The sequence below is a fragment of the Necator americanus genome, chromosome X (genome assembly GCF_031761385.1).
Source record: "Necator americanus strain Aroian chromosome X, whole genome shotgun sequence".
In the NCBI taxonomy this organism is placed as follows: domain Eukaryota; kingdom Metazoa; phylum Nematoda; class Chromadorea; order Rhabditida; family Ancylostomatidae; genus Necator; species Necator americanus.
The window spans coordinates 6,773,707-6,917,885 of NC_087376.1; the positions used below are offsets into that span (position 1 = coordinate 6,773,707).

Here is a 144,179-nt window from a genome sequence, read left to right on the forward strand (position 1 = left end):
GCTCCATTGAACCACAATTTTCAAAATTAGAAAAAAAAGAACATAACGAACGCTTTGATATAATCTGCACGTGCGCATATGTCAGATTTACGACATTGAAATGTTCACTATAAGAAAAATTGCTGCATACGAAATTCTGGACATCTTCCCATACAAGGATTAAATTTCGTTTAAGGAAAAATTTATCCGAGATGCACATATGCATTTGAATAATGAGAATTAGGATGAAAATTCTGACTAACTATTGAAAAACGAGTTACAACAATAGAAATAAAATCTGAATGTGCTTTTAACAAGACGTACACTATTATGCAATAAAGAATCTCGTAAATAGGGCATTTATTCACATTTCTATTTTTTAAGACTATAATTCAGCCAATTCGTCTACGACAACAATCCATACCAATAAAATAAATGAACAGAAAAACAAATGTAAATAAACGAAGATCGAGGAGATGCTTTTGGAGTTTTCCTCATAAATGAAGTGTCACGAAGTGATATTAAATCTAAGATCTCTCCAGGAAGAGGGAGAGAGATGTTCTTTCAGGGAAGATTATGTAGGAAGACAGAAATTAGGAGTATAATTTAAAAACAAAAATTGGATCTTGCACTTACAACATCCGCAAACCCATAATGTAACATGTTTTCAGTTCAATTATTCAAAACTAATTTTTAAAAAATTCGGAGAGAACTTAAACAATGTGGTGACGGAACAGATAACGTCTACTTTGAACGAGAATACACCGCAAAAGGACACGATGAGAAATCACCCATTTTTGGGGGGAAAGAGTACCAGGATATTTTACGTTTCTAAGATGATGAACAAAGACTCATATGTTCTGAAAGAAGACGTCCATAAAATTATTTCCAGGAATAATTTCTCAGTTCACCGAAGATGCGAACTTTTTGCATTACTTTTATAAAAGAGAAATTGAATGGAAGAAATTGCTGTCAGAAGATGTAGTTCCACTATGGGACCTCAACGTACCACAAAGAGGGATGAGACAGGCTAAGTGGGCGGAACATGTTGCCATTTTGTGCATATACACAAACACAATCTCTTTTTTTTTGTAGACGTCCTCATTTTGTTGAGGGAAGTTTAGTCATTAGGAAAAGAAACTTCTTCAACATGTGAGAGAAGGCTCAAACAAGAAAATCTTTTCCATTTGACTTTACTGCTTCATCTTTTTTCGTTCTTGAAATCTGTGACAGGTGAGTAGATCTGCGACATTTTCTGCAGATTTTCTACTTGCTCGCTCTGTGATTTCAACGTTAACTCAATCAAATTTGTCCAAACGAACGAAGAATCCGAAATTTATCAACCAAAACAACCACTCCATTGGATTTCCATCCTCTTGAGCACTAGAAAAGAATCTTTTTATGGTAATCTCATTGGAAAATGTCCAGATTGGTTACACAGAAATTGTTTGTCCAAGTACACACAGCTATGTAGTTTACAGTGCCAGCTAAAATGTAAGAATTCACCTCCGTCATAATAATACTGGACAGAATGCAGCTATATTGCATAGCATTTCCATGAAAAGAAAAACCAATAGGAAAAAACCAACCAAAATCCATTAGTTACGGTAGAAATTTGAGCAAGCATTTCACAATCTCTAGTGAACGAAAATCAAGTTGATTGTGGAACGCAAAGTGAATTTTAATGATCGATAAAACTTGAAGAGTGAAAAGTAAAAGAGCGACAACAGATTGAAAATTGAAGATTTTTCCCGTTCCAGCAGATGGAGAATAGGGAAAATGCCAACAGGTAATCAATCACAGTGTACAAAGACTATCACGTATGAATTGATTCTTCCGTTTTCTGAGTAGATTGACTCAAAAAACGTTTCAAAAATTTGTTAAAATAAAATACAAACAATGTCAATCCTTGCTTCGAGGAAATTTCAAATAAATTCTTTCCCCAATTGTGGTTATTGTTTCTCAAGCTAACGGTTGAAGAAGACATTGGATTTATTACGATATCGGTAAATCGGTTCATTGTTCTTTTAAATATTTTCTGAGTTGTGCTTGAAATGGAAAGGAGAGTGGTTATAATAATGGAAACGCTCACACAAATGAGAAGTTAGTAGTTAAAAGATGAAGCATGATGTGTTTAACGTTAATAAGTCCGTTTGGAATCCGCTAATGCGTCTGGCATCAGTTCAGAATTACGTGGATCTAAAAACGCGTAGGTGGCCCAATACAATGACTTGCGGGAGCCTAGTCAATGTATTAGGCCAGTGTTTTTATCCTTCTGGATAAGTCTGGTACCAATTAATCGACCTCAGAGGGATGAAAGGCTTGGTTTATTCGCAGGCACAGGCACTCCGACGTAATGATGACCTTTTACCAATACGCTTCGAAAATTACTAACAAATATTTAAAAGATGAAGACCGAAGAAGAGGAGATTATGTATCGAATTCTTTTAATAGGTAAATCCTTGCAATTCTCCATAATTTTAAAAAAATTACAATTCAAAAAAAATTAAAAAGGAATTAGAATTAGCGTAATTTATTTTTTTTAAGAATAGCTGAGTTACTGTTAGAATTTTTCACCTCTGAGGTTTCTTGAACTGAAAATTACATATCATCATATCATATCATATAAATAGTTCAGGACTATTCAGTTACTCCAACTGTCAATGAGGGAATTCTTACAATACCTCCAATACAGTCCCGTATGAAACGTAATAAGTTCACAGTAGTAAAAAAACAGTCACAATAAAAGTGCAATAATACAATCACTTCCTCTGTAGGACTAAATCAAAGCCACCACACAACGTTTCCATAATTATATCGTTTAATTACATAGTTCAGAAAATCTCAAATTTTAAAAGCATCACCACACAAATCTGGAGTGGTACGGATTTCAGGTGGAGTATTCGTATACGGTGTTGTGGATTATGGGGAGGAGGGTGGTTCCGTCCATTTCCTCCTAATTGCCGTAAAAAACGGCCCGGAAGATGCGGCTTCGGGCGTACTGGCGCACTATTTTCTACGAGGAGTTCGACTGGAGCGTGCCAGCCTTGTGCGGCGCCGGAAGATGCGGCGCGTGCACAAGGCTGACGCGCTCCAGTTGAACTCGTTGTAGAAAATAGTACACAGGAACGGTCGAAGCCGTATCTTTCGGGCCGTTTTCTACGGCAATTAGGAGGAAATGGACGGAATCACCCTTCTCTCCATAATCTACGATCCCGTATACGAATACGTCTTCTCAATTCACATAAGACGCGCATAATAGCAATTTTCACACTTTCACCTTATTTTTCCAAAGATTGACGTTCTAATTTCAGGCACTTAGCGCTCTAAAAAAAACCGGAAAATCTTCTACCAATCAACTCAATTGTGTGCAAGGAAAATAACTCTTCCCTGCCAAGAGTTTCGCTAAGAAATATCTTCGAGTGATCACTGCAACAAATCGAATACTAAGGAGAAAACGCCGTTTTGTACGAAAATACATAGTGATCAGATCCCTAAAGTGAGCGAAGAAAATTACTCTACAAAAGTAGAATTTTTCAAAATCAACGGAGTTGCATAACATTAATTTTTCATTAAGCAAGCCACACAGGCTTTTACTCTAGAACGACAGAAAAACTCTTTTTTTTTTTTTGGAAAAATCCTGTGAGAATTATGCCGACACACTTTTGATGGAATACGCAGAAGCAAAGGTACAGTGGTACATAGTTCTTTTAATTACTACCGAAACTCTAATGCGAAAAAGTTCGAGAATAATCCAATCCTTAAGATCACCTTTCACAACAGCATTTTTTCGTCAAACTGCAAGCAACTATACAACCCGACACTTGTTTATTATTATTTCTTCCGTGAATTCATGCTTGACTTGAAAGAATAAGGCATGAGCCAGTACGGATAAACATTGAGAGAACGGAATACCTCTATAAGGTGAAAAACAACGCGACATCCGAATATTCTATGGTAGTGGATGATACCTCTCAAACAATAAGCATGGATTCCATTTCTTACTTCAAAAACAAATTCTAAGTTCAAAGCGAATTGTTTTCTGATGAAAGCGACAAGGAAGTCTTAATCCTTCTGCCTTACGTATATGACCGGAGTGAGGCTACTGACAAAATGTAGGTTTGATTCGATAGAAGAGTGAATTTTACGAGAACTCTAGTGGATTTTGAAATATTTGCACACAAGTCCGCCTATTATGTTTGCCTAACTGGGCCAGTATTGGCAACTCTTCAATTATTAGGAGTCAGAAATGCTTGATCACACGATATAATATATATATATATATATATATATACGGTATATATGGATAAGAACAAAGTATATCCATATATACCGCATATATATAACAAAGTATATAGTAGAGAAAAAGAAAAATCTAAAGTGAATAAGTGAAATTTGAAAGGTACTGAAAGTACAACGGTAAGATATTGCCACCACCTCTACGAACTCGGTGGTTCAGCATCGCTGAAGACCAGCCAAGCATTTCATTTCTCCTGGGCCGACAAATCCGTACCAGACTTATCTGAGAGGAAAAAGACACTGGTATGAGATACCGGATCAATCAATCACTGATCATTGCCGACCAGTTCATCCTTTATCCTTCAAGCCATATTTCTGGTTCTAATTGAGAAGGTGTTGCAAAAATTTTGTGCAAGAAATAAAGTAGACTCTTAATCCAATAGTCAGAAAAAAGGGATCGACGTAAAACTTCCAGATAATAAAACGAATTTAAGGTCAACATGAGTGCACCTTTTTTTTTCCTTTTTTCAAGTCATTGCATCTGCGTATGCACTTCAGCAGCGTACTTTCACTTGTTTTTTTTTTTCTTTTTCATTCTCTCTCTGGTTTATTCATTATTATGCTTGTCCACACAACTTGTTCAACACAAAAACCAAAATAAACCATAATCCAAAAATCCGAAGATTCTCTAGATTACTGAACAACATCCGCTGCGTTTCGCCGCTTTATGGAATTCCTTCATAATCGCAAGAAACATCCAACAACCTCACTCGAATAAAATTCCTGTTTTTTTTTACCTTCAACTACTCTCGTTTCTCCTTTTTTTAGAACATTTTGTGTATTCCCGTACAAATTTCATCAATCGTTCAAACCCAACATTTTGTCGGTTAGAAAAATAACAGAGGAAATAAATTTTAGTCTTTTCAAAAAAGTTCTTCAAAAATCTATTCGGAGCTAAGGGTATCGGCGATCGAAAATTCTTAATTTATGAAGTATCAATTGCAGACTATAGACTATCTTCCATAATTACCGGAAGGAAATGAAGTGAATCAGTTCTGTAATGTGAAAATTCTCGACTATGCTGAAATGATCTATGAATATTTTGCATTACTTTTTACAATATACATTAAATACTTATAATTTACAGATTAGTTGCACAAAACTGCAAGCACCTCTCTGTTAGCTTGGAATGGGCATAGTTTTTTTTAGATCTGTTCATTTTTTGATAAGTGCTCGGAAGCTGAAAGCAAAGACTTATATGGATGAGGGGACGCTATGGAATCAACGTATTGACAGGAAATAATCTACTGATGTCCATTTATTTACAAATGATCTACATCAACCCATATTTAGGATAGAAATAGAAATCCTGAAACCGAGTCAAGCAACAAATAATGTTATTTTGTGTTTACGGACTATCCTTCGATAAATAAATAATTAAGCGCTGTAATTAAATTTGAATAAGAACTCTCGGGGGAAATGCAAAGCAGCAAGATAGCAACAACGATAAGTAGTAAAAGACCACGCTAAACAATAACAAACCCTTTCTTGCCAGAGAATGACAAAGTTTTGTGAACAATTCACTTTTTTATTTACTTTTTTATAATATTTCTGGAAAAGAAATCCAACACCAATCAAATTTTTGTACTATACATTATTTCTTTGCAATTTGTATCTCTTTATGTGCTCAGTTTACGTTCCTGATATCCCCCAATGATTTAGGAAATGAAAACAACCAAATGATAACATATAGCTTCTCTTCCACTGTCTTTGAAGGTGACAAAAAGTAGGAAGACGATTTTGTAGGAGGAAAACACGCGTCAGGGATAAAAAGGGGAAATTCCATGGGATTTTCGCCGAACGTGTATCAGAAAAAAATGATGAGATTTCTTCCGATATATCTGCACAAATAGATTTCTCTCCAACATAGAAACCAATAACAAAACGGAAGAAAGTGTAGTTTGTAATGTGCGCAAGTTGGCACACAAAGCCATCCGAAGTCTGCAAATATTTAGATATCCCGTGTAACAGAAATGATATTTCGCCAACCGTACGACACCACATCGAAAGGTCTGTGAAATTTTAGCCTAAAAAATCCTTCGTCGATTTGAAATACCCGTAAATTTCAAATAATGGAGAGTAAATGGAGAATGTTTCACTTCAGGTGGAAATCAAGTGAAATTTCCATTACAAAAAAAAAATTCCTATGTGACAAGAAGAAAAACGAAGCACATTGCTGTAGTTAATCATGCGAATGGATACTTGATTGCTCCTTTTAGAATCCTCAGAAATGAAAGTCAATTTCACACGGGAGGTATAAGGTGTGAAAAAAGACGATGGAGATGAACAGTGATGGATAGCTTCCAAGTATCTGAAAAAAACGAGAGTTTTTCGAAGAGATAACAGCGAATGAATCTTCTGCGTAGTCATAATGACTTTTTGAAAGAAAAAAAATAAAACCACCTGCTAGTAGAAAGAAGAAACTGAGCAGAAATTTACGGCTCCAAAGAACTGCAATCCGATATCTCCTAAGATAACCACATTGTACATTCACCTGGATATTAGTGCTAAATCTAAACAACAACAAATTATCTTCTTCTTTTTGTTCAGTTTTATGTTACCTTTTTTGATTTTTTGTAGAATACAGCTGTAATACACATGCAAACATAGACCTGAGTGGTAATAACAAATACATAAAAGAATAAGCTTTTCTGACCAACTTTAGCAGCTTTTTTTTTCCCTGTCTTCACAACTTGTTTTGTTGTTTCCACGTTCTGAACCGAAGATTCTTAGACCAATTAAATCTAAGATGCTTCGTGTCACAATTTAAATTGACAAATCCACTCTTCAAATCTTCAAATATACCTAGTAAGTAAAAGAACCAGCTTATAGAGCTACTCTTCTATATTTGAATGTTACATTAAACTTCCACGTTCTCATGTAGTAATTTTGACAGCAATAGCATACCAATTATTTTCTCTTGATAGAATTAATCGTAGCACTATCGTCGATGTCAAACCTCACGCATCGATGTCAAACCCGTAGATTTCTCACCGATTTCAACTGAATCGTATCCTAAAAAGAAGATCAACAAAAAAAATTAAAAGAACGACTTTATCATATATACATATAAATGTCAACAATCACTTAAACTGCATTTGCATGCATACAACCATTGAAATAATGAGGCAAAACGGTAACGAGAACATTTCTCTTTTTTGAAATAAAAAATGCTCGCTTGTATGCATTTTCGGCTACATATGAGAATTAAGTTTTAAGCCAAAACAGGACAAAATTCGTCTAGCTGTGAGCAATTAGAGATCGGTTAATGGACATAAAATTCTACATCGTATATTGCAAAAACACATGTAAGATAGTAGTGAAATAAAACAAGAGAAATGGTAGACGATAAAAGAGTCATATATAAGTCATAAGTTGAGTGAATTAATAATCTGGAAGGTAATCTGAGATCGAGGGTCATTCCGGACCGCCCAATCAGGCAATACGAGGGTGGATAAACTGAAATAAAACATGACATAAAACGGAGTGCCGCTTATGACACAGACAACAATATGACCCGCATATCGCAAACACAAGAATTCCGGTCACTTGAAATGAGATCATTATAAAGGTGTACTCTTAAATCCTCTCTCATAAATCACAAGCAAATGTGGAAAGGATAAGAAATGACATAGAAAGGTAAAACCACTAAGCCTTGCTAGTTGACTGAAGTTCTTGATACGAATCCTGAACAGCTTGCTCCATTTGACGCGAAAATTCTTCCTCATCATCTACTGACTCATCATGATCGTCATCTTCCTCTTCGTCGCCGTCTTCTACCACGTTATGAACGAGCTCGAGTATGGCATTTCTGAACGGGAACAATATAAACATATAGGTCATTCAAAACCTGCTGCAAAATTTACACCTGACACTGGAAAAATGAAAAATTTCCTTGCATGAAGCATTCCCACCTAACAAGGACTCATGGATAAGAGCAGATTTATTCATGAAGACATGAACTGTATGCAAATCCCTACCCAAGTAATTTCAAGAATTTGATTGAAATTATTTAGTTGAACAAAAAAGATGCTAACGGAACAAAAACAAATATAGTTTGTACTTTGAGCACAGTGATCACAAGTCTTGCTGTGAGAGGGTGACTTGACACCTAGATATGTCACTGATTCAGTTCTTCAAATTGTATAAAAAGACCAATACACAGAATGGAGAGCAAAAACTATTAAAGCTAAAATGATAATACAAACAACAAAGTCGAACCTCGTCTGGATCATCATCAGTGTAGTTTGTCGGATTGCTTTGAAAGCGGTGGCCAGAATTTCTCGAGTAGATGCACCCTTACTGAGGAATTCACTAGCTTCCTCCGAATAGCTTGTAGCGTTAACGCATTCTGAAGGACAAATTATGAGCAATAGGGCTTAATCTGTTACAGATTACCTCTAATATTAACCTGGAATTTTTAGTACATCCTTCTGAATTGATCCAAGACAAACCACGTCTTCATTTGCAAACCGTGCCAGCTTACGTCTGGACATCCAATTACTTCTTTCAGGACCCTTCTTCACAACAGGTTCTTTCGGGGATATTTCACTAAAACGACAGCAGCTGTGTAACAAACGCATCAATTTCTATCATCCCTGCCTCCCACTTCGTCCAAAAAAGAAAAAAAAAACAAAAACAAAAACAGGCTCACAAACATACAGATTCTCTAATTGTGACCAAATCCGTTCCATAGTAGAGTAATCCTTCCGTAATCTCGTTGATTCCCGGTAGTCGACTAGATCCTCGAGGTAGTACTCTTTCTGATTCTCATCAAGTGGAGAGTAAGATTCATCTCTGAACCCAAAAAATGCATCTTGGTGCGTTTTTGAGCAGTAAAAGTGCGGTAAATCTAGCCTGTCATGCATTCTTCTACCCGTTCGAGTCAAATAAAACGCATTTGTATTATTTTTAACCATAGGGCCTCTCCAAAAAGGTGAGATACCCTGAAAAAAGTTTTATTCTAGCAAAAAATGGGAGAAAACTTTCGTAAATCCCATAATTAAATGTGTTCTCACCAGCATATATCTGTTCATCTCTACTTCATCCGGACAACTGATTACAGTTCCGCAGTGGTCTCCGAAATCTGGCTTCTTTTCCGGTGCCAATTTACCTGGTGGCAACATGAGCACATATCGAAGCCTTTCAATTCTCTTTTTGTGAACTATTCCTTCAGAGTCTCCGTCTTCTAAGAAAAGTACCAATCGGTTATTATGCAGTGAGTGTCAACCTCAAACTGTATCGCTGAGGTAAAACGTACCGCAATCGCGCTCCATATCAAGCATTGCCTTCCAGTGATCCTTTGGATTGTATGATTCAAAAAACCGGTCGAATATTTCCAGTAATTTCTCCTCGAAACGGATCTGCTCGTTCACTTGCAAATTCATGTGATGTAGCCTAACAGCTAGTTCACTGCAAGTCAGGCTTCATTAAATTAACGAATTTCACTTGAGAACCATTTGGGAATGATAAATGATTTTCTGAAGCACTTCGTTTTAGAAAAAAGACTAACTCTCTAAGCGAACACAAGTTCAACTCAGCAACTGTTTCTTCTGAAACCGTGCGAGATCGATCTTCACGCAAAGAAGATGAAGTTTCACTGGACTTAGGTAACTCCAGACAGGACGACATTTTCCTACAGCTTAATCTTGCAGGTTTTCTTTTCGAACGTTTTGATGTGACGATATTCCACCAGCTGAAAAGCAGGAAATCTTGCAAAATTACTAGGAGATTCGATGATTATTAAAAATACCTCCTGCTTTGATACGCCGAACCCATTGAAAACACGTTATCAAATAGTTCATGAGACTCGTTTAGGAATGACTTCACATTTTTCAGAATCGAAGTGAAAGAGTCCGCTAGAATTTCACACCATACAAGTACACCAATGAAATAATTGTAACTAATCTACTAATGTCATACATTGCAGTAATCGTGCTCGCGAACGCCTTGAGGACAAGATTCCGTTGGTTGCTTTCTGACCACATTGAGCTTTTACCGGTCGCCCAGTTACTTCTCGAGTGAAAGTTCGATCCACAAAGGCATCAAACTAGAAGGACTATTTCAAAGACTAGTTCAAAGATAGTACAAAGTCCGAAAGCAAAAGCAAACAATGATAAAGATCCAAAAAAGATTTTCCGCATTGTGCAAAAGCATACTTGAAAATAACTAATGAACAATGAAAAACAGCGTCTTTCAGTTCATATAAAGTAACAACCTTTCATCAAAAGTAAGATAACTTTTAAGAAAAGGTAATGAAACAAAGAAATCACATTTCTTGTGTGACCTCAACACCCTAGAAAGCCACAAAACTTAGAACTCTAGAGAAAAAAAAAACTAGAAAGGCCAAAAGAAAATGTCTGAAATAACGAATAAACGATGATGGACGTAATCCAAGTTGTAACAGCAGGTTTAAAAAAAAACAAATAAACGAAAAAAATAAAAGCATTCACTCACCACACTATCTGCATCTTCTCGAGTAATGAAGAAAACCATTTCGTCAACAAGCTGTTCGATATCTTTGGAATCACTTCTGTCCGAAATTTCATCCTAGAATTTGATTAGCCATATGAAAGCTTTCATGATAAACATCAATTTAGTCTTCTAATTCCAAGGATGGATCTAAGCGCTGGTTTTTCAACACAAAAAATTGAGAATATCGAGTGAAAAAGCTAACTGTATCAGAACCACTGCATCCTTCTAATGCAGCTAAAGTAGCACTCGATGATAGGCTCTCATCCTTCCCTTCAATACAGGATACAAGAGGTAAACGTGAAGTATCGCCAACATGACATAAGCTCGTTCCAGCAGAAGCAAACCCCTGAACAGCACAACCACTTTGAGATAGATATAATTGGTTATAGAATTTCATATTTCCATAGTAAACAACCTCAGAAACCTGCAGCCTCTCTTTCAGCACATTTTCCATCAAAAAAATGAGGTCTTCTTTTGCCATAGCACTGTTTGGTGATGAAAGTTGAAATCCAAGAGATGCGCAAAAGCTGTTGACATTCCTTTCGCAATACTCGACACAGCGCTTGAAGATAATGAATAAAGCGACCACAGCAGACATACGAAAAAGAAAAAGTGGAACTAACCTCTGCAGCCTCTCTGATATGAATGCTAGAATTAAACCTAGCCTCTTGCCGTTGAAGGTGCTTGAGCTTACGATACTTCTCATACGTGGATTCGAACTGAAAGTTAGTAATTCCGTCGGTGTACTGGATGCAATCAACTTACTTGATCTTAATCCTTATGAACTTGTGGGTTTTTAAAGTAAGTTATTCAGCATGTTCAATTCAGCGAATTGTTATTTTTTTATGAATGTCTCGAAGCTGTAATCTTCGCATCCGTTACTACCTGTTCTTCGTTCTTCTAATAGTCTCCTCAGAACCGTCAATGGATTTGTATTTAGTTGAATAAATTTTTTGAAATACAACGGTTGCCCCGGCAAGGTTTTCAGGATGGAGACAGACGAATATCTCAAAACCATTGCAAATTAAACGATGGCGTTGATAAATGAGGAAGGTATCAATCCCAAGGGCACGAATGATCATATCTATTGTTTTATGTTGAATGTAAACAGAAGCAAACTTTAAAGCTTTCCATATACGCAGCCAATTCCCTAATCGGAAGCGTAATCGAGAAATACCAACTTCAAAAAGCAAGCTAATCAACTTATAAATTACCTCTTCGTAAGTGTTGAAGTGATTAACAAGAAGATCATTATCCTTCGAGGGCCTCCATGTCTGGATAGATAACGGATGTGTTGATGCTTTTGGACACGCGAATCGATTACGAGGCACCTGTGAACCTCTAGCCTAAGCCCTCAAAATGGATAAATTGTGGAAAGCGATCAGCAGCAAAACGAACCATATCGAAAAACGTTTTCGATCCTGACGGGGTCGGATCAAGTTCCCTTATCCGCTGCCTAATCCGATGCTCCTTCTTGCTCTCTTCCAAGCAATCTGCTAGAAAACCGGCTACATCCTCAGCTTGCTGTTCCTCAGCGGAGAGGTAACTTCTCGACGCCGCTTCAATATTCTGCAATTATTATGACTTATCACTAATCTTGCATGAATCCTCATTTTAAAAGATGCATTTTGCAAAAATGGTCATGAAATCTGAAAATAACTCTTAAAATCAAAAAGGAATAAAAAAACTCATAGAAACAATCTCACACATGGATAATTTACAGGAAAAAGTTAACGATGAAGACTCAAACATTCATTCTATCCTATGTTTTAATTAGTAGAATAATGTATCCGGGATATGTTGAACCCATCAACATTTTGTTTCTGTTATTGTTAGCAAAAAAAAAAACCCGCTGGATGTTTCTGACCTTTCGGAAGGGAAGCTACAAACAGCTGCCAGCTTATGTATGATATAGACAATATTTGTGAATTCTTATGACTTACAGTCCTGATAGGGCGCTGCCTCCACGAGCTTCTAATACCTTTGGACGATTTGTTCAGTTTCGCCTTCTTCCGATGCGAAGGTTTCGGAGTTGTGACATCTTCCTCATCAGATGTGTCATGATGCTCAGTATTTTCCGCTTTAATTTCCTCCCCATCCTCTTCCGTTTTCACTTTCTTAATAGTAAAACATTAAATTGAAACCAAATATTTGCGGGGAATTCAAACTCAAGGACATGTACTGGCATACCACTTGAGATTTTGTATTAGGAACTTCAATATGCACTGGAGGCACACTCGCGGTTGAACCACGAATTGCAGACTCTGAAAACTCACTTCCTGCGTTAAGGTACAAAAACGTTTCAAAGAAATGAAATGGTCACTACAACTCATCGCGAAAATAAGTCAAAAGAAAAGGAAAAGAAGAAGTAAACTTACCCGATACAGAAGATGGATTGATTTTCTCCTCTGGGCTATCGATATCCACAAACACGCTAACACTTTGATGCAATTCAAGAGGCAATGCTGAAAAACAATATCTCGACAATATTATATACGCTGATTATATTCCACTAGTCAAAAAAAAACAGAACGTCAAAACAATGTATTAGACAACAAAAATGTATATCAGATGAAAAAAGCATGATTTCGAATTTGAACGCGTTACCTGTAGCAGGCCTTGAGTTTGTGCGAGGCCGACCACGCTTCTTCTTCTCCACTACTCCAGGTGTGCTAAATACAATAATTTCCATAAAACTTCCGAATGAAAACTGAGATTGTGGACTTTCTCTCCAACATTTTCTAGATGAAGTAAAGGACAAAGTGTCTGGCGTTAATTCATTCGCATGTTATGCACACCGCGTTCATTTCAGTTCAGAATCGTTTGTGATTAAAAAAACGCGTAACTAGCCTGTACAATGAGGCAAAAATAATGGCTGATGGATTTCAAGGTTAGAAATCCAAATAACAATCGCAGATCAAAGAAAAGTCGAATGCAAGAGAACGAAGAAAAAGCGAGGAGGGAGAAGTTCAACGACTAAAGTGAAAAAAACTGTTTCATCTACACAATAAAGTACTGAAAAAACCGTAATTAGGATGCTACGAGACATTGTCGGATCCCATCAAAACTCGTTTACACGCGTCCTCAATATTACTTTTTTTTATGATTTTGCTCATACTCAGTATTACAAATTTGTTCAAGGCCTAGGTAAGAATCTAACTTAAAAAATAATCACAGCCTCTACTTCGGACTCGTTTCCAAAACACAACCATGCCTATTCAAATCAGTTCGGAAGTATTCATGCAACTAATAATACGCTTTTCACTTACATGAAACCTGGATGGCCCGCGAACTTCCACGCGCCTGATCCACCAGCAATGGGTTGCATCACATTGATCGCCATCTGAATTCAACGGAGATGTGTAAACATGATGACCACACTACGACATTCATAATACTTGTAAACTAAATTTGAAATGAACGAAGCAAGAAATGTTCTCAAATGTAACTGTAGAGACGTAAACTCAGTAGACTAGCATTTTGAAAATAAAAGAAATAAGATCCTCGTATCCGCGCACCTTAATCTGTTCAGGAATTGCATCTGTTTCAAATTGCTGTTTTCTCATCCTCTTTCTCGGACTCTCTTCTGGTGTCCCATTGACACTCTAGAATCAAAAGAGTTTGTAAGTAACAAAATTAGATTCAATGAGAAACGTCAAAAAGAAAACTATTTAGAAGTTTATGGCATTCCTGGCGCCAGAATCGACTAGAACACAAACAGGGATTTGCTCACCTCCTTCGATCTGAAAAAAAAATAACTAGATAGAGGCTTTGAAAAGAAAGGGGAACTACTTCGAAGATAATACCAAAGAAAGATAACTTACGGCTGGAATGCTGGTGGAGTAGGTCCGGCATTATATGTCGGCGCTGTCGGTTGTGACGAACTGCTTGGGGAGGCCGGCGTCTCGTCCATGAAAGGCAATCTTCGCTTCGCTGCCACTGGAGTCCCCGTTCCATCTCCTCGCTTCCGAAGTATACTTGGACGAGGGGAAGGAGTAGATATAAGTTGTTGTATTTGTGCTGGAGGACCAGGTGAACCAGGTATGACATTTGCCATAGCTGAAACCAACAGATTCGAACACACTTCATTAACCTTACAGTTCGCATAACTCAGAGAGAAAAAATATACATGAGCGAAATAAATGACCAGGAACGTTTAAAAAAAAACTTACGAGGAGCTTGGAGGTGATACGATCCGTGGGTTCCGCCTGCCAAACGACTTGGTGATCCCACTGTCTGATGGGGAACAACATAATGGGGGGTTGTTTGGGCCTACAAAAAAGTGAGTTAGAGCGCAAAAAATATACAATCCGCGTACAACGTATTGTAACATGACGACGGTGCACGTCCTCGGTCAAGGCGTGCACAGAGTTCCCATAACAGAATTGTGAAAACTACTGTTCCATCACCTTCATGTTGTGTTTTGCTCAAAGGAAGCCTCTAAAACCTTAGTTTGTGGAGATTCGATTTCTGTCCAATTTTTGTGTAAACGTACATGATTAGCATTCGCTGTAATCTGAATCACTAAGAAGTCCACAATCCGAAAAGTAGACTAACTATGCATAGTTACAAAAAAGAGGAGCAGAAATCAAATCTCTACAAGCCAAGATCTAGGGAGGGGCAGTATGAACGATAGAGCCAATGGGAAATAACATCACTAAAATTGCGTAATCCCATACATGTAATATTATAGAAAAAGTGGAAAACCATAGCAAAGCAAAAAGAAACGATGTTCGATGAGTCCGCATACGGTTGAGAGAGTTCAATGCAGGTCTTCACCATGGATGCATTACGTCATGTTACAAGATGTTTTATGCGGACTCTTTCAAATCAAAACTTACCCGTACGATTGTAGGACTGGATGATTGCTTGACTCCATTCTGTGAGGAATACCTATTTACCACCTTAAACAGAAAGTCGTGCGGTTGCGAAAAATTCTGGTCAATACAATGGATGCAAATAATCAGGCCGTTAGACCTTCAACCTTACATAACCAGCATTTTCACAAAGCTATAGATCAATCTCGCCAAAAAAAAAGAGATGAAATCTTGGAAAATGTTGGTTCCTACAAAAATGCAGGAAAAAAAAACCATATTTTATCTTGACGCAAAAATTAATGCAGAATTTAGCTACAATAAACAGAAGAAAGGTGATGTAAAAATAATCTGAAACTAAAAGGACTTCATCGACGAAAAAAAAGTGCATCTCTCTATCGCGCTTTCTAGTTCCACAAGTGATCAAGTACCTCAATTCAGGTATTCGAAACGAACATAGTGTGAACACAGGCTGAGGAAAAAAAACTGTTGAAAGTGAAAATAGTGTCAGAAACGGACTACTTTGGTGGTAGCGAACATCGTTTACGTGCGATCCTTTCTTTTCAGGTTCGATTTTTCTTGATATTTTGAAGTCATTGCCTGATTATTTCATGAGAGGATCTACAGTAAGTAAAGAAACAAATCCAGGTTCCCCAACAGAAAACCAATTCTCAAGAAATTACTAACTTTCCTACAACTAGTTTCTTATGCAATTATGTATTCCTAAGAGGAACGAGCTTAGCAACCTCCGTTCCACAGGAACTGCATTTCTATTTGTATTTATAGCTGCAAACAATTTCGCAATACAGTCAATTTAAGAAGCTATATGAAAGACTTCAAAAGCCAGACTTGTTGACTGATCTTTTCTCTCAAATCTCTCCTCTCTAAGAAATTAACTCACGTGAGGAGACGCTGTGACAGTGGGACGAGGTATTACTGTTGGTTGTGGTACTTGCGGTACAAGGTTCTTGTACATGATTTGCGCGTGATATGCTCCATGTCTCAATGGATCTATAGGTGATCGTGCAGCTGCTGCAGCTTGCACTGCTGCAAGTGCAACTGCGCTAGGAGATTTGCTGGTGTTTGTAGGAGCATGATGTTGTTGTTGTAACCTTGAAAATAAACAACACCATGCTATTTTCCAGAATTTTAAGCAATAAGTACGAAAAAAAATAAGACAGTTCTGTAATAACAACGACAATACTTCGAAATTAACATACCTCATGCTATTGATGGTGCTATAGATGTTCGCTTGCATAGCATTTGTCTGTAGTTGAGCGGCATAGTTAGATGTTGCGCCGCTGTTTGAACCTGGGCGCTCTTCGCGATAACTAAAAACACACATAGACCTGAATTATAAGAGAAATAGTGACATGAAATTTCACTATTTCTCTTATAATTATAACATTATAAGCTCAAATGTGAATAATGCGTTGACGTTTCAAAAAATGAACACTTCGCCGCGAAAGACTTAGCGCCATTCACATAATATAAAGGTTTTGTGTTTATGTTGATGAACATCCTTAATAGCGATGAGAACATCGGCAGAGATACTCTGTAAACAACACGCAATCCAAAACAGGCGCGAAAAATGCCCAACATGAACTTCCGAGGGCTCACTAAAATGGTGTATCAAAAACGACTTCCACTGAACTCTCAGGAGGAAGATGTACGAATAAAACACTGCGTATGGAATACTCGTCGGTGATTTAAATGCGATCGATGTTCTTGAATAGTGTTCTCTACTACATTTGATGTAATCCTAGGAAGTAGAGCCATCCAGTCACCGGTTAAACAGATTTTTTTTTTCTAAGAACCTTCTTAGGAGTTAGTGAAGAGAACTTGTGCTTTTTCAATGCAAGTCGATTCTCACTGAAAATTTGAGACTAAGGTGGCACCAATAAGAATAAAAAGTGCAGAAGAAATACACCAATGAGTTTAATAAGTGATGTTAAAGACAAGTGTTACATGTCAGACGAAAGGCCTCGTACGAAAAGCTTGCCACGCATGACATTATGAGCAAGTTCAAGCGAAAAGTTGATGATTTTTAATGAGTTGAAGTTAATTTCTTATGAGTTAGTGAAACTAACTGGCAAAACCGATTTAACGTTGTGGACTTTTAGAATTTTATATAACGACTGTGATTACTACAGATTAGCTACGAGCTACAGTAGAGTCAAAACATGAAACACTGTGGGCTGCGCTCGAAGTGGTGCGGTGGAGCGCAGCGGTTAGGATCGAGTGAGGACCCCTGCTACCACCCTTCATTGCTGAAGTTCGCGTTGGTCCCACGTCTATTCCAACCGCTCTTCTTCATTCATGTCGTTTTGACCCGAGTATAACCTTTATTCTTGATTGTACTAAAGCAATGAAACCTTTACCTAGAAACTTTACATCTTCGAATAGTTAGGACGGTTGTTGCTGACACATTCGGATACTTTGATTTTGTTTCTTTCCAATGAGCACAGATTTTCTCTTAACTACTTCGAAACAAAGAAGACTGACATGCAGAATTCAAAAGCTTAATTATCTTACATTTACTAGGCATCTGCGTAGTTTCTACTATCAAGCAAATTATTCTACATATTTTTTTTACATTGTTTCTTTTTTGTCGTGGAAACTGATGTTTTTGTTCAACTGTAAAAGTGGAACTCTACAACGAGCGATCTGCAACTGAAATCTTTGAACTGTTTTTCTAACGCCAAATATAACAAAATAGAAATTTAAAAAAAAAACAGCGACACGTACACTTTCAAAGTACGAACAACATGCAAAATGCGCAGCCTTAATCCCCCTTTCCACTTCCTTGAACAGCCCAAAAAAACATTCCTTAAAATCCCGATTTTTCACAGATCTTCGCTTCTTTTGCACATATTTGCCAATGCAAGTAATCAATATGTATGTATACGTAACAAGTTTTATGAGAATCAGTATATATATATATATGTTTGTATATATAGCGAAATCATTCTTTCATCACATAAGAATGTTGGCTCTAGTTGTAGCGAAATCCTCAAGAGCTAGCCTGATGCACTAAGTTCGGTGAGGTATCAGCCAATTATTTTCATAACAGAATCTCGAGTACACTCTATTAAACCGAAAAGAGTGAAAAACTAAATCAGTAAAGAATGAAAGTTCGAAAACAATGTTTCTTACCCTGCAGCAGCAACGGCGTTCCGAAGCAACGTTGACCCAGCGATGATATGAAGCTGCGATGGGGAAATTCCAGTCGGAGTTGGATACTCAGAGCTCGCTGAAACTAAAGCGAATCTCAGATATCTTCAAGATTATTCGCTCTCATAAATCATCTAGTAAGAAGTAAAAATGTAGTGTTAAATATAATTTTTAACATCAAAGGTCTTACACGACTTGTAGAGCTTTGCACCGTTGCTATTCTGGAGCTGTGAATGGGAGGCGGCAGCAAGTTGACCATGGAGCTAAGATACGAAATTTGCGTGTAATGAAAGCATGATATAGTAAAAGCACAGTAAACTTTAGTATTCAATAATGAAACATGAATATCAAACACTAACAGCCTCTTCAGTAGGTGTAATAGTCGAAGTGCCTGGAGAATGAACAACGTGAGATGCAGTATTTGCAGCCTGATATGGTGGTCTTGGTGATGGCTGAAATAAAATATTACAAAATTAAACAGCAAGAAACCCTTTATTGGAAAGAGAATTGAATTAAACTTCGCAGAAATGAACCTCACCAAAAGCGAACCGGAAAACTTACTGCCCACAGCAAAACTTCAAACGAAATCTTTTCTACAGTATCCTTTTCATTTCGTTAAAGGCATCACCCTCGAATCTGGTGTGATACGGATTTCCGGTGGAGTATTCGTATACGGGATCGTAGATTATTGAGAGAAGGGTGATTCGTTCATTTCTTCCTAATTGCCGTAGAAAACGGCCCGGAAGATGCGGCTTCGAGCGTTCCGGCGCGCTATTTTCTATGAGTTCGATTGGAGCGCGCCAGCGTGCACGCACCGTACCTTCCGGGCCGTTTTTTACGGCAATTAGGGAGAAATGGACGGAATCATCACTCTCTTCATAATCTACTATCCTGTATACGAATACTCCACCTGAATTCCGTACCACCTCAAATTCGTGGGGTGATGCCTTTAAGAAGAAAATAACATCGGTCATTACATCTTTGTTGCCCCCGTTTGTCCATGTTATCACTTTGCCTATTGATAACCGCGGAAATGCCTGTTTAATTACTCCAGCATTCAAGATATCACCAGCCAGCTACCAAAAATTATATTCGCTTTTATCTGGACCAATGCAAATAGGAGCGTTTAGTTCTGAGAAATACATTGCAACATAGAAGCACTACGATAAAAGATACTACGGCTATTAGAATGGACGGCACGATGAATGGCAATTGAAGGTTAAGGCCTCGTTATCCTATCGAAAACTTGGCATTCATGAATCTAAATCCGCTCACGTAATTGCAACGGAAAACAAGTCCGTAGTAGTGACAACTACTATAAAATTATGGAGGAAAGGCAAAAATCTATTTGTCTACAGCCACTCATTCTTTGATCGAGAATAGTAAACTTGGATGTCGACGACATGAATTTTACACAAATATTGTAAACTTGAAAATCATAAATATACAACAATGTCGCTCTTTATCAGACGTATAAATCATTTACGAACTACAAATCAAATGAAATAAATTTAATGAACTTTATAGAAGGCTCTCTAAACGAAAGGGAACTTGCTTGTGGGAATTAGAAAGAAATGGAGTGACAAACAATTATAGCGTTTACAGATATCATTACAGTAAACCAAACGACCATAACTTTTCCCTTGAAAACTCGGTAAGGGAATTGTTTAAACCTTGCAAAGTATCGTATTAGTCTCCGTATTCGTGAAGAACCATAGGAAAGAAATAACAGTGATGGAAAACATCGCAAAAGAGAAAAAAAACCCAACCTTTTGTATAGTGTACTTCACTGATGGCGAAGACGCATTATAGTTCGCTCGAAATGCAGAAGAATTAGCACTTGGAGCAGACGGATATCTTCTCACCATACTCTCTTTATTCTGAAAAACAAATAATGGTTCCATTGAAAAATTCGATATGGCGAACCAACTACAAAAACTCACCCTATCAGAATCCTCCACACCAAGTGTTTCATTACAAGTGAGATCTAAATGAAAAACATGAGTACAATAATACATGAAAACGTCGCTGATATTCCATTTTATTGGGTTGGTTCTTGTGTCCATATGCTAGTTACCACAGCAATGAGTGGCATTTTCCAACAAAAACAATGCAAGGAAAAGCTCAAAGAAAAACACTACTTACTACCATACTTATGAAAATCCACAACTCGAAGAGAAACAAAACAGGTGGTTTTGACCCACAGAAAAAAGGCGACAATATTAAACTTTAAGTCTGCTTTGTACAACCAGGTTCTTACAGTTGGCAAAGATTTGAGAAGCTGTACTAATCCCGAGAAACCTTCAAGGATGAAGAGATGGGAAGAAGGCTAGTATTCACATATCGCCGAAAATTCACACAGCCACCGTGAAACATTTAGCAATAATGATTGTTACATCCTTATCCAAAATCCTTTCATCGAAGATATTCAATAATAACAGACAAAAGACGTGAATACACAGCTCTTTCCCATCCTCATATATCATAACAGGAAAATTAACGAGTAAAGAACTTTATGCTTAGAATAAGTTATTTCCAAAAAGATATAATTATAGTACAGAACGTAATCAACATACATCCACAATTGGTTACTTAAAAGAACCGAAGCACAGTAATTTTAAAGGGTCACAACGGAGAAAGCCCTAGAAACTTAGTCGTACCCTACTTAAATAGCTTGTTTCAAATCTCAATGTTTACCGAAATCAAAATGAATGAAAGTGAAAAACACTAAACGAAAAACGAACCTTAACAACTGTATGAATAATCGTCCCGCAAATACAGAGACAGGGATCGATAAAGATGGCGCCAAAAGCGTAGCCATAATTATCTCCTTCAGATCGCGTATCGATCTCTTTATGAGCAAGTATGGTTCGTTCAAGAGGGAAAGAAATCAGGAGGAATAAAAGTAACGAAGAAAAATGTAGATTAACAATCTTTACAAAGGTTCAAAATATCTGCCGCTTTTCCTTCTTTTCTTTCTTTCAACAAGAATGTTAATAAGCGGTAACACTTTCTAATTTAATATGGGATACAAAAGCAAGAGAAGTCGAATACAATATTTTAAAGGGAAATATTTGTATTGCTTTTGTATTGCTATTTCATCTTTTTTTTACAGGGAAAAGATAAGCTAGCAACACAAAAGTTAAGATTATTCAAAAGCTAGATGGTCACATGACATGAACTGGACACATTCTGGAAGAGTTACAAAAATGCCACGTGAAATAGTTTTACCCATTACGCACCACTTACTTGATGTATGTCCCGTTCAACTGTTGTGACTTTTTATATGAATGAGGACAACACCTTGAGAAGCCAGAAAAAAGGTTAAATAGCTTTCCTTTGATTTTCTAAGAAACTCATGTCCTCCTCTTCTTCTTCTTCTTTAAAAAATAGATGATTTCCGTCTATTTCGTGACTAGAGAAATCGATAGGAAAGGACTAACTACTTGATACAACAGGAGTGGACAGTAACGATACAGTAGGTTATGAAATAAACTAGACGTAATTAATATATTAGTGATGCTAATAAACAGTGGTAACAAACAAGTTCTAAAATATGTGGGTGTGTTCTGTGGAATCTTAAAATTTCGTCACCATTAATATTATTTAGGAAACCAGCATAATTTGAAAAAAATGGAAAATCTCATTTAACGACATCGACAAATAAAGGCAAAATGTGGAATGATCATCAGGTAGATCAAAACAACTGATGCAATCGACCTACTTCTTGACCTACACCCACTGGACAAGCGATCAATAAGTGTGGGTTAAGGATGTTGAAGCCTATTGAAATCAAATCAAAGATGACAACAAATATGAAGCAGTTATTATTAAACTGTAATTTTCTAAACCATCTTACTTATTTGTACTTACCATAGCGCTACCAGATACGGTGGCCTTTAGCATTTTCCGTGTTGGTAAAACTACACTTTGCAGAAATCTTGTAATAAAATAGTAAAAATGGCCGAGCTAACATGAAACATGTGGAAAAACTGAAATGAGAAGAAATGGTAAAATTTACTAGAATCATAAGTTGAAGATAAACAACAGCTGCAAAAACTACGCAAAATGGTAGATCAGAAAAATAACTGCGATCAATCAATCAATCTTTCAATGAGATTCAGAGAAAATAAAGCACTGCAAATTTAAACAATCAATTCTGAGCGTTCTCTCGAAAAACTACAGCTTAATACTAGTCCAACTGATCTACACAACTATCCATATTCATCGGACCACCGAAGTGATCATGGAAGAGGAACATCACTCTTCTAGTAACATCGTATAGTAAAAATACCATATTTTAAGTAAATTTTCTCGAATATAACTAATGCAAAGTTACAAAACAATCCTCAATCTATTGAGAAGCCTCACGTTACCAAAGCATAAGCCAAAGGACCAATAACTAGCATTAAGATGGGCACCTCTCACTCTTAGTTTAGAAAAAAAAAAAAGAAAATCCATGAAACAGAAAGAACATCACTCACCTCGCGACATCTTTGAAATATTTTGAATTTACAACACAGTCACATGCGACGAGATTGACCCTGAAAAAGTTAAATTCTAACGATTTTTGCAGAATAGAAAAAAACGGAAATGGTTGGTGATTCATACGGATATTTCACATATTGACACGATCGCAACCTCACAAATGTGTCAGTCTCTAGCACACAAGTAACCCTTGAGGTAAGAAGATGAAGAATGAAAAGAAATAAACGGTACAGCATGATTACAGTAGCTAAAGATGACCGAAGAGAAACATGATTGAACCACCTAAAAATTAGGAAGTAATTTCGTTATTCTGAATCATTTGAATCATTTCTGAAAGTGCAGTGGAATCCAAAGGAGGCCACGCTTTGGATCCTAACAAGAAGAAAATAAGAGTTCTTAACATGAAGTAATAAACAATTCAGTTCGAAGTCAACAAAGTGCTAGAGCAAATCCGATCACTGTTGCCGTCCAAAAGCGCCACTTCCGGTGGGGAGTAGGTGATGGAGTCGGAGGACGTGAAATAACGTGCTGTATAGAGCTAGGAACTTAGTGAGATTAAGAAGTGAATCTAGAAGACTTGTTCATAATGTAGACTCCGAGGCGCACAGGTACTTTTTCGAATTGGGCGACGCGAGCGGTTGCGATGCGTTTCTAGTAAACACTATGCTGGACAGGGACCGCCCAAGAAGCGACTGACACCTGCTATGCAGTTGCCTGGATCGTGTCCAATGTAGGAGCCACGTTGGACTGGCAGACTACTCGTATCGTTCGAATGGTTATCGTTGAGATTTTCTCGACAGTGCTCATCTCTTCATCCGGAAATGTTTTACGTAACTGTTTCGGTAGCAGTATTTTTCTAGATGAGGCCCGTAGATTTACTTCGAACTTCGATTTCTAGGTTTTTTGTGCCACCTTTGAATATTCTTACTTTATACGTATTATGCACATTTGGATGCAAACCCCCTCGGCGTAGGTCTACGTCAGACGTCGAGAGCATCCATCATCGGTCAGAGAACAAGAGTTGGATGCGTGTGTCACGAGACCAGCCGGACGATCTGCGACCAACCCCTACACCGCATTCATCTTTCGCTCGGTCTAAAGTGCGACTGTGGCTGCTTTCTATCGTATACATTTGCCTACGGTTGTTCGCCTAGTCACTCGACGACCACATGAGGAAAAAGGATAGGGATTTTTCAATTTTTTTGGTGGGGGACTTTTTCAACACCTAAAATGTACTTCATTATTTCACTACTTCGATATCGCAGTAGTGGTTGAGCAAAATGCTGGAGAGAACTCTTATTTTCATTTCTTCTCAATTTTTTTTTCTTGAAAAAATTATCCTTTGACTGTAATGTTGAATTTACACCAAATTCTTTCGAACTAAAGGTCTTTTGTCGAGCCAGCAAGTGGAATGAATCAATAAGAAATGGATCCACCTAATCGGTTCTGATTTTTCTTCCTTAAACCTCCAAAAATTACAAATAACATCAACAAAGATAAAAGTATTCGGTAACAACGTTCTAGATGTAGAACTGTGGTCGGTTAATTATCCTTAAATTAATTCGATTCAAAGGCGAGATCCATTGAGGTCAAACTACTTGAATCTCTTATAAAGTGATTAGAGCGATACGGTAAGAGTATTGTCGAATGAAAGCGAAAGTACAAATAATAATTGGAACTGTGGTTTCGTACAAAACTTCCTGCTTCAGCGTTGGAACAAACAACTCTCCTGCAATGAGTTTTGTCGTAGTGAAAGGTGGCCATGAAGACCACACCCGGGAAACATTTGGAAACTTTGAACATTAGTGTTGGAATGGCGTATTTTTTAAATAAACAAATTAAGTAATGTACATATATACAATAAGTCTCCTTTTGCCAGAAACTAAATTAACAAATAGATGTATATACTGTGCTTTCCTTTACCAGAGATAGTCTCAAGCGTTCTGTATGTTTAGAATAATAATGTTTAGAAGAGAAATTTTGATTTAATAAAAAATGGAGACCTCTCCATCATGCTCATTTTTCCTTATGGTGATTCCCTATACATACTTTTACACAGCTTTTTCATGAGGCTGTAGGGGATCCCTTCGCCTCCCTCCTAGCTAACTGTGAAGGTAGGTGTAACCTCATAGAAAATCGAAATAATAAATAACAATAATTCAAAACAATTTATTAGAGAAGTAATGAATATATTGCAAAATGAAATATGCAATAAAATTTTCGAAACGATCCTATATGTATAAAATGCGTACAACTCAGCAGAAATGAGCACACCAATGATCACTAGAGACTCAGTGAAAGACACATGATGAACACCCAGAGTGCATCACCGGTAGTATGTACAATAATAATTTAACAACATAATATTAAGAAGACAATGGATAACTTTTCACATCAATCAACACATTCCACAAGATGCGGCACAATTTTTCTTCATGTAATTCATGAAGATTCCTTCACAGAAACCTGCAGTCTTCCAATGTTGACAGAAATGTTTATGATCTACACATGGATGTGGTGTTGGTGGTATTTCCGTGGGAAATGATGTGGTGCTGGTTTGTCCGGGTAGACTGAAACGATAAGAATTTAAGCACACACGTAGTATTCATGAAAAATACGCTGCATAAACTCGTCAAGAGCTGCGCAAATTTTTTTTTATGAATTCAAGAAATAATAGTAAAAAAAAATTCCGCAGTACTTTCCAATTAGTTGCTGCTAGTTAACGAAAATAAAAGAGAGTAGAAGTTGTCACTCATTTCAAACGATACCGTCTTCTATTCCTTGAAATCCAGAATGTTTTCTATCTCTCCAATAAAATGAAATGACCGGGAATGATTACTGTTAGAATAGATGCTTTTAAAAAGTGATGTGAGATACGTTACTGCAAAAAAACCTCTGAACTTCGTAAACGCTGAACAAAACGTTCCGCAAAGAAGCACACTACTTTATGAAACCAGTTGTTAAGTGATAATAAGTACATAACGAAATTCAAAGTCAAAAGTACGTAGTAAATTACGATCGCATTTCGCATCGATCTCTTATTGAGATCATATCCATATAATTTTTCTCAATTGCAGAAAATACTTAATGTTAACTTACTTAATGTGTTGGGATGTCAAATTTGTTAATTAATAAACTTTTTGGAAGAAAACGTATTAGAGAATATCTTTAAAACTAATGGATGACGTAACTAGTTTTAATAAAGAAATAAATAAACAGATATTAACGAATGTCAGCTAACTGAAGTGTGTTCTTCCTTCCTTTTTGTCAATTATTTGCTTCGGGGTGTTCGGAAAAAAAGCTGCGTTAGAAGTGTCCAAGAAGCTGCTGCTATCGGAGCCCTCTTCAAATTCTTTGTTCACGATCTTTTTCAGGGGAATGACCATTGGCCGACGTACATTGAATATGATTGGAAGCGAATACAAAGAATGATAGGAGAAGAATTCGTTAGTAGTGGTAAATAACAATGCTTCAAACCTCGTTGTTGTCCTCCACGTCGTTATTAAGGGTTGATTAGTTACAAGAGTTGGCGGTAATGATGTGCTCACTTCCAGTGGTGGTGGCTTGAAGCAAAATCCACAGCTTTTTGCACAATATGTTTTCATGAAATTCTGAGACATTTTGCAGTACCTGCAAGTTAATTTATATATCTATTCTATCTTTAATTGAAGCAAAAAAATTACCGTTGGGCTACAAGGACCAGACAATCAACTCTGAGATCATCACAATCATTTGGAGGAAATGTGATAATTGGCGGTGGGGGCAATGTAGTTCCAGTTGCTGAATATTTACACAGCTATTAATGTCGTCATCAACAACAAGAACAATTTTCGCTTACATTTCTTCTCGCAGAATCCACATGGGATCGGGCAATGTATTCGCATCCAACCAGGGTTGCGATCACACCAACCTCAACATTACAGTTTATTAGTCTATTGATATATATCTTTGAGTCGATATGATATGAACAATATGATGTAAACCTGGAGAAGAAAATAAAAATATCTTAGTTTCTTATTAGTTCACTTCGTACTGATTCCAAGACTTTAGCTTCAACACGATCTCAGTGAAAATTTTAGAAAGAAACATATCTTTGTAGACTATTATTTCAAAAACCTTGCAAATACTCTTCTTGCTTTATTTTTCTCAGCTCGAAATATTTTTGGCAAAATCTACTTCACCTCACTTCATAGCATTCTGAACTGAATTACGGTAGTTTTACTATATACCTTCTTGAGCGTTCTAGAAACCTCTAAGTATATGAGAAAAAGGTGGTTGACATTGGTTAATTGCTCTAAGATGCATTAAAGAGAGTGGTCAACGTTTACAAATCTCTAGAAATAGAATGTAATTTAGATGTAAAATTGTAATACCTTGTTTTCCAAGATCGTCACAATCTCCCCGTAAATTTTTGCATTCTGGAGTGATCACCGGCAATGTAGGTGGAATTGGATTAATAGTTCTGAAAGATGTAGGCGAAATTGTTGGTTTTGCTGTCGTACTTGTCGTTGTTGCTGTTGTTGTCGTCGTTGTGTCAGGCTCTGTAGTGGTTTCAGGCTTCTCTCCATCTAAATTATCTGACGGTAAAAGATTAACATGCGATTCTCGCCTAGAACCAGACCAGTTGGACATCCATATAGTTTGTTTATTTTGTAAATATCCGTCTTCGAAAAACCGCCACGTTGTCCGATTTGAGCACCTTTTTGTTTTGGCACCATTGTAGGCTGTCCGTTACGTGAAAATGCCTAAATTATACGATCCTGATGCCAAGTGTTCCTACAAATTGCAGATCCAGAAGTTAGAGTGAGTCTCTTACCTTTCCACCATAATGCATAATCGATGAATAGTCGTAAGTTGTTCCTAGTGACTGGATCGTACCTTGACCGTACTTTTCAAACTGACCTAAGAAAATATCTTTTATTTCGGTAGCATTCGATAGTGATGAAATCATTCCTCTTCAAAAATATTGCAGCAGAAACGTTTATTTCAGTGTCTAAGACCAAAACAACAACAAGAAGAATATTACGAATCACAGGCAAGCGCCCATCCCTCGGGGAATTCAGTTTACTGGCTGAATGCCAAAACAAGATGATAGCAGGAAACCGCTGAAGACAATGCTGCCTCAGAAGGTGAATGTAAATGAAGGTCCGAAAAGTCTCTAAAAAAACTTCGCCATTTGCATTAATTGTAAAAACTCTTGGTATACCCACGAGAAAATGTTCTCAGGGAGTTAACAATGCATTTCATAATGAGTAATCCCCTTCAAATTTCAAGATGAGATAACAGCAAAAAACTAGTACTCTTTTAACGAGCATTAAATCGAAAATGAAATAAATTGAAATTATCTTTGCATTATCCCATGATTTGCTTCATAGGTTCCTTCATTTTACATCTCTTCTTCATCTTCAATGCTTTATTGAATGCTGTTGATCGCCTTCAACTTGAAGTGAAACATATTGTTTAGCATTCCGTCGGTATTTAAAGATGTGACATCCAAGAATTAAAAAAAGTGGTTCTTCTTTTATCTTTTCCTCTCTAACCTTGCATTCCTGGCTGTATATTGTTCCACAAAATGGTGATGTAGTCATCTCTGTCGGTTCGACTTTGTTCGTGGAAAAATCCTACAGCATGCATCAATTCATGGATGATAATTCCCTTCTGAATGCATCCTGATCCAAGGGAAAGCGATTGTTTTCCACCTAAAATAAGCGTCTATGAATGGGAGTTTTCAGACGTCACTTTAGAAAAAAAACGATTTCTTTTTAGACCAGCCTTCTGCTGGGATGGAGTTAGGACCATTCGCTATTTCCACAGAAGAGGGATAATGAATGGAAATTTGATGTGTAATCTATATTAACCTTGATGTGAATGCAGACGAAACTTTAGTTTAGTTCGGCCCAAGCTTACAAAACCTTGGCGAATTTAAATACGACGTCTTCGCGCAAAAACAACTCTTATTCGATGATTTTAAAAACATTGGGTTTATCAAAAATATTTTATTGGTGAATTTTGATAACTCCTAATTAATAGTTGATTCCTAGCCGATGTAATTGGAAATGCAAGCAAATGTAGTGGGGTCAAAACGAAATGAAAACCCGATGCAGTTGCGCAAGCGGGTGCGCTCAGTGTGAAGCGTAGCGGTTAAGATCGTGGTGGAACCTTCGCTAGCACCAATCATCCATGCAGTTCCCACCTCGATTCCAACCGCAATCTCCACTGCTTCGAGCGCAGCCGCTTACGCAACTGCGCCGTACTTCATTTCGTCTTGGTCCGACTTTAGGAAATTGGGCGATCAGGTCTGTCCGGAGGACCGCAACGCGCGTTCGATTGGGACAGGGCAGAGGGTGCGCATGGAAGGACACAGTATCAAGGGAAATCTATATTTTGGTGGTCACAACATACATTTCGGGATAAAGGATAGGGATGAAGTTTCTGGCGTTAATCAATCCGCTTGGGATGCGCCCCCACGTTCACTTCAATTCAGAATCGTTTGAGGTCCACGAACGTGTAACTGGCCCATACAATGACTTGCGGGGCTAGCCGATGAGTCAAATCAGTGTTTTTATCCTCCCAGACAAGTCTGGTACCAATTTATCGAAAACGGAGAGATGAAAGATTTGGTGAGTATCAGTGCGGATTCGAACCTCCGATTGATCGTGCAGGAAGCGGAACCGCTACACTACACCGGTCCCACATTTCGGGAGCAATAAATATACTGCCATACTGTATTGAAACGTGCACCAACGCTTCACCCTTCACATGCGCCGCATCTGTGTGTGAGCTGACAACATTAAGTGAGGTTTTCCCAGCAACTGGAGGAACTCAGGGGTATACAATGACGTGTTATGTATAAGGCGCGTCATGGGAAATATTGTACAGGAATCCCGTTCCCCAGGAATGCCTTTTTTTCAGGACGATTATACGGAATAGAGCGAGAAAACGCTTATATTCGTCATTAACGCTCCTAACTCGATTTTATCCTGAAAAGATCTGAACTTAGCCAATTCTTTGCTATCCTGCCTTCAATACCGTTCACCAATAAGTATTGATTGGTGATTGGTGAGTTAGAAATGGACACTGTTTAACGTTGTTGACTTGTCTTTTTTTTCAATTTTACGTTCTACCCTAGTATTAATTGTTGTTATATTACATATGATTGCAACGTATATTACTGCGAAAACAACGAATTAATTTGCACAATTTTCTCTCGTCTAACAACGATATAGGCGGGTTTTTCAGGGTGCTCGACCTCTATTTTGTTCCCTCTTTACGCACTGAAGTAGCTGCAGCTTAGCCTTTTAGGCAAACTGACAAGCGGCCTCACACAATAGTGAACACCGCCCAACGTCAAACAAAAACAAGAAGCCTAAAAAAAAGAATCAGTTGAGTCGAGTATAGCTCTTGAAAAGAACGCACGCACTGAAATACGTACATTATCGACTTTTTTCTCCCACTTACCGATTTTTCCCACCATTGAATAACATCCTCGATCAGGGAATATATATACATAATTAATGTCGTTATTCGTCTTAGGAACCCATTGAATACATGTATGAGTGGAATATTCTTGCATTGAAGCAGCAATCAGAGATCGACTAAATGAAATGAGGTGAAGATATGTTTGCTGATTCTTTCAAATTGGAAAATAATGATAGGAATTCCATTAAATAATGATCTGAGAAAATAATCTTAACTAAAATAATCTTCCACAAAAAAAAAGTTCATTCTATTCTCAGGATAGTCTCAAGATCTTATTTCCACAGCTTCGTTGTGAAAATGAGATCTTGAAAATAAGTCGACTACGATTTTTTTTTTACCTGTAGCTACTATATTGACTGCTAATTGTGTATGGAATACGACCGTTTGGCCATAATTGATGACGATTCCTAATCGCATTGTACCAGTTCCCATTCCCTGGCCGTGCTCCTCCATTCAAGAACATTTCGATAGTCGATGCATTTAGCTAAAAATAAAATTTGCATAGTGAGCCGGATTTCTAAGATTTTCTCAGGATTTTTTCTTGTTTAAGATATATGTTAGGAGACATCATAGGTGCTACCATTTTTGATAGCCGTGGATGTTCATAGTTTGGGATTTCTTCAGAAAAAAACAACGTCGATGAATTTTTTATTGTAATAGTACTTGCTGTTCTGTGGGTACCATATTCCTGACTTCTGGAGGATTATGGAAACTACGAAATAGAGTAATACTTTTAGATAAGTATTTCTTTAAATAGTTCACTTTTCAAAGTTGTAAAATACATCTTCTCGGACATTGAAGTGCTTTGAAATCATAGATTTCTTCATTTCAACTCCATTTCACTCTGAGCCACACAATTAAATCCATAGATGTGACATTTAAGTCGAAAAGTGGAAAAGATTTGTTTTTAAACAAAGTGAGGCCATAGTTTTGGATTATTGACAACGATTAAGAACGCAACAATGATGTCTGTAAAGTTTGGAAAATTCATTTTCAAAAAAAAAGAACAGATCTTACTAAGTGCAATATCCAGTAGCATGATAGGAAAAAACGTAGGTTAGGTGAACACAGGCAAAATGATTTATATAATCTAGTTACTTCGAAACTGTTCAGTGTTCTCTCTGACCTAAAATACCACATTCGAATGAAGGATAACCGAACGGTATCAAGTAATGAGTACATCGAAAAAAAACAATTAAAACACGATCCAATTTGTAGTGGACAATTTTCTAAATCTACATTTTTTGTAGCAATATAGGTATTAGTAAAGTGGTAATAGCTTCGATAGTAACAGTAGTTCCCTTGTTCCTGCGGTAGAAATTCACGGAAATCTCAATTTAAACTCTCACACAAAGTAAATCGTAATTACTTTTGTTTCTCTTGGGATAATGCTCTAATCGAAAAAATAGACAACCTATTCCCTAGTGAAAACCGTCGTATTTATCTTATTTTAGCTAATCTACATTGCTGTATTTGGAACATTTGTTAATTTAAGCAGACTTTTGGCTATTTCCATGAAACACACACACATAGATAACATATCAAAAGAAATCTAGATATTTGAAAATGAAAAGATTTTAAATTATGACCAGTTACATGCTTGATGTATGCTTGATCAGAAATCGAACCACCCAAATATGACTCATATGTTATTTTTGGATCCAAGATTTATCTAGCTAGCTGGAGTGGTCGCACGCGGAAAGATTTGTCGTCACCATATTCCACGAATAGCGCTAACATAGACCGTGTGAAATTCCAAAACGGTAGCAACAGGACTAACATCGGAAAAAACCAAACATTCAAAATAATTCCAAAACAAAACTTCACATAATAAATGTAAAAATCAAAACTCGCATTTTCATTTGCGATATCTCCTTCGAAACGTGTCTTTCCGTACATAGCATCCGAATCTCCATTATCGTTTATATATCGTAGGTTTTCTGCTATTTCTGCTCCTAACTCAAAATCGCTTGGCGTAAGAACAGTTTCGTATTCAGGAACAGATCGATCGAATTGCTGAAAATCCCAGGAAACTAGCATCACCACTAGGAACTGTAGAAGTAATGATTGATCTCACCAATGTTTCGTAATCATACAATTCTAATTTTGGTGGTAAAAATGCATAAAGAGCTGTAACAGACGCAAATACTCCCAAGCATATTAACATTCTGAAATTATAGTTGCATCGAATTGATATCGATAAATATATGTTTGTGATAATCCGATAGGTTCTATTTATCTTCTAAATTTACCTAGAAAAACGATGACAATGGACAAGGGCGACTAAAGCAGCGGAGTACACAAATAGCAACCGGAGCCTAGAGGATCATGTCTACGAGGAGAGGGAGAGAGTGACCCTGACTCATTAGTGCAAACATAAAGGATTTTCTTCAATGTGATCATGACGAAGATGGATTCAAGTATTTCAGGTGAATATCATAGTTCCAGAATAACCGGGTTCGCATGTCCAAGTTTTCATAAATGTCACTACCGCGGTACAGATATTTTTTGGATTGGCGTATGGTCAAAACGAGTTGAAAAAAATATACAGATGAGATTAAGCATCATATAAGGTAAACGATAGAAAAACTGAGGGATCAGAAGAGAAAAAATGAGAGAAAAGAGAAAAAAAAAACGTGGGTAATACCACAAAAATGTCAGAATTTATACGAAAATAGATAAAAATGTAGACAGAAATTATCATAAACAAGAATGCATGTTTAGAAACGCAGAACAAAAAAAGGAAGAATTATTGAGTTTATTGAATAGTCTTTAAACAGCACATTTATCAAGGAATGTGAAAGAAGTAGAAAAGCCAGAGATGTCTTAAGGGGGTAACTACAAAGCACTGATATAAACCGATGTGTGCTCTTTTGTTAGCAGACTCGTTTAATATCAGTGGATTACAATAACATTCAAAAAATTCGTTGCTTTTATCAACGAAAAAAAGAGATTGAACGATTTAAATACAATACGGTATAGAATTATAAAACAATACAACACATTTATGGAAAATTTTAGTGAAATTATATTTGTATTAAAGGTATAAGCAGTCACAAATTTCCACTTATTTAAGAAAAACCAATTAATATTTGAGTTTCTTTCTAGGTGGATTAGATCAATTACGTCACGTACATGCCGAAAATGCAAAAAAAAAATTATCAATGGAATGTGATACACTCGGTAGAGTGACGAAAAAGTTGGCGGCGAGCCAATCCACTTCAGTAATCGTCATAATCGACGCTGAAAGATTCAATGTCCAAAGATGAACTATTGGTATGCGTTGTGCTAGAAAATATTTACTTTTGCGGGTGAGCTACGACTATTTTTTTGTGAAAAGGAGTATCATGTTCGCACTTGAAAGATTGAACGAGGACACTTCAATGAGCGCACGATTAACCCAGACGAACCATAGATCCACATTTGGCACTTACAGTAATACTAACATAGAGTAATAGTATCTAATTAAGTGCTATGAAATTCAACACTATCATTTTATTTTTGGAATATTTTTAGAACTAACGAGAAGGTCACATAGAGACGGTTTCAATGGTGGACAGCTTATAAGGTGGGGAGTAGGAGTCCGACTTGTGGGCGTAGCACACTCTCCATGTGCGGTCAGCCATCGTCTAGTGCGAAAACAAACAAGCAAAAAAATCACCGCTGCATCCTAAAATGCTCGTTTAAGCTAGCTAAAACCTATTCTAACGGAATAAGGTGTTAGCATTGTAGCAGACGATCTCCGGAAAAACCACTACCAAGTGGAACCATCGTCCTCAAATGATGCTTCGAAAGAAAAAACGGTTGAAAAACTTACAAACCTTCACATCTTCTGTCAAAGAGCTTACAAGCGACAAATAATCTATTTTTCAACATTTGTTCAATACAGAATTTTCAAAAAAAAGGTCAATTTTGAATCTGCTTTGCTGAACACTTACACCATTAAAAAGTCCATGCTTGTTGTGAAAAATAGTAAAGATAATGGAGCTAACTCAACGCATGATCAACTTCAAATAATAGAATTCTCTGAAACTGAGCACAGAATCTCTTATTTTGGGTCGAACAAGTAATTAATTACATAACTGGAATATTTTATGACAAATGGGTAACAGAAATGTTGAAAGCCGACAAAAAGTGCTTCAGAAAGTGAAGAATACAGTTTTATGACCAACCAAAGGTTGATATCTAAGCTGCTAATACACCAGGAAAAAAATTGCGTTTCAATTCCGACTTTTCTAAAAATTTTTTACGCAGCCGATTTTTTCTTTAAACTTTAAACTCGATCCAGTCAAAACATGATCTGATTTGAATTGCACGAGTTCAACTTGTATAGCGTGTTTTTTGTGAGCAAAGCTTGAATTTTCGACAAGCCATCTGTCTAAAATGCTTTTATTATGATGAATTAATGTAATAATGCAATATTTGTTTAGAACCTCGTAATCATACCAATCACAATGCTAGAAAAAATAACGCAACCCAATTACTATAGCTCTAAATATCACAATGATTTTTAAATGGTTCTTATAGATTAGCAACCAGGGAGTTAAATAGTTAGATAAAACAACAAAACAAAAAGTTTAACTATCGATCAAAATGTTTTTCGTGGTTTCTTGATGAACTCATCGTACGCTTCGAGACCGTCATTGGGAAGAGGATTCAGGATAACTGCATGCTCGAGCAAGTTTGCAAATGGTATCTGAAGCAAATTTTCGAGAATGTTAAAAGGTTGAAGAGCTAGCAAGAGAAAGATTTACCTTTGAGAAGAAGATTTTTGCATCAGGATCCCTTTTAAACACACACCATCGCGGTAAGGCTTTCTAAAAGATACGTAGCGTTTTAGTTTTCTTTTAAGAAATTTATAAAAGTATAGTTTTTTTTAGTAGGTCAGCCAGGTTTTTATTCCCTTAGGGATTGAGGGACAAACTCGCAACAGACTTGTTTGATAAGATAAAAACACCAATTTGGTAGATTTGTTGATCCCCATAAGTCATTGTATAAGATTCTTATGTATTCATGAACCCTTATGGTTCTGAGTTAATGTCGAATCCGTTTTCAGATCCCGAAAGGATTGGTCAGGGCCAAAGACTATTTTTTCATCTTTCCTCGTCTTTTTCTAGAACCTCTTTTCATTGCACTTCCTTTACACAATATATGGACTTAAATCGACCACCCAAATGGCGAAGAGGTTTTCTATTTTGCGCATTGTTGATGCCAGTCTAAGGTGTGCGATTAGTTGTTAGCTAACCGTGGTTGCTGATTTGTTTGCCCGTTTAGAAGCTGAGCCTCGCACGCACGCACCTATCAAAAACGTGTGTTCAAAGAAAACAAGGCTCTCGCTCGTCCTAAAGCGATTAACTCCTTAATAGCGAGGGATTCCCGCAGCGATGCGGCAATTAACATCAATCTTACATCCGTTATCCAGTTAATGCAACTCAGCGTTTTAGGATTCACAACTGTGTTACTGATCTAGAAAATGATCCGTGGATAAGAAGTAAATGCAGAAAATATGAGCTCATATAATACTTCATGGCACAACTGTTGGAAAACATACATATTTCCACTGTTTTTTCCAAGCACTTACGAAGGAAACCAACAAAATAACGCAACGCTATTGATTAATTAGGAAAAAATGACACCTCAGAAGGATTTTTTCCAATGTTAAACTTTCGTAGGCAGAATATGTCGAGGATGTAGGGAATACTACTTGAAAAATCCGTTCCAAATCCATGTTTTTACTATGCTATGGGAGTTAAAGCACAGAACAAGAGGTTCTTCTAAGTTACACCGTTTCATGAAGGCGCGTGACAGGAATTCAGAACATAAATTTATTCAAGGTGTAATTAGCATAGGTTTGGATTCACAACAATCAATTGAACGACGTAATTATCACGTTCACATAATTTTCCACACTGTCATGCTCTTTCTTTTTTTTTCATCTGGAAATTGAATCTAAAAAAAAACACTTCGCTCGCACATCAGAAAACGAAAATTATTGCCTTGACTGATTACTGGATAGCACGTTATAAATGAAAATTAGTATTAACTAGTATGTGGTTATTGTGTTACCGTAACTGATTATGACTGAGAACCATAGTAGACCTCCTATGGTGAGCCAATACAGGAACTATATACTACAGAAATCACAATTTTCGTGCTCATATTCAATCGTTGGGGGCTGTTCTCAACAATGTTTTGCTGGAGCTAGCTAAACTTGTATGATGACCGGAATGGAACTCAAACAAAACGTTCAGCTTATCCTTTGTACCTCTGTCGAGCTTTTCACCTCCAGGAATAGGGTAGCTGAAAGGGTTGAACTAGTTTGTTTAGGAATTCGCAAACAGTCCCCATACATTACGTTGTTGTGATGAGATTACTCTTTCCATCTCCGTACTTTAGCTAGAACCAGCTGGTTCCTACCGATGATTGAGCATGGCCCCAACCTCATAACACAAATAATTCGACCTACTTCCTTACAGACAGCTGCTGCATGGTTTCCGTCGGCGAATGTTTCCTCAAAAATCCATTGATTCTGTAGTTTCCCATCCAGAAGAACCGTTGTTGAAGTAACAAAGCATCCTGGATTATAAACTTGTTCTTCTCATTGGACTTCAAAAAGCTCAATAAATACCTTGCATTATTACATCTTTTTTTTTCGCGTTTTGAAAACATGACTTACAGTAACTTCAAATAATAGGTAATAGATCTGTAATTACTTGTGCGCTTAAGGTTATACATTACAAAAACTCCACCTGGCCTATACCGATCACTCATATCAACTTGGAAATTGATCCTACTTAGATCGTCCAGAATTCCATCACCTGTAGCCTTGAGTATAGCTTCTTTGAGGCACTAAATACGATGGAATTTTTTTGGTTATGGAAACCATCGCAAATCCCCTATAGGGCATTATTATATGCAGAGATTACATTCATTCTTACCCAGTAACGATAAAACATTGTCATTTTCATCGCTTCTGTTGGCTGTCCTCGCATCATTTTCAACTCATCCGGAGATGCAGATTTTGCCATAGAATTTATGTACTCATCAGCTGTTTTTCCTGCTCCTAAAAAACACTAGTATCAGTATAGAACTACAAAAAATTCTACTTCTCAAGCTACTCATACTTTCTTTGTCCAGTCGCATAAGATCGACTCCAATTTTTGAGGTGCAACTGCTAGCAAATCCAACATAATCACCCTAAATAAGTTTATCACAAGATCCTTCACAAAGTTCTGTCATTCCTATGCACACCTGATGAGTAATATTTAAACCGAACGTAGTATTTGGTGGATTAATCAAATACGGTTTTCCTTTCTCTGTTCGTCCAAATTCGATTTCCTCCCATGGTGTACCTGTGAACTGAGGAAAATATTACTTGTTATCTAAAAAAAAAGAAAATGTTGTTTGTTTCAGAAAATAAAATGTAATGAAGCTACCAAATGTGTTGCATGTCGTAGAAAAAGTCGACCAATGATGCACTGAAGTACATCCTCTCTGGAATAAAAAGAAAATCCACGTTTCTTTTGTGAGAACATGAGAACTCGAGAACATCCGCATTCCACAATACTGTTTTTCAAGGAAGACGTGATAAAGGTGTTCTTTTCTCAAAAAATATTCTCAAAGAAATCTAGAGCTCTTCAAATCTTAATTGCATTACGGTTTATCGTATCGCTTATCAACACGGATCGGACACAAATCGACACTCACCGATGTTGTTTCTTTGCGATATCGGCGAAATCTTCCGCTGTTATGCATTGAACAGCTTTTCGATAATGCATCTCGAACTAAACTCACATTTTCCAACACTTTTGCTATTAATAATAAATCAGAAAGTATTGCGCAAACGCAAACCTGATCATTTTCGAAAGCTTTTTGAACACTGACCACCCAACGATTACATTTACATCTGAAATTGTTGAATTCTTACTTGGTTTGTAAAAACATAATAAATTTACTAGCAAAACTTCTAAATGCAATTTATATTTGATAAATTTGAATGTTATGTTTTGAAAAACACCGAGTGACTTTGGTGAATCATGGTCCCTCATAAAACTTGAATTAAGATACGGAAAGTTTAATTTTATGTAACTTGACAAATCGAACATTCAGGAAAGAATGAAACCACGTAAGCAAATTATAGACACTTAAAAAAAAAACAAATTCGAAAAACTGACATAGTGAAAGCAATGATTGCTGCACAAAGTACAAGGAACCAAATCCTCTAGGATGTCGATCGAAAAAATCCTCATCGAGTCCAGTTCTATATGCGCTAAGAGGCGTAACCAAACAGACTATGATCAACTAAGATCAATTCGGATAGTTTGATCTACAGTCATCAATTACAATGAGCGTCACTAGTTTTATTCCTGCATTCTGTCGTCAGTAGATCCTTTCTAATGAAATCCGTTATGGATAGATCATAGAGTTCCAGAATATTCATTTCTATGATCAGTTTAAGCGCTCAGCTAGTTACATCTCTGTCAACTCATATAAGATCGAGGTCATCACCCTTTGAACCTTCAAAATTTACGAAATATGGCCTCGCAAAAGATATTCTTCTTTTATCCTACTAGGACGAGTATGCGGTCAAATGTTCTTAAAACGCTTTCAAATCACAATCTCTAGATCTCATCTTCTACTAAATCCTAGGAACGCCATTGCTTGAGGCGACCTGAGGCAACGTGAGACAATTAGCCTTAATTGCTGAGCTTACCCGCGCACGTAAAAAGATACGAAATTTTCAAAAAAAAAAACTACCTATTTAAGTAATTCTAACGAAGCTAGCTCGTTACGAGTTTGTATGACGGACTGAACGTTTTGTTCCATACGTAGTAATATTATCGATTGGATATGAACAATACACGCCAAAAAAAAGCCCTGTTTCATCGGTGATCACATCCAAATCACGCTCTCTTTCTCCATAGTTCAAGAGCTATAACTATTTGTTTATTCACCTAATAAAACAAAAAATGTATGTTTACCGAAGTTGAAAAGTTGCGCAAGGTCAGACTAAGAAATAAAAAGATAAAGTGTAGAAAGTGGAATTCTCAGATTTTTTTTTCTTTACGTGTATATTATCGTAGTCGGCTACTCCATAAAATAAAAACCACAAATTTGAAGATTCACAAATCTTAAAGTCTAAGAAACAAAAAGATGAGACTAGATTAAACTTATAAGAGAAACCACACTTATGAAAATTGAGTTTTCCACTCTTTCGAATTATATTTAAAGACATCATTGTGGTCAATGTTTTATAAAAGGTATAACTTCCGCTGAATCAATGAAATATTCAATTATTTATTTTTTTATTTTTTAATTATTTAACTTATTTAAGTCCGCTATTAAAAACATAGACGTAACATTTAGATAAATAAACAAGCAAAGGTTAGTGTTGTAGAATTACATTAGTCAATCTAAATAGTTATTTTCCACGCTGATATTAATTTTATGGATTTTTTTCGCTGCTCTGCTTGAGATGTTTGTAGCTGGTCCTAGGTCCTATAAGATGTAATCGAAAGAATCCATGAAAGATTACATGCATGGCAGCGCATGTGTACTATGTGCGCGGAGTATGAGTACTACATACTTCAACAAAATTCCTGAAAGGGCAAAAAAAGAGGAATGGAAAAAACACGTCTTCTCTAGGTGACGTAGATACCAGAGGCGAGAAAAAATTTGCACTATTAGATTTTTGTAATGACAATTTTTTAGTATATAAGCAATTATAGCATAAAGATTCAAACATATATTTTTTCTTAACAAAATAATGTTCAGTTGTGGAAATAATGCTGCTCCATAAGTGTGTATCACTTGATCTGCACTAATAAACTTTTGGAAGATAGGATAATACTTTCTTATTGTCAATAAATAATTTGTGAGCAAAAAGATCTCTTTCATATTAAGATTCCTGATAGAAAATCCAAGAGTTCTTAAGTCTCCGTACAAATCAAAAAGCTAGACTCGCTTAAATTTTGTAATAAGTCTATTTTTTGAAGTGGAAGGAAAACGATTGGGAATCTCACCGCTGAGGTAAGTTGGAGGGATTGGGTGCGTTGCATGGCGGTCCAATCAATACGATCTTTCTAGATCTGATCTACTGATCTACGCCTTACAAAACAATTTTTCGGATATCTAACCCCATTCCAGGATATTGAACTTATTCTGTCCTAATTAGAAATAGGTTTTTTAAAGATGAATGAATAGGATGACTCACTCGGCGGTCATGTTGCGACGTTGAGGATGCGATGCGATGCGTGTGCACGTGTGGTCTGGATGGCCTTGAACGTGTCGCACAAGATGAAAAGATAGTTCACCCGCTTGTTGCACCCCTCCCTGAACATTCCAGCTGTAGAGTCCGTTTTGTGGTTATCGCTTGATCTCCGAGAAACTATCGAAAATAAATGTGAGCCATCAAACATTTTGCGAGGAAACCCATCTGCAGACCATTTGTCATATGGATGACTTCATCAAATCTTTATAAATGATGAATTATTCAAATTCAAAAAATTTTCGATCTCTGGTTCCAACGCTGTTTAGCGGTTTGATCTCTCTGTGTATCATCCATTATTTGGTTCAAATGATTATTTTTAGAGTGTTAGCTGCTTCGCTGCCTATGTACTGTTCACAACGTATCCATCCTATCCTGCAGCTTCAGGATCGGGTAGCATTCTAAAGAACCTTTAGGTCATCATCGCTCAATAGGTTCAAAGCGATAAATTTCAAATGATGAAACATGAAACTGGACTGTTTTTTCTCTCGATGAATCATGGTAATATTCGACGTCTTCAAGGATCTTTTTAATTCCAAAAAGGAAAAAAAGAAAGGTGTAGAGAAGGATTAGAGGTGGATGTGCATAGAGCAGATGGTAGGAGATTTGGCTGCAACTGTACTGTCGATAGTAGCTCGAAACCTCCTAAGTTCAACCACTTCTTTCACACATCCGAGCCGATAAATCAGTACCAGAATGTCTGGAAAGATAAAACACTGATCCAACACATCGACTGACTCTCCTAAGTAATTGAAGTCGAACGCGTAGGTGCATCCAAGTAGTTTGGAAATTTTCTCCACTTTATCCTTTCAACTGATTTGCCCTTCGCTATCCCAATTTCTTAAAGAAGTTAAGCACCGTATTTTCCAAGAAAAAAAATAGCAAAGTGGTTACGGTACGTTTTAGAATACTGAATTTTAGAGGATTTTTGATGTACAAGTTGCCATGTCAGTTTACTTCCGAATTTCTTCTGTAATATATACAAAGTGAAGGAATACGGAGAGAGGCAGAAATAAAAACCCTGCTAAAAATTTATTGATCAGTTTTCGTAGCTGTGAATGTGCTCATGGTATAATAAATGTATTCATCGAATAATGATGTGAATCCTCAGTTAGATGTAGATAAATTTTCTTTTTTTTTAAATTTTCGTCGCAAAAATTCTTCGCATGAATAAAACCAAATTATAGAATTATGAGGAAATCCCCAAAAAGACTTTTATTCTGTACAAGAATAGTAGTATGTCGAGAAAACATCAAAATAAACTTATTTTTACGCATTCCCATAGTTTATCGTTCCAGAAATTTATACGATGCACTGCTATCACGTTGAAAGCAGGACAGAGAAAAAAAGGATAACTAACTCATGTGTGGACACAGGCCTACCAACCAGCTTATCTGCAAAAGTTTCTTTCCAGGAATATCATCACTCGAGCAAATGTTAAAGTACCGAATTTAGTATAGTGGCTTATTTAGCAGTATTTACTAGAAGACAATCGTCTAATCTTTCCCCATTTTTCCGAATTCCCAGAAAATTATCGTTCCAATGCATATGGGATGACATGGAATTAGAACATATGCCCAGGAACAGTAATTATGTACCATTGTGAGTTTTTTTTTTTGTTCCAGGATATTCCTATTTTTTTTTTACTATGTCATGTCTTCATGAAATTTTTACGAGTTAATTTGCTGGAATTAAGCGAACTGTATTTTACAGGGTGATTAACTTCGCAAACACCCTGAGCATCAATACAACTCACAAGTAATAACTCTCTGATTGCAAATTCTACAGCACCTTCTGTATTACAGTAATGTTTCCTGGAATATGGTAAGCTTAATCCACCACGTAAAGATTTAGCTTAACAAAATCAGGTGGAATTATGAGGTGTACTTCCCTATTCTTTTCTTGCTATCTAACAAGTATGAAAAACAAAGTAAATGAAGAATAAAAATTATGTTTTCTTAGGAATTTCTAGACGAATGTTCATACACAATATTTATCCAGAAAACAACTCAGAAAACGTATTTTAACAGATATCAGCGCATTCAACGATGAATTACTAGCTCTTAGCGCTGATCAACCTTTGATCACTACCAAGCAGAATCGACAGCTCAACGCAGGTTCAGTAAAATTACCTCACACGCGTGAGGTTGACACATCACTCAATCTGGCTATCTCAGACGAAGAAAAATGATTTAAACTATGAGATCAACAATCAAAGTGACAAATTAAATGCGTTTATAGTCCGTCCCAGACAAAGAAATCGATACATGTATTTCGTAGGATGTTGCCATCGAGGTAGATGCTCAATAAAAACACGTCTTCTCTTCGAACCTATGCGAAAAACAGCATTCAAGATATTCTGCAAACTAGTTTAATAATAAACTGTACTTTTCGAAAATATCCAATATGTGGAAATGTCGTATATTCTTCATGGAAACTCGAATCCCGAATGATTTTCGCATGAATTAAAGCAATAATCAGAAAGCAGAGAGGGTGATTCCTTCGAAACATTGAAGATTTTAGTATTAACAACTCAGTGTTGTTTTGAAAAAGGCCCTAGTCACATAGATGAATCAAAAATATGGAGATTCTATTAATAATCTTTCGAACATTGATTCCGGTAAATATTCGCCATAAAGTGTACCACATGAATAAAACATCAACGAACTAGGACCTAATGAAATCTAGTGATCCTAACATCTTCCTTTTCGCTGTTGCTAATTCCATAGTTCTGCGATGTTAACAAGCAAAGCGAATTTTCCACAAATATTTGATAGTATCCAGAACAGAGCTAAGATAACAACGATTTAATAATATATCCCATTAAAAACTACACTGATACACAAAGAACAAAAAAAAAACAACAGCAAGGCATCTTGTACCCTAGCGGATTATAAGAAGCAATTCTAAGAAATTTATAGAACAAAAACACAAAAAAACAGGCTAATTAACAATATGGGAAGGACTCTCACAAACAACTTATAACCCAAGATTTTATCACAAGCTGCAACGGTAAGAGCGACGAGGATTGCCAATAAGAAAAAAAAAAGCGAGTGCGAACACTCGATAAGTCATCAAATTCTGTCACTCCCTCTTTGCAGGGACTCCTACAGAGTGGCAGCGAAGAGGGACGAATGAGGTTTTAATAGCATGTGAATTACTAAGACAGGCAACGCTTGGCCTTGAAAAACACCAGCAGAATGACCGTATTAGAAGACGAAAAACCTTGGACACACGTAGTATGAAGTACAAGTAAGATATATAGGAATGGGTAAAATTCCGAAAAATTGAAGTTATAGGTCTAGTAAATAGAAAATTAGTAAAACCTTTTCCTTTGACGTTCACTTCTTTTCTGAAAAAATATCACTCCAAATCCAAGGCCTCCAACTAGGACAACAATGCCGACAATAACAAGCATTATAGTTCCAAACCACCCGAGCTTCGACGGACGTGGATCTTCGATGTGATCACGAGGTGCAGCTTTGAATTCCGCCTGAGGAACGATGTCCCTGCGATTCGTCTGAAAATTAAGAAAATTGTTTTGCTACGGGTATTTTTGCATAATTGAAAAGTAGATACTGAGGGGAGTTCATCCTCTCAGTATCTATTTTATATATATATATATATATATATAATGGCAGAGTTAAAGAAATGATTAAAATAGCAAAGAAAAATTGAAACGTTAGAAAGAAACACGCCAATCTGACAGAGCAACATCTCACCATTGGCCCTAAAACTTATATGGCAGAGCTAAAAGGCAGAGTGCAATGAACGGTAATCGTAGTGAAAATAAATCAATCGCGTTTCAGACATTTGGATACGGAGGAGTTTCTCCGCTGAAGATGCTATTGCCGTAGACAAAGCATTTGACAGCAAATCAGAATCGTCGAGGTTTTACGTGTTGGCCAATAGAAATAACTTCCAGAGAGCAGCCAATTTATCATGACAGTCTTTTTTCAATCATTCCAGACATGTCTAACACCAATTTATCGATCCCGGAGGGATGAAATACTTTATTGGCTCTAGGGCGGAGTCGAAGCATTGATCGATCGCATTGATGCAGTTACAGCCTGACCTCTTAACAACTGCGGTATACCCGCATTTTTTTCTTTTCGAGGCAGCCAAAATTGATCAAGTCAGAAATATCAGACCTATACTTCGACAGGAAAACGAATGGAAACTCACTATGATGGACTACTTCATTTATAGCCAAATTTCCGAGTAAACAATGAGAAGGACAGCGACTAAACCGCTAAACGGTACCCCATTGCTATCTGCGTTGCTACTGTCAGCTAAGCAATGTGAGGTGTACATTTGATGTTTATACAGCAATTAAATAGAAACCACCATAGTTGTGTGTTAAACAAAGAGAATCAACAGAAAAAAAAAGAGAAAGCAGCTCACCTCCCCCGCACGATCGACATGAGCAAATTCTTGTTCAAACATTTTCACTCCAATAACATCATGATTGTCTGAAACGGTACCTAATCATCACCAGACGTCAGTAGTAGGGAATAAATATGTTTAAGAAACGACCCGCAGAAAGCAGGAAATCGCCTTAAAGCCATAATGGTATTCAGCTACCAAAGAAAAACCCATGAATATTTTAGTGTTAAACCTACAGATTTCTCTGGACAAGTGAGAAACTTCAAAACATACCTGACAAGTCACCAGTAGCAGCACTTATTCCAAAGTAATAGCCAGTAGGAAGTTGCACATTGTTCACACTAAAGCATAAGCTCCACTCGTAATTACCAGCAATATCCGTGAAAATCTAAAAACAACTCTTATTTGAGTATATGTAGATTTCAACACCCAAGAAGGGAATAAATCGACGAAATAAAAAAAATCGGAATGCAAATACAATATACTGGATGCCTCACCGACAAAGTGTCACCAACATATCGTATAAGTATTTGCGTCTCACGATCCTTATTTCGGAACTTAGCCTCACAACCTGAAACATGAAATAATAAAGCGATAAAAAATCACAAGACACGAAGAAAGATGATAGAAGGTGAAGAAATGATAGCGAAAAAAAATCATACCTGTATGTTCTCCACCCAGTTGAGTATGTGTACCGTCTTTGTCATGATCGTAATGTAAAGTACCGTCCGAAACCATAGCTGATATATAGGGATGACTGTGCTAGAAAATCGGGAACAAATTAGAATAACAACACCTCTCAGGTGAAATAAAATTTCTGATAAGAAATCTGTCCACGGTAAAAGTTTAGCGGGGAAAAGCTGTTGAATAACTCACTGAGTGTGGACCATTGTGGTTACTGTAGGTGTCTAAGAAAACACCTAAACCACGGAAGTAATCTTTTCCCCCGAATACTGGGCCCATCTGATTTGGTTCTGATACATACCAAATTGCCATTCCATCACCGAACAGGTCGCCTTAAGAAATAGCTGTCATCGAAGAAAAAGAAAAAATTATGATATAATGTGGAACTTAAATAAAACAAAGGAAAAAAGAACTATAGGAGAATATATGAAGAAACTGACCTGTAGAACCACTGACTTTGAATGAAATTTGCAATTCCCAGTCTCGAGACCATACTTGCTAAAAAAAGATTTTATGTGAAAAAAGTTGAAAGATGGGGAAGGGGATCATGAAGTACTTCTAGGATGGCTAACAGTTATGTCCCAAGTGAGATGACAATTGAGAAGCACCATCCAAGATCCGCTAACAGATTACCTGCATGTTCCAGATAGCACCCTGACGGCTTTGCTCATCTGTTGTTAACCGAATCTGTTGACTACTGACCATGGCGCTTCCTTGAATGTTCCAGAAGGGGATTTCCATTCCAGCTCCTTTAATATACCATAACTTTGTAAGGTAAAGAACAAATAAATTTGCATATAAGAAAAAAACAAAGATGAAAGAAGAAAAATATACCTTGGTACGGTCGTGTCAAAGAATGTTCCCGTTTGTAGTATCCACGGAATTCATGGACTGACGTGCCGTCTATATTTTGCGCCAATGCTTCAGCAGCCGTTGGAGACGCGGACGGTGCATCTGCTGTGACAACACCAAGTAGGAGTAGAACTCGCCACATGGCGAAACTCTAAAGTGTTCATTCTCTGGCAATCGACAGACTTTGCACTATCCACAAAGAACGACTATCTCATCCAGAAATTCAGCTCCATGCACACATCGAAAGCATTAGTTTAAACTCGATCAATGAGAAGTTAACAGATCATCCTCCTCGCAAACATTTGGTGAAGTGAAGTGAAAACCAGCAGTAGAAATTATGTTTTGTACATTACAAACCCTAATTGCTATCAGAAATGAAGTTCGAAAAAACTTCCGATTATTTCGATTCAAAAGAACAAAAAAAAAATTAAAAGGAAGTTCTCTCGTAGATTTACGTTGAAAAAATTGGTTATATGAAGAACTGTACAGTTGTGATCAGAACTAGAAGATGATTGTCCTTGACACTGTTGTCTGTAAATAAGATGCTAGAAATACAAATGGAATGAAAAAATTTGATTCACTTTCTTCCATAACCACAGGTCAAAATTATTATGAACAGAAATATAAACAAATTTCCCACTAGAAAAATTTGAAGAATTCCAGCGTCACATCCTAAATGAGAGTCCTCTCCAGAAAAAAAATGTGGGAAACTGCATAGCATCAAGAATAGAATGATTGCTGACAACATATGTGATGGAAATTATAAATTCATAATAATTCATATGTATAATAGGCGCAGAATTCATATATGTGGGAATTCTAACATCACAAACAGAGTAAGGACAATAAAGAGTAATTACTAGACAACTACTACAGAGTTATAGATTCAGAAACGAGGAGAGAATCGCTGGATACTCGAAAAACACCCTTCAAACTGATATTGATTGAACATAATCGTCCGCACATTTCTGCTATGAAAAAAAACTCCATCGACTACACGAAAAAAGTGATACTGTTCATACATAGTCTGCTTAGAGACGAAGCAACGCCTCACAATGAGCACTGCTCTTCGAAACTGACGTGGCAATAACAAATAATGTGGAACAAGCCGAAATATGTGACCCACTCATTTTCGCGCTGCGCCCTCATGAAAATCAGGGACATCATTTGAAGACTCCCACCGTATTCGAGCTGCAAGCTCGCAACATTGCTGGTCAAGCAATATTTTGCGATCTCTTCGCGGTGTGGGTGGTCTTTGTTGTCTCGTTGTTCTCTGCTGGGATACCGGACTAATGTGGTTGTGGTCTGTTGCTTTTTTCTTCTGGTTCCGGCTTCATTTCTTCTACATTTCTATAGATGGAGTGTTTTGCTGTGTAACTGTTGCGTTCCTCGCGTTCCTTCTCTTTTTATAATCACTCTCTGTAGCTTGTAGTTTGCCTTCTATCAAATGTTTCAGGTAAAAATTATGTACGCATTGCTGCTGCTTTTTGCTGTCAGTGTTATTGCTGAAGATGCGTCAACTCAAACTCGGGTAAGTCTTTTTTTCCTGTGAAATTCATTTCTTTTTCTGTTTACGAATTTGAGCTAGGTTCTCCCTGGATGTCTTATAATTGCTTTTATCAGTTGCATAATATCCTTACGGTTTGCTTCATCGACCTCATTTACGAGTAATCCTTTAGTATCTCAAAGAAGATACAAATAGTGTTATTGCAGAAGTTGTGAGCATCGTGGTTGAAGCAGGAAGTTTCAACGATTTTCAAAGGCGATGGCACTGAAAGTGCTTATATTCGTGACGATTTTCACAGTAATGCTTCCAAAATTTCTGTAGTCGTGCCCCTACCTTTAGTACTTACTTTTTTTTTTCCATTTTTTTAAATAAATAATTAAAAAATAATTTATGGCTAATTTATGGCTTAAGATTTGAAGAAGGAAATTCATCTAGGAGATAGGGACGTGTCTACAAAGATTGGAGGTTGTACTTGTCACAATAATTATCTTCTCTTAAACCATGCCGATGTAATTTGTCCCATTCTCTCTTATTTGTTTTTCAAGTTTTTTTTTTCTGCGGGAATACTACTTTTATTCGATGAAAAAGGAAGTGAAACACTTGTTTAATTCCAGACAATTTTTTCTCAATTTCCTGTGCAGGCCTCGCTAGGTATCGGTAGATTCTGTTTTATTTCCTTTTGGATGATCCATTTCCGCTTCTGATATTGTTTCAATCATGGTAACGTACTTTAAAAAACGGAAATTCCCCAATAAGTAAAAATTAACCGGAAAAGGAGTATTTTTTTGCAAACCCTTATCATGCACTTGTTCACATTTGGTCGAGCCTGCGTTTTATTTATACACTTCCTTTTGTATTCAGTTTTTGGTTAAGCCAGCTCTTAGTAAAATATTCATCTGTTTCCTTTTCGAACTAAGGATCATTTCCCTACCAGCTCATCTCTCTCAGGCGAATGTCGAGTTTTGTTCTGAGAATGAATTTTGTACGTACACAATGTCAACCTTTTTCTTGATTTAATCTTTTCTCTTTCTTTTATTAATACCCAACTTTCTAAGATAGGATAGTTGGGAAGGAATTTCTATTTATAGAGGCGATATTACGATCGCGATAACTGAATACGAAACGCCTCACGTCCCTTTCTCTTGACTCGGTTTTTGTGTACTACCGTTTTATGCTATTTCTTACCTTTTTCTTTCTTCTGTATATATTAGAGTGGCTCAGCTACATATACATTCATCTCTTTTTTTTAGGACGCCTTCATCGTTGCAAGCAAATTCCCTCAATCCATCTATGCCGTTGAGAACATGGATCTTGTGCTAGAATATGGATTGTACAATACTGGTGACAAAGCTGCATTGAAGGTAATTTTTTAGTGATGATTTGCAAAAAAAAGTGTCTCATATTCGTCTAATTAATATTTCGTTCATTTAAGGTTACTCTCGACGATCGTCACTCGTTCCCAACCCAGTCATTTGAAATTATCAAGGGTCTCCTTAATGTTCGGTTTGAGAGAATCAATCCTGGAGCGAATGCTACCCACTCTGTTGTTGTGAGTACAGTTATATTACAATTTGTTTAGTTTTTCTGAAGTTCTGTAATATTTCTTTTTTTAGATTCGACCACGTCAATTCGGAGTGTTTAACTACACTTCCGCTCAAGTCACATACACATCCGAAGACAGCAACGACATTCGTGTTGGATACACGAATGCTCCCGGTGAAGGTGAATTTTAGTGTTCGATTTATCATCTTTTGCTTTTTTTTACTTTACTTTCTTTAATAACACTCATTTGTAGGATACATCTATCGTCTGAAAGAATACGAACGTAAATTTGCTCCTAAATATATCTATTGGGTTGTGTTCTTCATTCTAATCGCCCCCACTACTCTTGGATCCTACCTCGCTTATTCCAAGAGCAAGAACAAGTATGAAGAGTTGGCCAAGAAAAGGAACTAAATATATTGATTATCCATTAGGTGTTATGTTTTTGTAAAGCGGAAAGGTTTTAAAGTTCATCTTTCGAAGGATTTTTACTTTTTTATCTCAGTTTATAAGATAAGATTTATTGTGATACTATGGTCTTGTATGGTTTTTATTGAAGAAGTTGGTTCTTTTGTTCCACCTCGCCATTCTTAAAACATATGCTCCCCTGTTTTTGATTTGCTTGGGTTTATCTGTTGCTCCCAGGCCACTTTTTATTCGTTGGATTTTCATCACTCCGAATCACGGCGGGTTTTCGCTGCTTGTAGTTCCATTGTTTATATAAATGACATTACTGTGATCTAATTTATTCTTGTAATGAATATCTTCTATAATTTCTTCTGCACTGTCTTTTTTATTTTTTACGTAACAGTATTATGGCAGCCAAACTTCAAGTACACACGGCAAAGCTTATAGCCTGTCACTCAATATTATGTTGGGAAGCTGCTCATTTCTCTTCAGCGGAAATGAGACTGCAGTTAGTTCTAGAAATTTGTAGAAAATTTTTTTTTTCTGACGGACAAAAGACGTAAAATCTGAATCAAACACCACAAATGGAATGGATATCAGCATTAGGGCAACATAGGCTCCAGGTTATTTCTTCACTGCACAAGGAACGGTAGTTATTTGAATGATCTAGAACTTCACAGATTTGTAATTGAAGAAAGGATAGAATGTGAGTCTGCTTGACATTTCCAGTCAAAAAAAACCTTATCGAATAGATTGCCTACACAGATCCTGTCTAAACGTGGCTTTATACACCCTAATCTCACGCGTTGAACGTTCCATGTACGTGCTCAACACGTGAAGATGGGAAGTAGCAACGTCGCTTACATGGCGGATATGTTAAAATGCTTTTAGTGCTGTAGAAAGGCACTAAAAAAGTAGCGTATGAAATACGTAGAATTTTCTTCTGTAAAATATCTTCCAAATTATTGTTAGCTGTTGTAGACGCTCTTGTAGTTTGTTCCTGTCCCTGACTTGTTTTAAAAATCGCTTTGGTCTTCTTATTCTTCCAACTCCTCTATTTTTCTACTTTTTCAATTTTATCACTTTGATTCCTTGAATCTTGTTGTAGTAATTCTCTTTATTCTTCTTTTTAGTCAAAAATTGGTTGAGTTTTTGAAGAAGAGCATAAAGATATGTAAATATGGTTTTTTTTCGAGTGAGGTGCTTTTGAAGTTCTGAAGGAGTTGAAATTCCAAAAGTCCGTCTATGCTCTCCAAAATGGTTGACATTAATGTGGTCAAGATTATAACGAATTTACATATTTGAGGGAATTTCAGAGCATTTGAAAAGAAATCCAACTTTCGATAACGTGATAACGTGGTTTGGGAATATCTTTGAGTCAGGACTCATCATGAACCATAACTTTTCGTTGCTAGAAGGTTGTGGTTGTAATCCGTATCGCTACACCTAAACTTCAATGAACGCTTTCACAGGCGATTTACATTAGAAATCCACGTTTTCTGGTGAGAACGTAGCGAAATCTAACATTGAAGGACTCGTGAAAGTTGCATTTTAGCACTTTAAGGTCGATCGATAATAATGCCAACCAAATGAATAAACCATTGTCACATTATTATTGCAAATTGGTTACCATTTATTTATGATGAAAAAGCATTAGTGATGAGGCAAGGAATTTGCATCAGAAATACGGTAGATGGAGAAATGTTGGTGGAGTTGGTTAGGATGATATTTGCAATGTTTTTTCTCTTTTCTCCGCGCAATTCATTTCTCAGTAGAAGATCCAGAAGTTGCTGACGTATGCTTATTTACTGTTACTTGAATTTTTACGTTGATTTTACTAGTTCTGTGCTTCTGTCTATCAAATTTCTACTGGTTCCCCTCAGTTAGCATATGCTCGTAGCAATACGTCTTACTCGCACAAAAAAGTTTACCTTTCCTTCAGGTAGAAATATTATTCTATAGTTGTTTTTCTGGAAGCATTTTGATGTCGAAAACATCCATATTCCGAGGGAATAACATCTTGGCTACATATAAATCTTCCGGCAAATGTAAATGAGAAGTTTTTGTTTTGCTATGTTGAAATTGAAAAGAAAATAGCGGGAAAATAGAGGGAGGTGTCTGACCTTACTTAGTGGTCCTGAATGGAAAGAAAAGTATATGTTCGGAAGTAGTACATAATCAATTGAGAGATCACTTGAATGGGTTATTGAAGTCGCTAGCCTAAACGTCTTGGTAGGTCATAAAAAATAGATTGACTAATCCTTTGTTAGTCTCACAGAATACGAGTGAATCTTTAAAGTATGAGGTGTGCCTTTTTTCTGGATACATGTGCTTGATCTATGATTTATCTGTCCAATCTAGATGATATTTGAGTGTTAAAGGCATCACCCCACGAATCTGAGGTGGTACGGATTTCAGGTGGAGTATTCGTATACGGGATGGGAGACTACGGAGGGAGGGGTGATTCCGTCCATTTCTTCCTAATTGCCGTAAAAAACGGCCCGGAAGATACGGCTTCATTCGTTTTGGCGCACCATTTTGTACAAGAGGTTCGATTGGAGCGCGCCAGTCTTGTGCGGCGCCGCATCTTCCGGGCCGTTTTTTACGGCAATTAGCAAGAAATGGACGGAATCACCTCCTTCTCCGTAGTCTCCCATCCCGTATACGAATACTCCATCTGAAATCTGCACCACCTCAGATTCGTGGTATGCTGCCTTTAAGATAGTTGGGAGGGGGAAGATCTGATATTGAGGTTGAATGAGACTTCTTTGATAATTTCAGATCTAGAACACGAACATTACACTAATATATTGTAAAATTTAAATCTAAATGTTGTTTCCGTAAAACTAGTGCATAGGATAAGTATGAGAAGTATTTTTGACTAATTTCAATTATATTTCTTCGAAAACTGTTCATGGACTCAATTCATATGTCGAATGGATAGCATATTCTTTTTTGATGTGTCCAAATAACGTCTGAAGTAGTTCCGGACGGTTCAAAAATGATCGTAGTCAGTGATTCTTTCCATCTAACATTGTGTCGATATTCAAATTATCATCTACTTAAATGAAAAATGAAAACGAATCCCAACAATATTTCTTGTACACATAATCCTTGTTATTCTTTTGTGTTGTGAATGAAATGGAAATCTTGCAGGAGATTTTATCCTATTTATAGTATTGAATTGTGCTCACCTCAGTTATTCGCTTAAAGGCATCACCCCACGAATCTGAGATGGTACGGATTTCAGGTGGAGTATTCGTATGCGGGATCGTAGATTAAGGAGACGGGGGTGATTCCTTCCATTTCTTCCTAATTAAATGCCGTAAAAAAACGGCCCGGAATATGCGGTTTCGAGGGTTTCGGCGCACAATTTTCTACAACGAGTTCGATTGGAGCGCGCCAGCCGTGTGCACACGCCGCATCTTCCGTGCCGTTTTTTTACGCCAATTAGCAAGAAATGGACGGAATCACCCACCTCTCCATAATCTACGATCCCGTGTACGAATACTCCAATTGAAATCCGTATCACCTCAGATTCGTGGGGTGATGCCTTTAAAGTCCACTACTTCCGGAGTTTGAATCCTAGCTATTTTGTATTCACAATTCATATACAATTTCTATTGAAGTTTCTTTTGTAAAACACGTGCGTTCTTGGAAATCATTAGTCTCATGCTAATCCTGTGTGAATGAAACGAAAGTAAGTCGTTTTTTTTTCTCTAGGAAATGTCAGGTTTTTGAGTTTTGCTGATCCTTTCGTGAATTACAAGCACTGTTAGTGATATATGTGCATATATTGCGAGATTTTTCCAAAACAGGGAATGGGAGAGGTGATGGAGGAGAAGGAGGATAAGGAGGGAAGGCGAGAGCGAGGCGTAAGAAGTGGAGGAGGAAAGTGGACTTAAGATACATATTTGATACATTAGCAAATGTTGTTTACAAGGTTCTCGGGTACAAGAGCTAGGGTACAAGATGCCTTGCTGTTGTTTTTTTTTGGTTCTTTGTGTATCAGTGTAGTTTTTAATAAGATATATTTTTAAATTCTTAGACCATGTAAACAGAGATTCTTAGACGCGTTCACCAAAATCCACGTTTGCTGTTTGCAGCTGCATATTTTGGGGGTTTCATAACATATATCCATAAAGAATCTTTTTTATTAGTGGAAACGAGCATCAACGAGTGTTAGCATTGCACAAATAGAGCTTATGCTCCTACATAAATGTCTAATTGACGGTTGCTTCATTGACAACGTTCGGTGTCACTTCACATCACCTAATTCCTAATCTGAAAAAAAAAACGCAGTAACGATAAACAACTCCTAGCAAATCATGCTTCGTACGCCCGCCCTCTTCAGCTACTCCGAGGATGTGGGCGGGACAATCCTGAAGCAGTTGCAACATATTCATCACACGGGTTGGTGCATTTTACCTCATTTCTGGATGGTTTCAACGGAATTCGACAAAAATCAAAGTTTCAGCAACGATGAAACTCTTTTTCGTGTTTGTGTTCATCTCTTGCCTTGTTGCTGGTGTGCTACCGTTCCGAGGAGGTCATGGACGACCGCTTTACGGTATGTGAAGTTGAATATTGTGGATGTTTATCCATATAATCGTATCCGGCTGCGTGTAAGGAAACGATTTTGAGAGAAAATATGTGTAATTTTATTCAGTGACTCTTCAAACCATTGCTCTGAATCCGAGAAAAAGAGGAAATGTTCGCGAATTAGCAGCACTACATATAACGAAATTTACTACACAAGGGATTTTGGAACTTCCACCTTTCTTTGATGATTGAATTTCTTTGACTTCTTTTCTCATCAGGGATTTCTTTCAATACATCTAGCGAATCTCACCTGCTTTTGCCCATTAAACTGGAACTAAGGGAATCCGTGTCGAATGCAGAATGTCAAAGAATTCTCGAATATACATCGCGAAAATGTGAACATGCTCGATGAGAAAAACCCACCATAACGCTGCAGAGGATGAGGATGAGGTTGAGGACTTTTTAGAACTACAATAGTTAGTGTTTTGCTAGTTTTAAAATCACAGGAGATTTTATACGCGGTTGAAATTCAAATATTTCAAAATTGATACTTGACTTTGAGATGCACACATAAAATGTTTGGTTGTCCCATATGTTTCTTCCATGGGTCACAAACATTTTTTATTCACAGTAGCCCAAATTCTGAACGAAATGATTTACGAATCTATCAGATTAATCGATGAATGTAACTGATCTCTTTTTGTTAACCGCATTGTTTATTAAAATGTTTTATTGCTGAATAAATACTAAAGATGTCAAAAAAGGTGGAAAGAGACTTGTATAACTACGTAATAGAATACTTCTGTTATGTTGTAAATTTTTCGTTATCGATTTTTGTTCCTCTATGTCATTTTTTCCTTATTTGGTATTTTTGTTCGTTGATATTTCATCTCAAATATTACGTCCGTTACGTTCATATTTAATTGGATCAGAGTCAACTTGCTTTTTGTTATTTTTTGTTATTTCAACAACAACAAGTCAAATTAATTGTGTTACTTTCAAAAAAGACAATTACAGATGGATAAAAAGCAAGGTTTCATATGAAATTTTTCGCTTTGGAACTTTATAATTTCCAGGAGTGATCGGAGACGTCAACTTTGGCGACGAATCTGTCCCTCTTCGCGGATTTGAAGGCGTAAGATCTCGTGGAGGTGCACGTGTATACGGCTCTTGGTGAACCAATAGAAAAATATTTGATTGTTTAATTGGATTAGTTTTCTCGAAAAATGTCAATTGCTGTGTAATAAATATTGCAGTATGTATTACGATTTGGCCTTGTAGATAATGATTCAAAATTTTTTTCTAGTTTCTTGGCTAAGAGTAACATTTTGAAAAGTCCTTGTGAGTACACATGTTTGATAAGGATACATGATAATACACGATGATGCACATAGTGGTTTCGCCAATGCATTTAGAATTTGCTGAAATCTTTCGAAATTCAAAGTTCGCAAGGTTTTCCCTCTAAAGAACTTCCACTTAGCATAAGTGGCTGAATCAGAAATGTCGGCGACTTTTGGGAGACCACCCTGATCTTTGGCTGGGACCATTCGCGTAGGTGAAAACTACGGCATATTCTGGAGCTATTGAGGCGTATGAAGCAGGACATTGTTTGGAATTACACTACTCTCCAACGCATACATTCAGGGCTTTTATCATCCGGACTGCGATAATTCAGGATAGCTGCAAGCATGCATGACATTCAATCGGGCAGACTCACTTCAAGCCAAGTTTCCACCAACATTCAAGAAGACGTAAAGAAACACATTAAAAGAAGATGTAGTAGTTTTTTTCTTATGGAAAAAGACAATTTGTGGAGACTTATTTCTATGGCAATTACGTATTTTTTTTTAATGAAAAATATGTTTTTTAAATTATATATTCGGGTTATTAGTATAATATAATATAATATAATATAATATAATTATATTATATTAGAACGGGGTAAGATGAGAAGATAAGAGAGTATAACAGAAAGTAGATCATGAAATCAAAGGAATTATGGTTCCTACCTAAATTGTGTGTTATAGAGTGGACCTTGAAACCTAACAATAACGATTATGTTCACACAATTTGCTTATAGCATGGATGTGGAGTTTTCTCCTTCCATTGGGTTGTTTACCTGACGAAAAAAAAAGAATCATGAAAAGTTTTCGCAAGCAATTTGATGTGAAAAGTGGAAACTTTGCTGAACGATAATAGGTGGAGGGTCCATTGTCAAAAAAAAAAAAAAAAAAAAACTCCTATATGTGAAAAAATTGGATAGAACGATGATGGAAAAGAAGAGACACCGAACTTCTTTGATGTTTTCGAGGGATGAGTGGAAACTTCTACGTGGTCCCTCTCACTTTTTTCTCTTCACACTTGTTACTAAATTACTGCATTTTCTCATATTAAAACAATTTTTTGAAAGAATATTTTTGAGAAAATGAGGAAGGAAAATGTTTTGACTGTTCTATAGACATTTGCTACTAAAATAAATCGGAGGACTTCAGAGGATATAATGATTTTCAGGGAATTTATCTTCATTGTCCCTATAGTTACACAGAATTGTTATAATGTACAGTGTGATGTTTTTAATAGGTTAAAGGCATCACCCCACGAATCTGACGTGATATGGGTTTCCGATAATCAAAGACTATACAGGACCATAGATTGTAGAAACGGGTGGGATCCCGCTCATTTCTTCCTATAGCCATAAAAAACGGCCCAGAAAATGCGGTTTCGAGCGGTCCGGGGCGCTGTTCTCCACAACGAGTTCTATTGGAGCGCGCCAGCCTTGCGCACGCGCCGCGTCTTTCGGGCCGTTTTTTTTAATGGCAATTAGGGAGAAATGGACGGAATCACCCTCTTCCCCACAAACTATAAGTATAGGTTAACCCACCTGAAACCAGTACTATCCCAGATTCGTGGGGTGATGCCTTTAACTCAAGTTAAAGTCATACAAAGTCACTGGCGTATCAATCCACTTGGGGTGCGCCAACGCGTTTTACTGCAATTCGCAATCGTTGAGGATTTGGAACGCGTGTTGGCCAATACAATGAAATGCGGGGGCCAGCCGTTAATCAAGCCACTGTTTTTATCCTCCCAAACACGTCTGGTACCAATTTATCGACCCCCGAGGGATGAACGGCTTGGTTTGGAATAGGGCGGCTTCGAACCATCCACCTTCTGGCTACAGCGGACCTCTAACCAACTGTGCCACACCCGCCCTCTTAAAACAAGTTCATAGAAAAAAATCAAAAAGTCAGCGAAATCGTTGTGGTATAGAACCGGAATGGTAGTGGCAGCAATTCCTTCATTCCGCGTTCCACTTTTTGCAATTATGTTTTGAAAAAAGTCTTTATTTTTTCAAAATTAACATTGGCAAATTCCAATTTCGCGCCCATCCTCTTGAATAGATTCATCACCAATAAAAAGTTGTTATTCATAAAATTCTCGGCGTATTGTCACTGGTTTATTGCAGAATACATATACCAGACTATCGACGAGTTATTTACGAACTGTTGTTGACATGGATGAGGACTAAAGAGGGACTCTTCACCACTATCACATATTCAGATGCCTCAATCCGCGAATGCTCTGAGATGGAAACTTTTGATGTGCCTGGTGAGATTACAAAATCGAGTTAATGCTCGATGATGCTAATGCTGTTGTTGACATGGATGAGGAATAAAGAGGGACTTGCTGCTTGGTTGCAAGTGTTGGGATATCTTAGTACTAAACGGGAACGGCCGCTTTTCAAGTACTGTCCAACCGAAGTCAAATATTCACACTTAGTGATTATTTCGATAAGAGGTTCAACACGTGTCTGCACGATAGGTCTGGTTCGAAACCTCCCCGCCAACCAAGCTCTTCATCCTTCCGGGGGTGCCGATAAATTGGTACCATACTTGTCTGAGAGGGTAAAAACACTGACTCTATACATCGGCTAAGTAACTGTATAGGCCAGACACGCGTTCGTTAACCTCAAACGATTCTGAATTAAAACCAACCGTGGTGGCTCATCCGAAGCGGATTGATTAACTCCAGATGTTTTATCCTTTCAAAGTGTAGCGTTCTGAGCATGGGAAAAAGATGTCGATTTTCTCGGTGATTTTCTCATATTCTGTAGCAGAACAATGGCCTCCCAACCCATCACACGAATATACAAAAAAAAATCTAGTTTTGTAGTTCAAACGTTCTCATATCTTGAAACCTCGGCATACTTTTGTCTATGTTTTCTAATAGTGCGTCCACGGGGTTGTTAAGCGGAACCTTTATTTGTGTCACGTTTCGTTTTTTTTCGGGCTCTTCAAAGGAGTAAATACAGTCCTACGTTTATTCCGTCAACTGCCACAAGATTCCAGGTCAGTGTTTCGATAATCGTTCAAGGTAGTGATAACTGAAGACGTATGGAAAAATAGTCTGACGTAGTGTTCCACCGGATGTGCGGCAGTTGGTAGCACGCACTTGTCGTAGCTCAGTTTACCAACGAATAAGTATTGCTGTGTGTGGATCACTAGCGACGATATAGATGATTTGATCTACACACACAATATCAGGTAGTTATAGCTCATAGAGCGGTTCAAATAGCAATGATTTTGGATCTTCTTCAGGTGAACAATGATTTACTGTCATTTTAAAAAGTGCAAACAGAATAAGGGTGAGGAGTTTTCCAGTAGTGACGACATGAGGTTAGAAGCTAAAGCAGAGAGTCAGGAAGCGCCTCAGATCTGTTTCTGCAATGCAAGGTGTTGTCTATGTACACTGATCATTTTCATGCGTATCTCAGCTATAGGAGAGCTATGCGTAGACGGCTTCATAATTAAGAAATTCGACCTCGACACTGCCATGGAACTTGCGCACGTAGTTGTGGCAGTCATCGGAATTATTGGATGTTGCTTCCGCAAATCTATACTAGTGTTTATTCTTGCAATCTTCATAGGTATAGTGGGAGTACTATCATTCAATCTATTGTGAGTCCTATCTCGACGATCAACTAAAATCTTTCAGCAATTGATAGCATCCTCTTCGTCACAACCAGGATAATTTTTGCACTTCTATTCTACATGGCGTACGTTGCATTTTAGCTCCATCTACTACAAAAATGGTGATTGGAAAACTAACCACAAATATTATTTAACCTTTTGACGATGACGTGCATTGTCGTCAATGGGTTAATCCCACGATGGCAGCAATTCTCCCCTCAACTATTCCATGAATAATAAGTGTCATGCAGTGGAAAAAAGACGCGAAACAGACACAAAGTTCAGAATTCTACTGTCTGGGGTGTTGTCCGCTTATAACTGGCATAGGCGATTCACCCTCAACAATGTCACGCACAAGCAATGGCAGGGTTCCACGCAAATCTGCGAAATGACAAGAGGAAACATGCGCCTTTCTATAAGCGAGAGGTGGGCATGATCGTAGTCATGTCACAGACTCGTGACCGTGAAATAACAAATCTTCACTTGCAACGTAAAACGATCTATCGCCATATACCAGAGGAAGAATTCCTTGTCTAGGGCAAACGCTTTGAAAAAATCACAGTGAGGCACTACAAGATCTATCTGAGATGATAGTTTTACATGGCAGCAACACATACACATGGAAACATGTGGTCTTAGAAAAGTTCGAATGATAACACTTGTCAAAAAAAGTCCGAATTGCAACATTTTCAGGCGGTCTGGAAATTTTCCCGCACAATTGAGAGGGCTAGCAATGGATCAACGATTAGCACCAGTATTGACGATGTGCTTCATGATCAGAATTGAAGAACCTCTGCTGTCGCGTACTCCAATAATGAATGGCACGCACATCAATGATTGTTTCATTATAACATCAACACAGTCCAAAATGGACGAGTGTTTACGAATATTCAACCAACAATAGCACTACATAAGACTCAGAGGAGAAACCTCAGAAAAAGGCTGGCTTTCTTACCACAACACCCAAATAAATGCTTGAGATGGCATTATTAGAGTAACGTGGTATCGCAAAGAAAGTTGGAACATCTTATTGTACACCAAATCGGCACATCCGACTGCAGCAAACGCGCAGTGATTCGCTATATGTTCAAAACCGCTAGTGAAATATGCAGTGGCAACGAAGAACAACATGAATCACGAAGGCTATCCTTGAAAATTGCATGTGCTAATGACTATAAGGTACTTTCGCGTTACCGAGGAAGCCGCACTGTAAATAGCAATGTTCCACTCAAAAACAAACTTTCTCTTTGTCTTCCCTTTATTTCTGACAGTGTCAGTGCCGTCGTTCAATGCAGCACTGCTCATATACAATCACACGATGTCATGATTCTGGTAAACACTCCTAAGGCAAACATGAAAAGCCAGATTGTTAGGAAGAAATTATACGATATATAGTGCATTTGTGAAAAATATTTTTTTGCCCTTACAGGAAAACATGTGACTGCGCACAGATTGCGGTAATATATGAGATTGAGTGCTTGATGTGGAATGCAACATATATTGAGGAACAGGTAGGAATCTTGGAGTTAGAATTAATGAACGTGAAGCAGGAAAACGGCGCAAAGGTTCGATAATACCACTTGGAAGGCAAAGACATGAGGCCCACAACGGAAACGATTATGATGTGAAATGCGTTATACTGGCTCACGAAACGGAAGCGTCATTAAGAAGACGTTGAAGGCGCTTTGGATTCCTAAAAGAAACCTTTCAATGAGTAAGATGAATGAATGCTTTTCGATAACGAATGAGTTATTTCCACTTTTGCCGCTCAGTGAGGAGCCCATTGTTCACCTGAAGAAGGTGCAAAATCATTGTCATTTGAACCGCTCTATGAGCTATAACTCCCTGATATTGTGTGTGTAGATCAAATAATCTATATCGTCGCTGGTGATCCACACACAGCAATACTCATCCGTTGGTAAACTGAGCAATGACAAGTGCGTGCTACCAAGTGCCGAACATCCGGTGGAACACTACATAAGACTATTTTCAATTTTCGTACGGCTTCAGTTATCACTACCTTGAACGATTATCGAAACACTGACTCAGGATCTTGTGGCAGGTGAGGGAATAAAAGTAGGATTGTTCCAATCAACCTGTATTTACTCCTCCGAAGATTGTGAAAAACACGAAACGTGAGAAAAATAAAGGTTCCATGCAACATTGTTGTGTAAAGTTTAGGCGAAATTCCAGTGAGCTTTGTTCTTACTTCACACTACACGTGTTTTCAAATAATTAAATAAACATATAAAATTCACAAAGTGTCAAGGTGTATGAAATTTTCTTTGAAGACATATTGCATTGATCTGACGTTGGCAACGGTGTAAAGGTTTGAGTACATGACTATAGGTTCATTACTATTCGCGTCAACTGACAAGGAGAAACCTTTCATTTTAGCTCTATTACCTAATATAGTTATTCGTTTTTCGCCTAAAACAAATCATAACTTAAGGATCTAATACTTCGCCTTATTAGAGATTCTACTTTAGTCGCTCCACGCAGTAGAGACTGACTCACTGTAAGTGCCCGTAGATGGTTGCTCCAGGCGGGAACTGTGTAGAAAAGGAAGCACAGCGGTTCTATTTCTCGAGTTATCGTTTCGTCACCTTCGTTTGTGCTTTTTCTCTGTTATTTGAAAATACCCGCCCCGAATTAATCATATTGATCAGCGCGCGTCTGCGTCACGTTGATGATGATGCAGCGGCGAGCGGAACTATAGACATGATAAGGACAGATGCACACACAGCTCTCGTTTCCCCAACATGCTAGGTTTGGGATGTCAATGGAGAGCAAAGCATTTCATATACATGTCATGACAGCATTTCTAGAAAATTTCTCCGCTTTTCCTTTCGACTTTGAAGAGACAACCCATATGTGAGTGCATAAAAAATTAGAATGCTGCAGAAGTTGCTGTGATAATTACGTCGGATTTCTTAGGTAGAACTGTGAACTCAACGAGTGTTTACATTAAAAAAGACTTTACTCAAGCATATGCGCTACAAGAAACATGTTGTTGTTTCCTGTAATTTACTTGCTATCGTTCTGGGATCCCCTCAACAAACGAGTTTTTCTTCTGGATACTCAGCATAAAGAAGGGGATTGACGGCAATTGCTGTTTCTTTCACTATAAGGTTTGTTTAAAAAAAACCTTAATTTCTCAAGCAGATTTTGATTGTTCTTAGAAGTGAACTCACAAATCCACAACGTATTTCATAATGAATAATAGCTATCCGGTAGCTTCCATCAAATTAGACCACGTCTTCCAGGAGTCCCTCTGCATATATTTCGGAATGATTACGAATTGTCAGGAAATGGAAACAACCGCGCTTCGTCGCAATGGAATTCGGAGGCATAGGCGAATTGCACATTAGCACCGAAGTCATGATGACATTTCCCTCTTTATTCTCTTCTTTTCTCTTTTTTCGAATGTTCTCTGGAAGTCACATTAGTCGTGGTATTTATATATGTCTTCAAGGAGAACTTCTTGCAAAGGAGATATCCCCTAGTAACTCAATTCTCTAATAAGACAGATATTTTGGACCTTCCGGATACTATGTATTAAGAGATTTTGTGGTTAAAACTTGTGTGATCTACACGTTGTTTCACCAACAGAGCATCAATGTGTTCGCGACGGGATCCAGGAAAAAGCTAAAAACACATCCTTTTTCTATGGCTCATAATTGAAAACACTTTATATTTACAAATGACTATTCTATCAATACGAATGATTGTCCTTTGATGGACGAAAATGTTTTCATGAAAATGCAGTTCCACTAAATCCAGCCGTCATTTTCACAATGAAATAGCAGACAGTCAGCAAATAGTTTGACCTTCCAGTTGATAAGCATAGGTGGATCCACTTTTTCTTAATATATTTACACTTCAGAGTGAAGAAAACAGATGGACGTCGAAGCGTTTCCTATCAGTCCATTAGAAAGACGATATCAATTGTGTTTTTATTCCTGTTGTTGTTGTCCTAAGTCAGTGAAAGATTTAAGAACTACGATACGATAGATTTATGTGTTATGTAATGATTATGTTCATTGTATATATTTAAAGTCTTTTATCACATCCGAACGTACTACAATCCTCCCTGCCTCGTACTTTTACGTTATGGATGTCGTTACACTTGTCCTAGATGGAATAAATCTTCGATTCCTCCAGATGTCCCATAGTATGGCTGTGATTCGTATGAGTTTAGTTCCTGATTAAATTGGTTTGATTATTCCGTTCAAATCGTAACTTCCTCATAGACTACTGTTTTCATTCCAATTATCTCGTCCTCATTATGAATTCACTCAAAGATCCTCCTCCTCTCAGTTGACAGCTCAAACTTCGCGATAATACTAGATTATCGTAAGCCTTAACCTGTACCATAGTTCAGACCAACATTTCCTTAACTTTTTGTCCTACACGTAGAATCAGATTATCCAGATATTTTTCTTCAATACAAAACCATGGAAGTTTAAAATCGCTTCCAATAGAATATGGCTTACAGCAGAGTCCACATCTGGGTCCCGAAACGGCTATCCGCCGCCGATATTTGTTCACAAATGTTATCAGCTGTTTCATAGCTCATTTCTGTTAAAAATATTCTCACATTTCGAATTCGAAGTCATTCCTTTACTCATTTGTCATTTTAAATTCCATTTTTGAGAATACGTGATTCCGTTCTCATTCGGTTTTATGCTTTGTCCGTCTTCTTTCGTTGTTTTGATCATACCATAACATCAGTCTTTCAGATGTATTTATATGGGTAGGTTTTGTATGTTAATCGATGGAGTTCTATTATATTTTCAACGTTGCTCGTGGACAACGTTTCCATATTGAAGTTTCGGTTGGTTTTCTCTTATATGCGTCAATCAATATGGTGGATGTCTTCATGTTATTGCCTTCTTTAAATCCTAAATCTTACATGCAAAATATTTCAGCCGCAGTGGAAAGTACGCCAACTTCAAGAAAATATAGCGCATTTGACGGGAATACGCGTTGACGATCAGGTAAGTGTTATGGATTGAGAGTTTCTCGGTGTAATTAGATAATGTGTTCCCAACGTTTATTTTCGTTTAATTTCTGCTGATTCTTAAGTGGAATTCCATATTAGCTGCTCAGGATATTGTAGCCCTTTAATGGTTTTTGAATTTTAAACTTGTCTCAACATTAATCGACTTTTTTCCGCAAATTTCATTAAATTTTTGTACTGTTCATCTTCTTATCGAAGATATCTATTTCTAGCATAAATTAGAGAGTTCTAGTTTTCCGTAGGGTTTCGATTTCGGGTTCAACCTTACTAGAACTCTTCCAATTATTCCGGATTATCTATTTGATAGCGATTTATGACGACGTATTTCGGGAGCTTCACAATGATTTGATGTTTTAGATATCAAAACATGAATGTTTGATTCGGAAAACGTTAGATGCGTTTCTTTAACTGGTTGTTTTTTCTTACCCTAAAATTCTCATTTAAAATTAGCTGTTCCACTCTATGAATGTTGACTTTGTGTCGACTTCTGGTGGACCTTCTGGGTTGACAGTTTGAGGATTTCTGATAGAAGATAATGAAGCACAATGTTGTTGTGCTAACGTAGGCTAAACTAGCGCATATGCCGAGTGGATTTAAGTTTGAGTTCAGCTGAATTGTTGCATCAACATACAAGTAAACTTTTAACTAACCTTACAGTACTTCAAACAGTTTATCTGTTTCTTCTTTTTGTTGTTTCATTAGTATTTCTTTCTATCAGTGCTATTTTTTCAGGTTCTATTGAAGGCATGCGGTGAGATTCTAGATAGCGAACATCTTGTACAATTAAATCCTTCTGAGAGTAAGGAATTTGTACTTCTGTTAGTAACATGTTTTTTCATTACTGTTTCATTGCTCTCTCTTATCCATTTTTGTTTATCATCAGTAACTGTGACAAGATCTGATATGTGCAGAAGGAATTCTTAATGTTTAGATAATCCTGATGCTCCTGTTTATCTTTTTCAACGAAGCAGCCGTCATGAGAAAGAGGACAGTCGACATTGGGACCAAGAAATCAATGAAATCACTAGTATAATTGATGTTTCCATTGAGAATGTGTGTATACGTGCAGATTTTTATTCATTACTAAATGTGATTTTAAACTTCTAATTCATCTTTGAAGGCATCTCGTTCCGAGCAAGATCCGGATTTGCATCGCGTCTATCTAAATATCCCATTACGAGCTCGTGAGTGTCGAACTGCATCTCAAAATGCTATCCATGCTTGTGCACGTTTTGCCGATGAGCATCGTCTCATCCATCAGGTGTCATCTTCTGAGCTGTTTTTATACGTTTCGTTGTTGAAAATTCCGTCTCAGGGTTGGATGGCTCTTGTTAATAATATGGATGACTCAGTTGTTCGGCTTAAGAAAAGAGCTGCTAGATTTCAACATCAAGTTGAGAAGGTTGGGGTAGCTATAACTTTTTTTTCTTCGCTTTATTTGTTCACTTATTTGTTTTAGTAGTGTTGTTGAGCCCTCGCCAGAGAACTCCATCTTTTTGATATTATTCTATGTGTATATGTATTGAGCACTGATATCCACAATCCGTTCAAAAAATCGCTATTTCCGCGCCGCGTTCACTCGACACATTTGCTTTCGGCGAGTCTACCGTAGGCGTCTGCGCTATGAGACCTAGACAGTGGTACATTGGTAAACATTACGAACGTTTATAGCTCACAGTTTTTGTAATGTGTTTATCTACACGAACACATTAACTACATCGAACAAATTCATTTCAATACATATTGCCTTTGAAGTTGACAGTGACAGAAACTGTGGGAATAGAAGTGGAGACGATATCAGGGTTCGTACAGATTTACTTAGAAAGTATACGTTATTCCAGTACAGCTTTACCACAAAATTAACAAATTACTGCCAGACTTTCACTCCTAGTGACAAAACAAACGACATGATATATAAGACAAAACAACTTTGCTTCCTTAATAAATAACTCTCAGTTTTAAGGGTAGTATCGTGTTCATGTATGTATATGGTGGACTTGTTTGCAGTATTAAACTCTTCAAATACAAACTTTCCACTTAAACGAAATTTATTTCCTTACGTGCCTGAGTCAAAATTAAGGAATGAATGAATTATTCTTTTTTTTCAGGTACGTCAACAAAGAGAGAAGGCTACCGAACTTTTACAAGGTTTCGATGGAGTAATAGAACAGCTCAAACAAGTGAGTTTTGTCATCCTTTTAACTCGCCTTATCATGCCTCTGTTTCCTCTTTTTGTTTTTGTTTGTGTTTTTTTTTCTTTTTTGAAAAATTAGTGAAGTATCCAAATATGTGTAGATCCGTCTTCCTGGTGCGCTGCTGGCTTATTCTCGTGGGCAATCAGACCGGTCACTCCATTCCGATCTCTCGCTATATGCATGGATTTCGGCCTCGGACCCTCAACACTCACTGCAGGATCTCGTTGAGCAAGTAAAGGAACAGATAAACAGCGTAAGTAGATATTTCATACCTTTCATCAAGTTTCCAGTATTTTCCAGTTTATTTAGAAAAAAAACCAAATTGCAGTTTGGCCAGTCAGATGCAATGTCAACTGTGCAAAACATCGAAAAAGTGGTGGAATTGTCCAAAGATGTGAATTGTCGTGAGATCAAAGGAATAAATAAGAGAATGAGTTACTTGGATCACCACCTGCGACAAGCTGAAGGTGCTACTTGCTCGTATCCCGATATCGGAAACATCGTTTTATTACAAATTTAATGTAATCCCTTTCAGAACGAGATAGAGCTATTAATACGTTGACGTTGAAAATAGTGGAAACTCCAAGTCGGATTGATCAGTCTTCACTTGAAGTATGTTCCATCTTTATTTTCAGAGTGTATTAGATATCATCATTTCAGATTTTATGACTATTTTGGTTCCTATATCGTTTTCAACTTGATTTCAGGAATTGTTATCTGAACACCGCTATTTGATGAGTCAGATTTATGCGGAACTCAAAGAACTTCGTGTCATATGCAATCATTTCTTCAAATCCAAAGTGGAAGTGCTAGGAATTCTGAGGATGCGCCTAAATTCGTGGATTGTTCGGGTATTTCATGTTTCGTTTGGTTTGAATTTAAATACAACTTATGATTTTGGCGTGGAAAACCTGCGCTAACCTCTTTTATGCTTATCTTCCATTATTATTAGCTATACTGTGAAGAATGCAGTTCTTTTTTGTTTTATCAGCTTTATTTTCTTATCTACCATTCAATCGGTTTTCGTCACTTACGTCATTAACATGAGAAGTGTGTTCTAGTCTATTTATGCAAACTTTTCTTTCTAGAGAGAGTCCTTCAAATGATCTTTGGCAAATGTTTGCCGAGACAGAGATTTGACAAGGAATTAAACATGACAATTATAGGTTTACGATCGTCTCCTCCATGCGCACAATGAAGTGCTTGTGTTTGAGGAGAAGTTCACAGGCTTAAAACAACGTCTTGACTTAGTTAGACAGATTAAGGTTAGTTTTATATAAAATGTGATGCTTTGATGGGCTTTGATGTCATTCGTTTTGAGGAAGCTCCGATGATGTATGCCACTGCTGTTAGTGAAGTGGTTCGTCGTCGTACTTTTCACAAGGAATTCGTTTCATGGCATTCTTTGCATGTGGATAAGTGTGTTGCTCTTTCTGACGAAGAATCACAAATTCGCGCTCAATTTTCTGCAAAAATGGAGAAACATTTCCTCCGTGTGCTCTTTCATGGTAAGCAGTTCTGATTAACCACTGACTAACTTATTATTCATCTCTGAACAGTACTCGTATAGGTATGTTTGATTCACTGCCGACGTTTTATGTGAAGTCGCTGCCGAAGTTCGATGAATCTCTGGGACCGATTGATATTGACCATCTTAAAGAATTACGGAATGTACGTCCTTTCAAAAATTTCATAGTGTTTCTTTGAACGATTACAATTCTGTAACTGTATTTAGAGTGTTGAGGACTTGAAACAGTATCTGAAAGTTACAGCACCTCAAGTGTTTTTCCGCCTCAGCGTTAGGTTTGTTTCCTTTTTCCGTCTGCATCAGTGCTTTCCTTCACCATTTCTCTCAATCCAGAGATCCATCTATGCCCTCTCCGATTGTGCAACATGGGGTCATGCGACGAGAAGAAAGCTTTTTTACTGCAGACCCGGCATTTTCATTGTCTACATTGACGCGAAATTTCCCTAGTACAAACTGGTTGAGGTACATTTCTTTAGCACTGGTTCTCATTAAGCAGTTATTCTGTGGCCCCTTCAAGTGTTGTTTACCTTTGATTTTACCACGGGTTTTCTTTATTTAAGTACTGATGATGGAATGGATTGTTCTCCTTCCACTATGCCAACGTTGCTAATGACAAAGTCTCCTCTTTCAAGAGTTGGCTCATCTTCTAGCTTGAACATGCCAGCGGCTCCATCTCTAAACCAGTTGTCTATGCTAGTAAGTCTAGGTGTTTGTTTCATTAAATGTTCATTTATTTCCATGTAAACAAGCAGTTGTTAGATTTTATCTGTTCTACATCATTCCATAGATATAGTATTAAAAGTGAAGCTGAGAAGCTGGTAATAATAGTTTGACTTGTTTTGGTACACATACGTGCCGTGTGAAGCTTTACTTTTGGCGGACACTTAATAAAAAAACTTTTCTTTTTCCCTGACTTTTTAAGGAGAATTTTGTTTTTGTTCTCTCATTGTTACTATTATTTGATGCCCTCATACCATTTCGTTGATTAGTTTTTCTAACGTGAAAGAACAGTGCAAAATCCAGGTCCCTGAACAGCTTGAAATGAAAAAAGTCGTTGCAAATAAGTATCAGATCTTTTACTCTCGTAATGTTTGGTTCCACGCCTGTTATTTTACTGTCTTGAGAAACACCACCTTCAGAAAATCTGTCACAGTTTCGATTGATTTGGCAGAGTAGGGTGGGGCCTGTAAACCACGTAGTCCCATTTTTGTTTTTTTTCAACCTCAGCGAATGAGTAGTTTTCTCTTTTTTTGTTATATCATTTTGTTTTTTTTCTCATATGTGCCACCAGTTTTTGATGCGAAATTGATTGGGATTTGTATAGGGTGAAGAGGACGAGATACCCACCCAGTCATCATCGACTTCTATTGCTAAAAGTGCACCAATCCAGATTCCTACTCCACAACCGCGGCAGGTATTATTTTGAGATGATAATTGTTTTTTTTTTCCGAGTTTTTTCTTAACTGCGTGTTAAGATGTCGGAGAAGTCTAGTCAGTTCAGTACTCCAGATGACCATTTTCATACCGCGGATCCAATTGAAGAGCGGGTTTGTATTCCAGTTTTTTGTTTCGATTCAGATAGTTTGTTTCAGCCATCGCAATTTCTGGCTGCCTATTTAGAGTTGTTAAGAAATTCGTTACTTCGGTGTCTCGCTGACGTTATCATCTCTTCATTTTCGTACTTCTTTTAGCTGTTAGAAATTACAAATGAAACGAGGCTAACAAAATTTTCGTTTTATTTGATCCTTCAACATTTCCAGACAACAGAGTTGACAGAATGTTGCTGATGAAACTAGAGTATTTTGTTTACCTGTACGTTCAAACTGGGCCAATTCAGTGAGGGAGTGGTGGTTGCCTCGTTTTGTACTGGATGCCTCATTTTGTCTGTCATACTTTCATACAAATCAAACTGACTTCCCTTTTACTGTCTAGAGGTTAACATATGTAAGAAAATATGTAAGAACATTGTTTGAAGTTGAATGGAAAAGGAAATTACGAGGAGTACAAGTTTTTTTTTTCTTTTAAATTTACAACCAGTGTGCAGCAACCGCCCAACTTTCAGCAATTTCCCCTTTTACTGTCTAAAGGTTAACATATGTAAGAAAATATGTAAGAACATTGTTTGAAGTTGAATGGAAAAGGAAATTACGAGGAGTACAAGTTTTTTTTTTCTTTTAAATTTACAATCAGTGTGCAGCAACCGCCCAACTTTCAGCAATTTCCCGTCGATGACTTGACTAGTCGATCGCAAACTTTTTATGAAGCACTCAAGCCCACAGTTGTGCAGATTCTTTCATTGTCAAAGGTAGCTGTGTATTAAAGCTAAGTGAATCGTGCTTAATTTACAATATTTCCAGGATATGCTCGATCTGCGCGCTGAGTTATCAAAAAACTACGATTTCTTTAAGGAAAACCTCACCAAACTAGGAGAGTTAACTGGATCAGCTCTTTCAGAGCGGTTAAAGCAAGTTAAGGATTACTATGACACTGAGCTAGCTAAAGCCAGTGAGGAGCAACAAGTACTTTTCTTTGCAATATTTTTAAGTTTTTTAAGTTTTTAAGTTCACCCTAAAAACCTCTATAGTAATCTAAATCTGTAGTCCTTTCAGCGTTTTGCATCCGAGTTACAACATCAAGTTGTTGAGTACCACAAATTAGAGGCTCTTCATCAAGAAGTAAAAGAAAGTATAGCTCATGATCTAGCATTGCAGCAAAGCGAAAAGGAAAGGTATATTGATATGTTCTTCTTTGTGTTACAACTTAAAAAAAACTCCTTTCTCCGCAGACTTGTTGAAGAAGTGGTGCATCTTGAGGAAAAAGTGAAGAATGTGAGAAGTGAAACGTATAAGGAAGGTATAATCGCTATGGAATTGGAGAAAAATCGTCTGAGCACCGAATATGAGGAAATCATTGAGGTAATGTGTATATAGTGCTTGTTTGCAGAGTCATATTATAACGTTCTGTTGACGCATTGACGGCACTCTTGGCAATTGCACCACTTTTTTGTCCAGTCTTTGATGAAGGTTCTTTTTGAAGGGATTCTGATTTAAAAAAAAAAACGGCAAAACTTTGCATCCTGACCCTCCTTTTTTTCGCAATTTTTCGAAATATATCATAAAATATGTTATCAGGTGCTGTGTTAGACGGACAATCCAACACAAAAACGAAATATTCATTCAAATGGATGAGTTGGGAGTAGACCTCAAGTTATGCGCATCGCTGAAGTTTGACAGAAATTAATATCTTATCGGCAAAAATGTAGTTTTTTTTTTTGCAACTCGCGTCAATCAGTTCTCGCTATGGTTAGCGGAATTTAACCTGATACCATAAATATGTTGGATCTTTGTTTAGAATAGAATTGCCTGAAATTGAAGTTTTTAGTCGAAGTGTACAAAATGGAAATCACAAGTTTCCAAGTGATTCGCTTCCGTGCAATTTTGCAATCGATCGACCAGTTGCGATCTATATTTACGATGTCACGTGATCTTCGCGGAGCTATTGGCACTGCATGCGTTGGGAACTTAGATCCGGGAGTTTTCAAAACGCGTACTTTCCGGCTTTTTTGTTGGATTTTATGTGTTTCGTCATTTTCTGCGTTTATTACAAAATCCAATTCTGCTGAGATCTCAAATTTCATTATGACATTTGATGTTACTTTCAGTTCGCTTTAAGCGTTGCTTAGAAGGTTTATTTTACTTCTTGATCTAGAATAATGGATTAATTTTGCATTGGTTTTTTTTTCGAAGAGTCAAAACATGATTACTGTGGAAACTGCATCTCTGATTTTCGTTCTCTTTTTTGAATTCGAATTCCATTTAGTAATTTCTAATTAATCGATTGTTTTTGTCTTCTAGGCTAAAGATGCCCAAATGCGTGAGTTGCAAAAAGAGCTGGAGAAGAAGAATGCGGAAATTGTCCGACTGCAGTCTGATCCAGAGAGCAATGCTTTCAGGAAAAATGTTATTGCAGAGATTCGTAACGAACTGGAAAAAGAGTCCAAAGTATGTACCTTTGTGATGTACAGTTTCTTTAAAACATTCTCATATTGTGTTGATTTCAGAGCAAACTGGATTTGTTGACGAAAGGTATTACACAAAAGAAAGAAGAAGAATGTTCAAGGCTAAGAAAAGAGTTGGAGTACGAGAAAAGGATTATGGAAGTTGAGAAAGTAATTTCCTCATTCTTTCACTTTGTGTTAGATTGCTAATGTTGTTTTTAATCTCTAACTTTTGAGGTTCATGTCTTTGCTGAAAGTGAATGTGTTATCAAAGTATTTCCTATGCAGTAACTTCGTATCAGTATCATTTGCAAGTTTTATTGGTTCAGAAGAAAAAAATGGGTTTGTGTAAATGTTGGGCTGCGCGGATTCACTTCCCCATAAATGAGCTTCCAGAATACATACGATGGAGCACATAATTTGAATAATCGGTTTGTATAAAATTAAGGAAATTTATTTCGTAAATTGAAAACTTGTGTGGTCGCGTAAAATTTAAAAGAATAGTCTTGCAAATTGAATGGAGAAGAACATCCTAGAAAATAGTCGCGAGGTTGAAATAACTTTTGTGAAAACTGAAAATACTGATTATATAAATTTTTGGTTACTTTACTTGCTTGGTGTCCAGTTGCTTTGCATCCACTATGGTGATAACAATGCAGTATATCAATGTTCAGAATTCTTCTTTGAAATGGCTCGCTGTTGAACGAGATCGTCTAAAGGAATACATAGCAAAAACATTACCAGACGGGGAGTCGGTGTGCAAAACTGTTGAAGAAGAAATAAATAATGCAGCAGCTGCAGAACAAGGAGAATACAGTAAGAACTAGGTGCTACCCATGCATCAATTAGGAAAGTCCTCAGATGATTTCACTTACAGGGGCAATTTATGGTTCATCTACTGCAACACAAACAGACATCTCGTATCCACTGATTGTTGTTCCAACTGAGGAAGGTGTTGTGAGGTAATATTTCATGGATAAGATCCTCTTTTCTTTTAAAATAGATGCTTATCTGCTTCAGCCAATATGGAGACATGAGAGAAAGCGTGTTTGCCGTCGAAAATCTCCCTATTGCCGTAGAGGAGTCTGTGTATGTTTTTTTTTTTCTTCCGTTAGTCTTTTGTTTTCCTCGGTGTATTTCTATCATTACAGATTCATACCTACTGATGCGCCGATTTCCGAAAGCGAACGAAAGGAGGTCAACGTTCAAACAAGAATAGGTGCAGTTTCTTTTTTTGTTTAAAATGACATATTTAAGTGGTCATTGTATCGCATCGTGCTACAGTAACATTTTTGAAATCTATATATATATATATATATATATATATATATTTTTCATGCTCATTTGCATATGCTTATTTTTTCAGTGGAATTTGACTTTGGGTATTATTTATAAATTGAGAATATGACGTTACTATAATGCCGTTTTTGTATATTTCTTATTGTATATGTTGAACCCTACAGAGTGTTTTGTTCGTAGCGGAACTATTTTTCATGATTAGTATCTTAAGTAGATCTAGTGGACGGTGCGTGTTTCGAATATAAAACCGAGATTAGTGCAATAATTCATTGTGTCAGCAGTGGTCTTGTTAGTCACTTTTGATTAAAATCAATGATAATAATTGTAGGCCTAAGATCAATGGATCGTATGGTGGCTGTTGAAGATATTGTTGAAGGATCGACAGTGTTGGTGATTTGGAATGATAGACACAACGCATATATGTTGTTCAGGTCAGAAGTTTACCACGTGCTATATTTATTATATGTTGCCATTGTAGGCAATTTTTCAGTGTTATATTCATATTTTTCCTACTGCTGTTTTGACTTCACGCATTTTCTTCACTAGATTTTTCAAAGCTGAAATCTATACCGTTCAAGAGAATGGTTACAGCTGATTAATTTAATCAGTGCGAAACCAGGGCTGATGTAACGGAATTGACTGCACGGTAGATGGTTCGAAATCGCCTTAGGCCAACCAAGCCTTTCACCCCTCCGGGGATCACCCATCCGTTAAATTGCCACCACACTTGTCTGAGGGGATGAAAACAAGTTGATACATCGACTATGTCCCACTAGTCATTGCTGTGAGTAGCGTTCATTAACCTCAAACGATTCTGGAAGTTGAAGTCGAGCGCGTTGATGCATCCGAAGCGGATTATGCTTTTTAACACAAAAGTGAACAGCGATATATGAGAGGATATATATGGAGTCATAAAATGATTTTTTCTTCTGAATTTCCTCAGAATGTTCCACGCGCGATACCTATGTACGTACAACTCGTTAAATGAATGTGACAACGGTTACTTAGCGTACTGATCAGTAAGGTAGTGGTTTCAATGCTGCAGTTATGGAGTGATTTGAATGATCGCATTCCCACATCTAGAACAGCCAGTTGATCTGCTATCTTACCTGAGATGATAAGTTGATTTTACCTAATCATTTAATTTTCTAGCTCATCGACTTACAGTCATTTTGTGAAAGAGTCATCAGTTCGCCGTCTCGGCCTAGCCACTACTCTTCCGAATGTACCTCGCCGAAATTGGATACTCGGAAAAGTGTCCCATCTTGATCTCTGTATAATTCGTAAAGCAGATAATCGGTGGGTGTCGATCAAATCTATCAATTATTTCCTCAATTCACTTCCTTATACAAAAGGAAACACGTTCAGCTATCGTCTGCCTGTCGACACACGGGTTTACCGCGTCGATGTCGAACCTTTGGAGGGCAGAATTCCGCGCGCGGACCGAACTTCGACGTGACCAACGGGATTAAATGTGTCGGTTTTACACACAGCTGTGGGCTGCTTCTTTCTTAGTCATCCTGGTAGTATTATTTTATCTTGCTTTTTTTCATAATGACTTGATCTTTCGCAAATCATGCTCTCTGACAAGTGAACTTCTGGTTATTATTATCCAGAAATTCGTACAGATTTCTTTGGGGTATGCTTCCTGTATGCAGCTCAAATGTATATGCTTCTCAATGATATTGGTGTAAACTACGTTCTTTTCGGTGCCGCATGAATGCATTTCCATTTGCCTCTTTCACTAAGCGCTCTTTGTAATTATGTCAATCCATGTGGTTGTACAACTGCGTATAAAATTTCTTCTTCTAGGAAAACCTCGTCTTTTCTTGTATTTTACGGGTACAGTTGAATTCTTTTTTCTCCTAGTTTTTTTTTGCGCAGTTTCTCGTTTTTTTTCAAACATTTGCAACAATGATAGTTGCACCGGTGGTTTCTTTTTGCTAGCTCTTTGAGATGTCCGATTTTTTTTTTGTGTCTGTAAAAACGCACCTAAGCTCTGCCAATATCTGCTGTACAGTTCATGGGATTACCTACCCATATGTTCGTCTTTTTGAATGTCCTCGTTGTTCACTTATATCCGAGTTCATTCGATGTAATTTGATGTAAATGTTCGAAATTTTTTGGTATCGGATGAATTATTATAGGTGTTTCTTTGAAGGAGAGCGTCCACGCACGAGTTTCTGTGGATTTTTCTAGAGTTTAGATCAGTATTGATGAAAATCACGGTGATCACATAGACCTGTAATGATCTACTCGTCATGGATAAAATAACTTAGCTCTCAACATCCTTATGATTTTCTTTCTCTGAAAATCATAAGATAGTATAATTCTATCCAGTCTTTCGCAAATAAATATTAAAGTTTCAGTAAATAGAACGAGTTTTAATTGGAGATCTGAACATAATTAGCTTCTTATACATAAGTGGACCAGGGAGGAACACATAAAATGCCCTCTATTCTGCACACAGGTAAATATTTGTAAAATATAAAATTGAAATTATGCTTTAGTGTTTATTTTATAGGAGCGTGGAACTGTATTTGCTTTCCCATAAGTCTCCACATCACGGTTATGGTTTCTGTTTAGCATATTTTGTTATGAGCACTGAAAGTTAAACATTTCATGTGTAGCATCATTTTTTTAAATGTACAATTTCAAATTTCAGCTAATTAATAATAAACAAATAATTCAATCAGTAATTTTCCTGATGATCAATTGCCAATGAACGTTCGTACAATATTGTTTACAGAAAAATATGTTATTTGTTGATCCTCGATCGATATTACAAAGCTGTATTCTCGTCAATTTTTAAATTCACTGTCACCTAAATTCCAAGCCGAAAAAAGAAAACTTTCTCCTATTGATAAGTGAAGATCATTAACTGCTCTCATTACTATATTGTTAATTGAAATGCTTTTCTTGTTGAATGAAAATTAAAACTGTCATAAAAAAATTGGAGAGAAAAAAAATCCTGTAAAAATCTAATGTTCCCCTCTTCAAATCCGTTACAGCTCAGAAATGATAGAATTTTTTTTTCCTAGAACTCTTCATCTTTTCTCTTTCAGCTACAATCTTCGTAAAGAATCATTTTTCATAAATAATAACTTTATTTCACAGCATTTCTTGAGCTCTAAATAACCATCCTAACAGCGTAAGAAATGATCGGAATTCTTAAAGCAATAAGTAGCTTAGTGATATAAGTCACGTATCGCTAACTACATCGCATCACCTCAAAATAATTCATATAAACAATTTATATAGGAATTGAATTCTTAGATGTGCAAAAAAAAAAAGAATAAAATCTCCGTAACATAAAAAAATTCGCTTACATTTGCATAAATTCTGCTTTAGAATGTCCTAAAAGTTATCCACAATGATGTGAATCGCTGACAAATCGGTTTAGGTAGCACCGGGACAAAAAAAGGAACAACCGGATGCTTTTTTTTTTTCTTTTCAAATTTCTAGTAAAGATTTGTGTCAGAATACGAATAGTTTGAAGGAGAACGTTTTGCTCCTCGTAGAATTGCAAGAAGTGGATGGATAAGCTCTTGAAGATCCTGAAAAAAGAAATCATTCAGATTTTTACAGCCTTAATAATTTTTTTTTCAGCTTTTTTTTCTACATGTAATATATTGTAAGCAAAATAACTTACTCTGAAATAAGCTTCAAGAGATGCCATGCCATGGCTGAAGAACAAATTGTGTTGCAGTTTTGGTATTTCAGTTACATTTGGCATAAATCCAAGATTGTTGCACTGAATTTTAAAGCAAGTAAAAATTGACTCAAGTAACAAGTAAAACGGACGAATACTTACTTTGTAGTACTCAACAAACGAAATGTTCGCTAACGCCAAGGAACGAACTGCAACGGGCTGAGGCAGAACCTGAATAAAAACACTAATGGAAAATATATTGATTAGCCGTTGATCTACATGGATCTAAATTGTTGAAACCTCTGTATTTCATCTGAATAGAGGGTTTTGGAAATTTTCATCATGATCGCCTGAAAAAAAACCAAAGTAATACATTACCTCTGAATTAGTAATTATTGGTAAAACGTTCGTTTTGAGGTCATCCCCAAGCATATGTTTAACGGCGGCCAATTCATTGATGAACGGCCATCCGAGTGCCCTCTCGTTATGGGACAAAACGATGGAAATCACATCCAGTCGGAAAGCTCCAGCTTCTCGGAGTTCCTTTAAAAATAATTTTTTTTGCATGCGTCCTCTTAAATTCATTTTTGAAATACGAAGAAATGTTTGTCGATGAGAACTGGTCCCCGTAACCATCTTGTTCTCTTAAACGGATTTCTTCCTGTATATATAACCCGAAGGTAGTTAAAATAGCAAATGGGCGATGGAAAGAGCTGCTTGATTTGAAAATTACAAAATTTTTGTGTATTTGAAAGCTTTCGAGAGGTTTTACGAAAACGGAAGGGGACCAGATCTCGCTAAACTGAGCATACCTGTTCGAACCACGTTTTGATGAGTGTTGAAACGGCCGTATTGTCATGTATATTTACAACACCTGGTGTATCAACAATTGTTACACTGAATGGTAAGACGGTGTTGTTAATTACGTAAGCAGTAAGTGCCTCGGTTTTCTTAGTCACTTCACTAAGTGCAAATCTGAAATTTTAATATATATCGATTGAAAAGGCTTATAATCAGTTTTATTCGAAAATAACAAGATCACCTGAAATTATTCTCTCTCTTCACATCATACAAATAGTTTAGCATGCTGTTTATTGTTGATGTCTTGCCGGAACCGACCGGTCCAAATAGAAGTATCGTCTACGAACATCATGATTTCTGGATAATACAGCACCATTTCCTGTGGAAACTTACCTTATCTTCATCTGTAGGAGCTTGATGTCCACCAATGATCACTTTACGGATTTGACGATTCTTGGAAAATCCTTGAACTATCTCTAGTTCTGGTACGACAATGTTAACATTTCCAACAGTTGAGACCTATAAAACAGTTTTTATGTTAATTTCAATGTTAAAAAATACTTATCGAGATTTAATGCTAAGAAGTAGTTTTATGCAGATTAAATGAAAGTAATCAAGTGCGAACTAATTAGATTTGAAGGGTTCTAACATAGTTATTTAAGCGTCCTAAGGAGCACTCGTAATCTTACTGGCGTTAGAGCATACAGAATAAACACCCTCAGGGTAATATCAACCCTAAACACTATGGACTACTAAAACTATAAATATTTGCAATTATCTTTTTTTTCTTCTAAATTTCTTAACAACAACAAATAACAGTTGGTCAACAGTTACTTGGCAGTTAACGCGAAGCATTGCGTCCTTGGTGAACGCGACCGCTGCGTCGTCTCCGCAGAGCGCGATAATGTCTTCTGTGCTGTTTTCTTCTTCTTTTCCTTTTTCTTCCTTACTAGTTCTTCATTCTTTTTCTCATAGAAGAATTTGTGAATACCATTAAGTTTTCTTAGCAAAGTCCTTTTCCATTAGTTTTGCGGTTATTTTTGCTCCTAGGGTTCTCTTAGATCTTAGCATTTCTGTTCGATTTTTTTGTCTAGTTTTGCGTGATCAGCATTCCTCACAGTCATATTGATAGGAAAACCTCCTTCCGTTAGTTAAAGGCAGCATACCTCAAATCTGACATGGTGAAGGAATCCGCGGGAGAATCTAGAGTTAAGGTTGTAGATTGCGGGATGAGAGGTGGTTCCACCCATCTCTACCTGATCGTAATAACGTAGGAAGACGAAGTTTTTTTTTAAGACGATTTAAGTTACAACGCGTTGCATCCAGGTGCGATCAGTCGAAGATAAGTGACGTTTTCTCAGTAGGCTATTCAAGTAAAACCAATGAATAGGCTTCCAAGGGTCCGGAACGTATGCATAGAGGAGCGTTCTAACGTACCTCGTAATAATCAAAATGGTTCCCACGCCGGTTTTTTTTTCACGATGATCAGGATGAGATGAGCGGAACCACCCCGGATCCTGCAATCTACAACCCCATCTCTAGGTTTCCCTGCGGATTCCTTCACCACTTCAGATTCATGATATGCTGCCTTTAAGTACTTCCTTCTGACACCAGGGCCTGTCTTCAAAAACTTCAGTTCGTTAGATTTGGATTTTCTTTCCACTTTTCATATAGTTCTGAAAAATGAGCGTTTTTCTAATATGGATTTTGGGATTTTACTACTCCTACGATTGCAAGAACGCTAACTATAATATAAATATATATATACATATATAATCACACAAAGAAATAGAGTGGAAATTCAATCCCCAGGAATTAAAATCTCAGAGGCTCGCTGAAAGGAAAAGAAGCGACGGAAAAAATGAAAAGTTGCCGAAACTACGGAATCTTTTCCATATACTAGTTCATGAAGGAAGGAAAACAATGGAAAACTATGAAAGACAGGAAGAAAAAAGCTGTGAAGATCTTGTCGCGCTCTGTGGAGAGACGCTAGTGCACGCGTTCACTGGACACGCGATGCGTCCATCACCTGTTACGCTGACTATGTTCTTCCTTACTGTGATAATCATATATTCATTATGCGAAAATTTCCGTATAGAAGTAACCTTTCTTTTGAAATTTTATAGAAGAAAGTTTTAGGTATTCTATAATTTGTCTATTGCAGTAATCTCATAAAAATAAGAGTTTGAGAAATTATTAATTGATCTATCCTTCTAATAGGAAATGGAGACTTAGGAGCTCCTCATGTGGTAAGTGGTTGATTTTCAAAAACAGGAAAATTTATTTCCTAAGGGCAAAAATTCTAATTTATGAGGTCTGTGGTGTAGATCCACTGCACATTTTAAAATGCTTGAAAAAATAAGCTTCTCATCCTTATGGTCCAAGGTAATTTTTCAGTTGGAAAAGAAAAAAAAAGAGAAGAAAAGAGAGACAGAATGAAGCTAAGAAATAGGGATGCTTATGTAGTGATTTTTCCCCAAATTGTAGATGGATATAGGAGAGTTTTGCTCTTATTGTGACAGCTAGGAGCTCACTGTTTTGTTTTGGAGAAATACTGAATAACTCTGAGGTAGTTTCTCAAAGGACGGAACCTTTTTTCCCTCCGGTCTCTTGTTTCGAAGGACTATGCCACCTAATAAGCATTTAGAGTCGGCAATAGATTAACCACTGTACAAAAAAGGATGCAAGCGTAAAAATGAAGAGAATTCATGACCAGTGGAATGAGTTGTACGTAAACCTTTGGAGAAATGTGCAGGAAAAAACCAGCTCCATTGACGTGAGCTGCTAGTGGTTGATTTCAACATCACTTGCAAGATATTATCTTTAAAGGCGTCACCTCACGATCTGACGTGGTATGGATTTTCATTGAAGTATACCTAAAATCCATTCGGACGCCCCGATAGGCAATTCATTTCATTCGACGAATCGCAGGCGGGGGCGGAGAGCAAAGGTGGCGCGTTGCAATAGAGGAGGTCGTAAAGAACTGCGTCCCACGTTTGTTTGCAGTAATGCAGGGAGAGATGAGCGGAACCACCCCTGTATTTATAATCTACGACCCGATATAGGTAAACTTCAATGAAAATCCATACCACGCCAGATTAGTGGGGTGATGCCTTTAAATTCTGGTGTCGTATTGTTACTATATGATTTGTTGTTGTTCTAATAAGTATTCAGAATGTTTCATGACTTTTCACTGACCGAACAATCCTAGAGATGCAGTTAAAAAGTTGTATGAAAAGGGTCCAGAACGTATGTAACTTACAATTATTCTGTTATTGTTATAAAATTACATAAGATCACATAATTATGTAACAATTTACTTAGTATTCACTTCTTCTTATAAGTATACCCTCATACCCTCATATTCCTTGTGCTTAAACAGAAAGTAGTCAAAAAAGCAAGTGAACTACAAATTCTTGAATCCTTAAACTCGAAAGACATAGATAAGAAGGACGTTTTATATCTTTTCTCCCTTCAAAAAATTGACAACAAGCGCTAATTCTGCAGTTTTACATTTTAAAGGATGCTTTGCCCATATTTTATTTATTTATTTGCTTATTTATTTCAATGTTATAGTTACTAATCGATTAATTTTATTCATATTATTATTATTTTTAGACTGCACTACTTGTATTCGTCTGAATTTCTATGCTCTATGTTGGATTTCCATTTCTTTGAGCAATTGTTATCCACATTCGTAAGTAGACTAAATTGTGATTTTGCACTACTGTAATGTTACGTTATCATTCTACTTAATAGCTTTATGATGGAATGCTACAGATATGTAGCGAAAAATGTTCCCCATTATTGCTATATCGATGAAATCAGCTTTCAGTTGCTGTGCTCTTTACGAAGATGCCGTCGCTTATGTGTGATGTACTTTTGTAACACATCATATGACAAGAAATTGAAAAATGACGTGATTTCATCACTGGCCTTTGGAATCCGTGCTTTCGTGGATGCCACTCAGCTATTCTGATTTCTGTCAGATAACACAAACGCATCATTTTTCGATGAAAAACAAAACATCTATCTCTGATGTGTCTGCAATTATTGACAGATTTTAAGTGAAAAAATGGTTTTGCACCAAGAATGATTAAGACAGAACGGTAGCAGTAAGTGCGGATTCAACAAAACGAAGAAAATCACGGAAATGTGCCTCTGGATGCGTGAAGACAACTGTTCACGTATACGGAAGAAAAACGTCCTGTTAACAGTAATTTACGATAATTTTTCTATCAATGCGTTACGTGTGAATGGAATTTCAAATATTTTGAAATTAAAAGCCTACCGTATTCCCGTTGTTCAATTGACGTTCGGCGATTTCGCTTATCTTCACCGGTTCCTCATCATATATCGAATCTCCACTAGCTGTAAAATAACTGAATTTTTGAAACATATTTAAAAATACTTAATAGTTTTTTTTTTAAAAAGAAAATACAGCGTGTATCCTGTATTGTCGACGCTTTTCCATCGGTTGACACACTATCAGAACGAACGGCAACACCGGTTCCAATCTATAAGAGAAATGGAGGGATTTTTGGAAAAAAAAAGACTTTTAAAAATAAATCTTCACCTTATATTGTTGTTGATGAAATCTGGCAGCAGCTTCTCTAGCCAAACTTTGCTGTTTGAATTGACGAAGTCTTTCTACTTCTGCTTTTTCGTGTTCGATCTAAAATAATAAAAAATAGTCACTTATTAGCCAAAAAATAACTATGAGTGACCTGCATTTTTCTCTTCGGATACGGTTTCATAGGTTTACCACGACTGTGGATTCATTTTCGGTAGTTTATTAAGAATTAAATGTCCGGATAGTGATGTTCTAATACGTTATTTTCAATTATTTGTTATTTTTCTTTTCTCGAATACATTAATCTTGTACTGAGGTGCATTCCAGGATCGTGAAAATTCTTTTCGGGAGGAAATACGAAGATTGTTTGATAATTTCGGCAAATATAAAAGCAAGGAAAGATATTTTTTGAGTAAAAAACTTATATTACATACAATTCTAGTTGCAGATGCACAACTGATAGCAGAAGACGAGGAAAATGGTTTCGGACATGACTTAGAACACTTTTCCGAAGAAATTTTCAAAAAAAGGTCGATTGTTCCTTCCATTCAATGGATCTTAGCTTATATGACTAGGATTATAGCTATCACATACGATCCCAAATGAAACTCCTTTGTGGAAGAACATTTTGATCCATAAACCTTAGGAAAACTACCAAGAGATGCGGATTTTGAGATTTCTTGAAATGATTTTTATTCTCGGCTCACGCTTCGGAGTGTTTGTCTTCAGTTTTTAGTTTATCTTTTGAAAATATTTTTCATTTGTTTCTAGATTAGTTTAGATATGAATGATATTATTGCTTATGATATTAAAGGCATCAGCCCGCGATTCTGAGGTGCTACGGATTTCAGGTGGAGTATTCGTATACGGGACCGTAGAATATGGAGAGGTGGGTGATTCCGTCTATTTCTTCCTAATTGCCGTAAAAAACGGCACGGAAGATGCGGCGCATGCACAAGGCTGGCGCGCTCCAGTCGAACTCTTCGTAGAAAATAGCGCGCCAGAATGCCTGAAGCCGTATCTTGCTGGCCGTTTTTTACGGCAATTACGAAGAAATGGACGGAATCACCATCCTCTCCATAAACTACTATCCCTTATACGAATACTCCACCTGAAATCTGCACCACCTCAGATTCGTGGTGTGATGCCTTTAAAGGTCGCTGAGAAGCATTGCTATTGATTATTCGTACTAGGATATGGTCATAGTTGTCGAAAGAACAGTTCTGTAGATCCCGCAAAGAAGAACCAGGAAGTGTCAGCACAACGACTTCCCTACAAAATAGTCATTCAGATCTTGGTTATCACTTTTGAGGTGAAGAAGGTGTGGATGGTTCCATCCGTATCGTATCCATCCTCACAAGAACAAGTATACTGTATCTGAGCCAAAATGCAGATTTCGCAATCGTTTCGTGACCCATGCTGAATTGGAAGAAAAACAAGAAAACCATGTAAAATACGTGCAGGGAAACTATGAACGAAAAGTTGCTATTCAGGATGACAGCCAGCTGATCCATAAATGTGCTAAGTTTCTTCAAGAAAAAGTAAAAAAGTGTTAAGTGTTAAGTACGCAAAGATCCTTAGACTCTTCCTAAGCATACATCAGTAGTCTGTTTGTGTTCGAGTTCATTACTATGAGGGTCCCATCACTAACAGAACACATCATACCTGAGCAGCGAGTTGTGCTTGACGTTGACGTGCTACAGCTACTTCCGCATTGAGTTTGCGGAGTTTGATCGTATCACCAGTGTTTTTTGGATAATTTATTGGCGGAGGTGCTGCTTTTGTTTCTGGATTAGCCTACAACAATAGAAACAGATAATTCGACGCATTACACCAAATCAAAGCTATTAACTATGAAACCTGGAGTTTAGGTCTGACATAGGCGACTTCATCATGATGCAGGTTGATTTCTTCAGCCTAGACATATTTTAATATATAAAATATTGTTACATGTATAACAGAGCAGAAAAGGTTCATGCAAAATATCCCAGGAGAATTTCAGTTGTGGATTAGACATCCTGGGTTGAAACTTACAGTAGAATTCCCATCATCATGATGTACATCAAAACCTCCTACTCTGCTTTCTGTAGCAGAAACTGAACTGTCCAACGTCATTGTACGTAGTCGATTATCTGTACAAAAGAAAAGAAATCAATACAGGAAATACAGCTTGCAGAAGATACAGTACTTTCGTCTAGTCGTAAAATTACATAACTACATTTAGACGTACATTTTTTGCGCGAAACCTTTGTCATTACCTTTTTTTATTTACTTTTATCTAATACTAACTTGATAAGATAAATGAGATTTACGTATTTCTCTTCTTACGTTTTTTTCTCTTTTTTTTATTTCGAAGCAGATGACATTTCTCTTAAATTAACTTCCTTTGAAAAAAGTGGATCTGCTGTGTCGAACAAGGGTCACAAACTCGAGAGGATCTATGGCGCCACAGAATGTACAGTACTTTTTTGTATCTGTGCAAATGTAGATGTGCAAAAAGGATTTTATAGCTTGATAACGAATAGTTATTCTTACGTTCCTAACTTTTACATGCATAACAGAGTTTCTGTTAGGATATGAGAATTTAATAACAGTAGAATGACAAGTTCTAATCGCTTTGGAATAACTTTTAGAAAATTTGAAAGGAGAGCTTTCGATGGTGCTTGGTGACAATTGTGTATAAATATCTCGCCCATGTATACTCTGCGCCAAATATGTTGCAACGGTTGAGCGCAACGCATCCGCCGCAACGCAAGCTTATGCTCTGTTCGACACACATTTCTTCCTTTCCACTTACGCACTGCGCACCCCGCAATCGAAGATACACTGCGTTCATTTGAGATTAAACATATTTGGCCACTAATCGGTGTGTGGATTTTTTTGGATTCTCAGAAGTACTAAATAATTCAAAATTTTTGAAATTATTTTTGGATGGAACAACGTTATTGACAACTAAAGCAGTTTTTGGACACTTCATCTTTTCAAACCACAAATATAAACACATATTCAGCTCGATTACACATTATAAGTGCTCTTTGTTTAGATTTCATCTTGTAGAGGGATGAGAGGGAAGGAGAATGAGTTTAACGAGTGCTTTTGGCTGAGTCAGCTCACATCCTTCCCATGATGTGAGTGTTATATCGTCGAAGGATAATGTATAGATAATAACGTAAATTATTTTATAAAAATAATTATTGGCTGCTAATTATAATAATCAAGAAATAAATTCCCGTTGGGATATCTTAATGATAAATGGCGAGATCGCCGGGTGTTCGTGGATTTCGTTCAAAGTTGCAGACATATAGTCAACCATCATCCAGTGGTAGTGGTTTTTGAACATAATAGGTGGGAAGAAAAAATCCAATGCTTAATGGATGCCATACTGACAATTTCTCAAGGATTTCTCCTGGATTTCATTACAAATTCCAATAATACTACAGAAAAAAATGTATGAAAAGGGAGAAGAGAACTGAAAAGAATTAGAGAATTGATCAATATGTGGATCTATATTAAATAATAAAAAGAGCAAAACAATCTTTTAATGGTGGGAAGGAACAGTGAAGAAATATCATCCAGAAAACTCATTCAAAGTTATGACGATCCGATGACTCGGCAAGACGATGACACAGACACATTCAACAAAATCCATTCGTGTAGTTTGGATAAGAGGTTTTTTTTTCACTTCGTATCAATAAATACTTAATATTAATGGTGGTCATCGAATAATATTGTTAAATAATAGTTGATTTAAACGAATGATATTACAATAATGAGAAAAAATATGAGATTTTAAACGATAAACAAATTATATGTATTGAATGAGATGGGAATGAGTTAAGAGAGGAGAGCACGAGACGTTCTGTTTTGTGAATCGACGTAACGTGTCCTTTCAAGACGAGACGCGATAAATTTGCACAGATTAACAACGACCATTGTTTCGAGAGAGTTAAGCTTCCAGAGAGCATAAAAAACCACTTAAGTGTACGGAGAATGTCAGAGGTTTATTTTAGAAAAAGTTTTAATATTAAAAACGAACATACCATTTGTTCCTCGACGTGATGATGGCTGACGAGGTGAATCCACGTAAGTGCAATACATTGAATACGGTTCATAACGACCATTTTCTTGATTCACTATCGTCGTTGGCTCATTTGCGTACTGTAAAACCTACTTAATTTGCTACAACTTTATTATCTTTATTTTTTCATTTTTTTTGTGAGGAGAGAGTTTTTAAATCTGCTGTTACATGAAAAGAGGTAACTTTTTTGTATTAACTACAGTAATAGTCAAATGAATCTGAACTTAATGGAAAATTTATGATCATTTATCCCAAAACACTGTTGCAAACATCATTTCCTTACATTTAGGATTACAAGATTTGTGGATATTATTGTATTATTATTGATATTATTATATTATATTAGTATTTGATATTATTATTATCTAAAAATTAACAAAAATTAAATTAGCATAAAAACCCGAAAGCACTGTTAAATAACGCTTAACTAGTTTTTTTTTTCTGTACGCGAGCTTGAATTAAAAAGAAACTTCATTACTTATGGATCAAGCTAATGAGAACCCCTTTTTGATGAAATATTTACTAGTGACAAAATTTGAATGAAATATACAGTATAGTATTGACTTTTTGATATAGTATTAAAATAAGAATACTATTTCGCCCTTCCTTGAACAAATAAAAATACCGGAGTACAGGAACGGCCTTAGAATGATTATTTCTGCCGTCTTCCAAACTTAATTCCAAATTTTTTGGATGCTTAACCGTACCGATCCGGCTTTGTAACTGTTCGGATCTCATTTTAAATAAACAAACAACAGTCGCTAAGAGTAAACAATTAAAAGGTACGTTTTAAGAGGAACACTTTCAGCAATGTAAATTTGGTACTGCAAGAAAATTCTCTTCCAAAGACTTTTTCAAGTTTTTTATTTCGATTTTTAATATTTACCTAGACCTTGTCATTTAGAGGTTTCCTAAAAAAAAACAGTCTTTCCCGAATGAAAAAGGAACAGAAACGGGAAGAGACATTGCACATTATCGATTAGGGTTCAACTTGAAGAACAATTTAGGTAATGACATGGCAAATATATATAACAGTCAAAAACATGAAAATGAGATGAGAAATTTATCCAATAAAAATTCTGGATGAATGATAAGTATCAGAAATTAGGATCATAAATATCATATTGTTTTTGTAGGGTTCTTAGTAAAGCCCATGAAATAAGGAAGAAAATACTTAGGGATGGATAATAACGTCAACGTACATCGGATTCATCCTGTGAAACCAATTGTAAGTCGTCCATTGCTTGTTGCATCACCGATTCAGCTACGCGATTAGACACATTCTTAGAAAAATTATTTTATTATCAATGTTACGTCAGTGACTGCAGAGACATATAATCAATGTCAAGTGTCAAAATATTGACGCTTATCTGAGAATGATAGGAGAAAGTAGTGAAAATTAGCGTTTTTTTTAAATCTAAAACATACTCTTATACCAGCCGTTGAAGTATTTGTGGTATAATTTGTATTTGTGGATGAGCGATGACTTTCACTGATCACAGATGATTCATCGTAATGATAGTCAGTCTCTTCACCGGCTAAAGCATCATCAATGTGCTGGATAGCATAATGGTGATCCTGAGTGTAGTGAACATCCGGAAGTTTTACAGCATCAAAAATCTGAAAAATTAATTTACACACAGTAAAATAATAGTCTTATCGAGTCTTATCATGAAAAAGTTCTGTAGATATTTTAAAGACAAAAAATGTTACTTAAAAAGATGTTGACTTTTTAAGTGAATCCATGACGAGGATAAGATTTTCAGAACACATTATCCAGACAATTAGTTGAAAAAGTGCTCTATTTTAAATATGAACACGGCTACATTTGATTTAATTGTTTTTTTGGAAAACAAATCCATGAACTTTGGGCACCCGCTTATCGCAATCCATGTAGAAAAGATAGTGCCGAGTTTCTGCGCTTGAATATACGTCAACGCTCACGCTGGGAAGCTGAACTGAATTCTGCGGAGAAAGAGAAAGTAATTGAGAGCCACAGACGTCCAGAAAATGTTGGATTACAAGGATTTAAGAGCAGTTCAACTTCCTTCTCTTATTAACTTCCAGGAAACTAAGGGAGAGGTAACTAGTGGGTATGAGACTGGATGGGACACAAACTAAGCTATAAATGAGCAAGAGATGTACTCATTTGCGAGGTAAGCGTTGAATATGTCCACTAGGCGAGTGTCCTAGGATTTTCTCATATTTTTCTTCGGGATCTCATCCGTATAACATACAGAAGCGGCGATCCATGGGTGGACCGTGGCTGCCATAGCACCATCGTTTGTTTTCTATGTCATCTGCAGATAATGAGGTTTTCTGTTGGTATTCGAATATGCGTGGAGACGTTTTTTCTGGATTCATGCAATGAAATCCAGACACCGGGTGGACACTTAATAATGTTCAGGTGGAGATATGAAAGATTCATGGTTAGGACCCCATAGAATTAAATTTTACAGTTTCTGAGTAAAGAAATGAAGGGGATAATTGGATTTAGGATTGACTCAAGTAAATTTTAGATGGACTTTGATGGTCGTCTTTATGGAAGTCAGAAAATATTGCAAATGTTCTTGTTTGCTGTTCTCTAAGTTAAGCTTAGATAATTTTTCCAAAATTTTTCTCTCTATGTTCACCGCTTTTTTTTTTAGTGAAAGGACATTTGCTTATTCTTCAAAACTGAGAAAAAGAAAGCCCAAGTTAGATTTTCAGGATTTTATTCCGAGAATTATATTATAACTTCTGTATTTTTAGCATTCGACGACGATACCGTAATTTGATTTAGACAAGGAATAGAAAAATTTACCGATGCTAAAAGATCATCATCGTTCATAGTGTGACGATGTTGAATGGTGTTGTTGTTCTCCATCTTCGATGCTTCTGTCAGGGAGGTACGAGATTTAGGTTCCGGTGCCTGATGTACCTGCAGTAGTGTTCGCATTTTCTGTGTGGACCATTACTATTGACAAATTCAGGATGGATTTGTTTTTTGAAAAATTCTATACAAAAAAAGGTCGTTAAAAGAGTAGAGCGCTCACCAGCAGTGCGTAAAAAGGTGGATAAATCCTAAACATTTCCCAAGAAGATGTAAAAAATGTGGTTTGCTTATTTATTTATTTATTTATTTATTTATTTATTTATTTATTTATTCTCTTATCATTCTAACTTAAAAGAATATAGAAAAGAAGCGCACAGAAAACATTCAATATTCTTAACGTGTTCATCCAGAATTTAACAGGAATATATAATTGCATTCCATTATTCGAGAAATGAAACCAATGAAAACAGCAGTGATGTCTTTGAATTTTCCCACGTCTCTTTGTTGGTAGCTCTCTTCTGTATCGTTGATTTCATAAAATATAAGTTGACGAGGGTGAAATTTTCTAAATTCCTGAATCTGGTATCGTACACGTATAATTTTGACAGCACAGCAACATTGAGATCTATTTTATTCATTAGAACTTCTATACTAATATAGAAAAGAAGAAAATTCAAAAATGGGGAAATTATGTGCCGAATCCTTGAAAATTTGGATAGAATTTTGAGATTTTACCTCAGAAGCGTATACGTAGATGAATTGAGCGAGGAACCAAATCGGAAGAAAATTTGAAAAATATGCAGTAAAGCTTATTTTAGTTTTGAATATTGAGATTCACAAAAGGCACGCCACTATGCTAACACTTGGCAAAGGATTTTATTTCTGTTTGAGAGTGCCAATTTTTTGTATTTTGCCAATTTTTTGATATATTTGTACGCAGGAATTAAGTGGACATGGCGTGCTTTTACTAAAAAAAAAAACGTGATTTTTTTAAAAGTGAAAGTAAGTCGTGTCCAAGTAATTGTCTCCGATAAATTTCCCTGTCCATAAAAGATTGTTCTTTCTTTAACTTCTAACCTCATTTTTTGCGCCATTCTCAACGTATAGTTTACCAAAGTTCAGAAATGGATAGGAGAGCTAAAAGTTATTTGCAGATAAATCAAACAACAACAAGAGTATATTTTCCATTATCTGTTATTTACTATTTAAAACGAGAAAATAAAGAAAATATTTCTTTTGGAAAAACAAAGAAGTGAAGAAAATATTTATTTTGTAGCCCACTACAGTAATGCATCCCACTACAGTAATGATTTGACGATTCTTTAGTTTAACACATTTCTTAACCTTATCACCTACCTCCACACTATGAATCGAATGAGAATTCTGAATCACAGACGTCGACGAGTAGCTTGATACGTTCTCAGTCTTAAATGATCATTAAAGTGTTAAAAATGAGATAAGACTGGGATTAATCCACATGAGATGGTAAGAAAAAAAAAGAGACTTACATGGGTAGTAGTTGTATGAGAACGTTTTTCCGTATGTTCGACGTGTACGGTTTCAGACGGGAAAATATCGTCCAAGTTGATGCTTTTGATGCTTTTCGTGTCCATGACAAAACACACACACGCAAGCGCACACTGTTAGCGCAATAGATAGAAGCTGTTTCCGTCACTTATGGGCCGCTATGATGAGCAAAAATGCTATGGGAAACGAGAGGAAAGGAGAAAAGACCTCACACGATGAACACAAAATATGATTCAGAGCTAGCTGTTACATTTATTATATTCAATGCTCGAAAAAGTTTTAGAAATTGAAGAAATGAGAATTCGAGAAATGATACTTTAAGAAAAAAAAAAGATGAACGGATCTGGATGAAGTCATATGGACAATGAAAACAAATGTTTCAGGATGTAAAGGTGTAGATACGAGACATGTAACGCTTTTGTTTTATTTGAAAATGATCGAAGAGGAAACAGACAACGATGTTCGTTGTCCGTACACGTTCACGCTATCGTCACTTCTGAATCACTCATCGTTTGTACGTCGTTCAGTTGTACGTCGACAATGAAGGATCATCACAATTCACTAAAAAGTATTTCAGAAAAAAAAAAGATGATTGACGGGGACCGGGACCTAGGGGACCTTCAGGGACCAAATCGATTGGTCGCAAGACCAGTGTTGAGACCAAATGTGTTGCTCGTGTTATCTATTGCCACGACGCACCTATACAAGCGATAACCGGAACTTGAAATGAGCATGGATCCATCCATACAGAAATCTCGATAGCGCCTAAATGAACCAGAAAAGGAAAAGAGAAAAAGAAGGAAGAACAAGGATCAGAAGTGTCCACTACGAAATTTCCGACCATGCTATCTCCAACACACAGAAAATACTTTTTTTTTGTTGTTGTTAAATAACAAGATTAAGAAAACAAAATAACAAACACTAAGGTGAATGCGAACAATTATTGATATTGCCATATAATTATTATTAATTATATATATATAATTATTATTAATTATTAATTATAAATTTTATATAAAATTATTAATTATATAATTATTTGTGATAATTTTGAACTGTATAGGAACAAGATGGAAGATGGAAAATAAAATAGAATAAAATAATAACCGCACATGAAAATTAAATCATCATTCTGTAACTGTTGATATTACTTAATTTTTTCGAAGAATAAAATCTTTTTTTTTGAGTAAATGTTTTTTTTACCATCTATAGACGTTGATAAGAAACTATGAAACAATGTGTTTCTTTAAGAGAGAAAGAGAGAGAGAGAAAGAAAGATAAATTATTTGGATTCTCATAGAAAAAATAATACAGTTGGGAAAATAAAACACTACAATGGGTGCTATAACTCACTACTTTTAGAAATCATAGTTATATCTACTTTTTCCAATAAAAAAAGAACTATTTATTCAAAATTGTACAGTATAATCGCCTATAATAAAATTTTTACTTCTTGTTACATTTTATATATTTTCTACATTTTATTACCTTCAAATGTTACCTTCAAATTTGAACGCTCTCCCTCAGAAGAAAAATCCATGAAGACAGAGATAGAGGATAAAAATTTGAAAAATCTAAAACTGAAAGTTTGCTTATCAGACTGTTGGTGACTAACTAATGGTGAGAGTGATTATGCCACTCATTCAGAACAAGAAAAGCATTTGAAAACAATTCCCTAATGATTTTGATTATACGAATAAAAATACATAATAATAATATAATAAGTAATAAAATATAAACATACACGTATATAGTAAAAATATAAAAGATAAAAGATGAAGTGTCTGGAATTAATCAGTCCGCTTGGGATGCGTTCCCACGTTCACTTCAATTCAGAATCGTTTGAGGTTTACGAATGCGTAACTGGCCTACGCAATGACTTATGAGGGGTAGCCGATAGGTCAAGTCAGTGTTTTTATCCTCCCAGACAAGTCTGGTACCAATTTATCGACCCCGGAGGGATGAAAAGCTTGGTAAGCACCAGGGCAGACTCGAACCTCCGATCGATCGTGCAGTAAGCGAAACCTCTAACCGCAATACTACATACAGGCAATGATTATGAGGAGAATATTACGGAAAAATGTGTTTCCGTTGAAATGTGAGAAAACGGCTGCCAGACAGAGGACTGTGATGGCATCGAAACTCCACGGCTTGCCACGTTGGCTTTAGCACCAGCTTCAAGGCCAGAAACTACTTCGTCACTTGTCACGACTTCTTCTCCTGTGCAAACAACTGCCAGAGAAAGACGCCACGCAGGATTGGGAATTCCAATAGATTCTTCATTGTTCCGTGATAACGTAGCAGAAATGCCAAATTCCACAGAGGAAGTGCTCCAGAAGATAATCGAGACTCGTGAGCAACAACCGCAAGTCAAGAAGATATGAGAAGCTGACCAACAGCGACTACTTCAATTCGGCATCAAAAACTTTGGCGCAGACAACTTTTGTCAGGATATGATCCCATCGGAGCTAGCTGGTTCTGAGGAGACGATGCGGTGCTTCACTGCCACGCTCAATGCAGAAGCGCCATGAGATTATAAGTGATGGTCATGGGACCTGTTGTCTACCGTTTGGACTCTGTATTGTACATTCAAAATAATAATATAATATATAATAAAATATATAATGTTCTTTTGATCAGACGTGACGTAAATTTATGTACATATCACTAACATAATGTTTTTATTTCATCTCTTCTTGGAATATTGTATGTAAGCTTATGTGATGGATAAAAATGTATTCATTTTCTAATACAGTAATCCTGCAGTAAATCGGATGGAGCTCTCACGATTTCTGGTTAAAAATATAAATAAAGAGAAACAAAATAATGTATCAGATAAATAATTTTCATTACTAGTAGTGAGATAGAAACCAACTCTATAAAAAACTGCCACAAACTTTAACTGATGTTTTTCCAATCATAAAAAAAGAAGGATTGCCAGCTGACACGAATCTCCCGATGAGAATCTATTTTTGTTATTCGTTAAAATGACCCAGAGAAATTGAAACTTGTGTTTTGCCAAGAAAACCAGATCAAATATTTGAAAAAAAATCCTCGAATGAAAAGTACGAGTTCAACATGAAAACATCAAGAATTTATGTTCTCCTAAACTTTAAATGAAGCAGCAGTAAAAAGAAAATTAAAAAAAACAGCAGACACACGAATCGCTGTTGCTGAATAAGAACAGGATCTCTAGTAATATGTAAGAAATATTTGACAGTGAAATTAATTAGAAATCCATGAATAGAATGAAGCCCGGACGTAGATTTGAATATCATTCACATTGTTTTCGTTTGGAACAGGTGTATGTGTATGGATGTGTGTGTGTGTTTGTTGCATGCTTCATAAAATTTCGAATCATTCATTTGAATGAGCGCATTTCAAATGCAAGAAAAACAATACATCGGCGACGATGTCGCATAGATCCACAATGAGAAAAAGAGAACTCTGGATAAATTGAAAAAAAAGCGGAGATTTTACGAGAAATACAATTAGCATACAAATATAAATAAGAGCCCATTCAACACATCATTCATTTGTATTAATAGCAATAAAAAATGAATGTGGTAATGAATTATTAGAAGGACAAAAAAAAATGCATATAAACACATAAATGTACATATAACACTGGAACTGTGTAGAAGTTCAGGATTTTTTTTTTCGTGATTGTTTTTTTTTCGGTTTTTTTCGTGCTCTACTGTAATTCGATTCCACTATAATCGAGCTTCTACACAGCTCCAGTCCCCCCGTCATAATGGCATCGGTGATTTTCGTGAATCAGGATATTCTTCACCTCCATTGTTCTCTTTATTGCAGTATCTTCGTTTTCTACGACTTTTTTTCTGACGATAAAATCGTTCACAACGGCTTAGAAGATAGCGTGAGAGGTAGATGACGATCTGACAAATTGAGATCAACGAACCACCTGCCCATAATGAGAATTGTCCTGAAATATAGTACATGATGTCATTCATAGAATAGCTCCTAATAATCTTCCAATCGATTGCACTTAACTGCAATGAAAAATATGAAAAATAAAGTTTTTTTCGCGTCGAGATCAATTTTTTTTAAGGATGAATCAGCGAAATGGACATCGGTTCCCGATGGTAGAGTTTAGTGAATGCATATATGGCTTATAGAATGAATTGTGCATAGATCAATCGATGTATTACGTCAGTATCCGCATCCGCTTAGAAAAATCAATTATCACGTGGTAATGAAAGATTTGGTCGGCATTGGGGCGGAACCGAACTGTCGACGGCACACGCGTAGCGATGACCGTTTACCGCTGCACCGTACCGACACATATTTTTCACTGTAGCGTATCGATGTAAAATGTTATTTTTTAAATGAGCAAATATTCCAACTTTGGTATCTGTCCTTTTTTTTCGTAGTTCTTTTGAAGCTCCTACAAATTGAAGCGTATAGAAAATAGTTGTACTAGTAACTTGTATTAATTATAAGTAATGAATAAAAAGACCCACGAGAATGAGCACAATGAAAAAAATTCCAAAAAAACAAACACATCTCGTCACCTAAACATCAATGAACATTTTTTGAATTCTTGCGATTTGTTTGCACACGAGAACTCCTCGAAAGAAAAATTTATGACATTCTCTGCTCAAAGAATGTTGTCTAGCCAAAGGAGGAGGAGATTTGAGGAAATCTTTGCTCTTTTACTGCAATAATCAAAGCTACAACGTAACTTCTCGGCATACTGAATTTCATTTTTTTTAAATAGAAGTTTTTAAAAGGAAAAATGATACTGATTTTGTTTTTTAAAAAAAAGATGGGCTTCTTTAATGGAAAAAGCCTTGTTGCAGTAATTCAATCAAGCCATAATTTCATGAACTTGCTTTCCTTCATAACGGTTATTATAGAGAATTGAGTGCTACATTCAGAATATGTTTTGTATTTTACTGTTTTTCTTTGTACTTTTTGATCTTCATCCATATTTATTTACAAATGTCAAATTTTTGGTAAATTTACGATTAAGAAATTTAGAAATGCGGTACTGTAATATGTGAACATCCTAGAAGGATCATTTTCTTAAATATTCAGGTATTTTAAATCCATGTTCTATAAAAAAAATAGTACCACTATCAAGTACATTATATATTTGGTAGTGGAATAAATACATTTGTATTATGTACTTGCAGAAAAATTTGCAATATTATTCTAAAAAAAAAAATTGGGGAGAGAAAACTAGCTGTATTACCTCGAAATCAGGAACTCCGAAGGATAAACTATCCAATCACTCCGTAAATCTTTTTTTAGGCTACGTGCTCGAAATTAGGAAAATTTGAAATTATTTGTATAATTGAAACTTATGGATCTCTTAAAACTACTTCATGGCTTCATTTTCGGAAAAAAAAACATTGAATGAAGAAAAGGATGAAGAAACGAAGCAGATCTTACCAAAGTTTCGAAGAAATATTGATTGACGTCTACGATCACATATATTGGAGTCTTATGAATTCCAAATAGCAAAAATGACACCTTTTTAAGAAATTAAACAATTTTTTTTACCAAGAATTCCCTTATGAATGGATTAGGAGAAAAAAATTAAACGTATTGTATTATATTCGAAACTGGAGAGAAAAAAGAACGGTTCATTAAAGTTAAAAATAATTTGTATAGAAGTGCTAAAACTTGTCTGTTGTCCTTTAGTAATAATTCTGGATTAAACCATGTTTTAAAGGCCGAGAAGAAGCAAAGGAATTGATCGAGTTCAAATTCCGTGAGTTTTTTTTGTATTGAATGCGTCGAAACTTTTCACATGTAAGGAGATAAGATGTCTCGCTGCAACGGGGCGCTGGGACCCTGTCAATAAATGGCAGTAAATGATAAGGAAGCGATGACGTCACTCAGTTAAGAACGTTCTGCTTTTAGTTGACACACATCGACAAAAGAACGTACTCAGTGCCAAATATCAGCAAAATATTTCATGGTGGTCAAAAAATTCAAATTAAATTTGATTTTATTACTTTATTTCGAACTTGGAAAGTTCGCCAGTTACACTGCGAAGAAAGTGATTCTCCAATTTCGCTGAAAACATTCTTTAGCAATCTTTTTGGAAAAATTATACTTCTGCTTTCGTAATTTCTTCTGGATCTCGATGGAGCATATGAAATTTCAGACCTCGCTGAAGAAATACAAATTTTACGTGAAAATTCACTCTAACGTCTAAGATTTTCTCTTTTTACTAGTGAACTCGGAATTAAGATAGTTAAAACATTTAGAAACAATTTCGAAAAAAATTAGCTGTCTTGAGTGTTGTTAGTTTGACAGTAGCAGAAATCCAGGTATAAGGAATTTGGATCCACTCTGAAAAATGTTCAGAAAAATAAACGATCTGGATTATGGTTGTTAGGTAAAAATTCAGTTTACTTAAATGCACTTAAATACAACGGGAACAGAAAATAAGTGAGGTATAAGTGAAAAATGAGAGTAGATGGATGAAAATCCAAGAATTAATATTATATTGAGTGGACGAGCGTAGCGCAAAGACAAGAGGTTACCAAACCGTTTACACGGTCAATAGTTCGAAACTGTTTCAGGCCAACCAAGCCCTCTAGTATTTCGCAGTCTATAAAAAGGGAAAGGAGTGTCCTGAGAGAATAAAAGCGTTGTCTTGAAAGGTTGATTGGATTCGGTATGTCACTCTATAAGCCAACATTCACATCGATGAACATTGAATGATTCTGGATTGTGAACAACGCACTGATCTCTGGTGCATCCCGCAGGGAATGATCAACGGCGAGCACTTTAACTTTTACTATATTAATTAAAGTGTAACCTTTTGCGCGAGGAACTATTCCTCACTTACCTCCAATCTGAGCTATCACCGATTGTAAAGGCATCGCAACGACATGCTTGATTACTGTGTAATCCAAATCCGTGAAATAGACCTGTAGGATAAGGAAATTAAGTACAGGAATTATTATGTTGCAGAAAGTGATTCTTCTTCAAAAATTTCTTGGAATCCTCGGGTACTCATGTCAGAGGAAGCGGAAGAAATTTCCCTCAAATGGCTACATTTGTTTTGTTTACATATTAACCACTACGTATCTGGAAAATGGAGAAGAATAATGTTTTCAATTAGTGTTTGTAGGATATTTTCAGATGGGACCTTTATTAGCATGACGTTTCGGGTTTTTCGGATGGTTGAAGTCAGTTTTAATGTATTATGACCTCGGTTTTCACTACCTTTAAAAATTATTGGAACACTGATCCAAAATAATGTGGAGCTCAACTGAATCAACGAGGGATTTTTCCAAACATGTTCTATTTAAGGTGAAAAAGCCGAAACGTCAGGCTGATAAAGGTCCCATCTAAAAAACTCATAGACAGATTAATGAAAAACACGTTTTTTCCTTATTTTTCAGATGTTTTGTTGTTGATATAAAAAAACAAACTTAGGTGCTTGAGGAGAATTTCTCCCGCTTCCTCTCCCTCTTAATTGTCAGTTAATGGAAAAAAACCTCGAAGTTTTTAAAACTGATTTCTGAAAAAAAAAAAAAACTACTTTGAAAATCATTGTTTTGTTAATCTTAATATCAACCATTTCGAGTAGATATTTTGGGTTAGTTCCCTTTATTTCCAATTTTTTTTATCTTCTTAGTCTTTTCTATTTTCTTTTATGGAAGCCCTATTGATTTCATTGATTGGTTGAGAATGAAAAGATGAATTTGAGAAATGTCCTCTACAGAATTATGTGTATTCTGTAGCGTCAGCTTTATATTTTAGTTTTTAAGTTTTTTTTGTTTTTTTTAATATTCTTTAAATGATAGTTACATCTACATCTACTTTTTCTTGAAGAAGAGATGATTCCTCGCAGGACCTACGCACTTCTAAAACAATAGTTGATTTGAGTTCTTCCCATTCAGATTGATTTGCGACGAAATATTTTGCCTAAAAATAAATCAATAAATGGTAGAATTTGTAAAATTGTTCCCCATAGTCCGATCATTCGAAGTTGCAGAAATTCCAGTAATCGAAGTGGATTTTATCTGACCAGTTCTAAATACTATTTTATAACTTACCACTTGTCCAGGAAATGTCGCATAACTGACCGATTTTTGATATTGCCAGTATGAGCACGGTGGTTTGCATTTTGATTTACAATTCTAAACATAAATGGAGCTATTTTTCCCGTTATTTCGATTTCGTTAAAAAAATAAAAACTCACCTCAACTATAGATGAACTGTTTTCAGGAAAAAGATGAGCAATAAAACAATGGAAGAACTGTTTTGTTGTACAAATATCTGGTTTACGAGGTTTTGTTGCAGCGGCAAGGGAACAATTACACATATCCTCTGCTTTTTTAGTAAGACAGAACTAAATAGAAAAAATTAAACTACTTATGAAAATGAAAGAAAAATTAAACTACTAAATTAAACTTAATTAATTAAAAAAATATGCAGAATGAAGAAAAAAATAAGGACTTTTTTCCATGGCGATTTAGTTTTTTTTTTTACATTCCAAATAATTTTATAATTAAATAAATAATAAATAATTTTAAACGTATAACTCCCGTTTCATTTCGCCGGTCTCATTTCAGCTGGGCTTTAATTATTCCCATAGTGAGTTCAAAGAACTAGACTTACTAAAAAGCTTATACTTTATTTTCAAGGTTTATTTTGCACATCAGGAAAAAATAATGGAAGAATACAGCAAAGTGTTTCAAAGACTAAGTTAATGGCAGCATACCACGAATCTGACGTAATGAGAGAATCCACGGTTTTAGCTAGAGATGAGGTTGTAGATTGCGGGATCCAGGGTGGTTCCGCTCGTTTCCCCATAGTCATGCAGCTGACATCGTCGTAAAAAACGTTAGTGTTGAATACGCCGTTTTTTTTAACGGCGGCGATTCTTTTCGGCTGTAACGCGACGCATCCAAGTGCGAGCTGTCGAAAATCAATAAGGTCTCCTCACCAATCTATTCAAGAATAACCATTGAACAAGCAGCAGCGGGAACCAGAGCGTGCACAAGTTGGCACGTAAACGTACCTCGTAGGAGCAAACGCCTTTCTCACGCCATTTTTTTACAACGATTATTCAGAGATGAGTGGAAGCACCCGGATCTCACAATCTACAAGCCTATCTCTAGCTTTTCCCGCGGCTTCCCTCATCACGTTGGATTCGTGGTATGCTGCCATTGAAGAGACTGGATCTATTGCTTTCAGCTGCATATTTTATTAGATTCAGGATAAGAAGAATTTTGCAACTTTGATGAATGAACTTCATGATTATGCAGCTTTCCACTCTCAAGACAAGTTTCATAAGAAAACGTCAAATTAAAACCGAGACGTGGATTCATAATGAAAATAGTTCTTGGTTTCAAAAGAAATAAGGACAACAATAAGCAAAACCAGAAGTTATATAGAGATGAATGACTTTGTGTGTGGAACACTTTAGTCGTAATAATAAACAATTAGACGTGAATACTGTAGTTGTATAACTAGGACAAAGTCAACACCTTCATTCCTTGGTTTCTTCTAATCAATTTCTTTGGGTCAATTCTTTCTTTCTTTGGGTTACGTAGGTCAAATCAATTTTTCACCTAACGTCTGCGTTTATCGCACTTTTTACTTTTTTTTACTGAGCAAATGTTTCAATGCTGAATTTAGGGAAAGCTTAAGTTCTGACGTCGTAAGACCATTCTACATTTGCGCCAAATTTGATTCATAACAGGAAAAACTCCCCTATTTTTTTTTTATTGTAAAAGTAAAGAGTTTTAGTTGTATTCCCTGAAAAGTTGTTATATAAACTCCGCACAAAAACTAGGTTATTTAATTTTTTTTCCCGTCTACTATTTGTAACAGCAAATATTTCACTGTCATACTTTTTTTCTCAGATTCAACAAGATTTGTGGATTATCAGCCTCATTGATTTCACTCGTTTCTTCCTAGGAATCCATAGCAAAAATTCTGCGGCAATAACAAACAATAACAATAGCAGATGAGAAGAGAACAGAGCGGTGTTTGATGAAATTTATACATCCAGGAAAATGCAGGAAAAGGAGAATAATTGACTTCATCAGAAAGAAGGTCAAAAATGAATTTTTACTAGAATAGTCTTTGCAGAAGTTTTTAAGTACTTTTTTTTTAATAAAAAAATAAGCTAAGAAAAATGCGGTGACTTACTTCAAAACACCATACTCTACTGTATGTACCATCATTATCTTCTTCACATTCATATCTTGGAGGATCATTCATAAATTCGTATTGTGTTGCCGATAATGGCATGATAGCATGAACACCTATGATAAAAATCCTTAATATCCCGTAGATACACTGTACTATTTATTATTGAGGATAATGAGGAAAAAAAACAGACCAGATGGAATAAAAGTGAGATCATTATCAATTCCTTTGCCACGTTCAGCAAGTTTTACCACAATACCATCGTTTAACATTTGATTTGCACCCGGATTATATAAATGTTGTGGAAGATTGATGACAATTCTTTCACCATATCCAAAACCGTCACCAGTCTGTGAAAAAACAGATTTTCGATGCACTAATATATATTTCATGGAAAAATCCACCACTTTTCTAGCAAATTATTACTTATTATTTTTCTTCAAATTGACAAAATTCACCTGATCAAATCCCATTAAACGAAAACATTTTCCTGCTGATGTCATAATCTCAGTCAAATTTTTACATCTCGAATCATCCTTGAAAAAAGCTTCGCAGCCAAGTGAAGCCTAAAATGATAGCCTAAAAATGATATATTTTGGATCAGTGCTCAACGCAACATTAAAAAAGTGAAAATGTATTTGATAGCGCGAAGAACCTAATTAACTTACAACAATTTATTGAATTTTCTAATCTAAAAATCTAAAAAACGGACTAATTAGTCGTTTTTTTAGACATCAGAGTACTACAAAACTTATGGAAATTAAAAAGAAATATTGCGATTCGGCGGAAACTACTTAATTTAAGTACAATATGATGTAACCAGTAGATTTCGGCGCGATGCGGGTTTTTACCGCTTGCAGCTGACTATGAACGTGTAACTGCAGCGCATGCGATGGCTGGGAGTAGAGTTAAGCAAGATTCCCGAAGCGGAGACTTCTACTGTAAATCCGCAGAAGCACATGCGGAATGTAACATGTGGATCGTGGATTTTTAACTGAACTACACCGGATATGGTAGATAGAAGCTTACAGCTTTTAAAAATGTCGTATACGACATATTTCCTATCCGATCCAGAAGCATTTCCAATTCGTATTCATGTGCATCCAAATTATTCACAGTTTCTTCGTACATTCGTGTTTGAAATGTATGAATAACAGGTGATGGATAGGAAAGTTCCAGATACTGAGCAAGTCCTGCTGAAACATTCCATTGCTCCAGAAATGATCGATTAAAACGATTGAATGGGCATATTACAATATCAGGTAGCGCTAATGTATCTGAAAAAATCACCTTTTATAAGATAATTATTTGATTATTTAAAATTTGAAAAAAAATCTCCTTACTTGCTTCCTGAATAAAATACGATACCACAACACGACGAAGTTTGAATTCAAGCATTATCTGCCAAACACCGTGACTTGTGAGCAAAACAGCCAAAACCAGTATAACTACCCAAATAAATCTCAGTTTACATGTTGTAGACAGTAAAAGATCTCGTAAACCATGAAGAGTACTATTATCCTGAAAGAAGAAAAAGAGTAAGCTCAATTAATTATTGGATGATTTTTTTTTTCTTCAGATTCTGTATAAATACAACTACTATCATAATTTTTTATCTATTTCGACAAAAAAAAAACTCAGCTATTCATTTTTCTTCAACTGACAGTACAACTTTTCCAATTTACTTTTACTTTCGATGGGACGTCAACTAAGGAAACGGAAGTTGGAGTCCTCCAAGTAATTTCCGTCGCGTCAATTTTATGTGATGGGTTTCAACAATGCTTGTTCATGAAATAGAATCTCTCCCGCTTTACTTAAAAATGTTCCAGAATTTTCGATTCCCGATATTTTGTTTTTGACGAAAATATATCGAACGCATTCGTCAAAATATTCTGGATATGGAATGAGCTACATTTAAAAACTTTGAGGAAAGATGAAATCAAAAATCAGTCAACTGTTAAAAAAACTACTAAAAAAAGAAGTGTTGAATAATTTTTTCTATATAGTATCAGTGATTCACAAACACAGTGAACGGAATAATACGAAGTACGTATAATGCGGTTAGCAAAAGTCCTCTTATTTATTTTTTTTCATAAAAACGTTTCCTTATTTATTTCTTTTCATAAGCAACCTCGTTGTTTATGAAAAGAAATAAATAAGAGGATTTTCCTTTTTTCCTTTGTTGTTGAAAAAGAAGAACGATGGCACCATATCAACGCCACAATCGCAAATTCGCTGCAGTTTGTGAAAAAAAAAATATAAAAACTCCGTAAAAAGAGTTTGAATAGCCTCCAAATTTTAAGGACCATAAGTGAAGACCTATACTAAAGAAAAAACACATGCAATTAGATGTAGAAGATTTCTAAGAAATTATGTCAGGAATTTCTTAGTAGGCAGAAAAAATTCAAGAATCGAACCAATATGTATTTCCGAGGAAATAAAACGTTCATTACGTGAAGAATGATCTATGAATTTACAAAATCAAAAGTCAAACACTTCTGGAATGAATTTGAAATGGAGCGAAATTCTTGAATGTGCTGATAATAGGAAAAAAACACCGGATTTATAAAGAAATTATTCACATTTCTTTAAAAATACTATACAACAGGGCATAGAAAAATCTCGAAGAATCTATAAGTGTTAAATGATGTTGAATGACAATGTTGAACAACCGTGGAGATAATTACAATCCAAGAACTATCCTGAAACTAATAATTAACAGCTGTAAAAAAATTTTCCTAACTATTTTAGAAAGCATCTGACGTATGGTAGGACTGGACCGGTTGTAAATGAATTTTATATTTTATTATATTATACCCCATTCCATATTCATCCTGACAACGCGTACTCTTATTTACGAGATTCTTCCCAAAACAGTAGCACTGTACAGGTATCAGTTAGAGTTTTTTTCGTACTTTTCAACCTAGTTTACTTAAGAAAATTTTTTAAAGTTAATTTCTCCACAAAATGCTTCTTGCATGACTTATTAATTAAGATAAAGCGCAGCCAATTTCAAACAACAGCAAAGAATCCAGGTTCTATGTGCATAACTTATTTGACAACAATGGATTCTATTATATTCTATTCTACACATATTAACATGGATGGAGTAGATTCCATAATAATTACAGTGAACCAATTTTTCAGTTGCATACTTTTACTTTTTACCTCTTCTTCCAGAAAAATGCTCTGTGTGCATGCAAAATAAACAACTTTAATGACACTCGGTGTATTCAGGAGTTATTTGCATTTTTTTCCAACGGAAAAAACCTTACCCTCAATAATAACAAGCTGTCATCGACGTCATCATCGGACGCGTCATCCGCCAACACTTCTGCGACAACTAATCGAGATCTTTTTGATCCTCTATAATTATGAATTGGAACTTATTTGTGTCGTAAAAGAAATAAGAAAAATAAAAATAACAAGTTTTTTTAAGCTAAGGAAAAGTTATTCGATTTTTCTACGGGACAAAACGTCTACAGGATGAGTTTTTCGCGAAAAAAAAATTTGTTGAAAAAATATATCGACATCGAGAAGGCGAAATCTTACTACTCACTGGAAGATGACGTGAGCTACACATATTTTTTAACGTTTTTAAAACACTAACTTTTAAAATAAGGAATAAATCAACAACAACACCCGCATTAATATGTACAAGTGATAGAAACAAAATGTAAAAAAGTCAAAAAAAAACCTCATCAGGTATCTGCCTATCTCAAAAAATTTCAAAATCTGCTGTTCTAATTGCAAACGGAAAGGATCCATGTGCTAACGTTATGAGATTCAGAAGATTTTGAAAGAAATTAAGCATCAAACAAATCTCCAATTTTGCCCGATTATTTCAAAAATGTTAAGATATGAAGAGAAAATTGAGGGCACTTTTCAAATTTTCCTCCACCAGATGTTGTTGTTTTTTGAGACTTTTTTTTTTTTTTACAAATAGTCACTCTAAGGATGTTTTCCTTTGAATCTTATGGTTAGATGGTTAGAAAAAAGAAAAAAGGTACTTTTTAAAATTTCAACTAACTTATTTCTGCTGCTGTAACGTCGTGATAGACGTCGTTTCAGGATCTTATTCTCCGCTTGAACCTTCTCCAATTCTTTATGATCATCACCTCTTTGTTGTCGATCTCGAAGATGACCATTAGGGTACATCAAGTGATTTTCAAACCGTATTGCTTGAACAGCCCTGGGACCAGAATATTGCATAATTTGATTCGAATCACTAGTAGTTCATGCACGATAATCACTAAATATAAGCGTTTGACGATGAATATTAGTTCGAATAATAAGCTCAGCTGTCAGATGATTATGTGGCAGTTGACGTCGCGAATAAATACACGAGGGAAAAAAAAAGAGCGTTCAATTGACTTCTCAGCAATAGTGAACTACGTTCTAGTCCTGTTTTTCGTGTTTTCTCCTCTCGTCGTTGAATCTCGTCCGAAGCAGCCGGATGGCAAATGAAGGCATCAATAGGAAGCGCAACGGACGTGCGCTGTTGCTACCGGGCCATGGCGAAGAGATGTGGAAGGGTGAATTCTCGCTCTACTCTCTTCAAGTATCGAGTAACTTGAAATCCAGGATATTCGTTCATTCTAGGATCTAATATTGTTCTCGTCATACTCGTTAAATAAGGAATAATTGTCAAGAAGCGAAAATCAACTTCTTATACACATACGTATGTATGTATGGCCGAAAAAAAAAGAATCCAAATATTCCTGTGTTTTTGCCTGCCTGTTTTTTCTCAAATAATGAAAATAATTTTATCATATACGATACGTCCCTAATTTGTCACCAAAAGCATGATCACATAACAAAGAAAAAAAATAATAGGCGGATGCATTACATGTCAGCTAAAGAACACCATATACGCAAATTATTACTGGATATGGAGCTACTAGTCAATATTTTGATAATGCATTATGGTATTAGTAGGTCGGCAATGAATTAATGGAGTTGTTTTTGAGTTCCGTACTTCATTCGTAAAAGAGAATTGGATATAAGCTGCAGAAATCCTTCATTCTGGGATAACAAAGAATCTAACATTTACTACAATCAAATAATCTCTGCTCATAATCTCCTTGAAAACACTAAACTAAATTCACACCATGAAAAAATCCATGAAAAAACTACTCTATTACGCTAATATCAATTAATTCAAGTCCATAACGTTCATACTTACCGTTGATATCCGGAACGATTTCATCAATATTATTGAGAAAATCCATGAAAAAAACCCACCAAAAAATGTTTTTTTTTTTCGTTGCAAAGAATACAGCGGATACTGGGTGGATAATAAAGATAAGGATGATTAGAAAAAGGTAGGGATCGAGAATAGGATAGGGCTAGTACATATTAAAAAATATGTACCGATAATGAGTAACGGAAATTTTCAAAAGGAATTATTTCACTTTGTTTGTGCTCCAATAGTTATTTTATTGGTCATGCATGTTAAAATTCAATATATTATCAAAGAAATTCTGGAAAAGATTACTGAAATTCTGGAAAAGAATGGTGGATTTTCTTTCCTCATAGAATTTCAAAAGTAATAACGGAAGAAAACATATACTGGAACTAAGAATATGAGTTGAATATAAGGTTGCAATAATCGTCATTAAATACATTATAGTGGAGATATTAAGATCTAAAATTCCATTGAAAAACGGAAATTACTTTTGAAATGTTCAGTGTTTTTAAAAATCCACAAAAAATAATCTGAAATTCTCTAAGACAAACTGGAATCGAGGAAATTCGTAGTGATACCCTGGAAGATGGTTGGATTCTTTTGTAAGTTCGAATATAAAGTGAAACTGAGATATTATATGCATTTTAAAGTAACAATTGTGGCTAAGAAAATTAATGAGCGGCCATGCCCGGCTCCGTAGAGGTTCACCACAATCGTTGAGACGGTTTGGCGTCGACCAAAACAGGATATCTCATTTCAATATTGCCAAAAAAATCCTTAGTGTTCACCATTTCAAATATTTTATCTTGTTCAACATATGGGGGAAAAACCATAATTTTTTTCAGGAAACTATTCCTATTTTTAAATATTTGGTACTTTTTCCAAAATATACATCTATGGTCAATAATACAATTATGTAATTACAAACCATGTAGGAGAATGAGTTTTTGCATCACAAAAAAATTACCTGGAGGTGAGTTCTATGGGACTTTTAAAGAAAATAAAAATGACTGAACCGGACAAAATTCCATGTTGAAATCATGGAAGAATAAGAAAAGATAAAATAAATGGAAAAAATAGGTCAGTTTTCAAAAGCGCTTATTAGGCAGCTATTTAAGAGCTACTTTAAAAAAACAATATGAAATTCTGGAATATAATAAAAGAGCCCGTCTGTTGATTTCCGGCATTGAGGTCGAGAAAGAGATATCGAATGAATGTGTCTTAGTTGAAGTTAATTTATGTGAATGTTCATGGGTGAGAAGACACGATAAAAATAGAATTTTATACAATTTTAATGATTTTTTTCCGGATCTAAGGAGACTGAGGCCGAAATTTCGACCGGATAGAATGCATCATAGAATTGAATAAAACAACGTGAATGTGTGAAAGGTGATATATATCAAACTATATTCATTCTTTCACAGTTACTTTCTAAGAAGAATGATAGTTGAATGAAGAGTGTTTTAGCCTAGAAAGTAGTAATAGCTGCGGAAAGATGGTATTCATGAAAAAAATTCCAAAAACCACATCTCGTGGCGAATTAATTATATATAAACATCGGCTGCATATCTTGATTTCAATGGCTTAGCGTCTAAATTGTTTTCATGAATTTGAATTCTGCTACGTTATAAGCCTTTGCCTATGTTTAGTTGTGGAATCTAAATCAAAATTCCACAATCCCATTGTTTTTGTCAACAGCTGCGTGTGGAAGAAAAAAAAAGATGCTAGCACTATTGCTTATTTCTGGAAGAAAATATGTTCCCATTCGTATGCAGATTCAATGTAATGTAATGTAATCCTATAGTACATAATGAGATGTCTCGATAGAAAAATTCTGACGTCAAATTTCTCATTAAAATAGACGATGCGATTTACCTAATGAGGTTAATAATACTCAAAATACTAGATTATTTTCATGTTACCGTTATCCTTGAAACAAAATGACGAAATAGAGGAATTAGGGCAAGATATAAACAAACTCTAGGCAACATTGTACGTAACACCTTATAACTTAAGTTAAATTGTTCACAAAAATGCGAAAAAAATGCTGTATTATTAATTTTTGCATGAAAATTCTAATGGAGAAATTTATCTCCATTTATATCTATCTCTATCTACAACACCGCTACTAACTTGTGTCCCAAAATCCGTCGCCGACGGATTAATCCGTCGCAAACCGTCGGAATTTTTGGAAGTGGTCAAAATTAAATTTTACGTAGTAGCATTCGAAAGTAAATGAGCTGCTGATTTCAAATATACTTCGAGAATTTACTTTTGACAAATGTGTGGCCTGAAAACGGGCAAAGTTTCCTCAAGCCCTGTTAATTACTTTCACACCTCCGCAATCCTTCCATTGACATATCCCGCGGATACATCTCCATGGAAGGAAGGAATGTTCATAGGATTTCCGCTTATTTCTCGAAATTGGAAAAATTTTTATTACATCCGTAATCAGGAGGTTATTTAGAGCATTTTGGTACCCCACATCATATGTTTGTCCGAAATTTCCATTCTCTTCAGAAATTCACGAAAGTGCTCCATCTAAGATTAATAAAACGCCATGCTTTCGAAGCTGTGAAAAATCTCCTCGGAAATTTATCAGCAAACAACTTGTACTTGACAATAGTTTATATTTTAAGTTTCTAGCTTGGAATATGTCTAGTTTTTTCCCGGTGTCAAACTTACAACATTACTCAACATTATTTCGTTATTTGATCTAATTTTTGAACAGCTGTCAACAGCTTAGAATGAATGCTTAAGTCTCGCGATTCGGTACTTGCCTAGAACTCTCCTTGCTTCACGAGAAGAGAATTAGGCGCTAACATTGGATGAGAGCTACACATGGTTTTCGAGTGACCAAATTGAGGAAATTTTCGTCTGTTTTCACAAAACAGAAATTTTTGCAGCCTCTATGAATTTTTTCACCACCACAAATACCCAGTTCTTCTCACAAAAAGACGCTCTTTCGAATGATGTTAAATCCACTTTTATTTACAAACTTCAAAATTTCAACACTGAGTCCGCCCTCTTATAGGGCAGGCGATATTGTATAGCTGGAATGGTTATCGCGGCCCAGGCACGGTCTGCCAGGCATCTCACACCTTCGATAGGTGACTCCTCTGGCGATTCGGCGTCACAGAGAGACATTAATGTTTGAACATAAATGAACGGTGACGAGAATTCTACACAGTTCTTAGTCATCGGAACCATACACCTACTTCAATTTCACAAGCTTTCGGAAAGAAATACAAACTAACGAAACAAACCTCCTGAAAAAGACAGACATGTAACAAATTAAGACGTTTTATGGAGGAAAAAATCGGAACATCTTAAATTTTTGAATTTTCCGTGTCTTGCAGTTTAATTAAAATAATATTCACTTCTTCCTCTCTTCCCTCTCCTCTTCTTTTTATTTCTTGGTTTAGTTTCGTCAGTCATTTTCCTTCCTAGCCGTTTCAAATTATCACTGTTTTTTTATGAATAAGAACTCTTTAGAATTCTCGTCACCGTTCATTTATGTTCAAACATTAATGTCTCTCTGTGACGCCGAATCGCCAGAGGAGTCACCTATCGAAGGTGTGAGATGCCTGGCAGACCGTGCCTGGGCCGCGATAACCATTCCAGCTATACAATATCGCCTGCCCTATAAGAGGGCGGACTCAGTGTTGAAATTTTGAAGTTTGTAAATAAAAGTGGATTTAACATCATTCGAAAGAGCGTCTTTTTGTGAGAAGAACTGGGTATTTGTGGTGGTGAAAAAATTCATAGAGGCTGCAAAAATTTCTGTTTTGTGAAAACAGACGAAAATTTCCTCAATTTGGTCACTCGAAAAGCATGTCTAGCTCTCATCCAATGTTAGCGCCTAATTCTCTTCTCGTAAAGGAAGGAGAGTTCTAGGCAAGTACTGAATCACGGGACTTAAGCGTTCATTCTAAGCCGTTGACAGCTGTTCAAAAATTGGACCAAATAACGAAATAGAGTAGTGTTGTTTAGAAAAATCGAATTGTTCATAGGATGATGCAATATTCGGTAATATTTTATAATATTTGTATAGAAGAAATATAGAGCAACACCCTTTTGATAACTTTTTAGGCCAGGAAATCTCGAAATTGACGTGGTTGAGAAAATATAAAGTGAAGAATATGTAAATTCTGGAATGTAGATTATGGTTATGAGCGTGGCACCGCTCAATTTCCCCTAATCATCCTGAAAAACGGCGTTTGTTCCTACGAGGTGCGTGAAAGCGCTCCTTCTTCGCTTCACGCGCCGCGCCTAAGAGCGAGCGGTCGAAAATCAACGAGGTCTCTTAAACTGCTTATTCAAGTAAAACTAATGAACATGCGGTTAAGGGAAATGGAGCGAGTACAAGCGGCGCGTTCTAACGTGCCTCGTAGGAACAAACGCTGCTCTCACGTAGTTTTTTTTCTCGGAACGATTAAGAGGAATTGAGCGGAGCCACGGTCGCACACGTAATCTATACCCCGAAGTTTGTATTTTTACACAAGTTTCCCAACTATGTCGGTTTTCTCGTAAGCTGCCTATTACATTTTCGTTCTAAAAATCAAATTCAAATTCCATTCCAGAATGTTTAAGTCTATTTCACGAAATATGTGAAAAGTGCAACAAATTACCGCCATTGAAAAGCAGCACCCATAAATAAAATAGCGTCCCCGAAATTTTATGGATTTGTGGGAACCAGTAGAGAAAGTAAACAGATTTATGTTATAGATTCATCCACTGCACTCAAGATTAATCCATTTCGTTGTTTTTATCTGAATTAAGGTTTTGAGTAGATGAAACTTCTGGAACCCACGAAAATTTCTAGAGATTTGTTAGGGAATCCAGATCAGATGTGTTGCTAATTACTGCAAATAAATAATAACGTTCAGGAGGCGAGATAAATTACAATGACGTTCGAACTCATTTAATAATAATTTAATGAATAACCCTAATTTCTATATTTTATAACCAATTCTGCAGAGTGAATTGAAGATCTTTTCTCTGGATCGTTCTTTTCAAAGCAGTGCTTTGGTTTTGTTTGAAATCCGCATTCCGTCAAACCGAATGCTACTTCTTTTGAAGCATAACGAACAACAATTGAGGTTGTAAGATCCGAGAGTACGGTACAGGCGTCATCCTCTTCAGAAATGACACATTATCAAAGGACTTTCTTTTTTTGGTCTCCTTCTCGCTTAACTTCCTTGACTGAGACGCAAATTAGGGGAAGAAAGCATCAGAATGATTTGAATGATTAGAAGAAGATCGCCCTGGGTTCGGAGAATTACTCCAAAAATTGAATTTCAAAAAACCACACTTCGCAAACGAACGAACTAATTGTAGGCCTCAGGGGAGAAGGATTACTGTGGGTTGCGTGAAAGCTCTACGCAATTACGTCATTCTTTAATTATCACTCATAGAGACAGTTCAGGAGCAAAAAGCTAAAACTGTAATGTTAAAAATACTCATATTTTCGGCATCACAGGAACGACCGATGCACAATCCACGACGAGCAAAATTCAAAAAAAAAGTGGAACACGTTCCACAGAAATTTTCTAAGAAGTTTGCACCACCTCGTTCACTTCAATTCAGGATCGTTTGAGGTTCGCGAACGTGTAACTGGCTTATACAATGACTTGCGGGGGCTAGCCTATATATCAGGGCAGTGTTTTTATCCTCCCAGAAAAGTCTGGCACCAATTTATGGACACCGGAGGGATGAAAGGCTTGGTGAGCATTAAGGCGGATTCGAACCTCCGATCAATCGTGCAAGAAGCGAAACTTCTAACCGCTACACTACACCCGCCCTAAAAAAAAATTAATAAATGTAATAAACGTGTAAAATGTACATACTGATATATAAACCGCATGAAAACTACAAGAGGCGGTTTTGATGTGGAGCATTACGTACTTTTCAACAATCTGAAAAGCCTTGCGAGTAAAAAAATTTCACGTTTCGAGTTGATTTGGAGATTTCAACCTTTCAGTTAAAACATACTGTTCACATCCGTATCAGGAATTTTACCTATGGTCACTGCACTTGCATTGCTTCCAGAAAGGATTAGTCTGTACCAGCGTGTAACTGAAAGAGAGATAACATTGGAATTTCTTGAACGTTCACAGTTTTTTTCTTTTGTAAATGCTCGAGAAATTTCACAAATTCAGAAGTTCTTGACAAAAAAGAATTGCATTCGTCGGGAATTATATTTACGACCAGTAAAATTGATCCTGTCTACTTAATAAGATGATAAATTCATAAGAAAGAAAAGGGCAACTGAGCAAAGCTCTCACTTTGGAAAGTGCACTAGCAAATTAAAAGAAATTATAGATTAAATGGATATTAATTATTAAAGGCATCACTCCACGAAGCTGAGGTGGTACGGATTTCAGGTGGAGTATTCGTATACGGGATGGGAGACTATGGAGACGGGGGTGATTCCGTCCATTTCTTCCTAACTGCCGTAAAAAACAGCCAGCAAGATACGGCTTCAGGCATTCTGGCGCGCTATTCTCTACGAAGAGTTCGACTGGAGCGCGCCAGCCTTGTGCCCGCGTCGCATCTTTCGGGCCGTTTTTTACGGAAATTAGGAAGAAATGGATGAAATCACCCACCTCTCCATATTCTACGGTCCCGTATACGAATACTCCACCTGAAATCCGTAGCACCTCAGAATCGCGGGCTGATGCCTTTAATATCATAAGCAATAATATCATTCATATCTAAACTAATCTAGAAACAAATGAAAAATATTTTCAAAAGATAAACTAAAAACTGAAGACAAACACTCCGAAGCGTGAGCCGAGAATAAAAATCATTTCAAGAAATCTCAAAATCCGCATCTCTTGGTAGTTTTCCTAAGGTTTATGGATCAAAATGTTCTTCCACAAAGGAGTTTCATTTAGGATCGTATGTGATAGCTATAATCCTAGTCATATAAGCTAAGATCCATTGAAATGAAGGAACAATCGACCTTTTTTGAAAATTTCTTCGGAAAAGTGTTCTAAGTCATGTCCGAAACCATTTTCCTCGTCTTGTGCTATCAGTTGTGCATCTGCAACTAGAATTGTATGCAATATAATAATTAAAAATATAATAACGATATTAATAATAATGATGTATAATTTCAACACTGTACTTCCGAAATCTTACTCCTGAACTATTTAAACAACCGATAACTAAAACGAAGTATAATTACGTTAACCGTATGAGCTCACTGCAATATTCCTCTTCGGACCGCAATTACCACGATTATGAAATCGTTATCAATTTTTCAAGGTAATTTCTCGAGTAATTCCTAAAAAAAAGTGAAGATGATTATAATGAGGTCTTTTTCTGAATTATTTCCCACTGAAAAAAGTTATGCGAGGTTAAAGCAAACGCAGAAACGCGAATCCTCCGATAACTCGATAATTTTTCTCGTAGTTCCACATTTAAAAAATTCCCTATTCACAAGAGTATTACAGCTCATCAATTGTACTTGTAAAAATACACGGATAAGAGTTCTTCTGCGAAAATATGGTAAAAAAAAATATTTTGAATACCAAATAGTGAACAGCGGTGAAGACGGAAATTTTTCCAAGCTGTCAAGAGATTTTGTATGACTCAGAATTAGCAAATATTGTGAAAAAGAAATACGTGATAGGGAGTTAGAATCAAGGAATTATGTAGTTAGTAGGCTATGATCCTGAAAACCCGATCTAATAGAAGTGAAACAACTAAAGGAACCGTTAAAACAGCCGGGATAGTAAATATTGTATGGACAAAATGTCTTGCAACCTTTTAAAAAAATAAACATCAACAGTTTTACTGCAAAATAGATCCAATTATTCGATTTATTCGGAAATTCCACCAATTACCTAATCGTGAAGTAGCCAAGAAATTTTTTTTCCACATCGAGCATGACAAAGATCTCCTAAATAAGGAATTTTCTATGAACATTTGTATTTTTACGAGATATTTAAGTGTTTGGTAAAACCTTTTGCCCTACGTAGCCATTTCTCTTCTTATTTTGTTGTTGTTGTTTTTGTTTTTGGAACACCTTGAAAATTAAAAGAAAATTATAACAGTTTTGAGAATTAAATCAAAGAGTGCATATATTTTTCAACCATAAAGTGGGAAAAATACTCATAAATTCATAGGTTCCTCAAAAATTTGGCGGAAAAAAACGAAAATAAAGAAATGTACAAGTTTCACAGATCTTTTTTTTCAGAGAAAAAAAGAACCAACAACAATCAAGAATTTTGCGAATAAAAAGTGGATGAAGCATGTCAGCTGAAATCCACACAAATCCACAGATCACAACGAGACTTCCGCCCCATAATGTGAGTTACAAATCAGCGTTACGGTCATTACGAGCGCAACAGCATACAAACTAGCACAAATCCGCTACGCATTTGATCTTATTTACTACAAGAGAATTTTTCTTGAAATTACGAGGATTCCTTGCTTCATTAATTAGTGCTACAATCTCAATCTCCTACACGAGGAAATCCAGAAAAAAAAAACAACAAAGAAATGAACATTGATGCATAGAAGTAATTTTACGTCTTATTATTTGTTCGATAAAAAAACATGCTGTATTTATAGGATATATCCTTAAATGGGTAAGAAAGTGTTTCTCTCAGTGAGAAAATGAAGTTAAACGTCAAATAAAGGTAAACATACACTCAGAAGCTACCATTAAGGTGCTTTATTCTGTTGTAATTTTCCCCGACCCTCATATTTGTTGACGGTTTTCTAATAAACAAATAAATAAACAGATAATTTTGCTTGACCGAGGAATGTAAGGAGAAGGAAAATACAAACGGTTCGTGTGCCAACTACAAATAACCGAAAGTATTAAATTCAAAAATATTAGAAGTGACAAGAAGAAATGTATATTTTCCAGTATTAAATCTACTCTCAGAAGATTCCAGGAATCTGAGTAAACTCCGCATTACTGTTGACGAAATTGCCTGAAAGTAAATAGTGAATGCAATTCAACTTTTCGAAAGGGCCCAATTCCTTTTTTGAGAAAGAAGAGGAGAGAAAGACGACACTGACGTGATTGTGAAGGATGGAAGTGGATGTTCGGAGGAAGTTCTCAATGGCTGAGCTCACCGGCACTCTTATACGCTTACACTTTTGTGGTGAATAACATCAGCTCCAGGAGGACAGCTACGCAGTTGTTGCAGTTAGAATATAGATAGTACATTATATATGTGTGAGAGATAAATGCATTTATATAATATTGACATTAAAACAACAGCTGAATCTTCTCTTCAAGTTTTTCATGAAATTTTCTTGTCAGGAAAGATACTGTACTGATGTGAAGTTTACATAATTTCCTCAGGTGCATATTACCGTATTCAGGGAGGGAGTCAAATTTCCCCTTTGTTAATACTTTGATTCCAGAATAGAAACGAAAGGAAGCACCCACGTTCCACATAAAAAATCATTCCCCCTCCGAAGCGAAGTGTAACACACTTCAGAAATTCTTATGTATTATCCACTTCCTAATTAATTAGAAGGTTATAAGTTGAATTTGTATTTAACGCCATCGAAACTCTGGAATTTTTAGAATTTTCAAGATGATCTGTTTTCCGGAAATAACATATATGAAGATGATGTGTCCAGTAGTGCAGGAAAGTGAACTAAATCTTGTATATATCGTATTATATTATTTATATAATATTGTAAATGTGATCTTTTTTATTTATGAATTCACTGGTTGTTTTCCTTTCCATTTTGAAGTCTTTACTGTTTTTTTTTCAGACGCGATAGAGAAAGCTGATTTTTCACCTAAGAATTTTTTGTATTTCCTACCTAATAGAGAATAATTTTGTGGAAAAAAATACGGTACAACATATTTGTGAAGTTATAGAAGTTTGAATTTACATCTGCAGAAATGAAGAAGCATGACACTAAATGTGGCCATAGTAATTTTTCTTGACGAATTTTGTATGGTTATCCAGCTATTGAACCGTATATTAGCAAAACTTCTATTTTCTTAAGAAGAAATGAAAAAAAGTTTGTTTTTTTTTCCAGAACCGGAAGTTTCTGGATAAAAACTATACTTCACAAAATTCCGACGGCTGCGAATGATTGTGGTTGATAGAGTTGGTACCGAATGTGTTCAAAGTCAGGATGGATGCAATGAATCTTCGCAAGTATATGTATGTCAACCAGAGAAAGAGATAGTGCTGCTGCAGACGGGCAGCGGTCGCCGAGATGAACATATCTGGTGGCGACTATACATGGAAGCTGTCCAGATAGCTCGGCGGAATGTTGCGTTTCTCAGTCTATTTTCGTAATTAACTCTCTTTTTAGAAAAAAAAAACTTTGTTAAACAAGAAAAAACTAAAGAGAATTGTCTTTAATTGTTGAAAATACAATATTCTCCTATAAAAATTGATTAATACGTGAACAAAGCTGGTTGTTGCCCTAATGTTTACGGGTCTAAGTGCTTCTGGAATCGATTCAGAAAGAACTATCATACTATAATAACGTCTGGAACGTCTACTGCTATTAAGTTGTGCCCACAAAATCGGTTTCCGTTTAATTAATTTGTCGCAAACTGTCTGAATCTTTGGGAATGAAAAAAAAAATTAAATTTTTTGAAATACTATTCAGAAGGAAATGGATTGCTAATATCCAATATATTTCAAAAATTCAGTTTTGAAAAATGTGTATATAGCCTGTAAATATGTGAACTTTCCCTAATCTTTGTTAATCACTTTCAGATGTTTGCAATTCTGCCATTGACATATTTCTTGGATTTATTTCATTTGTTAGTCATTTTCCTTCCTAGACGTTTCAAATTATTGCTGTATCATTATTGTATTATTATTAAGTAATTGTAAGTAATCACTGTATACAATTGTCGTAATTGTTCATTTATAGTCTAATTTATTGGTGTCTCTGTGGAGGGGAATCGTCAAAGCAATCGAAGTGTGAGATGTCCGACGGAGCCTCCCGGATTCCTTGCCTGCTATTACAAGTGGACGAATTAAGGATAGAAATATTAAACTTTGTAAATCTAATTGAATTTAACAACATTCAAAAGATTGCCTCTCTGTGAGTGCTGTAAATTTTAAATGCGAAAGTAATTTTCCGAAAAAATAACGCTTCTATGAAAACAGTTGGAATTTTCTCGAATTTGATCACTCAAAAACCGCGACTAGTTGTCATCCTATGTAACTGACGTCGACGTAAATCACGTCCTGCAACGAAAGGAGAGTCCTAAGCAAGTACAGAGTAACCTAAATATTCAATATAGGCCGTTGACAGATTTTCAGTGGGTGGAAGAAATAACAAAAATTCCAAGCATGATAATAAAACAAAAACATTTTTTCAAAATAAAAGCTTACAATTTGAACTGTTTTCAAGAACAAATGGTTTTCTTGGGAATTTTTCAACCATGTTCTCTGCCACTAGGAATATCTACCCTTCTATTAACTTTCAATATAGCACTTCTGCCAATTTAAGAAGATAATGGGAAATTTCGAATCCAGATGCAATGCGGGGTGCTAAAATGTTCTAAATAACCGCCTAATTACGGATATGTTTATCATTTTGTGTCAATTTTGAGAAATCAACGTGAATCTTATGAAGACCTTTTCTTTCCGCGGAGATGTATCCACTAGGAACTTAACTATCTAGGAACTAGGAATTAGGCAATCCACAGAATATGCCAGGACCTGGTGAAGGTTTGAGGGGTGAAAGTAACTAATGTTAGTTGGGGAAAATGTCCCTGATTTTTTGGTCCTTATATTTGTTAAAAGTAAATTTTAAAAGTGTATTTCAAATAAGCGGCTTATTTGCTCCCAAATAGTATTTTCAAAATTTACTTCTGACCATTTTCAAGGATTCAAACAGATTAATTCGTTGGGAACCAATTTTGAGAAAGAAGTTAGTAGTTGTAATTGAATGCAACCAAACGAAAGTATTTCCAAATTTGAATTTAAGAGAAAAAACCTCAACTACGGAACGTTTCTTTTTAGTGAATTAAGACCAATTCCCAAGAAAATGAAAGTTTTAAATCGAATATATTCCAAGAGAACTGCAAATGTGAGTCTATCTAATTCGAAAACATTCCGGATTTTCTGCGAACTGTTAGCGTATGTGATCTTTCTTACCTTTTTCTATACGTATTCTTCTAAAAGGTGGATTCATGTCCATGAGTATCGATCAGAGTTCTTTAAATTGAAAAAATCCCAAGAAAATGAGGAATGAATGGAGAAGCATCTCTAAAGCTATGCCATGAAAGCTCATTATTCTTCGAAAGGAGATGGAATACAGCGCATAGAGACCACATAGGAATATCCGTCAAAACATCATCATCGATTCTATGTAGATTTCTATCATTTTTTTTCCTTTGTTGACGTATTCAAATCCTAATATCTATGCTGTCGATCTGAAGAAAATTGGAGGAAGATAGAGAAGAAAAACATGGGATTAGTGTGTGGACAAAAATTATTGAGCCAATATATATTAGAAGGTAAAAAGATGCTAAGCAGAGTGGATCCAGGGGTTTCCCTCAGAGGTGAGATGAAGATGAGGATGAATATGATGAAAGAATACGATAAGTTAGCGTAAGAGGATACGACACGTCTCAATTGATGCGCATACATTGATCATGTGAATGTGAACAAACACATTAATGTAAATGCCTTAAATCCTTAAATAATGAACAAATAAATAGGCGGAAAAATCGCTAAAATTCAGTTTACAATAACAAAAACCTTGCACATCATCGTTATGTTCACTGTATACTCAAAATTGTCAGGATATTTATCCATATTTCACCGGATATAGACGAATTGAATGCGAAAGCATCAAAAGAACAATGAGAAAGGAGTAGGTTCGAATGTCAGTCAGAGTGAAATCCCGCCTATTTTGTGGATTCCAGCTGCTGCCTCACAGAATGGGATTAGCTTACATCATTTTTTTCCCACCTAAATTTTATCTGCATGGATTTTTCTTTTTACAAGTGTAATATTACTGATCTACGGAGAAATGTAGGCAACTATATAATGTAGCGATTATGTTCAATTTTGTTCAAAGTTGTACATGAATCAATTTATGTGAATATAATACAATGAAACCTCATACTTTCTCTTCCCAGTTGTCCCTTAGCCGGAAATTCAGTCCATAAAGTACACAACGATGAAATAGAAATTCGAGAATGTCATCAATACAAAAACGACAGAAGAGCAACATAACATAGAACAAAAATAAAAACGTTCTTCGGAATAAATGCTTTGAAACGCAAAAAGAGGATTTTATCTACTTTAAACCCCTTAGAATCAGTGGATTTAAATTAATTGATCTAAAGCACAAAGGGGTTTGTGCTTTAGATCAATTAATTTAAATCCACCGATTCTAAGCAGTGCTCAGGCCATTCTTCCTTTTGCTCTGAACAAAATTGAGGAAAACTGGAAGCCTCATAAACATGAGGTGAGTACCGGCACATCCAAATCCCACTCTATCAAAAACGTGACGCTAAGGATAGTTGCAGCTTCACACAAATGAAAGATAGAATCCGAAAATCTATCCTATGTCAACGATCGAAGATCAGAGACGTTGTGGAATTTGCCAGGAAAACTAACTTAAGGTATGGAATACCAAACGTGAAATGATTCAACGAAGACCGTTGAACCAGCGCCCGGAGCAACTCAGATTCACGGAGTATGTACAGGAGAACCATGAAGTTATTGATCAGATTTCTTCACGATTTCGTTTAAAGAAAAAGTTGAAAAATCATTCGGGAACTATTCCACTTGATCCGGACGAATGAAAATATTACTGTCAACAGCTCGATCAATTACAGTAACAAGGATATAGGTGATTTAAACGATTCTGAGGTGTCCATCCTGAAATGTTACAGTAACCACTCAGACTAAAGTTGATTTTGCAGCAATCGTTTTTCCGTTAATGCAAATCTGACAGTTTTCATTGTTTTTCTTTTTGAGCCGAGAAGAATATTAACGTCCTTTTTCCTACTTTTTATAAAAAAGTTTGGGCGTCTCAAGATAAATTATTGTGGGAATTTTTTCTAAACATACCAATGAAAACGAATGCCGAAAATAAATACAGTACTTTTGCTGACAATGATCCATACAGTGTACGTAGAAATTTTAGAAATGATTTAAGATGTCACCAAAAAAATCAACACCTTTAAAAAGTAACCACAAATTTCGCATGTTTAGTTGAAGACGTTAGCCCTGTCAACGGAGCATAACTACGACTTTGATGTAGTGAGGAAATCCGCTAAAAAGAAGGAGAAGCTAGAGATGGATTTGTTGGATGCAGGATCAGGGGTGGTTCTAATTCATCTCTCCCTGATTATCGTAAGAAATGGCGTGAAAGACGACGTTTTTAAAGGCATCAACCCACGAATTTGGGGTGGTAGGGGTTTTAGGTGGGACATGCCTATACGGGGTCGCAGATTATGGGGAGGAGGGAGATTCCGTCCATTTCTACCTAATTGTCGTAAAAAACTGCCCGAAAAAAGCGGCGCGTGCACGAGGCTGGCGCGCTCCAATCGAAATCGTTGTAGAAAATAGCGCCCCGGAAAGCTCGAAGCCGCATCTTCCGGGCCGTTTTTTACGGCAGTTAGGAAGAAATGGGCGGAATCACCCTTCTCTCCATAATCTACGATCCGAAAATATACGATACGAATACTTCACCTGAAACCTGCACCACCCCGTTTCGTGGGGTGATGCCTTTAAGACGATTTCAGCTGCAACGCGTCACCTTTGTGCACGCGCCGCGTCTACGAGCCAGCGGTCGAATAGTGAAGACGCCCTCAGAACAGTCACGTAAAACCAGAGAACATGCTGCTGAGAGAACCACAACGTGTACAGAGAGGAGCGTTCCAACGTACTTCGTAGGAACCAAAGCGGTTCCCACGCCGTTTTTTTTACGACGATTAGGGAAACGAAATGAGCGGAACCACCCCGAACCCCGGAGTCTCCAACCCCATTCCTAGCTTTTCCCGCGCGTTCCCTCACTATGTCAAATTCATGGTATACTGCTTTTTTTCCATTTTTTCTTCACATTTTTTTAAAAAATTTCAGCATAAATCACTTAAAGTTTTCTCCTAGATAAAACCTTATGTATATGTCTGGAGATGGTGACTTCTCCAGGATTTATTTCGATATTATCATGGATTGGAGTGGCTTCTAGTCATCCGCAAGGTTACCAACATGTAAACATATAAGACGGATTAGATAAGAGAAAGCACAACTGAGAAATGTGATTTTATGTCAGGACCCAGCTGCGAACCATCGCTGGTTATATAAGCGAAGTGTGTGGAATACTGTCCGCATATATTGTCAATAAAACCACGAAGCTGAGTCTTCCGTGGATCGATGACCACGATTATGATATGAGAGACGAGCGAAAATGGATAAACGAATACAATGACTTTTTTTTTTACCAAGGATCCTCTCATATTTCTATTTATTTTTGTTTGCAGTTCAATCCTTCGAAATTTTCACCGTATTACATGTGGAACGAAAATTTTCGGATCAAGAACAATCCGAATGGCTACAAGTGTTATCTTTGTCACATCTATTATGACTGAACTAAGATTTTCGACGTGAAAACGAACATGTAAACAACCTTGTCCACAACAAAAGGCCTGTGCATCAATAGCGGAGAAACTCAGTGAAGAGGCTAACAAAGATTCGGAGAAAAAAAATCCCGAAGTTAAACTCGAGGTAGTAGTTTTTCGCATGAATATTTTCGGTTCTTCTCGAGTATTCGCAACCATGTCTAGAACTGCTACATTTGTGGACAAAAAGATAGAAAGAGAAGCACGTTCAGGAACATTATACAAAATAAATGTTAGGTGATGTTAAGGATAATGCAATTTTTAACAATACGTGAAAAAATATTATTTTACACTTACCGCTAGTTTCTCCCTGCTCGAAATTAAAGGAACAATGAAATACAATAAGTGAAAATAAATGAAATGTAAAAAAAAAACCACGGCAACGATAGTGGAGCTTTAGTACTAAGCCAGAATACAATTTCTGTTAAGCCTGGATAAATCCCTAAAACCTTATTGATAAATTCCTAAAACCTTATTGAAGGGATTGGGACAAGGAGAACACAGTGACGACCGAAAAAGCTGTCAACGTGCAGTTTCATAGTTTCCATCATAATTTAAGGATTTTTCATCTCTTTCCTGAAAAAAAAAGCAACTGGTAACCGCCTTCAATGACCTTATATATAAAAATGTTTTTTTTTTCACCTTTATCGTTTATGGACAGAAAAATTTAAGTTCAAAAAAAGACGCAAAAATCATCTTCCTCTGTTGCCTATGGCTGAAATCAGCTCAAATAGGGAATAAACTTTTTGTTAAAGCTAGAGTATAAAAATCATGGATTTACAGATTAAACTTCAAAATCAAGTTTGTAATAGAAAGAAGAAAGCGTTTACATTAATAAAGATTTTTTACCTCTATAAATCTTTAATATAAATTTTAAAAAATAATCAAACAAATGTTACTTTAATGGAATTTTTCATGGTGACTTTGTGTGCCCCGAAGTATAGAGAGATATCGCTGAGATATTCAACTAGTAATTTATGCATCGTTGAAGACGGAAAGTTATTCTAAATGCTAAAATCCAATTCTTTTCCTTCAATTTTCAAAAACAAATAAGGGAATAGCGTATGTTGACGTATTGAAACGGTAATAATTGAATAATTTTCTCTATTTTTAGCTATTGGTTTTCGTAGATAGGTTTTTTCTGTCTAAAGTTGTTTCAATAATAACTACATGAAGCGTAGTTATCACAAATTATATGTGAAACAATTTCCAATTGCCTTTAAATTTTAGTTTTAATGCTTTAAAAAATGGTGTTTAACTACAAAAAAAAAAAGATTTGGAACTAGAAAATAGCACTGAACACAAATGTATGCTGCAGTTAACTCAACTCATGCAATATCTGCAGTATTTTTTTTTTACTAAAATGACTCTTTTGTCTTGCACGGGACTCCATTGTGCAGTCCATATCTCGTTTCCTGTTCTACATTGTTATTTCTAATCATATAAAAACTTCAAGGACTCATTGTGACTCTTTTCCATAACCCTTGCACTATCTTAAAATCGTAAAAATTAGCTTAGCAACTGAAATAAAGATCTGAGACTAGAGAATAATTGAACGAGGCAAAAAATTAATTTAATATTAATTGGGACTTTCTTCTCATTTATTATTATAATTATTATTATTTATTTAATTGGACTTTTTTCTTGACAACAATATATTTATAACCTCCTTCCTCAATTTTTTTTTTCTCCTGAGGTGAGTTTTAGCGAATCGTTTGAGAAGAGTAGATCTAAGCGATTCGTCTGCTAGACACTTATTTATATTCAATTTTTTAAATCTACTCATTTATCTATTATCATTATTATTTACTATTATTTATCTGTATATTTCACTGTTTTCTCCAATTGTATCGTTTAGTTAACGGTCCCAGTAAGAGCAATTCCTGTAGTGAATACTGGACAGATATAAATAGACAATTTACCAAAAAGAAACCGTGCACAAACCTAAAATTGTTAAAATTGTCAAAGAAACACGCTGAAAACAATGGAAAATTCAATGTCCAGAAAGCCACCCAAAATCCTAGAGATTTCACACACACTCACTGAACTACATACATATGAAGTATTAATAATTTATAAGAAGGCGATCATCGTTTTAATTTTTTTTTTCGAATTTTTATAGTCTAGCAAAGAAGTATAATCATGGTTCCACGGATGTCGTTGAGATGAGAGGAGGATTACCGTTATTGGTCAATGTTACTTTACAAAGTACAGTCTTATTGTACAAATTTGCGTCGATGAAATAGTCCATTAAAACCGTTAGATAAAATATCAAACCAACTACGGTATAGGACAGAATTACGTTTGGGAAGAGTATATGACGTCGAATTCCGAAATCAACTGTCAATCAGGATTCTCCGAAAGCTTTCTGTGAGGTCTTTCAAATGGTTGAATAGTGCCACCTTATCGTAGAGTTCCTTTCGAAGAAGATAGATAGTTGGAATGTGGAATAAGGAGGTAGTTAATTGAAAATTCGTGGAGTGAATACGGCAAGAGTTACCGTAGTAAATATTAGGGCATAATAAATACAATGACCTACTAGAAAATGCAAATAACAATTCTTCTGGAGCAAACCTCCTGATAAACGATGACATGCCATTATATGTGAATTTAGCTTTATTTTAGGCTATTATATTATAACATTCTGTAAACTGTTGGATCATTCCGTAAATTTTCAAGATATTTATTCAAGTAATAGAAATAAAGTAGATTTTACAAATGATAATATTTTATATAATATTTTATTTTGACGAATAACCTGCAGTCATGCAGTGCTTTAACAGCAAAATTTTTCCTTCTATTATCCTGGGTGGAGGAAAAGAACAAAGAGAATTTTTAGCATTCGAAAGTTGCTCATTCACTTTATGAGCTTATAATTTTATGGAAATGAGCAATGGAAAAGCTGTTTACGTTACGTTACGTTCAATTTTGTGTGAAGACTTTCCACGAAATAGTGGGATCAATTAGAAATGTAAATTAAGGTTTCGAAACGAAGGGCATCGTTCGAAAAGTACAGGATTATATTGCAAAAAAACATTCCAAAAAAAAAAAAAGACGATTCCCAAGTTATTGAAAGCGGTATAATCCAATCCATTCCGTTGCGACTGCATTATAAAAATTTATCATAACTTGTGATTTCACATCATTGTAGTTTTATATTACTATACCAGCTGAGTTCAGCTGAATACGGCTGAAGGACCTCGCCAAAATCATTCACGAATTTTTGACGACGACTGCGAGAGAAAGAAACGAACGGAATATATAATAATAATAGATAAAGAATAACGTCTCAAGCGTTAATCAATCCGCTTGGAATGCGCCCCACGTTCACTTCAATTCAGGATCGTTTGAGGTTCGCGAACGTGTAACTGGCTTATACAATGACTTGCGGGGGCTAGCCCATATATCAGGGCAGTGTTTTTATCCTCCCAGACAAGTCTAGTATCAATTTATCGACCCCGGAGGGATGAAAGGCTTGGTGAGCACTAGGGCAGGTTCGAACCTTCGATCGATTGTGCAGGAAGCGGAACCTCTAACCGCTACACTACACCCGCCCCTATACAATAATAGTAATATCTAATATAATATAATGTAAACCACAATGATCATCAATCTTTTCTCAAACGTGACTAAACGTCCGACCGGAGAGACCATCCGAAGAAAATATTGAAGCACTGATTTTTCTGATTGAACATATTTATTCGACTTACTTTTGTCGGGGGTGTGTCTTTTGAGAGAACTTCTGCTGTAAACGACCCGGATAGGTCTGTAATTTTACGTTTGAGCCAAATGCGAGCTTTATTTGAGACCAAGTAACGAGAGGAACACGAAGTAACTGGAAACACATGCGTACTCATTTTTTATAGAGCAGATATAAATAGGCACTATATAATAACATAATAAAATTAAAATAGAAGTAGAAATAAATGTGAATATATGAATAGTTAAGAATTTACTATTATTTCAGTGTTTATATGCATAGTTGTAGAAATACAAAGTAGAACAATGAATGTTAGTTACAGTACTGAGCTCTGAGTACCGTATTTGAAGAGTGCAATGAACGAAAATTTTTCATACTTCTTATATGCTTTGTTAACAGCTCTTGAAATATTGCTTACCCTTACAGCTTACTCTCAAACATGAACCATCTTCACACCCAAGAGACCATTCAAAGAAAATTGAACATCGGATTTCAGCGGCTTCGCTTTGTTGAGTGGATTTTTTGAAAATATGTCTTTCCACAGCTTCTTCACATCATAAATATATCCGAACTCTGCACAACAACGTAGTTTTAGAAGAATAATCGCTAGTCACTTTTCATCGAAAGTTTTCTAGGATTTCCTTTTTTCTAGCTGTAAAAATGAAGGTCTTATGAGAGAAACATGATTAGGATATTGTTATAGCTTGTTCGGATTCTTTACGGTTTGGTATGATGAACAGCAGTTAAGTGACAATGTATACAAAATAGGCAAGGATTTAAAAATGTAGTCAGGAATAATGCAAAATAATGATGGCAAGGTCTTCCGAACAATTCGCGCAAAATGTCTATGAAAAATTACATTGACAAAATCCTATATTAGTTCGATTTGATTATTATAAAAGATAACTAAGGCAATCCAATTTACCAGTGATTCAACAATGAGATTAAATGTAGACCCACAAAATTCCTAGAGGACTTATACCCGTATGGAAGTTCTATTAATTTATATAATGCTTCTTTTTTCATACTAATTCGTTTATGTCTATGTTTACGTTTATAAGTGCACAAAAGGTGTAAATCTCTCTACAATGCACGGAACCTAACACTCTAATGGAATTAGTGATGACATCAGGATTAATTTTTCCAGTATTTTTCAGAATAAACATTTGAAAACGTTTCCAGAATTCTGAACTTTATGAGAGCATATCCATCACGAATCCATAGCATCACATCGAGTCATATTAATATTCACAAGAATCTTGCAAGAACGGGCAGGTGTAGTGTAGCGGTAAGAGGCTCCACTTCTGTACGACCGAGCGGAGGTTCGGATCCGCCCTAGTGCTCCCCAAGCCTTTTATCTCTTCGGGCTCAATAAATTGGCACTAGACTTGTCTGCAAGGATAAAAACTGACTTGACACATCGGCTGGGCCCCACAAGTTAGATACGAACATGTAGATCAGTTACACGTTCGTAGACCTCAAACGAATTTGAATTGAAGTGAACGTGGGGCGCATCTCATGCGGAATGATTAACGCCAGGCACTTTCTCCTTTATCCTTTAACCTTGCAACTCTAGTTCGGAGATAAATTCATAAAATCAATGGAAACTCATTGAGAAGTGATCCTTAAAAGAGGTGAGGAGATTTTCGCTCATGGTATTAAAAAGAGTATGTGTAGGTCTTAACTACACGTTCATGTAGATGGCGGAGATAGTGTTTTTAGTGTGTTTTTGATCTACACTTGTTAAAGGCAAAATTGCGGCAAAATTAAGGACAACTTTTAAAAAATTTTCTGGTCGATAGCGACACTATTTGTTAGTGTTCATTAATGCCGCACCCTATACAATAACGGGCTTATTCTGTCACGTGTGTATGTATGTATGTATGTATGTACGTATGTACGTATGTACGTACGTATGTATGTATGTACGTATGTACGTATGTACGTACGTATGTATGTATGTATGTATGTATGTATGTACGTATGTATGTATGTATGTATGTATGTATGTATGTATGTATGTATGTGTGTATGTATGTATGTATGTATGTATGTATGTATGTATGTATGTATGTATGTATGTATGTATGTATGTATGTATGTATGTATGTATGTATGTATGTATGTATGTATGTATGTATGTATGTGTGTATGTATGTATGTATGTATGTATGTATGTATGTATGTATGTATGTATGTATGTATGTATGTATGTATGTATGTGTGTATGTATGTATGTATGTATGTATGTATGTGTGTATGTATGTATGTATGTATGTATGTATGTATGTATGTATGTATGTATGTATGTATGTATGTATGTATGTGTGTATGTATGTATGTATGTATGTATGTATGTATGTATGTATGTATGTATATATATGTATGTATATATGGGGCGGGTGTGGTGTAGCGGTTAGAGGTTCCGCTTCCTGCAAGATCGGTCGGAGGTTCAAATCCGCCCTAGTGCTCACCAAGCCTTTCATCCCTCCGGGATCGATAAATTGGTACCAGACTTGTCTGGGCGGATAAAAGCACTGACTTGACACATCGGCTACCCACCGCAAGTCATTGTATAGGCCAGATACACGTTCGTAAACCTCAAACGATTCTGAATTGAAGTGAACGTGGGGGCGCATCCCAAGCGGATTGATTAACGCCAAAAACCTTATCCTTTTATCCTTTATATATATATATATATATCTGTGTGAGTCACAAAGTTCGAAAAGGGAGTGTGACGGATTAACCGGCGTCGAGTTGTTGCCTCGACGACAGAAAGCTATTAAATGGGGTGCGAATGGGTCCCGCTGCGCCGGATTGGTGCGCCGGCGCCAGATACCTACAGCGCACCCCTTCTATAGATACCTATAGAAGGGGGTGCGACGGGTCCACCGATGTCGGATTGGCTCGCCGGCCCCAGATAGCTATGGAGTGGGTTGCGACGGGTTCACCGGCGTCGAATTGGTGGGCCGACGCTAGATAGCTATACAGAGGGGTGCGACGGGCCGGAATGGTGCGCCTGCGCCAAATGGCCATGGATTGGGGTGCGACGGGTCCACCGGCGTCGAGTTGGTGCGCCGACGTCAGATAGCTATAGAAGGGCTTGCGACGGGTCCATCGGCGCAGGATATCCTTAAAATGGGGTACGACGGGTCGATCGGCGTAGAGTTAGTGTGCCGGCGTCGTAATGCTATAAAATGCGGTGAGACGGATCCCAAGGGTTCGAATTTCTGTGTTGTGGTGTAGACGTATACTGTGTGTGTAACTTCGTGGGCATGTCACAAAAGGTAAATGCGACATTGCAAACGTTTCATGGTCGTATCCTCTTTCTGCGTTGCTTTTCACCTCTACGACTTCTCCGTACCTCAGAAAGTGGAAACACGCATGCAAACGGCTGCTTGAATGCATCACTCCACAAATCTGAGGTGGTACGGATTTCAGGTAGAGTATTCGTATATGGGATGGGAGACTATGGAGAGAGGGGTGATTCCTTCCATTTCTTCCTAATTGCCGTAAAAAACGGCCCGGGAGATACGGCTTCAGGCGTTCTGGCTACTATGTTCTACAAGAAGTTCGACTGGAGCGCGCCAGCCTTGTGCGGCGCCGCATCTTCTGGGCCGTTTTTTATGGCAATTAGGAAGAAATGGACGGAATCACCCCCCCCCCCCCCCTCTCCATAGTCTCCCATCCCGTATACGAATACTCCACCTGAAATCTGCACCACTTCAGGTTTGTGGGGTGATGCCTTTAAATAGTAGCTGTTGTTATATGATCTGACGTGGACCGCTGTCTTTATCAGTATGATGATTTCGTCCACGTCATTTTATGTTAAAACATTATTCTGCGATAACTGTTAGGGGGAAACAAGAGGAAAACCCACACTTCGAGTAATATTTTCAAATCATGCCTACATTTTGTTGGGAACAAAGGAGTGTTTGAAGCTGAAGTTAGAATATTCTTCAAGTATAGAACTAACTCGTTTAGATAGAAATCTATGAAACCTTTGGCCTTTATTTATAATAAAAAAAGAGGAAAGGAGGAAGAAAACGTTGTTAGAACAACACACATCTAATTTTAGAGAATAAACTGAAGAATTTCAGAGAAAAAGAGAATAAATAAACTACTATTAATTTTCATTGATCATTGAAGACTTTAGCCGGGCGTTCAGGCTGGTAATAAATAATCCTTTATCTATTTATTTTTACAGCATGTTTAGAAACGAAGAAAAACATATTCAATAGAATGAAAATGAGAATGAAAATAAAAATGGATGAAAATGGAAAAACTCCGAAAAAGTTCAATTTTAGAATATCAGTACTGAATTCCGTTATATAATTTTTCAAATGTCACAAGAGGATTCTTTACCTTCTGGAATAGGAGAACAACATGTTTAACATGTTGGATTTGTAATCCGCAGCAAAAAAAAAACAGCGCCAGTCTTCTCTGACAATAAATTGGGTTCCTGTTTTAGTAAAGTTTTTAATTTCTTTTTGTTCGTAAAATTCTCTGACTCAGACAAAGTGTGCTCCATTTTTTCTATCTTTCTTTTCTGGTGCACCATTGGTGTATGTGAATAAATAAATAAATAAAATTCTAAGACCGCCACGGTACAATCTGTACTACTTACCCTGACCTACACCACGCTTGGAAATATTTGAACAAGTTTATTCTTTGTATTTCTGATAAATTAGGATAAGGTAAAGAATAAATTGCAGTCCATGTTCAATCCCTCTAGGATACGCCGCCGTGTTCAACTTCAATCCAGAATCGTTTGAGGCTGATGAATTCGTCTACAGCCTACGTAATAACTTGTCGGGTTTAACCGATGTGCTCAGTCAATGTTTTTCACCTCCCCGAGCAGTCTGGTACCGATTAATCGTCACAGGCAGGATGAAAGCCGTGCTTCTGTCAAACAAATGCAAAGTATTATAGCCTTAGTTCCTATCTAAATTAAGCCCCAATAAAAATGTCTGAATATACTTTATAAACTTTTTTCTTCTGAATTTTCTTCCAAAGAACTATCAATAACCTCAACTACAGTGCAACCGTGCTACCCTCTGGTGAATTTGATGAATTATATAAACAAATTAACTTCAATATATCAAATATCACTTATTTATTCACGTTTCAGCAGCATACACATTTTCTGCATGCAATTTTCACTACCGTCTACAACTTAAGAAGGAAAAATGTGGTATATCGCGGAATATATTGAATTTACACAATCATCATCTTCATATTTTCTGTTGACCATTTAGTCGTCATCGTTGAATCCCTACTTTCTGATATCATATGAAAAAACATCTGTTCAAAGATAAACTTTTGAGCTTTTTGAAAGTTTTTTTTTTCTTAAGAAAAGTTAAAAATACAAAACAGTAAACACAACAGGGTCAACTGTTATATTCGATCACCTAATCAGCATGCGCATGTTTCTTTGTCGATCTTGTTCTCTCAAAAGTGTTTGTTTTTTAAGTCAAACCCAAAAAATATTCTTAGAAAACTCTTTTAAACGATTTAAAACGTAAACGCCATTGGGCTATCCAGTTTCTTGTTTAATTTAACTAATTTTGAATTGTACAAAAATCTTCCTCTGTTTTCAATGTGGCGAAGATAATCATTAGCTGAGGAGAATAAGAAACCTCAAAGGAACAAGAATATTCAATTCCTTCAAGCTACAGTATTCAATCACCACTTACGAGTAACTTTACGTAGTAAAGAACGTCTTAAATGTGAAATCTACAAATGATGTTTCATTTTGTTCCAATGAAATTTTGAACAATGCAACACAACAGTTCTACATATCCCTCAATGAGGAAATTTTCAGTCAGAAAACATGTGTAGATTTTTTTCCTGTTCAAAAAAGGAGAAACACTCAAGTTAACCAACGAAAGTGTTGTGTTTTAAAATGAATTTCTCTCCGCGTTTTGAAATTTTTGATTTATACTTGACAAAAAAAGACTTCAATCAACAATCTCAAAATGAAAACAGTAGACAGTAGATTCCTTTGGCAGAAATCGCGGTGACTCGGCATAAAAAAATTGACTACTATGGTAGGAAACACATGGAAAACTCCAATAAGTAGTCGTAAAACACAATGGAAGAACTCGTCCTTTTACAAGATTTGTTGACCTACGGATCTTCCTTTTTACAAAGAAAGAAAGGAAGAAAAAGTTATTCGACGGTTGTATGTATAACGACATGCCGAATTTATTTACCCCAAAAACAACGAACAGCTCGGATTTGAAGAATTAACAGAACATTGGGAAATAACAATAAATGACTCAGAAGAATATATAAATGAACAATTTTTCAAATTTTTTCGAGAAACGTTTTTCGTGTCAACTCATTGAGGAAAACCAAAAGAATTTAGGAAAGAATTCAATGGATTGGCTAAAGATAGTGGTTAGCACAAATTCATTTGTCTATAACGACCTATAAAGCATAGACTTTCTGCTCGGATAATTCCTGTGCTTTTTCCCAGTATACACAACAAAATTACGGCAAAACAACACCAGCAAATAGACTGAGAGAGCAGATGATGCGACATCATCAGATCTATGAAAGGTATCCCCTATAAACATGTCATCTCTGGAGGATATCTCTTCCATTACATCGTTTTTGCTATTCTGAAAATTCTCTTGGGATAAGGTAACTGCAAAAGACGTGTAGATGTATCGAATATTCAGGAAAAAGCTATCGGAAACCAAAGGAGGTACACGAATGAGCACCATTGCTCAGAAAGAAAAAACGCTATCAATCACTTCAAACTTCTCCTTTTCACTCCAATAGAAAACGAACTACCTAGAAAAGGTAGTATTAGGCGGCACGTGAACTCCCTTTCGGATTCCTCTTCCGTAAATCTTTAAATCTTCTCACAATGTGAACAATTCGCATGGAATTGAGTTTGGTCGCATAGAAAACTTTAGGCTTTACTTGTTTACTAGGAGCATATGCTAATGCTAGGTTGATACGAAAGTCCTGCAAATCTTGGAACTTTTTTCCGTCTTTATTTTTCTATTCAGCATACAATGAAAAGGAATCAACAATATAGCCGTTATTGTTAATCACCAATAATGGACACCTCAACTATCGCATTCTCCTAGGATTCGTGAGGCCTGAGAGTCGAAGAGGTCGGCCACCGTCCCACTAACGTCATCGAATTTGGTGAAAGTTTCTTAGCTAAGAAAGCCTCAAGGGGGTGGACTAAGTGATAACCAGAGGCACTACGTCAGAAAAGAGGAATGGGGTGCTGTCTATGAAGTTTAGGTCTTTGATGCTTGATGGATCTCCTTAGCTACATGGAGCTTCGCCTTATCTTGAAGTAATTGACAGTAAATTTTGGGGATGGGAATAACAATAAAAAAATAATTATATAAATATAATAATAATAATAATAAATATTAAAATTAATTCTACGGAATCAATTCAGGCGATAAGTTGTGTGGTTCTTGAAAAATCTCATGAATCCACTTTTTAACGGAAATTTTAGAAGTCTAAGAGGGTCACGATCAAAATTTCAAAGAAAAATCTGAGAAAAAGAGATGTGATAGTGGGAAAAGTCCCTGTAATCGTCCTGGGACTTCTCTCTAAGTGGAATTTTCTCAGACAATTTCGAAGTAATATGTTACAAATAAACATTGGTGATAGTTCAATTTCAGATAAATTGTCATAATTGAGAGAACTTTGAAAGCATACAGTAGAGCACAGGAAAGCACAGTTCCATCTCCCTCGCTATGGTTACAAGATGTACACGAATCCTTTCTAAGCTTGGTATTTATATGATTTACTTAAGGACAGCTCTTATCGAAATTTAGGCAGTGTCGAAACCTGATGAAGAATAAAGAGTTTGTGGTGTAGATTACGAGTATGGGCGTGACCGTAGCGCTCATTTCCTCCTCACCGTCCTGAAAACGCCATAGAAAACTGCGTTCGTTCCCACCAGGTACATGAGGATGTGCAACATTTACGCACGCGCCGCTTCCAACGGCGAGCGATCGAAAATCAATGGAGTCTCCTCAGCAAACTATTCAAGTAAAACCAATGAATATGCTGGGTAGGGAACCATAACATGAACTGAGGTGGAGCGTTCTAACGCACCACGAAGGCGGCTCCCACGCCATTTTTCAAGACGATTAGTGAGGTTAGAAGGCGAGACCACCCTCATACTCGTAATATAAACCTCGAACTCTATATTTTTCTTCAGGATTCGACATTACATGAATTTCGCTGCTTTTAACTTAACTAGCGGTCTGGTGTTATTGCTGGATTATTATTGATAGTGATTATTCGCATTTTCTTCGATGAATATCGTCCTTTAACATAGATCTGTCCGAAATTCTGGATCTACACCGTGAGCTTGAACAAAATCCATTCCTTCATCAGTGTTCCATTGACTCTGACGTATTGCTTGAAGTGTCTCCTTGCCGAGTGACAGGAATACCCTCAGGTCAGCAAGGCAATTCACCGTAAAGAAACGGAAAGTTGTTAGCAACGATTCCATGCTTCCGTAAGACATTTGACCCACTTGGTCCAAAATCTGTTTGATCCAAAAAAAAAGGCGTGAGAAACCACCTTGTCCGATCCTATCTCCTTAACAATGCAACATACTACGCGAACGCGAATAAAACGCGGGCATTTCTGTCGTCATCCAAAGTCCACAATCCAACTAATATAACTCAAGAAAGCAGTAGTAGCTGGTGCACGCGCATAATCGTAGGAGCGTTGCGGATATTCCGCGTTCCAGTACCTGTAGTAAGGTGTGTCGTTAAGAAGATAGAACCACACATGGCTTACATGCACTTTTTGAAATTATAGAGAGAAATCAAACGTGATTTCGTAAACACCAACACCGGAATCCGTCTCCATCTATTCGTGGAAAGATCCCAACATCGTTTTGTGACAGTCTCCATACCTTTAGCAGTATCCTTGTCTTTTTGGGCACCAACTGTATTCCTTCATTTATTTGACTTATTTCACTAATTTGACACAATTTTGCTGTCAATGTCCCGAAATCTGATCTATCCTGATAATAGATAATATATATATATATGTGATGTATATTTATTTATTTATTCACATGAACCGTAGGGACTAATAGAAAAGAATAAAGAAGACAGTGGATCAAAAATAAAACAGAATATTCCTCTAAAAATTCTTGATTTGATTTTGACACACTTCTCAAGTTCTGAACGTTCTATCTTGTTGGTTTGATTTACGGTGGATATGAATAAATAAAAAAACTTTATACACAATTTCTAGAATCTAAACAGAATCCTATTAATATATCAGATGAATTGAGCGTTGAGAGTCTTCCGATCCAGTACACTTTGTGAGATGAGTTACTCAATAGAAGTTGGACCTTATCAGGAGATAGCTTGTCGTCCTGCACGAATCGCAGGAAGAGCTCAGTCATGACAACACAACTCTCGTCCTAGAATTTAATTTCTGAAGAAATCTCATAGTTGGTCGAAGATGTCGCATGTTAAAGGCATCATCCCACGAATCTGGGGTGGTGCGGGTTTCAGGTGGGTTAGGCTTATACGTAGTCGTAGAATATGTTGATTCCGTCCACTTCTTCCTAACTGCCGTAAAAAACGGCCCGGAAGATGCGGTGTGTGCACAAGGCTGGCCTCTGCCGCTTGCTGGCAGATGCGGTGCGTATCCCTCCTCTCGTAGACAAGGCACATTATTAGGATCCTCGTAAGGGGTCCGCTGCTCCAAAGGCATTTCCCGCCGTTCTTTTGGATAATTAGAGGAGATTGAGCGTCATCGCGTAGATCAGCGTGAACTACACCTTCAATCTCACGTGAAGAGGTCTGAAGAAGCTTCATGCATCAATTATCTTGTCTCTATCGACACCCATTGTACTTCATCGCTCATGTAACATATTTTTGTTGTTGATTTTTTGAACTGTATAGAAATATATATAGGGACATAATGCATCATATCATATTGTGTTTAGGTTGAAATCCACAAGAGTCCATCTTCCGGTAACGCCCTCGAGTTGAACTCTAGTCACTGGCAACGTTGTGACACATTCTCAGACATCCACGAGCGATTGAAAATTGCACCACTCGGAACGTAATTGCTTACGCTACGATGCGCCATAGATCAAATACATAAATCACATCCAGAATTTGCTTAGGGCCAAAAAGGTAAGAAAGTTCTCCGATCTTAAGGTACAACGTACAGTCTCACCAGAAGGTATGAGATCCCATAGCCAACCTGCGATTTTCTTTGTTGAGCGGCTAGGGTGCTTGGTCGGATTAATCACGTTTGATTTCACCTTTTCAGGCTCTGAACAAACCGAAACATTAGCCAAGAAAAGGGTTGTGTCCGGATCAGTTAAAGAAAATAAATATTGAATCATCACCACGCTTTGGTTTAATGAAAGTCGTTCATGGAGATGGATCAGATCGTTTTGAAAGAACTGTATAAACACTTTAATACTATGATATAATTCCGCTTTTTTTACTTGAGAAACTAGCAAATTAAAAAAAAAGAAAAGTCCTGAATTATTCAAACGTATCCCGCAATCCACCGAATTGTTCTGCTTCAAAAATAACCATGCTCAGAATCTTGTGCGCAAAAATTGCAACGATGCAAAAATGGACGCGGGAACAAGTGCTATTGTTGAGAGATTGTTATACGATTAGCAGTGCATTGTTGGGAAATCTATGCGATTCCAGTCAGGTTCCCGGATACTCCCCACTTGAAGTTGTGCCCGCTAGACCCATCAACGCACTATGTGTGTACACACTTCAAGGCTATTTCTGTACTTTACCTGCTAATAGATCCGGTTACAGCAAAAAAAGGATAAAAAAATCTGGCGGTAATCAATCTGCTTGTAACGCCACGCGTTCACTTCAAATCCAGAATCCTTTGAGGTTTACGGACGCGTTTACAGCCACACGATGACTGAGTGAGTTGAGGGGAGGGGGCGACTACTCCAAATGTATCAAATCAGCGTTTTTATCCTCTCAGACAACTCTTCTACCAATTTATCGACCTCGCAGGGATAGAAGGTTTTGTTGGGATTAGAGCGGTTTCGAACTATCGATAGGTCGGGTAGTCATAGTGGAATCTCTTACCTACTGCGCTCCCCCCAAATTACAGTAGCTCAAAAAAAAGGATAAGGTATTTGACGTAAATCGATTTCCCCTAAATGCGAGGACGTGTATTCGATTTTAATTCAAAACTGCAGCTGTCTTGAGGAATTCTTTGAGCGAAGCCGCTGAAAACAACAAGGATTTGGTAGTAATTTATGGATTACAGTGCCCTAGAGTGAGTATACTATACTGCCATACGTAGACTTCATTGATATTCATTTGACATCTACATTGGTCCACAAACAATGAACATTTCTAGGATCAGTTCTATGAATGTCCCATAATTCTCATTTGTGTAAAATTTCAATATTTCTGGGAAGCTGATCATATGAGCATGGCTTATATTATTTTTTAAATATTTGACAAAAGTTTTAGCTCTCCAGTTTTGTCAGATTGAGATGTCTTATTGACTGTTCACAAAGATATATGGGTGTTTTCAAAGCAGTCTAAGAACTTTCAAGGAAGTTGCATTCTCAAAGGAAAAGTTTCTTCATAAGTGTGCATTTCCAAAAGCACCATAATCCTCGTTGCTTTCAGCAACTTTCCTCAAGGAAATACTTAAAGTTTCCAGGATTGGGTACATTTTTGAAGCTTCTGCTTCAGTGGATTTGACAACGAATTTTATGCAGTTCACCGAAAGTACTGGGTTTTTTCTTGGTTCCTAGATAGAACTTTGGGCATACAGAGTAAAATAAACCGAAAGTTCATGGGTTTTGATTAACGCCAAAAGTAAATCTGGGGAAAATTATGTTTAAGTAGTTTTTCCCTACGTAGGACTACTGTTTTAGTAGTTTATAGTAGTTTGGAATGCAGTACTCGTGTTCAATTTTCTTAAACCAGTCAAATAGAGGTAGTATGTATAGACTGGTTATAAAAAGGTGTTGCCTACGGACATCCAGACATCCAGTAGCGTTTGTATCCTTCGCATTTTCATATAAAATCTTGAAGAAAAATACTTGAAGTAGCATCGTTTGTTTTTATTTGATGTTTCGAGTACATTACATAAGTTTAAAGCAAAATCTTTGAAAGCTGCAGTTTTTTCTCTTTTTTTTTGCAAATTTAAAATATTAAAATGTCGTTTGAAAACAAATAATCGAATCTATCTCTTGACCATTGTCTGGATAGAAGAATAAAGGATAAAGCGCACGACGTTGATCAATCCCCATGAGGATATGCCAACAACTTCGACTTCAATTCAGAATCGTTTGAAGTTTTTTTTTTTTTTTTTTTTTTAACTCCTGTGCGACCTAATTATAGTTATCGCAGGAAAAGAACAACAAATCTCGTGAAATCCCATAGATCATGATAAATATTCGGGTAGATCCGTACGATAAATAAAACATAAGTTTCATAAATTCACAGGCGTATCAATAGACTTGGGATGCGCCAACGCGTTTTACTGGAATTCGTAATCGATGAGGCTTTGGAACGCGTGTTGGCCTATACAATGAATTGCTGGGCCAGCCGATGATCAAGTCAGTGCTTTTGTCCTTCCTGACAACTCTGGTACCAATTTATCGACTACGGGGGGATGAAAAGCTTGGTGAGCACTAGGGCGGTTTCGAACCCTCAACCGTGTGGCTACAATGGACCTCTAACCGACTTCGACACACCCGCACCTACGATAAATTAAGCATCTAATTGGAAGTGTTTCTGGAAATTTCATTCGGATATGCCGGCGCTTATAGTGCTTTTTTATTCAATTTTCATGCCATACTCAAGTTACCGTATAGAGGTGATTCGAAATTCCCACGCAACGGAAACTGCACAGCCATTTTGCACAAAGTTATGCGCACTTTTTCCACAAAAAGCCACGCAAAGAATCTTCCAAGTACTCGTGAAAGAGGAGCATTTTCTAAAGATGAAACGTTGCGTCATCAGCATTTTGTTATTCAACTAAAATAATACAAAAATGTTGAAATTTATTGTTATAACTTGCTGCGAAATCAACATATTCAGAAACGAAGCTAAAATTCAAGGATCATGTAAAAATGTAACGAAATTATCGCGAATATTCTAGATATATAGTCAGCGTCAATTGTCCTAAACTACACCGCTGCACAAATAGAGCATGCTTTAGAATAGACGCGTCGCGGTCGGCCGACTGAACACATTCGGCGGTGATTTTAGTTTTTAGTTTTTTTTGGAGTTTTAGATTTTATTAGCTGATGAAATTGGAGACTTTGCTCCGGAAAAAAATGAAGTAAAATATGAAATAACAAAATAACGATAAAGGGATATGAGAATCCATTCAGTTTATTCAATTTAACCTTCAATTGAAGTGGTTTTTATTCAATATTCCATTCCATTTTATTGGTAAAACTTTTGTTTATCGAAACCAAGGACTGCTCAGTTTGTGTGTTTTTTTTTCTGTCTTTCTAGGATCACTTTTTTGTTTTTCCCACCACGGAACGTTCTAAAATACAATGCTCGCAACCGTAAAGATATAATTTTTTTACGATGTGGTTACCCAGTGATCTCTCATTTATGTCAACGGTAAGATATGAAATAGTAAATGGTAAAATGAGGAGAAATATGTAAAATAATAAGGAGATCAACGGATACTAGAGGTTCTTAAAATTTTATTGAAAATACAACTCAGTCACTGCAATTTTCATACAACACAGTGGAAAATGACGATGCATATTAAGGAAAACGAATGTGTTTGTTTTCTTTTCGATAATTTACGGATGAATAAAGATATTATTTGCAGAATTCCTAAACGATGCTTGGCTTTTAACATAAACTACTATTTACTGTCATAATCGTCGAATCGTGGAAAAGGAGGAAAATTGAGAAAAGGAAACTTTCAGTTGACTTAAGAGGGATTTTGTTGACCAGGCGCGTTCCATATATTTAAGCAGACAGATGGGAAAAGGTGTCCTTTTCCAACCCACGCTCACTAAGGTTTTCATAGGATTAGCATAACCTATTAGACGCAAAGAAAATTTAAAGCAGCTCTGAAACTGGCCCGCGAAATAATATTGCCGAAAAAAAATAGCTATTTTCACTTGCTTTTGTAAACGATAAGAAAATATTTGTCTGTAATAGACTATAGATGCGAAAGGAGCAGTCTAAGGAGCGGAAAATTAATTGTGTGAAAATTAATTCTGTCATATGACTGAATTTTACAGAGTAAAATCGTTTATTTATGTGTGGGAGCTTACAACACATAGAATACCGTTCGGCGCTTGCATAATCGGCTTTGAAGGCGTTCACCCGCACGTACGCGACGCATCTGCCGCCACAACGTAAGCTCACTCTCTTGTTTTGTTTGTTTCACACTCTTCTTCCTTCCCCAATCAAAATTAATATTAAGTATACTTGCATCGCTGTGAAAACTAGTATTCTTTAAAAATAGGGGAAGAATTTAGAAAAGAAGTATGTAAAACGAAGCTCAGCAATCATTCTAATCTATTTTTTTATACAATTTTAAAACTCCATTGTCCCAGAAAAATCCTTCATGCGCACCTGGCACTTCGCAAAATCGACTAAAATATCACATATCTAAAAGATATTGCTGCTACCTTAGAATTTTCTCTATTATCTCCCGCTCAACGGTTCCTTCCTCCTACAATGTTCACATTTCTTTCGTATATTTGCTTCATACGCTCAATCTTAGTGCGAATTATGCCGCATCTTAGTCCTTTACAATATCCTTCAATCTGTGGTGCTGCTTAATGATGCTTTGTTAACAATTGAGGTTCTGCGGACAGCGCTTAGCACCATCAGGGTGTGAATTAAAAGACCTCGAGTACGCCGACGATGTTGTTATATTCGCGGAAAGCAGTACGAAACTTCAACATGTTGTCAACCTTGTATCGAAGCCGGCTGCAGCCTATGGACTACGTCTACACCCTGATAAATGCAAGCAGATATGGATCTCTTCGAGACCTCAAACGGGAATCAAGGTGGACGGACAACCGATCGAACTCGTCGCTAAGTTCTGTTACCTGGGTTGTACGCTGAAGAACAATGGCAGCTACGAGATAGATATTCAACAAGGATGTGCTAAGGCCATTTCTGTGTTTAACTCCTCAACGAAATGCCTGTGGTCGACCCCCATCACCAAAGAAATCAAGCTGCGAGTCTACCTTTCCGCAATTTGCTCCATCATGGTGCACGGATCGGAGACTTTGGCAGCACCATCTACGGTGATGGGGAGGCTTGATTGCACGGAAAGGAAGCTGCTTAGACGGCTTCTTGGCTACTTTTGGCCCAGGGTATGCCACAATGGAGAGCTTTACGCGGAAGTCGATGTGGTGTACCGGAGGATCACACGTGGAAGATATCAACATCTTGCACCGCCATCGAAAATGGCTACAGAAAATCACCTTGGCTCCCTCGGAAATATAATTAGGAGACCAGCAAATAGCTTTGTTCAACGAGTTCTGACGATTTTGTCAGGTTCTAGCTGGTCACCTGGCCGAAAACGGAAGCTCTGGACGGAGGTGATGAAAGAGGACCTGAGGACACTCGGCGTGGAGAGGCAGTTCAGGCAAGACGTAAGGTTTCGCAGAATATGGTATAGCGACGAATGGATTGATTTTGTGCAAGTTCTCGCAGAAGATTGAGAAGTTTGGGCAGACCTATGCTCAAGGACAACTCGGCGAAGATGCGGCCCTTCGCGTCAGGCGATGATATCAGCCTACCAATTAAGTCAAGTAACTCAAGTTAACAATTAAGATGATGCACTATGAATATCCCGCTTTGATTTGAATTCATAACAATGCTATCAATCTTTTATAGGGCCTCATTGGGCGAATTAAATAAACAAGCTGATAAGATTTCACTTCAGTTTGATGTTCTGATAAAAAATTAACAAGATGCATGATGAGTATCTTGGTTCGATATGAATTCACAATAATCACATAAATTTAATTTAAAGCACGTCACTGAGAGTAAACAAATGTATGGATGAAATTTTATCTGATTAGCTCATGCACTGTGGGATGCCGTGCGGATCACTTAATTCGAAGATAATGTGAACTTCGAATGAAGTGAAAAAACCTGGTCTAGTCCTGGCCCACAATCTAGTGAATAAAGCTCAGTATATAATTCCAGTACCTACCAATCAACAGAGGAAATGCTCCTTCTATAGAAATCATCCTCAAATCCGCCATTATAGACCTTGAAGGAAATATGTCAATTACAAGATTGTCTTGTTGATTATTTCCAGTATTTTCTTCTAAAAACAGGTTGAAAAGATAGCAAATGAATAGATTTTCTACGTCACGTAACAGCGAAGTGCTTCTGTCACAAATGCAGCGATCACAAAAAAATAAACTTCTTCTGAATCACGCAAAGAAGAAAATATCGGACAGAAGGCGTGGTTAAATACACAACGAATATCAGCTGAGAGCTGTTCAAAAAGAAAAAAATCTCTATCATCGAGGATGCAACACCGGGCTGAATGAAGAAAGAATGACATCAAAGTGGCAAAAATAAGGTGTAAGCATACGGATGTACCGGACTGTATACATCACAATTTTTTCTCACGTTCTCACATTTGGTACCGCTATACTAGAAACATTCCCGTGACAAGTGAATTGACGTAAAATCGATAGAGAGGCAACCGAACCATGTTTCACCACTCAGTTTGATCCTTGAAACAATACCTAGGCTGAAGAATGTTGACAAAACAAGTGGAATACGCCCTAATACAAATGCAAAAGTAACGTAATACTACCAGTAAGATCAGCGAATATAAACAGCATGCGAGCGATTCGTTAGTGAGGAAATAGCCAAGAGCACATTCGTATCGGAAAGCGTTGGACGAGAATCGCACGAATCGAAAGAGGTAATTTAGGGGCAACCTCAACGTAAGGTGAACACTATTAAAATTTGAAGAATACGTAAATCGAATTGTAATGTTACAATTTGAGATAATGTTAGGATATGCATTAATGAAGTGGCGCAAAAACGGTGATGTGATGTTATAAACAAGAGCAATTGATCCTGAGTGAATGCTTATATGACGAACTGTTAGTCGACTAGCTTCGAGGAGCTGGATTTGTTCGAACTTCCGTCGACGTCGATTGAGCGCCAGGCACGCAGTTACCAAAAGGGTTCATTCTATGCAAGAAACATAGATTGCATACCCGAACCTTAAAAATTAATCATTACTGTGATAGTGTAAGGTGATTGAACGTTTTTAAAAGAAAAAGTGTGAGATGTATGTTCGCAATGAATTACCAACAGCATAGACTATTAGAAATTATCAGTAGCCTCAACTTCTAATTCTTCAACCAAGGAATGGGAAAAAAGAAACAACAAAGAAAGTGTCTCAGACGTCTGACTTTACATTTCTTTTGATCAAAGATCTCAAAAATTCTTCTGGTCAACCGCAACACTACATCAAAAACGGAACTTACAGAAATTCCTACTAGTTTTAATCATAAAAATGGGTTAGTTGAAAAATACCACAAAAATAGGTTTGGATCAAACGTGGTTATGAAGAAATGTTTCCGAGAAAAAGAGCTCTCATAGGAACAAAAGTGAAGAAAACAGAGAAACCAAAACTTTCTAGCTCTAAACAAGCTACTTCACTGATAACGAACCTTCTAACAATTTCAATATCTAGAAAAAAAAGTCTGGCAAAGGGTGAACTAAGTTCCACAACCCACGAAGATTACATTGAAATATCTGGTCGGAAATTGGACATAGATTTAATTGGACATAAAAGCAAGCAGTAAAAAATAATTACATACCCTGCGGTCATATCCTAACTCAGGAATGCAGATACTATTCCTGCTGCATCTGTTGCAGAAAATTCGCCCACAATTGCGGCAATGGTGCCGTCTACGAACAACAGTGAACGGAGCAGAACAGGCAGTACATTGTTCACAGTCTTCATCCGGTACCCAACGAACACCTACAAAGGAGAGTTGAATACCAAAATAACAAGGATACATCATTAAATCAAGATGAAATGTCTTTGAAACAAAAATTACTGGTACGAAAACCCAACGAGTTAGTTGAACAAAGATCAAAAGAAGAATCCACTAAGATCCTATGCTGTCGAAACTCACCAACAAACGAAGGCAAAGGAAGAGTTTCCTGAACCTCTACTCCAGTCTCTTCTTCATT

At 36.5% G+C, this 144,179-nt stretch overlaps 10 protein-coding genes across 19 annotated transcripts in view; 4 read left to right on the top strand and 6 right to left on the bottom strand.

Moving 5' to 3' along the window:
• Window positions 1-7,926: 7,926 nt before the first annotated feature.
• Window positions 7,927-32,874, bottom strand: RB195_021670 (uncharacterized protein; the record flags this gene model as incomplete). Of its 3 annotated transcripts, XM_064208529.1 has the most annotated exons (44): window positions 7,927-8,089; window positions 8,500-8,629; window positions 8,690-8,829; window positions 8,941-9,075; window positions 9,136-9,224; window positions 9,297-9,466; window positions 9,539-9,690; window positions 9,791-9,973; window positions 10,031-10,136; window positions 10,201-10,327; window positions 10,735-10,827; window positions 10,955-11,098; window positions 11,168-11,314; window positions 11,376-11,471; window positions 11,967-12,083; window positions 12,151-12,321; window positions 12,696-12,869; window positions 12,943-13,016; window positions 13,131-13,217; window positions 13,360-13,424; window positions 14,022-14,095; window positions 14,271-14,357; window positions 14,486-14,495; window positions 14,577-14,811; window positions 14,925-15,024; window positions 15,594-15,656; window positions 16,468-16,678; window positions 16,787-16,897; window positions 18,723-18,819; window positions 18,931-19,003; window positions 19,100-19,192; window positions 20,510-20,620; window positions 20,684-20,727; window positions 25,695-25,798; window positions 26,706-26,858; window positions 26,912-27,008; window positions 27,067-27,138; window positions 27,602-27,796; window positions 27,850-27,973; window positions 28,045-28,130; window positions 28,769-28,927; window positions 30,687-30,823; window positions 32,605-32,723; window positions 32,785-32,874. In XM_064208529.1, 44 exons carry the CDS (start codon window positions 32,872-32,874, stop codon window positions 7,927-7,929), a joined length of 5,208 nt encoding a protein of 1,735 aa, XP_064064410.1. The 3 variants fall into 3 exon arrangements, with proteins under 3 accessions (XP_064064410.1, XP_064064411.1, XP_064064412.1); XM_064208530.1 differs by lacking the exons at window positions 25,695-25,798; window positions 26,706-26,858; window positions 26,912-27,008; ... (6 more) ...; window positions 32,605-32,723; window positions 32,785-32,874 and adding an exon at window positions 23,225-23,234; XM_064208531.1 differs by lacking the exons at window positions 7,927-8,089; window positions 8,500-8,629; window positions 8,690-8,829; ... (30 more) ...; window positions 32,605-32,723; window positions 32,785-32,874 and having other exon boundaries at window positions 25,627-25,798; window positions 30,687-30,702.
• A 2,421-nt stretch (window positions 32,875-35,295) lies between these two features.
• RB195_021671 (uncharacterized protein) lies at window positions 35,296-47,038 on the bottom strand (the record flags this gene model as incomplete). Of its 4 annotated transcripts, none has more annotated exons than XM_064208534.1 (20): window positions 35,296-35,403; window positions 35,462-35,524; window positions 37,174-37,283; window positions 37,457-37,556; window positions 37,646-37,770; window positions 37,832-37,904; window positions 37,959-38,066; window positions 38,144-38,201; window positions 38,415-38,491; window positions 38,559-38,613; window positions 38,882-38,928; window positions 44,342-44,494; window positions 45,379-45,446; window positions 45,634-45,748; window positions 45,858-45,931; window positions 46,023-46,122; window positions 46,237-46,376; window positions 46,485-46,542; window positions 46,678-46,793; window positions 46,879-47,038. In XM_064208534.1, the coding sequence occupies 20 exons, from the start codon at window positions 47,036-47,038 to the stop codon at window positions 35,296-35,298; spliced, it is 1,908 nt and encodes a 635-aa protein (XP_064064413.1). The 4 variants fall into 4 exon arrangements, with proteins under 4 accessions (XP_064064413.1, XP_064064414.1, XP_064064415.1 ...); XM_064208533.1 differs by lacking the exon at window positions 38,882-38,928 and adding an exon at window positions 40,921-41,039; XM_064208532.1 differs by lacking the exons at window positions 38,882-38,928; window positions 44,342-44,494; window positions 45,379-45,446; ... (5 more) ...; window positions 46,678-46,793; window positions 46,879-47,038 and adding an exon at window positions 40,921-40,931.
• RB195_021672 (uncharacterized protein) lies at window positions 43,210-43,485 on the bottom strand (the record flags this gene model as incomplete). The annotated part of the gene is made up of 2 exons (XM_064208535.1): window positions 43,210-43,305; window positions 43,363-43,485. The coding sequence occupies 2 exons, from the start codon at window positions 43,483-43,485 to the stop codon at window positions 43,210-43,212; spliced, it is 219 nt and encodes a 72-aa protein (XP_064064416.1).
• Window positions 47,039-48,361: 1,323 nt separating the features above from the next.
• On the top strand, window positions 48,362-50,359 carry RB195_021673 (uncharacterized protein; the record flags this gene model as incomplete). Its single annotated transcript, XM_013436964.2, has 5 exons — window positions 48,362-48,427; window positions 49,654-49,764; window positions 49,836-49,952; window positions 50,017-50,125; window positions 50,199-50,359. 5 exons carry the CDS (start codon window positions 48,362-48,364, stop codon window positions 50,357-50,359), a joined length of 564 nt encoding a protein of 187 aa, XP_013292418.1.
• A 4,322-nt stretch (window positions 50,360-54,681) lies between these two features.
• On the top strand, window positions 54,682-60,766 carry RB195_021674 (uncharacterized protein; the record flags this gene model as incomplete). 2 transcript variants are annotated; one of them, XM_064208536.1, is made up of 3 exons in its annotated part: window positions 54,682-54,766; window positions 55,972-56,068; window positions 60,556-60,766. In XM_064208536.1, 3 exons carry the CDS (start codon window positions 54,682-54,684, stop codon window positions 60,764-60,766), a joined length of 393 nt encoding a protein of 130 aa, XP_064064417.1. The 2 variants fall into 2 exon arrangements, with proteins under 2 accessions (XP_064064417.1, XP_013292419.2); XM_013436965.2 differs by lacking the exon at window positions 60,556-60,766 and adding an exon at window positions 54,831-54,923 and having other exon boundaries at window positions 55,972-56,072.
• A 3,873-nt stretch (window positions 60,767-64,639) lies between these two features.
• RB195_021675 (uncharacterized protein) lies at window positions 64,640-75,363 on the top strand (the record flags this gene model as incomplete). The annotated part of the gene is made up of 32 exons (XM_064208537.1): window positions 64,640-64,699; window positions 64,794-64,862; window positions 65,618-65,684; window positions 65,817-65,938; window positions 66,006-66,146; window positions 66,201-66,287; window positions 66,994-67,065; window positions 67,181-67,333; window positions 67,409-67,547; window positions 67,616-67,692; window positions 67,788-67,931; window positions 68,247-68,345; window positions 68,402-68,588; window positions 68,651-68,751; window positions 68,816-68,883; window positions 68,942-69,070; window positions 69,169-69,304; window positions 69,933-70,022; window positions 70,084-70,155; window positions 70,824-70,913; window positions 70,966-71,127; window positions 71,218-71,336; window positions 71,394-71,523; window positions 72,463-72,609; window positions 72,669-72,776; window positions 73,280-73,421; window positions 73,483-73,567; window positions 73,626-73,694; window positions 73,757-73,824; window positions 74,233-74,335; window positions 75,057-75,203; window positions 75,273-75,363. 32 exons carry the CDS (start codon window positions 64,640-64,642, stop codon window positions 75,361-75,363), a joined length of 3,474 nt encoding a protein of 1,157 aa, XP_064064418.1.
• A 2,002-nt stretch (window positions 75,364-77,365) lies between these two features.
• RB195_021676 (uncharacterized protein) lies at window positions 77,366-91,436 on the bottom strand (the record flags this gene model as incomplete). The annotated part of the gene is made up of 19 exons (XM_064208538.1): window positions 77,366-77,461; window positions 77,557-77,658; window positions 77,719-77,787; window positions 77,935-78,099; window positions 78,369-78,531; window positions 78,599-78,696; window positions 78,751-78,876; window positions 82,649-82,728; window positions 82,799-82,874; window positions 82,934-83,032; window positions 84,596-84,727; window positions 84,791-84,847; window positions 84,965-85,062; window positions 86,971-87,088; window positions 88,211-88,291; window positions 88,437-88,628; window positions 89,812-89,928; window positions 91,180-91,248; window positions 91,332-91,436. The coding sequence occupies 19 exons, from the start codon at window positions 91,434-91,436 to the stop codon at window positions 77,366-77,368; spliced, it is 2,043 nt and encodes a 680-aa protein (XP_064064419.1).
• Window positions 91,437-91,873: 437 nt separating this feature from the next.
• Window positions 91,874-105,711, bottom strand: RB195_021677 (uncharacterized protein; the record flags this gene model as incomplete). 2 transcript variants are annotated; one of them, XM_064208540.1, is made up of 13 exons in its annotated part: window positions 91,874-91,911; window positions 92,050-92,115; window positions 98,180-98,261; window positions 99,202-99,264; window positions 99,396-99,479; window positions 99,542-99,691; window positions 101,500-101,615; window positions 101,693-101,849; window positions 101,958-102,065; window positions 102,529-102,776; window positions 102,843-103,020; window positions 104,775-104,865; window positions 105,530-105,657. In XM_064208540.1, the coding sequence occupies 13 exons, from the start codon at window positions 105,655-105,657 to the stop codon at window positions 91,874-91,876; spliced, it is 1,509 nt and encodes a 502-aa protein (XP_064064420.1). The 2 variants fall into 2 exon arrangements, with proteins under 2 accessions (XP_064064420.1, XP_064064421.1); XM_064208539.1 differs by lacking the exons at window positions 91,874-91,911; window positions 92,050-92,115 and adding an exon at window positions 98,016-98,116 and having other exon boundaries at window positions 105,530-105,711.
• A 31,534-nt stretch (window positions 105,712-137,245) lies between these two features.
• RB195_021678 (uncharacterized protein) lies at window positions 137,246-141,731 on the top strand (the record flags this gene model as incomplete). Of its 2 annotated transcripts, XM_064208542.1 has the most annotated exons (3): window positions 140,208-140,341; window positions 140,794-141,595; window positions 141,657-141,731. In XM_064208542.1, 3 exons carry the CDS (start codon window positions 140,208-140,210, stop codon window positions 141,729-141,731), a joined length of 1,011 nt encoding a protein of 336 aa, XP_064064423.1. The 2 variants fall into 2 exon arrangements, with proteins under 2 accessions (XP_064064422.1, XP_064064423.1); XM_064208541.1 differs by lacking the exon at window positions 140,208-140,341 and adding an exon at window positions 137,246-137,265 and having other exon boundaries at window positions 140,794-141,664.
• A 1,352-nt stretch (window positions 141,732-143,083) lies between these two features.
• RB195_021679 (uncharacterized protein) overlaps window positions 143,084-144,179 on the bottom strand; it is a gene marked incomplete at both ends in the record, with an annotated part of 6,528 nt that continues 5,432 nt past the window's right edge. For both annotated transcript variants that reach the window (XM_013436972.2, XM_064208543.1), the window contains 3 exons: window positions 143,084-143,197; window positions 143,801-143,964; window positions 144,122-144,179. The exon at window positions 144,122-144,179 is cut by the window's right edge and continues 30 nt beyond it. In XM_013436972.2, coding sequence (XP_013292426.2) covers window positions 143,084-143,197; window positions 143,801-143,964; window positions 144,122-144,179 — 336 coding nt within the window. The remainder of the gene's footprint in view (window positions 143,198-143,800; window positions 143,965-144,121) is intronic.